Source organism: Dendrobates tinctorius, unplaced genomic scaffold (genome assembly GCF_039654945.1).
Source record: "Dendrobates tinctorius isolate UK_male_01 unplaced genomic scaffold, ASM3965494v1 ptg000156l, whole genome shotgun sequence".
In the NCBI taxonomy this organism is placed as follows: Eukaryota; Metazoa; Chordata; class Amphibia; order Anura; family Dendrobatidae; genus Dendrobates; species Dendrobates tinctorius.
In genome coordinates this window covers 5,656,730-5,788,174 of record NW_027361823.1, presented here as the reverse complement: position 1 = coordinate 5,788,174, position 131,445 = coordinate 5,656,730, and the positions used below count along the sequence as shown (strand labels likewise).

Sequence of the window (131,445 nt, the reverse complement as noted above, 5' to 3'; positions counted from 1 at the left end):
ATTTCCATGGTAGAAATTCTGCAGCAAATACATTATGTGAATGTACCCACTAATAGTGCTGGGGGCCCTAGATCACTTATGTATGGTGTTATTAGTGAATTCTACAGATATCTCTCTGCTACCTATAAGGCCATATCTTTTATGACGGGCCGAATTTTTTTAGTGATGGGGGAAACAAAACTTTAGTCCATCAGGGGTGATACAGGGAGAGGGGGCTCAGTCAGTCAGGGGTAATGTAGAGAGAGAGGGCTCAGACAATTAGGGGTGATACAGGGAGAGAGCGCAGACAATCAGGGGTGATACAGGGAGAGGGCTCAGTCAGTCAGGGGTGATAAAGGGAGAGGGGCTCAGTCAGTCAGGGGTGATAGAAGGAGAAGGCTCAGTCAGTCAGAAGTGATACAGGGAGAGGGGGCTCAGTCAGTCAGGGGTGATACAGGGAGAAGGCTAATGTGGCGCCCCCAGGAGTATGGCTGCCACAGCGGCTTTGCCTTCCTCCAGGGAGGGTAATGCCAGGCTTGAAAGCAGTAAAGGGTCTCTCCTGCAGTTAACCTATACATGCAACACAGTTCCACTCCAGGCCAGCAGGGGGGACTCTGACCCGGAATTGAAGGGAGGAGTGCTCTCTGAGGGCCAAGAGGAAGGAGTGGTCAGTTAGCGTGAGGAGGTCCACGTGTGCAGACGTGTGGAGAGAAGCTGGAGGTTGAGCTGAGGAAGGAGAGCTCCCTCACAGTGAGAGCGCATGAACTGGAGCCTGGTCTCCACGGTTGTACGGATACTAACGGTCCTGCAACAGATACCAGAGGAGTAGGAGGCTGTAAATGCCCTACCCCTTCTAAGACTCGGAGGCACAACAGCACGCAGTGAGCCAAGAGAGGAATAGCGGCTACAGCTGTCTGCCATACGAGGAGTGCTAATAGAAGAGAATTAGGAGGAACTTCAGAACTCAGTACTAGGAGTACTTCACTCAAATAAGCGCTAAGAAGGAGACTGCACAGCCCATCTGCTGAGAGAGAATCCCTGAGCTGCTTCCAGGCTAGCCTGCTCCAGTACCATCTGTAATCAGGACCCTGGACTGCATTTATCAAGTAAAGGTACAGAAATTGCACCCCGCTGTGTCTTTGTCTGCTTCCTACCCTTCCGGCACTGCTACATCCCCGTGCTAACCACATCTACACTGCCCTGGGACTACAGCTTCACCTGTGGGGAGCTTTTACATCTTTGCTGCACCATACCATCAGTCCCAGTGGATCTGCATGCAGTGTCGGCTTAACATCTCACTTTCCGAACACCACAGGTGGCGTCACGAACTTTTCCATTAACTACATTCCACCATTCAGCTTCCCCTATTACTTGGGCGCCCAGGGTCACCGGGTCACTGCTGCTGTGACACATCCCGCTGACACCGGCCCGGTACCGAGTACCCCACAGCCCTGGGAGGGCGACCCAACTTGGCGTCACAAACAGGATCACGGAGCCCGGTATCCCCGGGTCCTGTGTGCCAGAAACTGTGACTGAGACTGTGTGCTATAGACTGTGTGTGAAATTGGCGCCATTGCCGCCATTATCCTGCTGATTGGCACGCGCGGGAAGAAAAGGGGCAGGCCTTCGTGGGCGAAGCCTGCCGCAGAGCGCGAAGAATTGAAGTGCCGCGTGGGAAGAGAGGACAGCGCGCGAGAAGGGGAGGAGCTGAGGCCTAGAGCCCGGAGCATCGGGCCTGCGAAGCGGCCGCCGGTAAGCTCACACAACCCTTGGCCCAGGCTAACGTTAACTAGGGGAGAAGAGAATGTCTGTGCCAAGCAGCAATGTAGCGGCGGATGCCGCCGCCGCCACCCCTCAGCGCCGCAAGGAGTAGCGCCAGCCGCAGCGGTCCCCATAATGCCGCTGTCTATGCCCTACTTTCCGGGAGCGGCCTGGCTACCGCAATACTTGGGTGAGTCACATACCCTGAGTGAATTTAAAGAGAGACTGTGCAGTTTGTTTAAAGTATACCCTCTGTCTGAAAGCCAGAAAGTGAACATCCTTATTGGACAGCTAACGGGTGCAGCACAGAGAGAGGTGAAAGCCTGGCAGGACACTGACAAAGAGACTGTTAAAAAGATTCTAGCCAAGCTGAGAAGCACCTTTGACACCCGCCTGCAGCTGAAATCAAGATGCGATTCTTTGGATGTAAGCAGAGAGCGCAGGACAGAAATTCTACATCTCCCCTGTCCTATAGTGACATTTTTCACAGCTGCGACATTGAGCCTGTAACATAGCGGTGTGATATTAACTGGGCCTCACACAATCCAACAGTGTCCACAAGTGTGTTCAGAAATTCTACATCTCCCCTGTCCTATAGTGACATTTTTCACACCTGCGACATTGAGCCTGTGACATAGCGGTGTGATATTAACTGGGCCTCACACAACAGTGTCCACAAGTGTGTTCAGAAATTCTACATCTCCCCTGTCCTATCGTGACATTTTTCACAGCTGCGACATTGAGCCTGTGACATAGCTGTGTGATATTAACTGGGCCTCACACAATCCAACAGTGTCCACAAGTGTGTTCAGAAATTCTACATCTCCCCTGTCCTATAGTGACATTTTTCACACCTGCGACATTGAGCCTGTGACATAGCGGTGTGATAATAACTGGGCCTCACACAATCCAACAGTGTCCACAAGTGTGTTCAGAAATTCTACGTCTCCCCTGTTCTATATACACCTTGTACCTTGTTTTACATTACTATATAGTTTGTGGGATTTTGTGTACATTTTTACCAAAAATGAGGAAGGCTGGTGGAAGAGGCCATGGAATAGGGGGGGGGTTGCCAGCTGGTAATGATGGTGTTGGTGGTGGATCTGATGGTAGTGGCAAAAGCAAAATAGGACCGAATGCAGGAGGTGTTGAGCCTGCGTCATCGTCTGACTCCACAAGGCCTCGAAGGCTTAGTTTTCTAGGAGTTGGCAAACCGCTTTTAAAGCCAGAGCTTCAGGAAAAAGTTTTGTCTTACATTGCTGACTCAGCCTCCAGCTCTATCGCCTCCTCTTCTGAAGTTGTAGAAAATAAAAGCACTGAGTCGTCATTGGAGGGTCATGTTCATGAACCACACCTTTCCTTGTGTCCTTCACCCCAACCAAGATTGAAGGATGATGCAGGCCATACAACTGATTACTCCATGGAGCTGATTTCACATACCATGCCTGGGTTATCAAGTGAAATGGTGAATTACCCAGGCCAAGATGAATCTGACATGGAGTGCACTGATGCACAGCCACTGATAGATGATTCTGCTGGTACATTCAGTCAGAGCACTACATTGTCCTCGCAGTGTAATGAGCCAGATTCTGACCCTGATGAGACTCAGGTGCCCCTTCCCGCATACTATACCACCATACACAGTGACACAGAGGAAGGTGCACATGACATTGAAGAGGAGGTGATGGATGACCCAGTTGTTGACCCAGATTGGCATCCATTGGGGGAAGAGGGTGCTGCTTCCAATAGCTCAGATGAGGAGGAGGAGCATCCACAGCAGACATCGACATCGCAACAGCTGTTATCTGGCAGGCCCGGAGCACTCCAAAGACAGGTTCCAAAAATCAAAAGAGTTGCTGGACAGCTTGTCCAGACGGTCAAAATAGCACAGCGTGCTAGGCCGCAAAATGTCTTCCAAAGTAGGAAGAGTGCAGTGTGGCACTTTTTTGAACAAAATCCTCATGATCAGGCCAAGGTTATCTGTAAGAAGTGCGCAAAACCTTTAGCCGAGGGAAAAATCTGAAAAATTTGAATACCAGTTGCATGCTTAGACATTTAACCAGCATGTACTTGCAAGCGTGGACACAACACCAAACCTCAAGTACCACATGTGCAACTGATCACAAAGAAGGTAGTCAGCAACGCTACATTGTTTCCCCCACTGTAAGCCCACCGGTTAGCACAGCAGCAAATGTTGAGGTGTCGTTGCAAGGCCAAAGCAGTCAGGGAATCCCACTGTTATATCAACGAAAGACTGAATCTAGGCCATCTGAAAGAACACCAACTCCATCACCATCATCAACCCTCTCTCAGTCCGCCCTGTCCACCGCTAGTTCCACCATATACAGCTCTCAAGTCCAGCTCACCCTCCCAGAGACTATGAGTAGGTCAAGAAAGTACTCAGTCTCTCATCCGCGTACACTGGGTTTGAACGCCCACATTGCCAAACTAATCTCGTTAGAGATGATGCCCTATCGGTTGGTGGAAAGCGCAGCTTTCCGCGAACTCATGGCCTATGCAGTACCATGCTATGACCTACCCAGTCGCCACTTCTCTCGCAAAGCCATCCCAGCCCTCCACCATCATGTGAAAGACCGCATTGTCCATGCACTCAAGCAGTCAGTGAGTGGAAAGGTGCACCTCACAACAGATGCATGGTCCAGTCGGCATGGCCAGGGCCGTTACGTGTCCATCACTGCGCACTGGGTTAATGTGGTGGATGCAGGGTCCACAGGGGACAGCGGTGGTGGGACAGTGCTGCCTAGCCCACGGTATAGGAAACAGTTGGCTGTAGGCATTCCACCCTCCTCCTCCTCCAGAAGCGAAAGCTCGTCCACAGAGCGCAGTCGTACGAGCACTCCATCTGCAGCTGCCACTGTTGCACACGAGGTGTCCCCCTATCGAGCAGCTAGTGGAAAGCGTCAGCAGGCTGTGTTGCAGATGATGTGTTTGGGCGACAGACACACCGCGGAGGTGCTGGCCGAGTACTTTCAGCGACAAACTGAGTCATGGCTGGGCAGTATACATCTTGAGGCAGGCAAGGTAGTTAGTGATAACGGCCGTAATTTTGTGGCAGCCATAGCCCTTTCAAAACTCAGCCACATACCTTGCTTGGCTCACACCTTGAACCTGGTGGTGCAGTGCTTCCTCAACAATTATCCGGAGTTAACAGCCCTGCTCCAGAAGGTGCGAAGACTGTGCGCGCACATCCGCCGGTCGCCTGTACACTCCATTCGTATGCAGAAGCTGCAGCGATTGCTCCACCTTCCCAACCACTGCCTCATTATCGACATTGCAACAAGGTGGAACTCCACCCTGCACATGGTTGAGCGGCTGTGCGAACAGAGGCAGGCCATAATGCATTTGTGGGAGGATACACGGCCAGGCACTTTGAGAGCAGACATGGAGTTGACAGGTGTGCAGTGGTCGAAGCTGAAAGACCTCTGTAAAGTCCTTCAGTGTTTTGAGGAATGCACACGGCTGGTAAGCGCAGACGACGCCATCCTAAGCATGAGCATCCCACTTATGCGTCTGCTCATGCAAAATTTGACGCACCTTAAGGAGCAGGCGGCTGCAGCCAATGTTGATGAGGAGGAAGAGGAGGAGGGAATCCTTGATGACATTCAGCCATTGTCTGCTCAGGGACCTCTCCTGGACGAGGTGGAGGAAGAAGAGGAGGAGGAGGAGAAGGATGATGATGGGGATGATTACTTAGGGGAGGAGGATGCATCTTGTGGGGCAAGTGAAAATGTTGGCGTGGCAAGGTCTTGTACAGGGTTTGTGCATGACTGGAGGGATGTGGATTTGCCAGAAAGTGCTCCTCCAACCAGCACTCGTAGTGCATCATTGACACCGGGAACATTGGCCCACATGTCAGATTATGCCTTACAGATCCTAAAAAGGGACCCCCGCATTGCCAAAATGATGAACGATGATGACTACTGGTTGGCCAGCATCCTGGATCCACGCTATAAAGGCAAATTACAAAACATCATGCCACACGAGAACCTTGACCTAATATTGGCTAATAAACAAGCAACTCTGGTAAACCGGTTGGTTGAGGCATTCCCAGCACACAGCAGCGGTGATGGTTCTCACACGAGCCGTACGGGCCGGGGGCCGCTTGGCAGAGGTGTTCGTGGTGCACACAGCAGAAGTGGCGTTGGAGACAGGGGTTTCATGACAATGTTGTGGACTGATTTTTCAAGTACCGCTCACACAACTGGTAATACTGCATCGATGGAAAGTGACAGGAGACAGCAGTTGTCAACTATGGTTACAAACTACTTTTCCTCCCATATCGATGTTCTCCCGCACAGGTCATTCCCCTTTGACTATTGGGCAGCTAAACTGGACACCTGGCCTGAATTGGCACAATATGCCTTACAGGAGCTCGCTTGCCCAGCTGCAAGTGTGCTATCGGAAAGAGTCTTCAGTGCAGCTGGATCAATCCTGACAGAAAAAAGGACCCGTCTGTCAACCCAAAATGTGGATGATCTAACCTTCATTAAAATGAACCATGCATGGGTTTCCAAGGATTTTGTCCCACCTTCCCCTGATGACACATAGGGTGACAGAAAAATGGCTTGCTTTGGTCCTCCTCTTCCTGGGACTTGAACAATTTCGCCTTTTGCATCAGCTGAATGTCCAACATCAACATATGCCACATTCTAAAACTCCCTACCTGTGCTGCCTCCCCCCCCATGGCCGGGGTCACTATCTAGCGCACGAAACCGTGCGAGTGCCGTTGCCCTGGACAGGTGGGTAGGCCGACTCTTGGGCGCGGGCACTGGCACAGGGTCCCTCATAGTGCAATCAAGTGTCTCTGACGGTGGTGGTGCACACCCGCCGTCAGACACATCGCCATACTATGAGGGGCCCAGTGCCAGTACCGACGCCCACGAGTGGGCCCCCCTTGCTTGGGCAGGGCCCCAGCATTTGCAATCTTTACCTCTCCCTGCTCCTCCGCTGTGTAGTCTGGGCCGTCAAATCCATACTGGGCCTGACACCGTCTGAGCCTGCCTCCTGATCTATAGACATATATTTTGAATGTGTACACTATGCTATCCATACATGTTATCCGGGGATACGGTACCCTTTCTCACCTTTGTGCAATCACGTGTAATCCATACTGGGCCTGACACCGTCTGAGCCTGCCTCCTGATCTATAGACATATATTTTGAATGTGTACACTATGCTATCCATACATGTTATCCGGGGATACGGTACCCTTTCTCACCTTTGTGCAATCACGTGTAATCCATACTGGGCCTGACACCGTTTGAGCCTGCTTCCTGATCTATAGACATATATTTTGAATGTGTACACTATGCTATCCATACTTTGCCTTCATGAACGCTGTTTGGAGGGTCGTGACTCTTGGGAATAACGCCTCCCAATCAGTTAACCTGCTAGAGAGATCCTTCGTTGCTCCCAAGCATGACATCACACTCCCTAGGAGGAAGGTAATGCCACTGTGGCGACCGTACTCCTGGGGGCGACACAAGTGCACTGATGCCCAGCCACTGCTCGATGAATCTGCTGGTACATTGACCCAGACCACTACATTCCCCTCGCACGCTACACGGCCTGAATTTGACCCTGATGAAACTCAGGTTACCCTTCCCATATACAGTTCCATCTTACACGGTGACAAAGAGGAACCTGCAGATGAAAGTGCAGGTTCGGCCCACCCGCCGTCAGACACACCACCGTACTATCAGGGGCCCTGTGCCAGTGCCGTCGCCAACGAGTGGGCCCCCCTGCTTGCTCAGGATCACAGCACTTGCAAGGTTGAAATACTGTGCAGTGAGATGGAAGATGGGGACGACGAGGAGTCCAGACTAGTACAGGGATTCCCTAGCGAGGAGACTTATTTCATTGTTTTCAATGTTGGGACAGCAATTTTTGGGGAGCACTATACTCTGGAGAATGATATATGGGGCCCACCATACACTGGAGCCTTCCAAAGGTGGACATCAGACACTGGAGCAGCATTTACAGGGCACGTTATACACTAGAGCATTAGAAATGGGGCCCATTATGTATGGAGCATTATTTGGGCCCATAAAACAGTGGAACTTCATCCATGGGGACCAACATATACTGTAGCATTATGTGGAGCTCATCATATACTGTTTCAAACATTATATGGGACCAATGATTCTGTATGGAGAAATAGATGGGCCTTGTCATGAGCTGTAAAAAGTGAAGTATTTTTCATTGTACTATACCGCTATTTCTCTGCCGTATCGGAGCATCATGAGTTGTGGTATGTGTTAAAGGGGCGCTCTTTCGCCCAGGGCACATGAAAACATGGAGCCAGCCCTACCCCCCCACAACTTTAGCAAAATAACCCCCATTTTTCAGTGCGTAACTAGTATTATGAAGTTAATTAAGGTTGACAAGCTTAAGTAAGAAGAATTGATGCTTTTGGCATTCAAATGGGCACTGTAGGTGTGTTTCCTGTCCTCCTCTCACTGCCGACTTTAATTCCCCATTGACTTACATTGGGTTTCGTGTTTCGGTCGGACCCCCGACTTTTCCCTATAGTCGGCCGATTTTGCTCGACCCGACTTTTGGAAAAGTCTGGTTTCATGAAACAAAACTCGACCCTAAAAAAGCAAAAGTCGCTCAACTCTAATATTTACAGTTTGTCATCAGGGGAGGCATTGAAACCTCGTTTACTACAACTTAACTGTCACTTCACTTGGGATTTTTTTTGAAAAGGACGCAGACCTGGATGAACTAAAAGCCAGACTGAATGGCCAACTGGAATTTCTTGTCACCAAGAACAAACACATGGTGTACAATTTCCTGGCCTATGTGATGCATCGGAAAGGGGATTACACAAAAGCTATTACCAATTTGGAGAAAGCAGAAGAAATGATCAATAAAAGCAATCCGGATGGGGCTGGTCAAAAATGTTTGACATATGGAAATTACGCCTGGGTGTACGACTACATGAAGCAGTATGAAAATTCTCAGAAATATGTAGCTAAAGTAGAGCAGATTTATAAAGAACTGGAAGGTAAACAAGAAAGAGCAGAAATCTATGGGGAAAAAGGCTGGTCACTGGTAAAATTTGGTGGAAAATATTATGAAAAAGCAAAGCAATGTTTTCAGAAGGCTTTAGGCTGAGTGCAGACGTACTTTTTGGCCCTGCGGATTTCTTCCATTTTTCATGCGGTTTTCTTGCGTTTTTTGTGCGGTTTTCCACTACGGTTCTCCCCCTGCGGATTTGGTGACAGGGGAGATGGAAAACCGCACAAAAGAAGTGACATGCTGCGGATTTTGTACTGCAGGAAAACCGCGTGGAAAAATCTGCAGCGTCTGCACAGCGTTTTTTTTTTTATCATTGATTTCAAGGCTACTGTACATCACAATGTGGATATGCAACATTTCTGTGCGGTAAAATGCGCTGCAAATCCGCATCGTGTGCACACAGCCTTAGAACTAGAGCCAGAAGATCCTGAGTGGATCACGGGATATGCAACAGTGGTCTACAGACTGGAAGGTTTCAATGGTATTAGATGTAATGAATCACTAGAGTTATTGGAAAATGCAGTAGAGAAGAATCCAAATGATGCCGTGGTGAAGGCGCTTCTTGCATTAAACATGAAATCACTGCAAGGGTATGTGCACACTTTGCGGTTTCTGCTGCGTTTCCGCAGCGTTTTTGGCTCTGCAGAAACGCTGCAGATTTTGCTGCGTTGTACAGTACCTTTATTTCCTATGGAAATAAAAAAAAGCTGTGCACATGCTGCGTTTTTTTCCGCGCGGTTTTGCTGCGGTTTACAATCCGCAGCATGTCAATTGTTTGGTGCAGAAACGCTGCGGTTTTACACCTCATCCATTATGAGGTGTAAAACCGCAAGGCAAAACCGCAGAAAAAACGCAGATAATCCGCAGAAAAACCGCAGCACTTTGTCCTGCGGATTTCCTGTGGTTTTCTCTACAAAATCCACAGAGACTAAAAACTACGTGGGAACATACCCCAAGAATGAGCACCCTCACCACTGTCAGTTTAGGTTTGGTTTCCAGTCTTTGCGGAATAACCTCAGTTTCTATTTCTGACACAGAGCAGTTTCGTTTCTCCCTTCTCTCCTCCTCCTACCAGTCACATTGATCTCCTATCCACGAACCATCAGGCTTTCAGAGAGCAGAATCCCTTCATTGCAAAAGGAAAGCTTCCTCTTCAGTTCACAGAGACAATAAACAGAATGAGGTAAATACTTTCACACTTCCCTAAATGTTTTGTTTATTAACCCCTAAGATGCCGTAGGTTAATGAAATGCTAATAGAATTGTGCTTTATATTTTACTTAATTTGATTCAATGTTAATTATTAGTGATCATATTTGGACGATTTCTGTGTTCAGCCTCATGGAATGATTATAGAGCTTGTGTCTAGGTTAGCGGAGAATAGGTTTTCTGTTTAAAAAAAACTACATTATGCAAGAAATTGCAGATCAGTGACAGTGGACTGTTAGGAATCACCTGCCCTTTATATTTATGGAATGTGGAAAGCAGAAGTTAGGCGCTAGTCTGATTACATTTAATCCCTCCGAGCTGCGTCCATCTTTTTTTGTTTCTTTTTTTTCTTTTTTTATCACTACTGTCCAAAAGCCATAACCTTGTTTATATATTTGTGTCGTCATAGCCATAAGAGGGCATATTTATTATTTATTTATATATTAAACCATTTTATTTAAGATATATTATACTGAAAAATTGAAAAAAACAACAACAAATAATTGTGAGGTGAAATGGATAAGGCCTGTTTCACACTTCCATTTTTGACCATCAGTCAAAATCCGCCATTTTTTAAAAAAAATCCGCCATTTTTTTTTTTTGCGGATCCGTTTTTTCCCAATTGAGTTGCATTACCGGCGGATCTTGACGGATGGCCATCCGTTGGATCCGTTTTTTTGCGGATCCGCCAAATTTTTTGCGTCCGCCGACATGCCTGGACGGACCCTGCAACTTTTTTTTTGCTGCAGGATCCGCATTTTACATTGCGCATGCCCGGAGGAAGGAAGTCAGCCGGAAATTTAACCCTGAAATCCTTTCTGGCGGGCGGTAAAAATTCTCTCTCCCCCTCTCTCTCTCTCTCCCCCCTCCTGGGCTGCGGTTCCTTTAAAATTCTTCATTCAACGGATCCGTCAAATAAACAGTCCGGTGGCATCCGTTCACATCAGTTAGCAACGGATCCATTTTGGCGGATTTTAACTGACACAAAAAAACTGAAGTGTGAAACATGCCTAAAACAGAAACATCACCCCTTTTTTGTATTGAGTTTTATATACCATTGATTATGTGGTAAAAATCAAATGTTAACTTTATTCTATGGGTCTGTGGCGCCCCTGAGGCTTCAGTCGCCACAGAGGTACTGCACCTTCTCCTAAGGTGTAGGGCCCCACCATCCAGGTAAGGTGGGAACTCCTGACCACGCTCCACACCTGCATTCCACACACAGGATAGTTCAGTGGGGCCACCTTACAGCTTCAGGCTGGGGGTTAGCTGAGCACCCCTCGTGGAACCCTGCTTCGTAACACGAGATGTGCTGGGAGGCGGGTGGAGTGTGATGATACAAAAGTAGAGGGAAAGTGTAGGATTTCAGGTCAGTCTGGGGGGAGACCCAGAGGAGGTCAGTCAGACGAGGGTCTGAGAGAAGAGAGCAGGCTGACAGCAGGTCAGCCTGAGAGGAGCTCAAGGCGGAGGAAGGCAGTCAGTCAGGAGAGGCTGAGGACTGGTCTTAGTGGAACGAGCTCCTCAGGGAAGGAAGAGAAGGAGAAAGAGACGTAGACTGAAGACTACAGACTCCATAAGAGAGAGATAGAACAGATCGGAACGAAGGAGAAGAGAAGGACGGTGGGAAGAAGGTTGAGAAAGAGAGAGAACCCTTCCAGTCCAGAAAGCGCAAAGGCCGGGGCCCGGTCCCGAGGTTGATTGGATCTTTAAATCCGGCAACAGACACCGGAGGAGTAGTGAGCCGCTAACGCCTTGCTCCCACCATAGACTTTGGACACAACAGCGAAACGGATAGAGAGCCGGGACTCAGGAGAGGAGTCTCCGAAGTAGGCTACAGCTGTCTGTCATACAAGTAGAGACTGGGAACACCTAGAGAGAGGCATTCCAGGGTAACTAAGTACTGGAGTGCGTCGCACCTAAAGGCGCATTTGAGGAGTCGTTCAGTGAAGGTACATATTGACAGAGTGTGGAAGGGAGAATCCTATCCTGCATGGAGGTTGGCTGGAGCCCTGACCTGGAGAACACAGTACGGAGGCAGGCAGTTGTGTGAACTGCAAACAGTGAGTAAAGCTTTGGAACCGCATACTCTGGTGTCCTCCAGTTATTCCTGCACTGCTATACCTGGGTAACAACATCTACACCATCCTGCGCCTCTCCACATCCATTGCACCTACACTGCCCTGGTAGTACAGCTCCACCTGTGGGGAGCTATACCATCTCTGCTGCACCACACCATCAGTCCCAGTGGCTCTGTATGCAGCGTTGGCCTAACACCATACTTGCCAAATACCACGGGTGGCGTCACAAACTATTCTAATAAACTCTAAACACCTTTAACATCACCGCCATTGATATTGGGCGCCCAGGGCCACGGACCGGGTCACCGCTGCTGTGACACACCATCCCCCGTGCACCGGCCCGGTACTGAGTACCCCACTGCCCTGGGCGAGCCGCGGGGCGACCCAATTTTTGGCGTCACGAACAGGATGACGAAGCCCGATGCCATCGGGTTCTGTGTGCCTTGGATTTACAATTTTTGAAAATGTGCAGAAGACTAAATTTAATAGACTGTAAAATGGACATTAGAAATGGCCGCTGGCGCGGAGAAGAAGGGCGTGAAGAGATGGGAGGTCCTAAGAAAAGACCGTGAAGAGTCTTGTGCCGTCCCTGTCTGAATTACTATGTGACAGATGCATGGCCCACCCCCCCGAGGGGTTTGTATACTGGCTTGGTATGGAGACGCGGGAAGAAGACGCCGCCCACGGAAGGAGAGGCAGAGAAAGCCAGTGGCGAGCAGAAGGGTGGAGCAAGGAGAAGAACGCCAGAATGCCATTTTGGAGAGTAAGGGAAGGAGGCCTGAGGAGCGCGGGGAAGTGCAAACCCCCGGCGCCATGGCTGACGGCTCCAACCCGAACTCCGACATGGACTGACAACTACTAGAAGCCGAAGTAGCCGAATTGGCAACCCGTCTGCAGCTGAGGCGGGAGGCCTTGGAAACACTGAGCTGGCAGCGCGCCCCGTCGGGGCCTACACCAGCGGTACCTTCTCCACCGGTACCTGCCGCTGCTGCACCAGACCTTCTCTGGGCAGACCTAAAGGGACATACTGCTGCTGCTAGATCACCGACAGCGTGCCTTGCTCCCTCCCTGCCGGCACCACCGGAGGAGTTCCACACAGCCCAGGAAGCTGAAGCGGAGGAAGAGGAACTCCCACTTGGACCCGGCGCGGCTGCGTAGGTTCCTACAGCGACCCCCGCGGATCCAGAGCCGCCGGTAGATCTACCACCCTCCCCGGTGTCGTGCCGGCCTGCACCCGCTGCCACTACGCCTGCACCAGAGCCAAGATTGCACCGCCAGGAGGCACCAGGTATCTATCCCGACCCTCCTAATGGGTTACCCTTTGAGCTCACGTCGTCTGAGGCGGACTTGCTGCAACTGGAAATGGGGCAGTTGGAAGAGTCCGCTGGGGGCCCTAGTCAGACGGAGATGGGGAAGTGGAGAAGGGCGTTACTAAGAAGGGTACGGCTGGAGCAGGCGCGCATGGTCCAGCACCTTTATAGCTTGGAGGAGTACCTGCGGATTGCCAATGACTACCTTGAGTCTGGTAGTCGCTGATTACAACAATCTACAAAATTTCTCATTACCCAGGAGGGTCTTGTTTGCACCAGTTGTGCCTTTCTATTTTGCTATCATGTTTTTCCGGTAGCACCCTTGTTGCCCTGTTTTTGCAGCATTTTCTATAATGGAACTGTGGAGATCATGAACGCTGTATGATCCAGAACTGTACTTGTAAATCGTTTGCACCTCTTTAGGTGCCCGTTTCTTGGATTTGCATATGTAGCCTCTTTGTGAAGATAATGGTTACACAAAGACTCTTTGCAAAGATAAAGAATGATGTCTACCTCAAGGGACACTTCAAGAAATCCCGGCTGGGAGCAGTGTTTAGCACCTTACAAGAATTTTGAATGTTTTATTGATAACGTATTTGATAATGTTATGCCTTATGAAAAGTAAATGTCTTTTATAGAATATTTTGATACAGAGACTTAGGAAATTTTGAGATAGAATGTGAGAATTGAATAAAGATTGAAGAATTGCAAGTAACAGGTGACAGGCCAAGAGTAGATGGTCAGTGTCTTGCGTCCAGTAGCAGTAGTAGTAGAGAGAAAGAAAAAGAGAATAATTGATAGAAAATGTAATAAAGAGAATGTGTGGAGTATAGCACTTTGAATTGAGAATTGCACTTAAGTAACTTTTTGATATTAAGATAGGAAGTTAGCCTGTTTGTAACGTTTAAGAAATGTGCCTCCTATACTAGGAAGATTAGATAAGTATTGTTAAACAGCATTTAAAACTTTGTGTGTTCCTGTATTGTACTTTTGTTGTCTTGCAGCCCGTGGATGTGCTGTGTTTAACGGGGGGTATGTGGCGCCCCTGAGGCTTCAGTCGCCACAGAGGTACTGCACCTTTTCCTGAGGTGTAGTGCCCCACCATCCAGGTAAGGTGGAAACTCCTGACCATGCTCCACACCTGCATTCCACACACAGGATAGTTCAGTGGGGCCACCTAACAGCTTCAGGCTGGGGGTTAGCAGAGCACCCCTCATGGAACCCTGCTTCATAACACGAGATGTGCTGGGAGGCGGGTGGAGTGTGATGATACAAAAGGAGAGGGAAAGTGTAGGATTTCAGGTCAGTCTGGGGGGAGACCCAGAGGAGGTCAGTCAGACGAGGGTCTGAGAGAAGAGAGCAGGCTGATAGCAGGTCAGCCTTAAGGGGAGCTCAAGGAGGAGGAAGGCAGTCAGTCAGGAGAGGCTGAGGACTGGTCTTAGTGGAACGAGCTCCTCAGGGAAGGAAGAGAAGGAGAAAGAGACGTAGACTGAAGACTACAGACTCCATAAGAGAGAGATAGAACAGATCGGAACGAAGGAGAAGAGGAGGACGGTGGGAAGAAGGTTGAGAAAGAGAGAGAACCCTTCCAGTCCAGAAAGCGCAAAGGCCGGGGCCCCGTCCCCAAGGTTGATTGGATCTTTATATCCGGCAACAGACACGGGAGGAGTAGTGAGCCGCTAACGCCTTGCTCCCACCATAGACTTTGGACACAACAGCGAAACGGATAGAGAGCCGGGACTCAGGCGAGGAGTCCCCAAAGTAGGCTACAGCTGTCTGTCATACAAGTAGAGACTGGGAACACCTAGAGAGAGGCATTCCAGGGTAACTAAGTACTGGAGTGCTTCGCACCTAAAGGCGCATTTGAGGAGTCGTTCAGCGAAGGTACATATTGACGGAGTGTGGAAGGGAGAATCCTATCCTGCCTGGAGGTTGGCTGGAGCCCTGACCTGGAGAACACAGTACGGAGGCAGGCAGTTGTGTGAACTGCAAACAGTGAGTAAAGCTTTGGAACCGCATACTCTGGTGTCCTCCGGTTATTCCCGCACCGCTATACCTGGGTAACAACATCTACACCATCCTGCACCTCTTCTCATCCATTACACCTACACTGCCCTGGGACTACAGCTCCACCTGTGGGGAGCTATACCATCTCTGCTGCACCACACCATCAGTCCCAGTGGATCTGTATGCAGCGTTGGCCTAACACCATACTTGCCAAATACCACGGGTGGCATCACAAACTATTCTAATAAACTCTAACCACCTTTAACATCACCGCCATTGATATTGGGCACCCAGGGCCACGGACCGGGTCACCGCTGCTGTTACACACCATCCCCCATGCACCGGCCCGGTACCGAGTACCCCACTGCCCTGGGCGAGCCGCGGGGTGACCCAGGTCAATACCAGGAGTGGACATATCATTAGTGCAACCAAGAGGCCCAAGAGGATAAGGTTACCTTCGCAGGTAAAGGCTCCGTTACACATAACGACGTCCCAGCGATCTCACCAACGATCCGACATGGATGGGAGCGCTGGGTCATGTAATTTGGCTGATCGCTGGTGAGCTGTCATAAAGAGAGCCCCTCCAGCGATCAGAACCAGCGAGCAAGCTGGTTTCCAATTTAAACATCGGGTATCTAAGCCACGCGGCTCTTAGATACCTGATGTTTACATTGGAAACCAGCGTCACTGATCATTGGTCTCCTGCTGCCACACGCAGCGATGCGCGCTGGCCAGCGGGAGACCAGCGATCAAAAAATGGCCCAGGACTATCGAGCATGATCAGCGATACCCGGCAGGGGGGCCAGTCGCTGATCCCCATCACACACAGCGATCTCGCTGGCGAGATCGCTGTGGCATCACAAAATCAGCGATCTCGCCTGCAATTGTAACTAGCTAATGCAGTGGCTGAAATGAAATGATCTGGGATTGGTAACATGGTCATGGCACTTCTGATGGTAGGATCTGTAGCTTACCTGTGATTGCAAAGTAAACGTATATGATGGCGTACTCAAAAGAAAAGATGTGTTCTGGAGAGGTCGGCGACTTATAGTAAGAGCCTTTGGCGGTCTGTTGGTGGACCCCTTCTCTGAGTCAGTATGCCAGCTAACAATTGTTGAGTTCACAGAGAGAAGAAAGTAGAAACTTCTGAAAGATGGCCTGATGTTTTCAGTATTGGAGATGGGGTTTTCCGAAGGCAGATGCACGTAGGGATGAGGTTCAGGTTCCAGTACTTCCAAGGATGAAGCAGTGTGGGAAGACAGAGTTTGTACAAATAGCATTACATATGATAGCTAAATTAGCGTAGAGTAGAGATGAAGCCTCACAAGTAGAGTTGAGCGACTTTTGGTTTTTTAGGGTCGCGTTTCGTTTCGTGAAACCCGACTATTCCAAAAGTCGGGTCGAGCAAGATCGTCCGATTATAGGGAAAAGTCGGGGTCGTCACGAAACCCAATGTAAGTCAATGGGGAATAAAAGTCGGCAGTGAGAGGAGGACAGGAAACACACCAACAGTGCCCATTTGAATGCCAAAAGCATCAATTCTTCTTACTTAAGCTTGTCAACCTTAATTAACTTCATAATACATGTAACGCACTGAAAAGTGGGGGTTATTTGGCTACAGTTGTGGGGGGGAGGGCTGGCTCCAGGTTTTCATGTGCCCTGGGCGAAAGAGCGCCCCTTTAACACATACCACAACTCATCATGCTCCGATACGGCAGAGAAATAGCGGTATAGTACAATGAAAAATACTTCACTTTTTACAGCTCATGACAAGGCCCATCTATTTCTCCATACAGAATCATTGGTCCCATATAATGTTTGAAACAGTATATGATGAGCTCCACATAATGCTACAGTATATGTTGGTCCCCATGGATGAAGCTCCACTGTCTTATGGGCCCAAATAATGCTCCAAACATAATGGGCCCCATTTCTAATGCTCTAGTGTATAATGGGCCCTGTAAATGCTGCTCCAGTGTCTGATGTTCACCTTTGGAATGTTCCAGTGTATGGTGGGCCCCATCTATCATTCTCCAGAGTATAGTGCTCCCCAAAAATTGCTGTCCCAACATTGAAAACAATGAAATAAGTCTCCTCGCTAGGGAATCCCTGTACTAGTCTGGACTCCTCGTCGTTCCCATCTTCCATCTCACTGCACAGTATTTCAACCTTGCAAGTGCTGTGATCCTGAGCAAGCAGGGGGGGCCCACTCGTTGGCGACGGCACTGGCACAGGGCCCCTGATAGTACGGTGGTGTGTCTGATGGCGGGTGGGCCGAACCTGCACTTTCATCTGCAGCTTCCTCTTTGTCACCGTGTAAGATGGAACTGTATATGGGAAGGGTAACCTGAGTTTCATCAGGGTCAGATTCAGGCCGTGTAGCGTGCGAGGGGAATGTAGTGGTCTGGGTCAATGTACCAGCAGATTCATCGAGCAGTGGCTGGGCATCAGTGCACTTGTGTCGCCCCCAGGAGTACGGTTGCCACAGTGGCATTACCTTCCTCCTAGGGAGTGTGATGTCATGCTTGGGAGCAACGAAGGATCTCTCTAGCAGGTTAACTGATTGGGCGGCGTTATTCCCATGAGTCATGACCCTCCAAACAGCGTTCATGAAGGCAAAGTGTTTGTTTTACGTGGGCAGTATGGTTGCAAAGCTGAACCTTAAAGGAATGTCCAGAAGGGCACCACCAGGAGTGGAGCCTACGGTTTAATTCGACTCCACCTGGGAAACCTCAACCATGCAAGCTACAGAACAGATGCACACATTGCAAGCTTAATTCCGTTAACGAACGAGACTCCGTCATGCCCCGCGGTCCGAGTCCGGCTTACTAGAGGGACACGTGAGGCTCTAGCACATGAGATTGGCCAATAACTGGTGTGTCATGCCCTTACATGTCCGTGGCTGCATGTGCGCTACACTGAAAAGGCCAGCGTTTGTCGCTTACAGGTGCAGATAACCCGCTGAACAACGTTAGTGATGGGGATCTGTGATTACAATTATTACCCGCGAATGATGATTTCCCAGTAAGTGCAGGTCAACCGCAGTTCCGGAATTAGGCCTAACCGTCATTCCTGAAAAAATGAAAAACTTACGTGTGCAAACCACAGGTGCTGTAGCTTGCTTAACAGCTCGCCAGCCGTTCTCAGGCCCAGTATGGATTACACGTGATTGCACAAAGGTGAGAAAGGGTACCGTATCCTCGGATAACGTGTATGGATAGCATAGTGTACACATTCAAAATATATGTCTATACATCAGGAGGCAGGCTAAGACGGTGTTAGGCCCAGTATGGATTGCACGTAATTGCACAAAGGTGAGAAAGGGTTCCGTATCCCCAGATAACATGTATGGATAGCGTACACATTCAAAATATATGTCTATACATCAGGAGGCAGGCTCAGACGGTGTTAGGCCCAGTATGGATTGCACGTGATTGCACAAAGGTGAGAAAGGGTACCGTATCCCCGGATAACATGTATGGATAGCATAGTGTACACATTCAAAATATATGTCTATACATCAGGAGGCAGGCTCAGACGGTGTCAGGCCCAGTATGGATTGCACGTGATTGCACAAAGGTGAGAAAGGGTTCCGTATCCCCAGATAACATGTATGGATAGCGTACACATTCAAAATATATGTCTATACATCAGGAGGCAGGCTCAGACGGTGTCAGGCCCAGTATGGATTGCACGTGATTGCACAAAGGTGAGAAAGGGTTCCGTATCCCCAGATAACATGTATGGATAGCATACACATTCAAAATATATGTCTATACATCAGGAGGCAGGCTCAGACGGTGACAGGCCCAGTATGGATTGCACGTGATTGCACAAAGGTGAGAAAGGGTTCCGTATCCCCAGATAACATGTATGGATAGCGTACACATTCAAAATATATGTCTATACATCAGGAGGCAGGCTCAGACGGTGTCAGGCCCAGTATGGATTGCACGTGATTGCACAAAGGTGAGAAAGGGTACCGTATCCCCGGATAACATGTATGGATAGCATAGTGTACACATTCAAAATATATGTCTATACATCAGGAGGCAGGCTCAGACGGTGTTAGGCCCAGTATGGATTGCACGTGATTGCACAAAGGTGAGAAAGGGTTCCGTATCCCCAGATAACATGTATGGATAGCGTACACATTCAAAATATATGTCTATACATCAGGAGGCAGGGTCAGACGGTGTTAGGCCCAGTATGGATTGCACGTGATTGCACAAAGGTGAGAAAGGGTACTGTATCCCCAGATAACATGTATGGATAGCGTACACATTCAAAATATATGTCTATACATCAGGAGGCAGGCTCAGACGGTGTCAGGCCCAGTATGGATTTGACGGCCCAGACTACACAGCGGAGGAGCAGGGAGAGGTAAAGATTGCAAATGCTGGGGCCCTGCCCAAGCAAGGGGGGCCCACTCGTGGGCGTCGGTACTGGCACTGGGCCCCTCATAGTACAGCGGTGTGTCTGACGGCGGGTGTGCACCACCACCGTCAGAGACACTTGAATGCACTATGAGGGACCCTGTGCCAGTGCCTGCGCCCAAGAGTCGGCCTACCCACCTGTCCAGGGCAACGGCACTCGCATGGTGTCGTGCGCTAGGTGGTGACCCCGGCCATGGAGGGGGGAGGCAGCACAGTTAGGGAGTTTTAGAAAGTGGCATATGTTGATGTTGGACATTCAGCTGATGCAAAAGGTAAAATAGGTCAAGTCCCAGGAAGAGGTGGACCAAAGCAAGCCATTTTTCTGTCACCCTATGTGTCATCAGGGGAAGGTGGGACAAAATCCTTGGAAACCCATGCGTGGTTCATTTTAATGAAGGTTAGATCATCCACATTTTGGGTTGACAGACGGGTCCTTTATTCTGTCAGGATTGATCCAGCTGCACTGAAGACTCTTTCCGATAGCACACTTGCAGCTGGGCAAGCGAGCTCCTGTAAGGCATATTGTGCCAATTCAGGCCAGGTGTCCAGTTTAGCGGCCCAATAGTCAAAGGGGAATGACCTGTGTGGGAGAACATCGATATGGGAGGAAAAGTAGTTTGTAACCATAGTTGATAACTGCTGTCTCCTGTCACTTTCCATCGATGCAGTATTACCAGTTGTGTGAGCGGTACTTGAAAAATCAGTCCACAACATTGTCATGAAACCCCTGTCTCCAACGCCACTTCTGCTGTGTGCACCACGAACACCTCTGCCAAGCTGCCCCCGGCCCGTACGGCTCGTGTGAGAACCATCACCGCTGCTGTGTGCTGGGAATGCCTCAAGCAACCGATTTACCAGAGTTGCTTGTTTATTAGCCAATATTAGGTCAAGGTTCTCCTGTGGCATGATGTTTTGTAATTTGCCTTTATAGCGAGGATCCAGGACGCTGGCCAACCAGTAGTCGTCATCGTTCATCATTTTGGCAATGCGGGGGTCCCTTTTTAGGATCTGCAAGGCATAATCTGACATGTGGGCCAATGATCCCGGTGTCAATGATGCACTGCGAGTGCTGGTTGGAGGAGCACTTTCTGGCAAATCCACATCCCTCCAGTCACGCACAAACCCTGTACCAGACCTTGCCACGCCAACATTTTCACTTGCCCCATGAGATGCATCCTCCTCCCCTAAGTAAACATCCTCCTCCTCCTCCTCCTCTTCTTCCTCCACCTCGTCCAGGAGAGGTCCCTGAGCAGACAATGGCTGAATGTCATCAAGGATTCCCTCCTCCTCTTCCTCATCAACATTGGCTGCAGAAGCCTGCTCCTTAAGGTGCGTCAAAGTTTGCATGAGCAGAAGCATAAGTGGGATGCTCATGCTTAGGATGGCGTCGTCTGAACTTACCAGCCGTGTGCATTCCTCAAAACACTGAAGGACTTTACAGAGGTCTTTCAGCTTCGACCACTGCACACCGGTCAACTCCATGTCTGCTCTCAAAGTGCCTGGCCGTGTATCCTCCCTCAAATGCATTATGGCCTGCCTCTGCTCGCACAGCCGCTCCACCATGTGCAGGGTGGAGTTCCACCTTGTTGCAATGTCGATAATGAGGCGGTGGTTGGGAAGGTGGAGCAATCGCTGCAGCTTCTGCATACGAACGGAGTGTACAGGCGACCGGCGGATGTGCGCGCACAGTCTTCGCACCTTCTGGAGCAGGGCTGTTAACTCCGGATAATTTTTGAGGAAGCACTGCACCACCAGGTTCAAGGTGTGAGCCAAGCAAGTTATGTGGCTGAGTTTTGAAGGGGCTATGACTGCCACAAAATTACGGCCGTTATCACTAACTACCTTGCCTGCCTCAAGATGTACACTGCCCAGCCATGACTCAGTTTGTCGCTTCAAGTACTCGGCCAGCACCTCGGCGGTGTGTCTGTCGCCCAAACACATCATCTGCAACACAGCCTGCTGACGCTTTCCACTAGCTGCTCGATAGGGGGACACCTCGTGTGCAACAGTGGCAGCTGCAGATGGAGTGCTCGTACGACTGCGCTCTGTGGACGAGCTTTCACTTCTGGAGGAGGAGGAGGAGGAGGGTCGAACGCCTACAGCCAACTGTTTCCTATACCGTGGGCTAGGCAGCACTGTCCCACTACCGCTGTCCCCTGTGGACCCTGCATCCACCACATTAACCCAGTGCACAGTGATGGACACGTAACGGCCCTGGCCATGCCGACTGGACCATGCATCAGTTGTGAGGTGCACCTTTCCGCTCACTGACTGCTTGAGTGCATGGACAATGCGGTCTTTCACATTATGGTGGAGGGCTGGGATGGTTTTGCGAGAGAAGAAGTGGCGACTGGGTAGGTCATAGCGTGGTACTGCATAGGCCATGAGTTCGCGGAAAGCTGCGCTTTCCACCAACCGAAAGGGCATCATCTCAAACGAGATTAGTTTGGCAATGTGGGCGTTCAAATCCAGTGAACGCGGATGAGAGACTGAGTACTTCATTCGGTCCTATTTTGCTCTTGCCACTACCATCAGATCCACCACCAACACCATCATTACCAGCTGCCAACCCCCGCCCAATTCCACGGCCTCTTCCACCAGCCTTCCTCATTTTTGGTAAAAATGTAGACAAAATCCAACAAACTATATAGTAATGTAAAACAAGGTACAAGGTGTCTATAGGACAGGGGACATTTTGAATTTCTGCTCACACTAGTGGACACTGGACACTTTTGGATTGTGTGAGGCCCAATGAATCTCTGAGCGCTATGTGACAGGCTCGATGGCACAGCTGTGACCAAAGTGACTAGAGGATAAGTGAGATTTTGAATTTCAGCAGACACTTGTGGACACTGGACACTTTTGGATTGTGTGAGGCCCAATGAATATCTGAGCGCTATGTGACAGGCTCGATGGCACAGCTGTGACCAAAGTGACTAGAGGATAAGTGAGATTTTGAATTTCAGCAGACACTTGTGGACACTGGACACTTTTGGATTGTGTGAGGCCCAATGAATATCTGAGCGCTATGTGACAGGCTCGATGGCAAAGCTGTGACCAAAGTGACTAGAGGATAAGTGAGATTTTGAATTTCAGCAGACACTTGTGGACACTGGACACTTTTGGATTGTGTGAGGCCCAATGAATATCTGAGCGCTATGTGACAGGCTCGATGGCACAGCTGTGACCAAAGTGACTAGAGGATAAGTGAGATTTTGAATTTCAGCAGACACTTGTGGACACTGGACACTTTTGGATTGTGTGAGGCCCAATGAATATCTGAGCGCTATGTGACAGGCTCGATGGCACAGCTGTGACCAAAGTGACTAGAGGATAAGTGAGATTTTGAATTTCAGCAGACACTTGTGGACACTGGACACTTTTGGATTGTGTGAGGCCCAATGAATATCTGAGCGCTATGTGACAGGCTCGATGGCACAGCTGTGACCAAAGTGACTAGAGGATAAGTGAGATTTTGAATTTCAGCAGACACTTGTGGACACTGGACACTTTTGGATTGTGTGAGGCCCAATGAATCTCTGAGCGCTATGTGACAGGCTCGATGGCACAGCTGTGACCAAAGTGACTAGAGGATAAGTGAGATTTTGAATTTCAGCAGACACTTGTGGACACTGGACACTTTTGGATTGTGTGAGGCCCAATGAATATCTGAGCGCTATGTGACAGGCTCGATGGCACAGCTGTGACCAAAGTGACTAGAGGATAAGTGAGATTTTGAATTTCAGCAGACACTTGTGGACACTGGACACTTTTGGATTGTGTGAGGCCCAATGAATATCTGAGCGCTATGTGACAGGCTCGATGGCACAGCTGTGACCAAAGAGACTAGAGGATAAGTGAGATTTTGAATTTCAGCAGACACTTGTGGACACTGGACACTTTTGGATTGTGTGAGGCCCAATGAATCTCTGAGCGCTATGTGACAGGCTCGATGGCACAGCTGTGACCAAAGTGACTAGAGGATAAGTGAGATTTTGAATTTCAGCAGACACTTGTGGACACTGGACACTTTTGGATTGTGTGAGGCCCAATGAATATCTGAGCGCTATGTGACAGGCTCGATGGCACAGCTGTGACCAAAGTGACTAGAGGATAAGTGAGATTTTGAATTTCAGCAGACACTTGTGGACACTGGACACTTTTGGATTGTGTGAGGCCCAATGAATATCTGAGCGCTATGTGACAGGCTCGATGGCACAGCTGTGACCAAAGTGACTAGAGGATAAGTGAGATTTTGAATTTCAGCAGACACTTGTGGACACTGGACACTTTTGGATTGTGTGAGGCCCAATGAATATCTGAGCGCTATGTGACAGGCTCGATGGCACAGCTGTGACCAAAGTGACTAGAGGATAAGTGAGATTTTGAATTTCAGCAGACACTTGTGGACACTGGACACTTTTGGATTGTGTGAGGCCCAATGAATATCTGAGCGCTATGTGACAGGCTCGATGGCACAGCTGTGACCAAAGTGACTAGAGGATAAGTGAGATTTTGAATTTCAGCAGACACTTGTGGACACTGGACACTTTTGGATTGTGTGAGGCCCAATGAATATCTGAGCGCTATGTGACAGGCTCGATGGCACAGCTGTGACCAAAGTGACTAGAGGATAAGTGAGATTTTGAATTTCAGCAGACACTTGTGGACACTGGACACTTTTGGATTGTGTGAGGCCCACTGATATCTGAGCGCTATGTCACAGGCTCGATGGCACAGCTGTGACAAAAGTGACTAGAGGATAAGGGAGATTGGATTGCTTTTAAAAAAGCAGTTTGCAGAGCAGTGGGTAAACAGCAATGCCAGCCTGTCAGGAAGCCTTAAAAGGCAGCCCAACAACAAACACCACTGATACACCACAATATAGCCTCCCCTTGCACTGCACACACAGTGACTGGTGTGTTGTGCAGGCCAAATCGCTAGCAGCAGAAGCAGTTTTTTTGTCTTCTTCCCTGCCTAACGCTCTCCCTACAGAATCAGCAGCAACCTCTCCCTATACTGAGATCGGCAGAAGTAAGATGGCGGTCGGCGTGCACGCCCTTTTATACCCCCTGTGACGCCCACCAAAGCAAGCCAATCACTTGCATGCCCTTCTGAAAGATGGTGGTGACCCGTGCCTATGTCATCACGTTGCCCACAGTGTCCGTGGATCCTGATTGGCTGAAAAAGAGCGCAAAACAAACTTTTGAAACGCGACTTTGGCGCGTAAGTCGCCGACCTCGTGGCCGACCTCATCCTAGGGTCGGGTTTCGTTTCATGAAACCCGACTTTGCCAAAAGTCGGCGACTTTTGAAATTTTTCTACCCGTTTCACTCATCCCTACTCACAAGTGTCCGATCAGATTAATCCATGAGTTTATTAATAAGGTAAAAAAACAAAGTAAACTCAGAAAAAGGCCGGGGTCATACTTGCGAGAAACTCGCACGAGTCTCGCATATCAATACCCGGCACTGCAGACGGCACTAGGGACTGGAGTGCTCAGCTGCATAGAAATACATGCAGCTGAGCGCTTCGGTCCCGAGTGCCAGTGGCAGTGCCAGCTATTGAGATACGAGACTCGTGCGAGGTTCTCGCAAGTGTGACCCCAGCCAATCTCAAACATGACACTGAAAAGCATCAAACTAAGGCCACGTTCACACTATCTGTATTTGGTGAGTTTTTTACCTCAGTATTTGTAAGCCAAAACCAGGAGTGGGTTATAAATACAGAAGTGGTAACTTGTTTCTATTATACTTTGTCTCTGATTGTTCCAGTGTAAGGTTTGGCCAAGACCGTAGTCGTGGCCGAGGACTCCAGGGCAACAGTACCCTAGCCTCCCCTCACATAGACATGACAGTTTTCTGTCAGCATACCTATAGCTCCATTCTTCTCATCCTCAGAGCCTTCTCCAGGTGGCAGCACACCTTTATCTACTTTTTTGGCAGAAACAGAGACACAGTCCAATTCCAACTTTAAATAAGGAACTTTACTTATTTGTGTTCCCAGTCCGTCCAGTACAATTACAGCGTACACATCAGGTAACACACAATTTGCTTTCTTCTCACTCCCTATTTTCTCACTGTCATCTTCCAGACAGGAAAGATGTATATCTTTGTACGGTGTTAGCCAGTAGATAGAAAAATATTCAGGATTAAGAGTCCTCAGTAGTTGATAACTTTTAATGGCTAACTGAAAAGATGGTAACACATTGCAAGCTTTCGAGACTACTCAGGTCTCTTCATCAATACTAGACTAATACAAAATCTGAAGTCACATATTTATGCACAATACAGCCTAGAAAAAATGCAATAGATAAGACAAGTGACGTGAAGCAGAACTATCAATATGGGAGAGGGAGAAACATAAATATAAACATTGGACCAGTTCATAGATAAGGAGTCCGGATGTTTTATGGTCCTCTGATTGGGGTCTAGTTCTGTGTTGTGATGCCCCCACAAGGTTTTAAAAGGAAATTCCATAGTTGATGTAAAAAGACATAAATCCATGCGACACATTCATTCCAGCACTGAGAGTGTCAAAGTTCGTCATAAATTTGTACTCCCAAACTCGTCTCTCTCTCTGAGAATTGAAGTTACCTTTCAATACCAGTAATTTCATATCCACGTTGCTGTGATCAGGGATACAGAAATGTTTTGCCACAGGTAGATCCATTCTTTTTTCTCTTATTGTGTGACGATGAGCATTCATCCTTGTTCTAAGCTTTTGCCCTGTCTCCCCCACATACAGACCCCCAGTTGGACATTTAGTACAAATAATTAAGTACACCACATTAGATGTAATGCAGGTGAAAGTACCTGGGATCTTGTAGTCCTGATGTGAGTTGGGGATCTTTATCTTGTCCGTGGTCATTATAAATGGACAGGCTTTACATTTTTTCTGGTTGCAAGGAAAGGTTCCTGTAGCTGTTGGAGAGGACAGGGAGCTTCTGACAATGATGCTTCTTAAATTTGGGGGCTGCCTAAAACACAGCAGTGGGGGGTCTGGAAAAATGGATTTTAATCGGGCATCTTTTTGTAGTAAAGATTGTAATTTCTGTGCAGCTCCCCTTAGCACCTCCAGATTTGGGTTGTAGGTGACTACTAGAGGCACTCGGTTATTTTCTTCTTTAGCTTTGTAATGTAGCAGGTGATTCCTTGACAATCTGGTGGCTCTTGTAATTTGGTTTTCAATTGTTCTTGGATGGTAACCCTGATTCAAAAAGGTCTTTTTGAGGCCTCCAAGGTGTTTGTCTCTATCCATGGGGTTGGAACATATACGATTGTATCTGATGGCTTGGCTATAGATAATAGAGTTCTTTATGTGTTTTGGATGGAAACTGTCCCATTTAAGGTATGTTGGACGGTCGATTGGCTTCTGATACAGGGATGTCTCTATTTCATTGTTTTTTAGCTTAATGATGGTGTCCAAAAAATTAATCTCAGTACTGGAGTAGTTGAGTGTTAAATTGATGGTGGGATGAAATTGATTAAACTGTTCGTGGAATGTCTTTAGCTGTTGCTCAGACGGTGTTAGGCCCAGTATGGATTGCACGTGATTTCACAAAGGTTAGAAAGGGTACCGTATCCCTGGATAACATGTATGGATAGCGTACACATTCAAAATATATGTCTATACAGCATGAGGCAGGCTCAGACGGTGTTAGGCCCAGTATGGATTGCACGTGATTGCACAAAGGTTAGAAAGGGTACCGTATCCCTGGATAACATGTATGGATAGCGTACACATTCAAAATATATGTCTATACAGCATGAGGCAGGCTCAGACGGTGTTAGGCCCAGTATGGATTGCACGTGATTGCACAAAGGTTAGAAAGGGTACCGTATCCCTGGATAACATGTATGGATAGCGTACACATTCAAAATATATGTCTCAGGAGGCAGGCTCAGACGGTGTTAGGCCCAGTATGGATTGCACGTGATTGCACAAAGGTTAGAAAGGGTACCGTATCCCTGGATAACATGTATGGATAGCGTACACATTCAAAATATATGTCTCAGGAGGCAGGCTCAGACGGTGTCAGGCACAGTATGGATTTGACGGCCCAGATTACACAGCGGAGGAGCAGGGAGAGGTAAAGATTGCAAATGCTGGGGCCCTGCCCAAGCAAGGGGGGCCCACTCGTGGGCGTCGGTACTGGCACTGGGCCCCTCATAGTACAACGGTGTGTCTGACGGCGGGTGTGCACCACCACCGTCAGAGACACTTGATTGCACTATGAGGGACCCTGTGCCAGTGCCCGCGCCCAAGAGTCGGCCTACCCACCTGTCCAGGGCAACGGCACTCGCACGGTGTCGTGCGGTAGGTGGTGACCCCGGCCATGGGGGGGAGGCAGCACAGTTAGGGAGTTTTAGAAAGTGGCATATGTTGATGTTGGACATTCAACTGATGCAAAAGGCGAAATAGGTGAAGTACCAGGAAGAGGTGGACCAAAGCAAGCCATTTTTCTGTCACCCTATGTGTCATCAGGGGAAGGTGGGACAAAATCCTTGGAAACCCATGCGTGGTTCATTTTAATGAAGGTTAGATCATCCACATTTTGGGTTGACAGACGGGTCCTTTTTTCTGTCAGGATTGATCCAGCTGCACTGAAGACTCTTTCCGATAGCACACTTGCAGCTGGGCAAGCGAGCTCCTGTAAGGCATATTGGGCCAATTCAGGCCAGGTGTCCAGTTTAGCGGCCCAATAGTCAAAGGGGAATGACCTGTGTGGGAGAACATCGATATGGGAGGAAAAGTAGTTAGTTACCATAGTTGACAACTGCCGTCTCCTGTCACTTTCCATCGATGCAGTATTACCAGTTGTGTGAGCGGTATTTGAAAAATCAGTCCACAACATTGTCATGAAACCCCTGTCTCCAACGCCACTTCTGCTGTGTGCACCACAAACACCTCTGCCAAGCTGCCCCCGGCCCGTACGGCTCGTGTGAGAACCATCACCGCTGCTGTGTGCTGGGAATGCCTCAAGCAACCGATTTACCAGAGTTGCTTGTTTATTAGCCAATATTAGGTCAAGGTTCTCCTGTGGCATGATGTTTTGTAATTTGCCTTTATAGCGTGGATCCAGGATGCTGGCCAACCAGTAGTCGTCATCGTTCATCATTTTGGCAATGCGGGGGTCCCTTTTTAGGATCCGCAAGGCATAATCTGACATGTGGGCCAATGTTCCCGGTGTCAATGATGCACTGCGAGTGCTGGGTGGAGGAGCACTTTCTGGCAAATCCACATCCCTCCAGTCACGCACAAACCCTGTACCAGACCTTGCCACGCCAACATTTTCACTTGCCCCACGAGATGCATCCTCCTCCCCTAAGTAATCATCCCCATCCTCCTCCTCCTCCTCTTCTTCCTCCACCTCGTCCAGGAGAGGTCCCTGAGCAGACAATGGCTGAATGTCATCAAGGATTCCCTCCTCCTCTTCCTCCTCATCAACATTGGCTGCAGACGCCTGCTCCTTAAGGTGCGTCAAAGTTTGCATGAGCAGACGCATAAGTGGGATGCTCATGCTTAGGATGGCGTCGTCTGCGCTTACCAGCCGTGTGCATTCCTCAAAACACTGAAGGACTTTACAAAGGTCTTTCAGCTTCGACCACTGCACACCTGTCAACTCCATGTCTGCTCTCAAAGTGCCTGGCCGTGTATCCTCCCACAAATGCATTATGGCCTGCCTCTGCTCGCACAGCCGCTCCACCATGTGCAGGGTGGAGTTCCACCTTGTTGCAATGTCGATAATGAGGCGGTGGTTGGGAAGGTGGAGCAATCGCTGCAGCTTCTGCATACGAACGGAGTGTACAGGCGACCGGCGGATGTGCGCGCACAGTCTTCGCACCTTCTGGAGCAGGGCTGTTAACTCCGGATAATTTTTGAGGAAGCACTGCACCACCAGGTTCAAGGTGTGAGCCAAGCAAGGTATGTGGCTGAGTTTTGAAAGGGCTATGGCTGCCACAAAATTACGGCCGTTATCACTAACTACCTTGCCTGCCTCAAGATGTACACTGCCCAGCCATGACTCAGTTTGTCGCTTCAAGTACTCGGCCAGCACCTCGGCGGTGTGTCTGTCGCCCAAACACATCATCTGCAACACAGCCTGCTGACGCTTTCCACTAGCTGCTCGATAGGGGGACACATCGTGTGCAACAGTGGCAGCTGCAGATGGAGTGCTCGTACGACTGCGCTCTGTGGACGAGCTTTCGCTTCTGGAGGAGGTGGAGGAGGAGGAGGGTCGAACGTCTACAGCCAACTGTTTCCTATACCGTGGGCTAGGCAGCACTGTCCCACCACCGCTGTCCCCTGTGGACCCTGCATCCACCACATTAACCCAGTGCGCAGTGATGGACACGTAACGGCCCTGGCCATGCCGACTGGACCATGCATCAGTTGTGAGGTGCACCTTTCCGCTCACTGACTGCTTGAGTGCATGGACAATGCGGTCTTTCACATGATGGTGGAGGGCTGGGATGGCTTTGCGAGAGAAGAAGTGGCGACTGGGTAGGTCATAGCGTGGTACTGCATAGGCCATGAGTTCGCGGAAAGCTGTGCTTTCCACCAACCGAAAGGGCATCATCTCAAACGAGATTAGTTTGGCAATGTGGGCGTTCAAACCCAGTGTACGCGGATGAGAGACTGAGTACTTTCTTGACCTACTCATAGTGTCTGGGACTGTGAGCTGGACTTGAGAGCTGCATATGGTGGAAGTAGCGGTGGACAGGGCGGACTGAGAGAGGGTTGATGATGGTGATGGAGTTGGTGTTCTTTCTGATGGCCTAGAATCAGTATTTCGTTGATATAACAGTGGGATTCCCTGACTGCTGTGGTCTTGCAACGACACCTCAACATTTGCTGCTGTGCTAACCGGTGGGCTTACAGTGGGGGAAACAATGTAGCGTTGCTGACTACCTTCGTTGTGATCAGTTGCACATGTGGCACTTGAGGTTTGGTGTTGTGTCCACGCTTGCAAGTGCATGCTGGTTAAATGTCTAAGCATGCAACTGGTATTCAAATTTTTCAGATTTTTCCCTCGGCTAAAGGTCTTTGCGCACTTCTTACAGATAACCTTGGCCTGATCATGAGGATTTTGTTCAAAAAAGTGCCACACTGCACTCTTACTACTTTGGCAGACATTTTGCGGCCTAGCACGCTGTGATCTTTTGACCCTCTGGACAAGCTGTCCAGCAACTCTTTTGATGTTTGGAACCTGTCTTTGGAGTGCTCCGGGCCTGCCAGATAACAGCTGTTGCCATGTCGATGTCTGCTGTGGATGCTCCTCATCTGAGCTATTGGAAGCAACACCCTCTTCCCCCAATGGATGCCAATCTGGGTCAACAACTGGGTCATCCATCACCTCCTCTTCTATGTCATGTGCACCTTCCTCTGTGTCACCGTGTATGGTGGTATAGTGTGCGGGAAGGGGCACCTGAGTCTCATCAGGGTCAGAATCTGGCTCTGTACACTGCGAGGACAATGTAGTGCTCTGAGTGAATGTACCAGCAGAATCATCCATCAGCGGCTGTGCATCAGTGCACTCCATGTCAGATTCATCTTGGCCTGGGTAATTCACCATTTGACTTGATAATCCAGGCATGGTATGTGAAAACAGCTCCATGGAGTAATCAGTAGTATGGCCTGCGTCATCCTTCAATCTTGGTTGGGGTGAAGGACACAAGGAAAGGTGTGGTTCATGAACATGAGCCTCCAATGACGACTCAGTGCTTTTACTTTTTACAACTGAAGAAGAGGAGGCGATAGAGCTGGAGGCTGAGTCAGCAATGTAAGACAAAACTTTTTCCTGATGCTCTGGCTTTAAAAGCGGTTTGCCAACTCCTAGAAAACTAAGCGTTCGAGGCCTTATGTAGCCAGACGATGACGCAGGGTCAGCACCTCCTGCATTCGGTCCTATTTTGCTCTTGCCACTACCATCAGATCACCACCAACACCATCATTACCAGCTGCCAACCCCCGCCCAATTCCACGGCCTCTTCCACCAGCCTTCCTCATTTTTGGTAGAAATGTAGACAAAATCCAACAAACTATATAGTAATGTAAAACAATGTACAAGGTGTCTATAGGGCAGGGGAGATTTTGAATTTCTGCACACACTTGTGGACAGTGGACACTTTTGGATTGTGTGAGGCCCACTGATATCTGAGCGCTATGTGACAGGCTCGATGGCACAGCTGTGACAAAAGTGACTAGAGGATAAGGGAGATTTTGAATTTCTGCACACACTTGTGGACAGTGGACAGTTTTGGATTGTGTGAGGCCCACTGATATCTGAGTGCTATGTGACAGGCTCGATGGCACAGCTGTGACAAAAGTGACTAGAGGATAAGGGAGATTTTGAATATCTGCACACACTTTTGGACACTGGACACTTTTGGATTGTGTGAGGCCCACTGATATCTGAGCGCTATGTGACAGGCTCGATGGCACAGCTGTGACAAAAGTGACTAGAGGATAAGGGAGATTTTGAATTTCTGCACACACTTGTGGACAGTGGACAGTTTTGGATTGTGTGAGGCCCACTGATATCTGAGCGCTATGTGACAGGCTCGATGGCACAGCTGTGACAAAAGTGACTAGAGGATAAGGGAGATTTTGAATTTCTGCACACACTTGTGGACAGTGGACACTTTTGGATTGTGTGAGGCCCACTGATATCTGAGCGCTATGTGACAGGCTCGATGGCACAGCTGTGACAAAAGTGACTAGAGGATAAGGGAGATTTTGAATTTCTGCACACACTTGTGGACAGTGGACACTTTTGGATTGTGTGAGGCCCAATGAATATCTGAGCGCTATGTGACAGGCTCGATGGCACAGCTGTGACAAAAGTGACTAGAGGATAAGGGAGATTTTGAATATCTGCACACACTTTTGGACACTGGACACTTTTGGATTGTGTGAGGCCCACTGATATCTGAGCGCTATGTGACAGGCTCGATGGCACAGCTGTGACAAAAGTGACTAGAGGATAAGGGAGATTTTGAATTTCTGCACACACTTGTGGACAGTGGACACTTTTCGATTGTGTGAGGCCCACTGATATCTGAGCGCTATGTGACAGGCTCGATGGCACTGCTGTGACAAAAGTGACTAGATGATAAGGGAGATTTTGAATATCTGCACACACTTTTGGATACTGGACACTTTTGGATTGTGTGAGGCCCACTGATATCTGATCGCTATGTGACAGGCTCGATGGCACTGCTGTGACAAAAGTGACTAGAGGATAAGGGAGATTTTGAATATCTGCACACACTTTTGGACACTGGACACTTTTGGATTGTGTGAGGCCCACTGATATCTGAGCGCTATGTGACAGGCTCGATGGCACAGCTATGACAAAAGTGACTAGAGGATAAGGGAGATTTTGAATTTCTGCACACACTTGTGGACAGTGGACACTTTTGGATTGTGTGAGGCCCACTGATATCTGAGCGCTATGTGACAGGCTCGATGGCACTGCTGTGACAAAAGTGACTAGAGGATAAGGGAGATTTTGAATCTCTGCACACACTTTTGGACACTGGACACTTTTGGATTGTGTGAGGCCCAATGAATATCTGAGCGCTATGTGACAGGCTCGATGGCACAGCTGTGACAAAAGTGACTAGAGGATAAGGGAGATTGGATTGCTTTTAAAAAAGCAGTTTGCGGAGCAGTGGGTAAACAGCAATGCCAGCCTGTCAGGAAGCCTTAGAAGGCAGCCCAACAACCAACACCACTGATACACCACTATATAGCCTCCCCTTGCACTGCACACACAGTGACTGGTGTGTTGTGCAGGCCAAATTGCTAGCAGCAGAAGCAGTTTTGTTTTCTTCTCAGCAGGACAAAAAAAAAAAATTGGGATTGCTTTTAAAAAAGCAGTTTGCGGAGCAGTGGGTAAACAGCAATGCCAGCCTGTCAGGAAGCCTTAAAAGGCAGCCCAACAACCAACACCACTGATACACCACTATATAGCCTCCCCTTGCACTGCACACACAGTGACTGGTGTGTTGTGCAGGCCAAATCGCTAGCAGCAGAAGCAGTATTTTTGTCTTCTTCCCTGCCTAACGCTCTCCCTACAGAATCAGCAGCAACCTCTCCCTATACTAAGATCGGCAGAAGTAAGATGGCGGTCGGCGTGCACGCCCTTTTATACCCCCTGTGACGCCCACCAAAGCAAGCCAATCACTTGCATGCCCTTCTGAAAGATGGTGGTGACCCGTGCCTATGTCATCACGTTGCCCAGAGTGTCCGTGGATCCTGATTGGCTGAAAAAGAGCGCAAAACAAACTTTTGAAACGCGACTTTGGCGCGTAAGTCGCCGACCTCGTGGCCGACCTCATCCTAGGTCGGGTTTCGTTTCATGAAACCCGACTTTGCCAAAAGTCGGCGACTTTTGAATTTTTTCGACCCGTTTCGCTCAACTCTAGTCGTAAGTATGGTTTAATTAAGATTTATTAAAGGAGTTTGTGTCATTCTTTCAATTAAAGGACTTTTTTCTGGGTATCTGTTTTTATACAATATGACTGTGATGTTTTCTCGCATAGCACTCGGACGTATTCTACTGTAATGTGACTCCGGCCCAAGACCAAAGACCCTGCACAATGGGAAGATGTTAGTGATGCATGAATGAAGAGATACGTGTGGTTAATAATTTGGACTGAAGCGGGTGTATATCTGATGGAAATGTACTGAAAACATAAAACATGCAGTGTACTGTATAGGAAACCATCAAAAAAGAAAATCCTCCACAATCCCCAAATATTATAAATTCAATTCAGAAATGTATTGGACAAGAAAAAACATGAATAAAGACAGGTGAACAGACACAGTGGTCAGCCCATGGCTGTTTCACATTCAGATGGTGTTTTCTCAAACATTACACTTTGTAATGAAGTTGTACAATTATTCTATGCCTGCTTCATTATATTAAAGAGGACCTGTCAAAAGTCCCCAGTTTTTGCACTAATTTTATTCCCACTGAGTATTCTCTCAGTTTTTTGTTGTTTGTTCATACCAAATGCAACATATAGTGTGAGAGATATGGGCCTTTTATTTAGTACTAAATTCTATGATCTTTATCTAAGGGGCAAGGTTCATGGAGTAATAATGTGACTAAAGACATGCCTCAGAGAATCCTGATAAACACCACCAAAATTAGCAGTAACTGAAAAACCTCATATCTCTGGCCCATATGGTGTATTAAAAAAAAAAGAAAAAAACACTATACTCCGGGGAGCAGCAGGAATAAAGGAAGAGCAAAAACTTACCCCTTTTAACCAAAATCTTTAAGATTTTGCACTACTTAATTAACTACTCTTATGCGATAGTATTTGGATTTTTTGTTTATAGCACTCTGTGCAACTCTACAACATGGAATATTTGTTCGTGTGTAGTGGAATGTCTTTTTACATTATCCAGTAATTAGGTCTGGAATTTTATATCTTTTTATGGGCTTTTTTTTAAAGGCATATCCCAAAATGTATTGTTTTTGGCTAATGCATATTTAGACCTGAAAAAAAGACAGCCACATGCCCCTATAATCTTAGTTTATGCTTCCCTCTATCTTTCTTATTTTTTTGTTTTCCTATGATGCAGTATTTTATTCACCAGAGCTATCCTGCTGCTCTGCTCTGAACCCATGATCACCCTGCATGTCCTTGATGTTTTAAGAACCTCTTTGTCCTCTTCTGAGTGTCGCCAGCAATGCCACTCCACTATTATATCTTCTGTGAACATCACTGATGATCGATGAGATAAATGACCATCAATTGTTATAGCCTTGACGTCAAGTATTAACTTCTGCACTTCTTAAATCATTTATACCTAAAGCACTGTTATCATTGATGGTCCTGGTGGTTTTCTTGCTTGGCTGCAGCTGTTATACAGCCAAGAGGCAAACCGTCAGTGTTGGGTAGTGGCTTGTATAGACATAGCCCACGTTCATACATCCACTATTTGGTCAGTAATTTACATCAGTATTTGTAAGCCAAAACCAGGAATGGGTGATAAATCCAGAAGTGATGACTAGGGATGGTCGAACCCAAACTGTAAAGTTCTGGGCCCGTACCGAACACATAGAGTTTGGACACAAGGTCCCGAACACGGGTTTCCATGGGAAACCCATGTTAGAGTTCGGGTCCAGGGCCTGTAAAAGCATAAAATTATTAATAAACATAACTATACTTACCTGTCCAGCCACGGGCACTCCCATCCCGCTGTCTCCCGGCCGCATCTGCTTCCGGGGCCACTCATTAACCTCTGGCGGTATTCACTGCACTCGGCAGTATTTGGCTTTTTCTGGCAGCGTTCGTGCGGTGACATCAGGGTTCAAGCCTCAGTCCGACATAGTCCACATGGATAGCAATGTCAGCCCTGCTACATCACTCTGTATAGACAAGCGTCTATGCAGAGCGAGAAGCAGGCTGATGCTGACAGTGACAGTCAGAGTTCACCCGAGTTCATGGCACTCCACTTAGTGTTACTGGTGCCCAACTCAAAATTGTTTGTTTCACGTATTTTATATGCTGGCACATGTTAGGGACTGATGTATATCATATATGACTGTACATTTCTGTGTATTTGTTATCACTGGTTAAATCAATTATAACAATCCACTCTCCAATTTTTTTTTTTCACAGTGGGTCATCGAAAGAAGCATTAAAGCCTCGTTTACTACAACTTAAATGTCAATTTACTTGGAATCTTCTTCTAAAGAACACGGATCCTGATGAACTAGAAGACAGATTGCATTACCAATTGGAATTTCTTGACACCAAGAACAAATACATGGTGCACAATTTCCTGGCCTATGCGATGCATCTGAAAAAGGACTACACAGAAGCTATACTCAATTTAGAGATGGCAGAAGAAATGATTAAAGATATGAATAAAGAAAACAATCCGGATGGGGCTGATCAAAAATATTTGGTGACTTATGGAAATTATGCCTGGGTGTACTACTACATGAAGCAGTATGAAGATTCGCAGAAATATGTAGATAAAGTAGAGCAGATTTATAAAGAACTGCAAGATAGACAAGACATAGCAGAAATCTATGGGGAAAAAGGCTGGTCACTGCTAAAATTCTGTGGAAAATATTATGAAGAAGCAAAACAATGTTTTCAGAAGGCTTTAGAGCTAGAGCCAGAAAATCCTGAGTGGATCACAGGATATGCAACAGTGGTCTATAGACTGGAAGGTTTCAATAACAGAACATGCGCTGCTTCAGAATGCAAATCACTAGAGTTATTGAAAAGTGCAGTAGAGAAGAATCCAAATGATGCCGTGGTGAAGGCGCTTCTTGCATTAAAGCTGCAAGACCTAAACAGAACTGGTGAGGGAAGAAGATATATTGAAGGAGCCTTAGAACAAGCCCCAAACTCTCCATATCTGCTCCGTTATGTTGCCAAGTTTTACAGAAGGGCTGGGATGGTAGATGAGGCCCTGCGCGTCCTAAAAACTGCAGTAGACCTCATCCCAACTTCTGGATTTCTTCATCACCAAATTGGACTATGTTACAGAAAAAAGTATTTTATTTGCAAAAAAGGGTTTGGAACCAGGAACCCTTATAACAGACAAAAGCAACCAGCAGAATTAAATGGCCTTATCCAAAATGCAATCTTTCATTTTGAGAAAACGGTGGAGTACAAGAAAACATATGTATTCGCAAATGTAGACTTAGCAAATATGTATAGTGAAGCAAAGGAATATCAAAAAGCAGATGAAAGATTTAAAACTGTTTTGGCATTCACCAATCTTACAGATGAGGAGAAGCAGCAGATCTATGACAATTATGGACGGTTTAAAGAATACTGTATGGGGTCTGAATCTGAAGCCATCGACTACTATAAAAAGAGTCTGCAGATCACTGTACTTTCACAAGAGAGAGAGTCAAGTGAAAAGTCTCTAAGAAGAATTTCTTCAAAGAAGATTAGAAACAATATTCGTGATGCTAAGGGTTACGCTTTGCTCGGCTTTGTCTATAAGACTAAAGGAGAAAGAAATGATGCAATTGATAGCTATGAAAAAGCCTTAGAATATGATCCTTACAATGAGGAATATGTGACTGAGCTATGTGAGCTAAAGCTGATGATATAAAAAAAACAAGTGAAATAGTTTTTTTTTCCTTTCATAATTTTGTAAGCTCTGGTTGAATTATATCTAATTTACATCTTTATGTTAGGTGCACACGGTGTGGATTCTGCTGTGGAATTTTCCACGCAGATTTTGCAAAATCTGCAGGTAAAATGACCTGCGTTTTACCTGCAGTTTTAGTGCAGATTTATTGCATTTTTTGTGCAGATTTCCCCTGCAGTTTTCACCTGCAGATTTCTATAATGGAGCAGATGAAAAACTGCTTCAGAACTGCACAAAAGAAGTGACATGCTGCAGTTTTAAATCTGCACCAAATCTGGGTGGAAAAATCTGCAGCATGTGCACAGCATTTTTTGTTTTACATAGCCTTAAATGGTACTGTACATCACTTGCAGTTCTGCTGCAGTTCTGCAGGGCCAAATCTGCACACGCTGTGGTTTTTGCTGCAGTTTTGGCCGCAGCAGAACTGCAGCAGTTCTGCAGACAGTGTACAGTAGCATGTTATCCTATGGGATTTACAATCTGCTGTGCACATGCTGCGGATTTTTAACTGCGGAAAAGCTGCGGTTTTGAATCTGCAGAAAGAAATGACATGTCAATTCTTTTCTGCGGATTCTGCTGCGGTTTACCATCTCCTCCATTGTAGAGGTGATAAACCGCAGGGAAAACCGTAGTTCCACAGATAAAAAATCTGCAGACCAATCCGCAGTGTGTGCACTTAGCCTAACTGCCTTAGAATTGATATTTAGCTATTTTTATGTGTATAGGTTTGTAGCCATAAGTATTCGCTAAAGGGAACCTGTCAGCAGGATTGTGCACAGTAACCTACACACAGTGTCAGGTCGGCGTCGTTATACTGAATAAAATGATACCTTGGTTGAAGAAATCCGTCTTGGGCTGTTTCTTAATCTTTATTTTCTGTTTTTTGTTAATGATATGCTCGTGTCCTAAGGTGGGGTTTGTGTATGTGGTGCTCTGATTAGATATTCATAATGCAGACTGCACTGATCCCTAACTGACCTGCCCCCAAGTTTGCATAATGAATATACTAATGTGTGTTTGAAAAAAAGCATGTCACTTAATCAAAATGGTGGTGCTTGCGCACTTTCTCTTATCGGTTAGTCTTATTATCTTCCTGTGTTTCAAAGAAAAAAAAAATCTATCACGTTCCGATAATGCTACTGTGCAAGCGCTGCCGCTAGCTCCTTGTTGTATGTATGTACACTACAACAAAATGGTGCTGGTGGTGGCGCTTGCGCAGTAGCATCTTTCAGTACGCGATATATGCTACTGGGCATGCGCAGCCTCTGGTGCCATTTTGTGGTAGTGTAAAAAATTTTTTACTGCAGCAACAAGGAGCCGGTGGAGGCGCTTGCGCAGTAGCATCTATCTCATATCAAGAGGTGCTACTACGCAAGTGCCACCCCGGCGCCATTTTGTAGTGTATATTTTTTTGGCTGCAGCAGTAAGGAGCCGGTTGCGGCGCTTGCGGGATGATTTGCCATTTTTTATTGGTACCATTTTTGGGCACATGACATTTTTTGACCGCTTTCTATTCCGATTTTTGGGAGGCAGCATGAACAAAAATCAACAATTCAGGAATTGGTTTTTTTATGTCATTCCATGTGTGGTAAAATTGATAAGGCAGCTTTATTCTTCGGGTCAGTATGTTTAGAGCGATACCACATTTATATTTTTTTTTTTATGTTTTGGTGCTTTTACACAATAAAAACTATTTTACAGAAAAAATAATTATTTTTGCATCACCTTATTCTGAGAACTATAACTTTATTATTATTTCCCTGATGGAGCTGTATGGCATCATGTTTTTTGCAGGACATGATTATGTTTTCAGCTATACCAATTTTATATACATTCATCTTTTTCATATTTTTTTTTTTTACTCTGTTCACTTGTTTAATGTTTTTTACTTTGTCCCACTATGGGACTTTCACTTTTTGCAGGAGTGTTGCTATGCTTTACAAACTGTCAGCGCTTCACTGACCAACAAACTTGCTAGCTCTGGTGACCCGGATTTCGTCATGACGGCACCGGGTTACCATGGCAAAGATCGGCCCCTCGCGATGAAGGGGGGGTTGTGATCGTAGTGCAGAGAGGGCGACCTCCCTTTACTTGCCTACTATATATAGTACTGTGATCAATATCGATTGCAGTATTTAGGGGGATTTAAGTGCCAGCTGTCAGAGTCAGCTGAAACGTGGGGGTGATCTCACGTGCACAGCTTCTGTAAGTGCAAAATCGCTATGACGTACAGTACAGACCAAAAGTTTGGACACACCTTCTCATTCAAATAGTTTTTTTTATTTTCATGACTATGAAAATTGTAGATTCACTCTGAAGGCATCAAAACTATGAAATAACACATGTGGAATTATATAATTAACAAAAAAGTGTGAAACAACTGAAAATATGTCTTATATTCTAGGTTCTTAAAAGTAGCCACCTTTTGCTTTGATTACTGCTTTGCACACTCTTGGCATTCTCTTGATGAGCTTCAAGAGGTAGTCACCGGAAATGGTTTTCACTTCACAGGTGTGCCCTGTCAGGTTTAATAAGTGGGATTTCTTGCCTTATAAATGGGGTTGGGACCATCAGTTGTGTTGCGCAGAAGTCTGGTGGATACACAGCTGATAGTCCTACTGAATAGACTGTTAGAATTTGTATTATGGCTAGAAAAAAGCAGCTAAGCAAAGAAAAACAAGTGGCCATCATTACTTTAAGAAATGAAGGGCAGTCAGTCTGAAAAATTGGGAAAACTTTGAAAGTGTCCCCAAGTGCAGTGGCAAAAACCATCAAGCGCTACAAAGAAACTGGCTCACATGAGGACCGCCCCAGGAAAGGAAGACCAAGAGTCACCTCTGCTGCGGAGGATAAGTTCATCTGAGTCACCAGCCTCAGAAATCGCAGGTTAACAGCAGCTCAGATTAGAGACCAGGTCAATGCCACACAGAGTTCGAGCAGCAGACACATCTCTACAACAACTGCTAAGAGGAGACTTTGTGCAGCAGGCCTTCATGGTAAAATAGCTGCTAGGAAACCACTGCTAAGGACAGGCATCAAGCAGACTTGTTTGGGCTAAAGAACACAAGGAATGGACATTAGACCAGGGAAAATCTGTGCTTTGGTCTGATGAGTCCAAATTTGAGATCTTTGGTTCCAACGACAGTGTCTTTGTGCGACGCAGAAAAGGTGAACGGATGGACTCTACATGCCTGGTTCCCACCGTGAAGCATGGAGGAGGAAGTGTGATGGTGTGGGGGTCCTTTGCTGGTGACACTGTTGAGGATTTATTCAAAATTGAAGGCATACTGAACCAGCATGGTACCACAGCATCTTGCAGCGGCATGCTATTCCATCCGGTTTGCGTTTAATTGGACCATCTTTTATTATTCAACATGACAATGACCCCAAACACACCTCCAGGCTGTGTAAGGGCTATTTGACCAAGAAGGACCGTGATGGGGTGCTACGCCAGATGACCTGGCCTCCACAGTCACCAGACCTGAACCCTATCGAGATGGTTTGGGGTGAGCTGTACCACAGAGTGAAGGCAAAAGGGCCAACAAGTGCTAAGCATCTCTGGGAACTCCTTCAAGACTGTTGGAAGACCATTTCTGGTGACTACCTCTTGAAGCTCATCAAGAGAATGCCAAGAGTGTGCAAAGCAGTAATCAAAGCAAAAGGTGGCTACTTTGAAGAACCTAGAATATAAGACATATTTTCAGTTGTTTCACACTTTTTTGTTAATTATATAATTCCACATGTGTTAATTCATAGTTTTGATGCCTTCAGAGTGAATCTACAATTTTCATAGTCATGAAAATAAAGAAAACTCTTTGAATGAGAAGGTGTGTCCAAACTTTTGGTCTGTACAGTATCTGTAACAAGGTGGCACAGGGTAGTAGTCGTGGGCGAGTCCACTACAGCAGAATCATAAAATGTCAGTTCTAATCAGTCCTGCTGCTGTTCTCCACAATGGGACGACGTCCTCCGGATGAACCACGCTTCACACTGTATAGGGCCCAACAGTGGCAACTTGTATTTTAATAACAAGATGTAGAAATAAACAAGAGATGGATGATTCCTAATCTGTTCCTAGACACAGTAACGGCTGCAGCAGCAAAGTCCATGACTCTCAGTTAACTCTCCGGAACTAAAGTCTCTGGTGGGGCACATATCCAGTCCTTGTGCCCAACGGTCCTGGCAGCCTATGTCCTCTCCAGCCGGGGGTCAGTCCCATCCCAGATGGGGACACACACATCCCCCCAGATGGGACAAACATCCTGCCTCAGGCAGTCATGCCTGGGCTCTGAGCAGGAAGCAGCCACTTCCTGCTACTTGGGCTGCTAGCTTAGCCCACCAGGTTAACCCATGCTATCCCTAACTCTAACAACAGTACATACACAGGAACATTACACAGGACATTGACAACAAAGCATAACAGCAGCAGACATGACATTATTGAACATTATCAGAACATTAATAGAGTAACATACAGGTACACCATCTGGGCATAATAATAATAATAATAATACTTTATTTTTATATAGCGCTAACATATTCCGCAGCGCTTTACAGTTTTGCACATATTTTCATCACTGTCCCTGATGGGGCTCACAATCTAAATTCCCTATTAGTATGTTTTTTGGAGTGTGGGAGGAAACCGGAGTGCCCGGAGGAAACCCACGCAAACACGGGGAGAACATATAAACTCCTTGGGCATGGTATGAAGTGGACAGGACAAGGCCATAGGAGAGCGGGGAAGTGATGAGGTTCTACTCCACCTCCTTACATATCCATACATCCTAGGTCGGTAAGTACCAGGTGACTATGACATATAGAATCATAGAATAGTAGAGTTGGAAAGGACCTCCTGGGCCATCTGGTCCAACCCCCTGCTCAAAGCAGGATTCACTAAATCATCCCAGACAGATGTCTGTCCAGCCTCTGTTTGAAGACTTCCATTGAAGGAGAACTCACCACCTCTCGTGGTAGCCTGTTCCACTCATTGATCACCCTGTCAAAAAGTTTTTTCTAATATCTAATCCGTGTCTCCTCCCATTGAATTTCATCCCATTGCTTCTAGTCTTTCCTTGCGCAAATGAGAATAAAGATGATCCTTCTACAATGTGACAGCCCTTAAGATATTTGCAGACAGCTATTAAGTCTCTCTCTCAGTCTTCTTTTTTGCAAGCTAAACATTTCCAAATCCTGTAACCGTTCCTCACAGGACATGGTTTGCAGACCTGTCAACATTCAGGTCGCTCTTCTCTTATCTTGCTCCAGTTTGTTGATGTCTTTTTTAAAATATGGTGCCCAAAACTGGACAGTATGAGGTCTGACCAAAGAGGAGTAAAGGGCAATAATGACTTCACGTGATCTAGACTGTATACTTCTGTTAACACATTCCAGAAATATGGATACGTCAACGGTTGTAAAGGGGTTAGGTCCATATTCCATGCTGCAGGATCTGGAGGATGAGCAGCAGCAGGAAGATGTAGAGGGGAACAGGCAGTTGGCACAGGCAGATAACCAGCGACACATTGGAATGGCGACAGCACTGTTGGGTGTGAAGACCAACCCTCAAAGTGCTCATGAGCAAGGTAAGTGTGGCGCCCCTGAGGGTTCAGTTGCCACAGAGATACTGCACCTCCTCCTGAGGTGTGGTACCCCACCATTCAGGTAAGGTGGAGACCCCTGACCACGCTCCAACACCTGCATACCACACAACACAGTAGTGTAGCAAAGCACCCTTTGGTGGCTCCCTGCTTGGAACACGAAGCGTGCTGGGAGGCGGGTGGAGTTAGTTGTCACCAAACGAGCGGGAAGAGTTTAGGATTTAGTCAGTCTGACAGGGTCAGTGGAGGAGTGAAGATCCCCTGAGTGGGATGGATGAAGGAAGTGCTGCAGCCGACCTCAGTGACCTGGGTCCGTTGGCACAGGAAAGAGACATTGATGGAAAGCCTAACTCTCTCCATAAGAAAGAAGGATTAGTACGGAATGTAAGGAGAGGAGGACTAAGGATTAGGGTTAGAACAGAACCTTTCTCAAGTTCACAGCGCAAGGCCGGGGTCCGGTCCCCGAGGTTGTATGAATACTAATGGTCCTGCAGCAGACACCAGAGGAATAGAAGTTGTCACCACTTTATTCCCACATCAGACTTTGGGGCACAACAGCAACGAGAGTGAGCCGGGACTTAGTAGCAAAGAGTCCCCGAAGCAGGCTACAGCTGTCTGCCGTACAAGTAGAGTTCATAGGAACATCTGACAGGAGGAACTCCAGTGTAACTCAGTACTGAGAGTACTTCACTATAGGCGCAAAAGGGAGACGTTCAGAAAAGGCACATATGTTGGCGGAGTGTTGGAACGGAGTACTTCATCTTACCTGGAAGTTGGCTGAGCCCCGGACCTGGAAGATACGGTACCGAGGCGGGCACCTGTATGCTCAACAGACTGTGAGTAAAGCTTTGGAACTACATGCCCTGGTGTCCTCCGCTTATTACTGTGCCAACCCACTCAGCACTGCTACATCTCGGTGCCAGACACTACACTCTTTCCCTTAACACCTATCTTCTTCATCTACTCTGCCCTGGGACTACAGCCCTACATGTGGAAAGCTACACCATCATTGCTGCACCACACCATCTGTCCCAGAGGATCTGTCTGCAGCTTCGGCTTAACATCTTCATTGCCGAACACCACAGGTGGCGTCACAAATCATTCACTCATAAACTTTATTCCATCACCCTTAACCCCCCTTTTACAATGGACGCCCAGGGCCACGGACCGGGTCACAGCTACCGTGACATCTCCCATTGAAATCCACAGGGCCCGGCTCCGAGTACCCCACGGCCCTGGCACGGGGCGATCCATAAGCTGTATGCTGGATTACTTGTGGGAGGATAGGTGTATTGTTACTGTTAAGCAAAGGGATAGCCACGCTTTTAAACCCTCACTATAGAAATAAAATAAAGGACATTTTTCTGGATTCCAAAAGGCAGTCCAAACTGACTTATTACCAAAATGCCATGGGCATCTGGGTCAGGAGAATGGACCAGTGGCAAAAACTGCCCCATTTTGCTAAGGACATGCTGTCATGTGCAGCTTCCAGTGTGATGTCAGAGAGGGTATTCAATGTGGCTGGTGGATTTCTCACAACCAAAAGGACCAGGTTACCTGCCATAATTGTGAAAATCCTAACATTAGTCAAAATAAATCGTGCATGGATCAGCACAGACTTTCATTCACCTATGGCTGATGCCTATGACGAAATCGGGGATACCACATGCCTGCCTGTTGTCTGCTATACAGTTTTGCTGCCGCCAAAGCCCATAGCCCACACTCAGCTGGGCATCTGCTCCCTTTCCATCATGTCTCCTATCCTGTAGGGCTAATGCTGGAGTCGCTGTTGCAGTCCATACACTGCCAGACATGTCCGAGCCTGATCCATCATATCCTTATACCATGTGGCTCTGATACTAGACGTCCACAGACATCTCCTGCACTTGTCTTGTGTGGTGAACAGCTATACAATACTGCTGTTTGGGAGTGTAATCTCCTGAGGGGGCTAAAAAATGAAACAGCTCCCAAAATAGGGATATATTTTCCCTGCTGATGGACAATTCATTGCTTCTTCACTTTCAAAACAACTAGCCTGTTCCTGCTCAATAATAAAGCCGAAAAAATGAACTGGAGTAGAAGTTGGTATGCATGTAAAGTAGGAACATGTTCACACTGGCCATCAAACAGACAAAACCCAAGACAGGAACAAAATAAACAATACCCTGCAGTAAATAAATAAGTGAAAGCAATAGTGCATATAAATAACATTGGGTACGTCATAAACACCATTTTTAATTTGCAAAATCATTCTTGAGGCCCACTATGTAGCTACATAGAAATAAATACAAAACCACCAGTTATGTGGTAAAACACGCTAATATCAGGGTATAATATAAGATACTACACTTCCTAATGTTATAGAAAGAGTTGGTGCCCACATTTTGGTGAAAATTCAGTTATAAATGTCCCTTGATGTGTATTAACCACTAAACCAATGTTTTATAGCATCAGTGCAATGGACGGGATTAATGACATCTCTTCCATACGCTGAGAAAATCCACGGCATGAGTTGACCGATGCAGACTTGACATGAACAATTTGTCAATTCATGCTGCGGATATTCACGACCGATTTTATCCTTTGCAATATGAAGGATCAGGTGAGTGGTAAAGGTACACCATTACATAGTAGTAAACGCAGCAATATCTGCACAATATCATTGTGGATATTTCTGCTGTTATTTTTCTGTGGGATTTCCATGGTAGAAATTCTGCAGCAAATACATTATGTGAATGTACCCACTAATAGTGCTGGGGGCCCTAGATCACTTATGTATGGTGTTATTAGTGAATTCTACAGATATCTCTCTGCTACCTATAAGGCCATATCTTTTATGACGGGCCGAATTTTTTTAGTGATGGGGGAAACAAAACTTTAGTCCATCAGGGGTGATACAGGGAGAGGGGGCTCAGTCAGTCAGGGGTAATGTAGAGAGAGAGGGCTCAGACAATTAGGGGTGATACAGGGAGAGAGCGCAGACAATCAGGGGTGATACAGGGAGAGGGCTCAGTCAGTCAGGGGTGATAAAGGGAGAGGGGCTCAGTCAGTCAGGGGTGATAGAAGGAGAAGGCTCAGTCAGTCAGAAGTGATACAGGGAGAGGGGGCTCAGTCAGTCAGGGGTGATACAGGGAGAAGGCTAATGTGGCGCCCCCAGGAGTATGGCTGCCACAGCGGCTTTGCCTTCCTCCAGGGAGGGTAATGCCAGGCTTGAAAGCAGTAAAGGGTCTCTCCTGCAGTTAACCTATACATGCAACACAGTTCCACTCCAGGCCAGCAGGGGGGACTCTGACCCGGAATTGAAGGGAGGAGTGCTCTCTGAGGGCCAAGAGGAAGGAGTGGTCAGTTAGCGTGAGGAGGTCCACGTGTGTAGACGTGTGGAGAGAAGCTGGAGGTTGAGCTGAGGAAGGAGAGCTCCCTCACAGTGAGAGCGCATGAACTGGAGCCTGGTCTCCACGGTTGTACGGATACTAACGGTCCTGCAACAGATACCAGAGGAGTAGGAGGCTGTAAATGCCCTACCCCCATCTAAGACTCGGAGGCACAACAGCACGCAGTGAGCCAAGAGAGGAATAGCGGCTACAGCTGTCTGCCATACGAGGAGTGCTAATAGAAGAGAATTAGGAGGAACTTCAGAACTCAGTACTAGGAGTACTTCACTCAAATAAGCGCTAAGAAGGAGACTGCACAGCCCATCTGCTGAGAGAGAATCCCTGAGCTGCTTCCAGGCTAGCCTGCTCCAGTACCATCTGTAATCAGGACCCTGGACTGCATTTATCAAGTAAAGGTACAGAAATTGCACCCCGCTGTGTCTTTGTCTGCTTCCTACCCTTCCGGCACTGCTACATCCCCGTGCTAACCACATCTACACTGCCCTGGGACTACAGCTTCACCTGTGGGGAGCTTTTACATCTTTGCTGCACCATACCATCAGTCCCAGTGGATCTGCATGCAGTGTCGGCTTAACATCTCACTTTCCGAACACCACAGGTGGCGTCACGAACTTTTCCATTAACTACATTCCACCATTCAGCTTCCCCTATTACTTGGGCGCCCAGGGTCACCGGGTCACTGCTGCTGTGACACATCCCGCTGACACCGGCCCGGTACCGAGTACCCCACAGCCCTGGGAGGGCGACCCAACTTGGCGTCACAAACAGGATCACGGAGCCCGGTATCCCCGGGTCCTGTGTGCCAGAGACTGTGACTGAGACTGTGTGCTATAGACTGTGTGTGAAATTGGCGCCATTGCCGCCATTATCCTGCTGATTGGCACGCGCGGGAAGAAAAGGGGCAGGCCTTCGTGGGCGAAGCCTGCCGCAGAGCGCGAAGAATTGAAGTGCCGCGTGGGAAGAGAGGACAGCGCGCGAGAAGGGGAGGAGCTGAGGCCTAGAGCCCGGAGCATCGGGCCTGCGAAGCGGCCGCCGGTAAGCTCACACAACCCTTGGCCCAGGCTAACGTTAACTAGGGGAGAAGAGAATGTCTGTGCCAAGCAGCAATGTAGCGGCGGATGCCGCCGCCGCCACCCCTCAGCGCCGCAAGGAGTAGCGCCAGCCGCAGCGGTCCCCATAATGCCGCTGTCTATGCCCTACTTTCCGGGAGCGGCCTGGCTACCGCAATACTTGGGTGAGTCACATACCCTGAGTGAATTTAAAGAGAGACTGTGCAGTTTGTTTAAAGTATACCCTCTGTCTGAAAGCCAGAAAGTGAACATCCTTATTGGACAGCTAACGGGTGCAGCACAGAGAGAGGTGAAAGCCTGGCAGGACACTGACAAAGAGACTGTTAAAAAGATTCTAGCCAAGCTGAGAAGCACCTTTGACACCCGCCTGCAGCTGAAATCAAGATGCGATTCTTTGGATGTAAGCAGAGAGCGCAGGACAGAAATTCTACATCTCCCCTGTCCTATAGTGACATTTTTCACAGCTGCGACATTGAGCCTGTAACATAGCGGTGTGATATTAACTGGGCCTCACACAATCCAACAGTGTCCACAAGTGTGTTCAGAAATTCTACATCTCCCCTGTCCTATAGTGACATTTTTCACACCTGCGACATTGAGCCTGTGACATAGCGGTGTGATATTAACTGGGCCTCACACAACAGTGTCCACAAGTGTGTTCAGAAATTCTACATCTCCCCTGTCCTATCGTGACATTTTTCACAGCTGCGACATTGAGCCTGTGACATAGCTGTGTGATATTAACTGGGCCTCACACAATCCAACAGTGTCCACAAGTGTGTTCAGAAATTCTACATCTCCCCTGTCCTATAGTGACATTTTTCACACCTGCGACATTGAGCCTGTGACATAGCGGTGTGATAATAACTGGGCCTCACACAATCCAACAGTGTCCACAAGTGTGTTCAGAAATTCTACGTCTCCCCTGTTCTATATACACCTTGTACCTTGTTTTACATTACTATATAGTTTGTGGGATTTTGTGTACATTTTTACCAAAAATGAGGAAGGCTGGTGGAAGAGGCCATGGAATAGGGGGGGGGTTGCCAGCTGGTAATGATGGTGTTGGTGGTGGATCTGATGGTAGTGGCAAAAGCAAAATAGGACCGAATGCAGGAGGTGTTGAGCCTGCGTCATCGTCTGACTCCACAAGGCCTCGAAGGCTTAGTTTTCTAGGAGTTGGCAAACCGCTTTTAAAGCCAGAGCTTCAGGAAAAAGTTTTGTCTTACATTGCTGACTCAGCCTCCAGCTCTATCGCCTCCTCTTCTGAAGTTGTAGAAAATAAAAGCACTGAGTCGTCATTGGAGGGTCATGTTCATGAACCACACCTTTCCTTGTGTCCTTCACCCCAACCAAGATTGAAGGATGATGCAGGCCATACAACTGATTACTCCATGGAGCTGATTTCACATACCATGCCTGGGTTATCAAGTGAAATGGTGAATTACCCAGGCCAAGATGAATCTGACATGGAGTGCACTGATGCACAGCCACTGATAGATGATTCTGCTGGTACATTCAGTCAGAGCACTACATTGTCCTCGCAGTGTAATGAGCCAGATTCTGACCCTGATGAGACTCAGGTGCCCCTTCCCGCATACTATACCACCATACACGGTGACACAGAGGAAGGTGCACATGACATTGAAGAGGAGGTGATGGATGACCCAGTTGTTGACCCAGATTGGCATCCATTGGGGGAAGAGGGTGCTGCTTCCAATAGCTCAGATGAGGAGGAGGAGCATCCACAGCAGACATCGACATCGCAACAGCTGTTATCTGGCAGGCCCGGAGCACTCCAAAGACAGGTTCCAAAAATCAAAAGAGTTGCTGGACAGCTTGTCCAGACGGTCAAAATAGCACAGCGTGCTAGGCCGCAAAATGTCTTCCAAAGTAGGAAGAGTGCAGTGTGGCACTTTTTTGAACAAAATCCTCATGATCAGGCCAAGGTTATCTGTAAGAAGTGCGCAAAACCTTTAGCCGAGGGAAAAATCTGAAAAATTTGAATACCAGTTGCATGCTTAGACATTTAACCAGCATGCACTTGCAAGCGTGGACACAACACCAAACCTCAAGTACCACATGTGCAACTGATCACAAAGAAGGTAGTCAGCAACGCTACATTGTTTCCCCCACTGTAAGCCCACCGGTTAGCACAGCAGCAAATGTTGAGGTGTCGTTGCAAGGCCAAAGCAGTCAGGGAATCCCACTGTTATATGAACGAAAGACTGAATCTAGGCCATCTGAAAGAACACCAACTCCATCACCATCATCAACCCTCTCTCAGTCCGCCCTGTCCACCGCTAGTTCCACCATATACAGCTCTCAAGTCCAGCTCACCCTCCCAGAGACTATGAGTAGGTCAAGAAAGTACTCAGTCTCTCATCCGCGTACACTGGGTTTGAACGCCCACATTGCCAAACTAATCTCGTTAGAGATGATGCCCTATCGGTTGGTGGAAAGCGCAGCTTTCCGCGAACTCATGGCCTATGCAGTACCATGCTATGACCTACCCAGTCGCCACTTCTCTCGCAAAGCCATCCCAGCCCTCCACCATCATGTGAAAGACCGCATTGTCCATGCACTCAAGCAGTCAGTGAGTGGAAAGGTGCACCTCACAACAGATGCATGGTCCAGTCGGCATGGCCAGGGCCGTTACGTGTCCATCACTGCGCACTGGGTTAATGTGGTGGATGCAGGGTCCACAGGGGACAGCGGTGGTGGGACAGTGCTGCCTAGCCCACGGTATAGGAAACAGTTGGCTGTAGGCATTCCACCCTCCTCCTCCTCCAGAAGCGAAAGCTCGTCCACAGAGCGCAGTCGTACGAGCACTCCATCTGCAGCTGCCACTGTTGCACACGAGGTGTCCCCCTATCGAGCAGCTAGTGGAAAGCGTCAGCAGGCTGTGTTGCAGATGATGTGTTTGGGCGACAGACACACCGCGGAGGTGCTGGCCGAGTACTTTCAGCGACAAACTGAGTCATGGCTGGGCAGTATACATCTTGAGGCAGGCAAGGTAGTTAGTGATAACGGCCGTAATTTTGTGGCAGCCATAGCCCTTTCAAAACTCAGCCACATACCTTGCTTGGCTCACACCTTGAACCTGGTGGTGCAGTGCTTCCTCAACAATTATCCGGAGTTAACAGCCCTGCTCCAGAAGGTGCGAAGACTGTGCGCGCACATCCGCCGGTCGCCTGTACACTCCATTCGTATGCAGAAGCTGCAGCGATTGCTCCACCTTCCCAACCACTGCCTCATTATCGACATTGCAACAAGGTGGAACTCCACCCTGCACATGGTTGAGCGGCTGTGCGAACAGAGGCAGGCCATAATGCATTTGTGGGAGGATACACGGCCAGGCACTTTGAGAGCAGACATGGAGTTGACAGGTGTGCAGTGGTCGAAGCTGAAAGACCTCTGTAAAGTCCTTCAGTGTTTTGAGGAATGCACACGGCTGGTAAGCGCAGACGACGCCATCCTAAGCATGAGCATCCCACTTATGCGTCTGCTCATGCAAAATTTGACGCACCTTAAGGAGCAGGCGGCTGCAGCCAATGTTGATGAGGAGGAAGAGGAGGAGGGAATCCTTGATGACATTCAGCCATTGTCTGCTCAGGGACCTCTCCTGGACGAGGTGGAGGAAGAAGAGGAGGAGGAGGAGAAGGATGATGATGGGGATGATTACTTAGGGGAGGAGGATGCATCTTGTGGGGCAAGTGAAAATGTTGGCGTGGCAAGGTCTTGTACAGGGTTTGTGCATGACTGGAGGGATGTGGATTTGCCAGAAAGTGCTCCTCCAACCAGCACTCGTAGTGCATCATTGACACCGGGAACATTGGCCCACATGTCAGATTATGCCTTACAGATCCTAAAAAGGGACCCCCGCATTGCCAAAATGATGAACGATGATGACTACTGGTTGGCCAGCATCCTGGATCCACGCTATAAAGGCAAATTACAAAACATCATGCCACACGAGAACCTTGACCTAATATTGGCTAATAAACAAGCAACTCTGGTAAACCGGTTGGTTGAGGCATTCCCAGCACACAGCAGCGGTGATGGTTCTCACACGAGCCGTACGGGCCGGGGGCCGCTTGGCAGAGGTGTTCGTGGTGCACACAGCAGAAGTGGCGTTGGAGACAGGGGTTTCATGACAATGTTGTGGACTGATTTTTCAAGTACCGCTCACACAACTGGTAATACTGCATCGATGGAAAGTGACAGGAGACAGCAGTTGTCAACTATGGTTACAAACTACTTTTCCTCCCATATCGATGTTCTCCCGCACAGGTCATTCCCCTTTGACTATTGGGCAGCTAAACTGGACACCTGGCCTGAATTGGCACAATATGCCTTACAGGAGCTCGCTTGCCCAGCTGCAAGTGTGCTATCGGAAAGAGTCTTCAGTGCAGCTGGATCAATCCTGACAGAAAAAAGGACCCGTCTGTCAACCCAAAATGTGGATGATCTAACCTTCATTAAAATGAACCATGCATGGGTTTCCAAGGATTTTGTCCCACCTTCCCCTGATGACACATAGGGTGACAGAAAAATGGCTTGCTTTGGTCCTCCTCTTCCTGGGACTTGAACAATTTCGCCTTTTGCATCAGCTGAATGTCCAACATCAACATATGCCACATTCTAAAACTCCCTACCTGTGCTGCCTCCCCCCCCATGGCCGGGGTCACTATCTAGCGCACGAAACCGTGCGAGTGCCGTTGCCCTGGACAGGTGGGTAGGCCGACTCTTGGGCGCGGGCACTGGCACAGGGTCCCTCATAGTGCAATCAAGTGTCTCTGACGGTGGTGGTGCACACCCGCCGTCAGACACATCGCCATACTATGAGGGGCCCAGTGCCAGTACCGACGCCCACGAGTGGGCCCCCCTTGCTTGGGCAGGGCCCCAGCATTTGCAATCTTTACCTCTCCCTGCTCCTCCGCTGTGTAGTCTGGGCCGTCAAATCCATACTGGGCCTGACACCGTCTGAGCCTGCCTCCTGATCTATAGACATATATTTTGAATGTGTACACTATGCTATCCATACATGTTATCCGGGGATACGGTACCCTTTCTCACCTTTGTGCAATCACGTGTAATCCATACTGGGCCTGACACCGTCTGAGCCTGCCTCCTGATCTATAGACATATATTTTGAATGTGTACACTATGCTATCCATACATGTTATCCGGGGATACGGTACCCTTTCTCACCTTTGTGCAATCACGTGTAATCCATACTGGGCCTGACACCGTTTGAGCCTGCTTCCTGATCTATAGACATATATTTTGAATGTGTACACTATGCTATCCATACTTTGCCTTCATGAACGCTGTTTGGAGGGTCGTGACTCTTGGGAATAACGCCTCCCAATCAGTTAACCTGCTAGAGAGATCCTTCGTTGCTCCCAAGCATGACATCACACTCCCTAGGAGGAAGGTAATGCCACTGTGGCGACCGTACTCCTGGGGGCGACACAAGTGCACTGATGCCCAGCCACTGCTCGATGAATCTGCTGGTACATTGACCCAGACCACTACATTCCCCTCGCACGCTACACGGCCTGAATTTGACCCTGATGAAACTCAGGTTACCCTTCCCATATACAGTTCCATCTTACACGGTGACAAAGAGGAACCTGCAGATGAAAGTGCAGGTTCGGCCCACCCGCCGTCAGACACACCACCGTACTATCAGGGGCCCTGTGCCAGTGCCGTCGCCAACGAGTGGGCCCCCCTGCTTGCTCAGGATCACAGCACTTGCAAGGTTGAAATACTGTGCAGTGAGATGGAAGATGGGGACGACGAGGAGTCCAGACTAGTACAGGGATTCCCTAGCGAGGAGACTTATTTCATTGTTTTCAATGTTGGGACAGCAATTTTTGGGGAGCACTATACTCTGGAGAATGATATATGGGGCCCACCATACACTGGAGCCTTCCAAAGGTGGACATCAGACACTGGAGCAGCATTTACAGGGCACGTTATACACTAGAGCATTAGAAATGGGGCCCATTATGTATGGAGCATTATTTGGGCCCATAAAACAGTGGAACTTCATCCATGGGGACCAACATATACTGTAGCATTATGTGGAGCTCATCATATACTGTTTCAAACATTATATGGGACCAATGATTCTGTATGGAGAAATAGATGGGCCTTGTCATGAGCTGTAAAAAGTGAAGTATTTTTCATTGTACTATACCGCTATTTCTCTGCCGTATCGGAGCATCATGAGTTGTGGTATGTGTTAAAGGGGCGCTCTTTCGCCCAGGGCACATGAAAACATGGAGCCAGCCCTACCCCCCCACAACTTTAGCAAAATAACCCCCATTTTTCAGTGCGTAACTAGTATTATGAAGTTAATTAAGGTTGACAAGCTTAAGTAAGAAGAATTGATGCTTTTGGCATTCAAATGGGCACTGTAGGTGTGTTTCCTGTCCTCCTCTCACTGCCGACTTTAATTCCCCATTGACTTACATTGGGTTTCGTGTTTCGGTCGGACCCCCGACTTTTCCCTATAGTCGGCCGATTTTGCTCGACCCGACTTTTGGAAAAGTCTGGTTTCATGAAACAAAACTCGACCCTAAAAAAGCAAAAGTCGCTCAACTCTAATATTTACAGTTTGTCATCAGGGGAGGCATTGAAACCTCGTTTACTACAACTTAACTGTCACTTCACTTGGGATTTTTTTTGAAAAGGACGCAGACCTGGATGAACTAAAAGCCAGACTGAATGGCCAACTGGAATTTCTTGTCACCAAGAACAAACACATGGTGTACAATTTCCTGGCCTATGTGATGCATCGGAAAGGGGATTACACAAAAGCTATTACCAATTTGGAGAAAGCAGAAGAAATGATCAATAAAAGCAATCCGGATGGGGCTGGTCAAAAATGTTTGACATATGGAAATTACGCCTGGGTGTACGACTACATGAAGCAGTATGAAAATTCTCAGAAATATGTAGCTAAAGTAGAGCAGATTTATAAAGAACTGGAAGGTAAACAAGAAAGAGCAGAAATCTATGGGGAAAAAGGCTGGTCACTGGTAAAATTTGGTGGAAAATATTATGAAAAAGCAAAGCAATGTTTTCAGAAGGCTTTAGGCTGAGTGCAGACGTACTTTTTGGCCCTGCGGATTTCTTCCATTTTTCATGCGGTTTTCTTGCGTTTTTTGTGCGGTTTTCCACTACGGTTTTCCCCCTGCGGATTTGGTGACAGGGGAGATGGAAAACCGCACAAAAGAAGTGACATGCTGCGGATTTTGTACTGCAGGAAAACCGCGTGGAAAAATCTGCAGCGTCTGCACAGCGTTTTTTTTTTTATCATTGATTTCAAGGCTACTGTACATCACAATGTGGATATGCAACATTTCTGTGCGGTAAAATGCGCTGCAAATCCGCATCGTGAGCACACAGCCTTAGAACTAGAGCCAGAAGATCCTGAGTGGATCACGGGATATGCAACAGTGGTCTACAGACTGGAAGGTTTCAATGGTATTAGATGTAATGAATCACTAGAGTTATTGGAAAATGCAGTAGAGAAGAATCCAAATGATGCCGTGGTGAAGGCGCTTCTTGCATTAAACATGAAATCACTGCAAGGGTATGTGCACACTTTGCGGTTTCTGCTGCGTTTCCGCAGCGTTTTTGGCTCTGCAGAAACGCTGCAGATTTTGCTGCGTTGTACAGTACCTTTATTTCCTATGGAAATAAAAAAAAGCTGTGCACATGCTGCGTTTTTTTCCGCGCGGTTTTGCTGCGGTTTACAATCCGCAGCATGTCAATTGTTTGGTGCAGAAACGCTGCGGTTTTACACCTCATCCATTATGAGGTGTAAAACCGCAAGGCAAAACCGCAGAAAAAACGCAGATAATCCGCAGAAAAACCGCAGCACTTTGTCCTGCGGATTTCCTGTGGTTTTCTCTACAAAATCCGCAGAGACTAAAAACTACGTGGGAACATACCCCAAGAATGAGCACCCTCACCACTGTCAGTTTAGGTTTGGTTTCCAGTCTTTGCGGAATAACCTCAGTTTCTATTTCTGACACAGAGCAGTTTCGTTTCTCCCTTCTCTCCTCCTCCTACCAGTCACATTGATCTCCTATCCACGAACCATCAGGCTTTCAGAGAGCAGAATCCCTTCATTGCAAAAGGAAAGCTTCCTCTTCAGTTCACAGAGACAATAAACAGAATGAGGTAAATACTTTCACACTTCCCTAAATGTTTTGTTTATTAACCCCTAAGATGCCGTAGGTTAATGAAATGCTAATAGAATTGTGCTTTATATTTTACTTAATTTGATTCAATGTTAATTATTAGTGATCATATTTGGACGATTTCTGTGTTCAGCCTCATGGAATGATTATAGAGCTTGTGTCTAGGTTAGCGGAGAATAGGTATTCTGCTTAAAAAAAAACTACATTATGCAAGAAATTGCAGATCAGTGACAGTGGACTGTTAGGAATCACCTGCTCTTTATATTTATGGAATGTGGAAAGCAGAAGTTAGGCGCTAGTCTGATTACATTTAATCCCTCCGAGCTGCGTCCATCTTTTTTTGTTTCTTTTTTTTCCTTTTTTATCACTACTGTCCAAAAGCCATAACCTTGTTTATATATTTGTGTCGTCATAGCCATAAGAGGGCATATTTATTATTTATTTATATATTAAACCATTTTATTTAAGATATACTGAAAAATTGAAAAAAACAACAACAAATAATTGTGAGGTGAAATGGATAAGGCCTGTTTCACACTTCCATTTTTGACCATCAGTCAAAATCCGCCATTTTTTAAAAAAAGATCCGCCATTTTTTTTTTTTGCGGAACCTTTTTTTTCCCCATTGGTTTGCATTACCGGCGGATCTTGACGGATGGCCATCCGTTGGATCCGTTTTTTTGCGGATCCGCCAAATTTTTTGCGTCCGCCGACATGAGTGGACGGACCCTGCAACTTTTTTTTTGCTGCAGGATCCGCATTTTACATTGCGCATGCCCGGAGGAAGGAAGTCAGCCGGAAATTTAACCCTGAAATCCTTTCTGGCGGGCGGTAAAAATTCTCTCTCCCCCTCTCTCTCTCTCTCCCCCCTCCCGGGCTGCGGTTCCTTTAAAATTCTTCATTCAACGGATCCGTCAAATAAACAGTCCGGTGGCATCCGTTCACATCAGTTAGCAACGGATCCGCTTTCCGCCATTTTGGCGGATTTTAACTGACACAAAAAAACTGAAGTGTGAAACATGCCTAAAACAGAAACATCACCCCTTTTTTGTGTTGAGTTTTATATACCATTGATTATGTGGTAAAAATCAAATGTTAACTTTATTCTATGGGTCTGTGGAGCCCCTGAGGCTTCAGTCGCCACAGAGGTACTGCACCTTCTAAGGTGTAGTGCCCCACCATCCAGGTAAGGTGGGAACTCCTGACCACGCTCCACACCTGCATTCCACACACAGGATAGTTCAGTGGGGCCACCTTACAGCTTCAGGCTGGGGGTTAGCTGAGCACCCCTCGTGGAACCCTGCTTCGTAACACGAGATGTGCTGGGAGGCGGGTGGAGTGTGATGATACAAAAGTAGAGGGAAAGTGTAGGATTTCAGGTCAGTCTGGGGGGAGACCCAGAGGAGGTCAGTCAGACGAGGGTCTGAGAGAAGAGAGCAGGCTGACAGCAGGTCAGCCTGAGAGGAGCTCAAGGCGGAGGAAGGCAGTCAGTCAGGAGAGGCTGAGGACTGGTCTTAGTGGAACGAGCTCCTCAGGGAAGGAAGAGAAGGAGAAAGAGACGTAGACTGAAGACTACAGATTCCATAAGAGAGAGATAGAACAGATCGGAACGAAGGAGAAGAGAAGGACGGTGGGAAGAAGGTTGAGAAAGAGAGAGAACCCTTCCAGTCCAGAAAGCGCAAAGGCCGGGGCCCGGTCCCGAGGTTGATTGGATCTTTAAATCCGGCAACAGACACCGGAGGAGTAGTGAGCCGCTAACGCCTTGCTCCCACCATAGACTTTGGACACAACAGCGAAACGGATAGAGAGCCGGGACTCAGGAGAGGAGTCTCCGAAGTAGGCTACAGCTGTCTGTCATACAAGTAGAGACTAGGAACACCTAGAGAGAGGCATTCCAGGGTAACTACAGTGCCTACAAGTAGTATTCAACCCCTTGCAGATTTAGCAGGTTTACACATTCGGAATTAACTTGGCATTGTGACATTTGGACTGTAGATCAGCCTGGAAGTGTGAAATGCACTGTAGCAAAAAGAATGTTATTTCTTTGTTTAATTTTTTTTTAAATTGTGAAAAGTTTATTCAGAGGGTCATTTATTATTCAACCCCTCAAACCACCAGAGTTCTGTTTGGTTCCCCTAAAGTATTAAGAAGTATTTCAGGCACAAAGAACAATGAGCTTCACATGTTTGGATTAATTATCTCTTTTTCCAGCCTTTTCTGACTATTTAAGACCCTCCCCAAACTTGTGAACTGCACTCATACATGGTCAACATGGGAAAGACAAAGGAGCTTCCAAGGCCATCAGAGACAAGATCGTGGAGGGTCACAAGGCTGGCAAGGGGTACAAAACCCTTTCCAAGGAGTTGGGCCTACCTGTCTCCACTGTTGGGAGCATCATCCGGAAGTGGAAGGCTTATGGAACTACTGTTAGCCTTCCACGGCCTGGACAGCCTTTGAAAGTTTCCTCCCGTGCCAAGGCCAGGCTTGTCCGAAGAGTCAAGGCTAACCCAAGGACAACAAGGAAGGAGCTCCAGGAAGATCTCATGGCAGTGGGGACATTGGTTTCAGTCAATACCATAAGTAACGTACTCTACCGCAATGGTCTCCGTTCCAGACGAGCCCGTAAGGTACCTTTACTTTCAAAGCGTCATGTCAAGGCTCGTCTACAGTTTGCTCATGATCACTTGGAGGACTCTGAGACAGACTGGTTCAAGGTTCTCTGGTCTGATGAGACCAAGATCAAGATCTTTGGTGCCAACCACACACGTGACGTTTGGAGACTGGATGGCACTGCATACGACCCCAAGAATACCATCCCTACAGTCAAGCATGGTGGTGGCAGCATCATGCTGTGGGGCTGTTTCTCAGCCAAGGGGCCTGGCCATCTGGTCCGCATCCATGGGAAGATGGATAGCACGGCCTACCTGGAGATTTTGGCCAAGAACCTCCGCTCCTCCATCAAGGATCTTAAGATGGGTCGTCATTTCATCTTCCAACAAGACAACGACCCAAAGCACACAGCCAAGAAAACCAAGGCCTGGTTCAAGAGGCAAAAAATCAAGGTGTTGGAGTGGCCTAGTCAGTCTCCTGACCTTAACCCAATTGAAAACTTGTGGAAGGAGCTCAAGATTAAAGTCCACATGAGACACCCAAAGAACCTAGATAACTTGGAGAAGATCTGCATGGATGAGTGGGCCAAGATAACTCCAGAGACCTGTGCCGGCCTGATCAAGTCTTATAAAAGACGATTATTAGCTGTAATTGCAAACAAGGGTTATTCCACAAAATATTAAACCTAGGGGTTGAATAATAATTGACCCACACTTGTATGTTTAAAATTTATTAAAATTTAACTGAGCAACATAACTTTTTGGTTTGTAAGATTTATGCATCTGTTAATAAATCCTGCTCTTGTGTGAAGTTTGAAGGCTCTAACTTATTTGCATCTTAGCAAACCTGCTAAATCTGCAGGGGGTTGAATACTACTTGTAGGCACTGTAAGTACTGGAGTGCGTCGCACCTAAAGGCGCATTTGAGGAGTCGTTCAGTGAAGGTACATATTGACAGAGTGTGGAAGGGAGAATCCTATCCTGCCTGGAGGTTGGCTGGAGCCCTGACCTGGAGAACACAGTACGGAGGCATTCAGTTGTGTGAACTGCAAACAGTGAGTAAAGCTTTGGAACCGCATACTCTGGTGTCCTCCAGTTATTCCTGCACTGCTATACCTGGGTAACAACATCTACACCATCCTGCGCCTCTCCTCATCCATTGCACCTACACTGCCCTGGTACTACAGCTCCACCTGTGGGGAGCTATACCATCTCTGCTGCACCACACCATCAGTCCCAGTGGATCTGTATGCAGCGTTGGCCTAACACCATACTTGCCAAATACCACGGGTGGCGTCACAAACTATTCTAATAAACTCTAAACACCTTTAACATCACCGCCATTGATATTGGGCGCCCAGGGCCACGGACCGGGTCACCGCTGCTGTGACACACCATCCCCCGTGCACCGGCCCGGTACTGAGTACCCCACTGCCCTGGGCGAGCCGCGGGGCGACCCAATTTTTGGCGTCACGAACAGGATGACGAAGCCCGATGCCATCGGGTTCTGTGTGCCTTGGATTTACAATTTTTGAAAATGTGCAGAAGACTAAATTTAATAGACTGTAAAATGGACATTAGAAGTGGCCGCTGGCGCGGAGAAGAAGGGCGTGAAGAGATGGGAGGTCCTAAGAAAAGACCGTGAAGAGTCTTGTGCCGTCCCTGTCTGAATTACTATGTGACAGATGCATGGCCCACCCCCCCGAGGGGTTTGTATACTGGCTTGGTATGGAGACGCGGGAAGAAGACGCCGCCCACGGAAGGAGAGGCAGAGAAAGCCAGTGGCGAGCAGAAGGGTGGAGCAAGGAGAAGAACGCCAGAATGCCATTTTGGAGAGTAAGGGAAGGAGGCCTGAGGAGCGCGGGGAAGTGCAAACCCCCGGAGCCATGGCTGACGGCTCCAACCCGAACTCCGACATGGACTGACAACTACTAGAAGCCGAAGTAGCCGAATTGGCAACCCGTCTGCAGCTGAGGCGGGAGGCCTTGGAAACACTGAGCTGGCAGCGCGCCCCGTCGGGGCCTACACCAGCGGTACCTTCTCCACCGGTACCTGCCGCTGCTGCACCGGACCTTCTCTGGGCAGACCTAAAGGGACATACTGCTGCTGCTAGATCACTGACAGCGTGCCTTGCTCCCTCCCTGCCGGCACCACCGGAGGAGTTCCACACAGCCCAGGGAGCTGAAGCGGAGGAAGAGGAACTCCCACTTGGACCCGGCGCGACTGCGTAGGTTCCTACAGCGACCCCCGCGGATCCAGAGCCGCCGGTAGATCTACCACCCTCCCCGGTGTCGTGCCGGCCTGCACCCGCTGCCACTACGCCTGCACCAGAGCCAAGATTGCACCGCCAGGAGGCACCAGGTATCTATCCCGACCCTCCTAATGGGTTACCCTTTGAGCTCACGTCGTCTGAGGCGGACTTGCTGCAACTGGAAATGGGGCAGTTGGAAGAGTCCGCTGGGGGCCCTAGTCAGACGGAGATGGGGAAGTGGAGAAGGGCGTTACTAAGAAGGGTACGGCTGGAGCAGGCACGCACGGTCCAGCACCTTTATAGCTTGGAGGAGTACCTGCGGATTGCCAATGACTACCTTGAGTCTGGTAGTCGCTGATTACAACAATCTACAAAATTTCTCGTTACCCAGGAGGGTCTTGTTTGCACCAGTTGTGCTTTTCTATTTTGCTATCATGTTTTTCCGGTAGCACCCTTGTTGCCCTGTTTTTGCAGCATTTTCTATAATGCAACTGTGGAGATCATGAACGCTGTATGATCCAGAACTGTACTTGTAAATCGTTTGCACCTCTTTAGGTGCCCGTTTCTTGGATTTGCATATGTAGCCTCTTTGTGAAGATAATGGTTACACAAAGACTCTTTGCAAAGATAAAGAATGATGTCTACCTCAAGGGACACTGCAAGAAATCCCGGCTGGGAGCAGTGTTTAGCACCTTACAAGAATTTTGAATGTTTTATTGATAACGTATTTGATAATGTTATGCCTTATGAAAAGTAAATGTCTTTTATAGAATATTTTGATACAGAGACTTAGGAAATTTTGAGATAGAATGTGAGAATTGAATAAAGATTGAAGAATTGCAAGTAACAGGTGACAGGCCAAGAGTAGATGGTCAGTGTCTTGCGTCCAGCAGCAGTAGTAGTAGAGAGAAAGAAAAAGAGAATAATTGATAGAAAATGTAATAAAGAGAATGTGTGGAGTATAGCACTTTGAATTGAGAATTGCACTTAAGTAACTTTTTGATATTAAGATAGGAAGTTAGCCTGTTTGTAACGTTTAAGAAATGTGCCTCCTATACTAGGAAGATTAGATAAGTATTGTTAAACAGCATTTAAAACTTTGTGTGTTCCTGTATTGTACTTTTGTTGTCTTGCAGCCCGTGGATGTGCTGTGTTTAACGGGGGGGTATGTGGCGCCCCTGAGGCTTCAGTCGCCACAGAGGTACTGCACCTTTTCCTGAGGTGTAGTGCCCCACCATCCAGGTAAGGTGGAAACTCCTGACCATGCTCCACACCTGCATTCCACACACAGGATAGTTCAGTGGGGCCACCTAACAGCTTCAGGCTGGGGGTTAGCAGAGCACACCTCATGGAACCCTGCTTCGTAACACGAGATGTGCTGGGAGGCGGGTGGAGTGTGATGATACAAAAGGAGAGGGAAAGTGTAGGATTTCAGGTCAGTCTGGGGGGAGACCCAGAGGAGGTCAGTCAGACGAGGGTCTGAGAGAAGAGAGCAGGCTGATAGCAGGTCAGCCTAAGAGGAGCTCAAGGAGGAGGAAGGCAGTCAGTCAGGAGAGGCTGAGGACTGGTCTTAGTGGAACGAGCTCCTCAGGGAAGGAAGAGAAGGAGAAAGAGACGTAGACTGAAGACTACAGACTCCATAAGAGAGAGATAGAACAGATCGGAACGAAGGAGAAGAGAAGGACGGTGGGAAGAAGGTTGAGAAAGAGAGCGAACCCTTCCAGTCCAGAAAGCGCAAAGGCCGGGGCCCCGTCCCCAAGGTTGATTGGATCTTTATATCCGGCAACAGACACGGGAGGAGTAGTGAGCCGCTAACGCCTTGCTCCCACCATAGACTTTGGACACAACAGCGAAACGGATAGAGAGCCGGGACTCAGGAGAGGAGTCCCCAAAGTAGGCTACAGCTGTCTGTCATACAAGTAGAGACTGGGAACACCTAGAGAGAGGCATTCCAGGGTAACTAAGTACTGGAGTGCTTCGCACCTAAAGGCGCATTTGAGGAGTCGTTCAGCGAAGGTACATATTGACGGAGTGTGGAAGGGAGAATCCTATCCTGCCTGGAGGTTGGCTGGAGCCCTGACCTGGAGAACACAGTACGGAGGCAGGCAGTTGTGTGAACTGCAAACAGTGAGTAAAGCTTTGGAACCGCATACTCTGGTGTCCTCCAGTTATTCCCGCACCGCTATACCTGGGTAACAACATCTACACCATCCTGCGCCTCTTCTCATCCATTACACCTACACTGCCCTGGGACTACAGCTCCACCTGTGGGGAGCTATACCATCTCTGCTGCACCACACCATCAGTCCCAGTGGATCTGTATGCAGCGTTGGCCTAACACCATACTTGCCAAATACCACGGGTGGCGTCACGAACTATTCTAATAAACTCTAACCACCTTTAACATCACCGCCATTGATATTGGGCACCCAGGGCCACGGACCGGGTCACCGCTGCTGTTACACACCATCCCCCATGCAGCGGCCCGGTACCGAGTACCCCACTGCCCTGGGCGAGCCGCGGGGTGACCCAGGTCAATACCAGGAGTGGACATATCATTAGTGCAACCAAGAGGCCCAAGAGGATAAGGTTACCTTCGCAGGTAAAGGCTCCGTTACACATAACGATGTCCCAGCGATCTCACCAACGATCCGACATGGATGGGAGCGCTGGGACATGTAATTTGGCTGATCGCTGGTGAGCTGTCACAAAGAGAGCCCCTCCAACGATCAGAACCAGCGAGCAAGCTGGTTTCCAATTTAAACATCGGGTATCTAAGCCACGCGGCTCTTAGATACCTGATGTTTACATTGGAAACCAGCGTCGCTGATCATTGGTCTCCTGCTGCCACACGCAGCGATGCGCGCTGGCCAGCGGGAGACCAGCGATCAAAAAATGGCCCAGGACTATCGAGCATGATCAGCGATACCCGGCAGGGGGGCCAGTCGCTGATCCCCATCACACACAGCGATCTCGCTGGCGAGATCGCTGTGGCATCACAAAATCAGCGATCTCGCCTGCAATTGTATCTAGCTAATGCAGTGGCTGAAATGAAATGATCTGGGATTGGTAACATGGTCATGGCACTTCTGATGGTAGGATCTGTAGCTTACCTGTGATTGCAAAGTAAACGTATATGATGGCGTACTCAAAAGAAAAGATGTGTTCTGGAGAGGTCGGCGACTTATAGTAAGAGCCTTTGGCGGTCTGTTGGTGGACCCCTTCTCTGAGTCAGTATGCCAGCTAACAATTGTTGAGTTCACAGAGAGAAGAAAGTAGAAACTTCTGAAAGATGGCCTGATGTTTTCAGTATTGGAGATGGGGTTTTCCGAAGGCAGATGCACGTAGGGATGAGGTTCAGGTTCCAGTACTTCCAAGGATGAAGCAGTGTGAGAAGACAGAGTTTGTACAAATAGCATTACATATGATAGCTAAATTAGCGTAGAGTAGAGATGAATCCTCACAAGTAGAGTTGAGCGACTTTTGGTTTTTTAGGGTCGCGTTTCGTTTCGTGAAACCCAACTTTTCCAAAAGTCGGGTCGAGCAAGATCGTCCGATGATTATAGGGAAAAGTCGGGGTCGTCCCGAAACACGAAACCCAATGTAAGTCAATGGGGAATAAAAGTCGGCAGTGAGAGGAGGACAGGAAACACACCAACAGTGCCCATTTGAATGCCAAAAGCATCAATTCTTCTTACTTAAGCTTGTCAACCTTAATTAACTTCATAATACATGTAACGCACTGAAAAGTGGGGGTTATTTGGCTACAGTTGTGGGGGGGAGGGCTGGCTCCAGGTTTTCATGTGCCCTGGGCGAAAGAGCGCCCCTTTAACACATACCACAACTCATCATGCTCCGATACGGCAGAGAAATAGCGGTATAGTACAATGAAAAATACTTCACTTTTTACAGCTCATGACAAGGCCCATCTATTTCTCCATACAGAATCATTGGTCCCATATAATGTTTGAAACAGTATATGATGAGCTCCACATAATGCTACAGTATATGTTGGTCCCCATGGATGAAGCTCCACTGTCTTATGGGCCCAAATAATGCTCCAAACATAATGGGCCCCATTTCTAATGCTCTAGTGTATAATGGGCCCTGTAAATGCTGCTCCAGTGTCTGATGTTCACCTTTGGAATGTTCCAGTGTATGGTGGGCCCCATCTATCATTCTCCAGAGTATAGTGCTCCCCAAAAATTGCTGTCCCAACATTGAAAACAATGAAATAAGTCTCCTCGCTAGGGAATCCCTGTACTAGTCTGGACTCCTCGTCGTTCCCATCTTCCATCTCACTGCACAGTATTTCAACCTTGCAAGTGCTGTGATCCTGAGCAAGCAGGGGGGGCCCACTCGTTGGCGACGGCACTGGCACAGGGCCCCTGATAGTATGGTGGTGTGTCTGATGGCGGGTGGGCCGAACCTGCACTTTCATCTGCAGCTTCCTCTTTGTCACCGTGTAAGATGGAACTGTATATGGGAAGGGTAACCTGAGTTTCATCAGGGTCAGATTCAGGCCGTGTAGCGTGCGAGGGGAATGTAGTGGTCTGGGTCAATGTACCAGCAGATTCATCGAGCAGTGGCTGGGCATCAGTGCACTTGTGTCGCCCCCAGGAGTACGGTCGCCACAGTGGCATTACCTTCCTCCTAGGGAGTGTGATGTCATGCTTGGGAGCAACGAAGGATCTCTCTAGCAGGTTAACTGATTGGGCGGCGTTATTCCCATGAGTCATGACCCTCCAAACAGCGTTCATGAAGGCAAAGTGTTTGTTTTACGTGGGCAGTATGGTTGAAAAGCTGAACCTTAAAGGAATGTCCAGAAGGGCACCACCAGGAGTGGAGCCTACGGTTTAATTCGACTCCACCTGGGAAACCTCAACCATGCAAGCTACAGAACAGATGCACACATTGCAAGCTTAATTCCGTTAACGAACGAGACTCCGTCATGCCCCGCGGTCTGAGTCCGGCTTACTAGAGGGACACGTGAGGCTCTAGCACATGATATTGGCCAATAACTGGTGTGTCATGCCCTTACATGTCCGTGGCTGCATGTGCGCTACACTGAAAAGGCCAGCGTTTGTCGCTTACAGGTGCAGATAACCCGCTGAACAACGTTAGTGATGGGGATCTGTGATTACAATTATTACCCGCGAATGATGATTTCCCAGTAAGTGCAGGTCAACCGCAGTTCCGGAATTAGGCCTAACCGTCATTCCTGAAAAAATGAAAAACTTACGTGTGCAAACCACAGGTGCTGTAGCTTGCTTAACAGCTCGCCAGCCCTTCTCAGGCCCAGTATGGATTACACGTGATTGCACAAAGGTGAGAAAGGGTACCGTATCCCCGGATAACGTGTATGGATAGCATAGTGTACACATTCAAAATATATGTCTATACATCAGGAGGCAGGCTAAGACGGTGTTAGGCCCAGTATGGATTGCACGTGATTGCACAAAGGTGAGAAAGGGTTCCGTATCCCCAGATAACATGTATGGATAGCGTACACATTCAAAATATATGTCTATACATCAGGAGGCAGGCTCAGACGGTGTTAGGCCCAGTATGGATTGCACGTGATTGCACAAAGGTGAGAAAGGGTACCGTATCCCCGGATAACATGTATGGATAGCATAGTGTACACATTCAAAATATATGTCTATACATCAGGAGGCAGGCTCAGACGGTGTCAGGCCCAGTATGGATTGCACGTGATTGCACAAAGGTGAGAAAGGGTTCCGTATCCCCAGATAACATGTATGGATAGCGTACACATTCAAAATATATGTCTATACATCAGGAGGCAGGCTCAGACGGTGTCAGGCCCAGTATGGATTGCACGTGATTGCACAAAGGTGAGAAAGGGTTCCGTATCACCAGATAACATGTATGGATAGCGTACACATTCAAAATATATGTCTATACATCAGGAGGCAGGCTCAGACGGTGTCAGGCCCAGTATGGATTGCACGTGATTGCACAAAGGTGAGAAAGGGTTCCGTATCCCCAGATAACATGTATGGATAGCGTACACATTCAAAATATATGTCTATACATCAGGAGGCAGGCTCAGACGGTGTCAGGCCCAGTATGGATTGCACGTGATTGCACAAAGGTGAGAAAGGGTACCGTATCCCCGGATAACATGTATGGATAGCATAGTGTACACATTCAAAATATATGTCTATACATCAGGAGGCAGGCTCAGACGGTGTTAGGCCCAGTATGGATTGCACGTGATTGCACAAAGGTGAGAAAGGGTTCCGTATCCCCAGATAACATGTATGGATAGCGTACACATTCAAAATATATCTCTATACATCAGGAGGCAGGCTCAGACGGTGTTAGGCCCAGTATGGATTGCACGTGATTGCACAAAGGTGAGAAAGGGTACCGTATCCCCAGATAACATGTATGGATAGCGTACACATTCAAAATATATGTCTATACATCAGGAGGCAGGCTCAGACGGTGTCAGGCACAGTATGGATTTGACGGCCCAGACTACACAGCGGAGGAGCAGGGAGAGGTAAAGATTGCAAATGCTGGGGCCCTGCCCAAGCAAGGGGGGCCCACTCGTGGGCGTCGGTACTGGCACTGGGCCCCTCATAGTACAGCGGTGTGTCTGACGGCGGGTGTGCACCACCACCGTCAGAGACACTTGATTGCACTATGAGGGACCCTGTGCCAGTGCCCGCGCCCAAGAGTCGGCCTACCCACCTGTCCAGGGCAACGGCACTCGCATGGTGTCGTGCGCTAGGTGGTGACCCCGGCCATGGAGGGGGGAGGCAGCACAGTTAGGGAGTTTTAGAAAGTGGCATATGTTGATGTTGGACATTCAGCTGATGCAAAAGGTGAAATAGGTCAAGTCCCAGGAAGAGGTGGACCAAAGCAAGCCATTTTTCTGTCACCCTATGTGTCATCAGGGGAAGGTGGGACAAAATCCTTGGAAACCCATGCGTGGTTCATTTTAATGAAGGTTAGATCATCCACATTTTGGGTTGACAGACGGGTCCTTTATTCTGTCAGGATTGATCCAGCTGCACTGAAGACTCTTTCCGATAGCACACTTGCAGCTGGGCAAGCGAGCTCCTGTAAGGCATATTGTGCCAACTCAGGTCAGGTGTCCAGTTTAGCGGCCCAATAGTCAAAGGGGAATGACCTGTGTGGGAGAACATCGATATGGGAGGAAAAGTAGTTTGTAACCATAGTTGACAACTGCTGTCTCCTGTCACTTTCCATCGATGCAGTATTACCAGTTGTGTGAGCGGTACTTGAAAAATCAGTCCACAACATTGTCATGAAACCCCTGTCTCCAACGCCACTTCTGCTGTGTGCACCACGAACACCTCTGCCAAGCTGCCCCCGGCCCGTACGGCTCGTGTGAGAACCATCACCACTAGAGTTGAGCGACTTTTGGTTTTTTAGGGTCGCGTTTCGTTTCGTGAAACCCGACTTTTCCAAAAGTCGGGTCGAGCAAGATCGTCCGATTATAGGGAAAAGTCAGGGTCGTCCCGAAACACGAAACCCAATGTAAGTCAATGGGGAATAAAATTCGGCAGTGAGAGGAGGACAGGAAACACACCTACAGTGCCCATTTGAATGCCAAAAGCATCAATTCTTCTTTCTTAAGCTTGTCAACCTTAATTAACTTCATATTACAAGTTACGCACTGAAAAATGGGGGTTATTTGGCTACAAACTGTGGGGGGGCAGGGCTGGCTCCAGGTTTTCATGTGCCCTGGGCGAAAGAGCGCCCCTTTAACACATACCACAACTCATCATGCTCCGATACGGCAGAGAAATAACGGTATAGTACAATGAAAAATACCTCACTTTTTACATCTCATGACGAGGCCCATCTATTTCTCCATACAGAATCATTGGTCCCATATAATGTTTGAAACAGTATATGATGAGCTCCACATAATGCTACAGTATATGTTGGTCCCCATGGATGAAGCTACACTGTCTTATGGGCCCAAATAATGCTCCAAACATAATGGGCCCCTTTTCTAATGCTCTAGTGTATAATGGGCCCTGTAAATGCTGCTCCAGTGTCTGATGTCCACCTTTGGAATGTTCCAGTGTATGGTGGGCCCCATCTATCATTCTCCAGAGTATAGTGCTCCCCAAAAATTGCTGTCCCAACATTGAAAACAATCAAATAAGTCTCCTCGCTAGGGAATCCCTGTACTTGTCTGGACAGGTGCTGTAGCTTGCTTAACAGCTCGCCAGCCGTTCTCACGCCCAGTATGGATTGCATGTGATTGCACAAAGGTTAGAAAGGGTACCGTATCCCTGGATAACATGTATGGATAGCGTACACATTCAAAATTATGTCTCAGGAGGCAGGCTCAGACGGTGTCAGACACAGTATGGATTGCACGTGATTGCACAAAGGTTAGAAAGGGTACCGTATCCCCGGATAACATGTATGGATAGCGTACACATTCAAAATATATGTCTATACAGCATGAGGCAGGCTCAGACGGTGTTAGGCCCAGTATGGATTGCACGTCATTGCACAAAGGTTAGAAAGGGTACCGTATCCCCGGATAACATGTATGGATAGCGTACACATTCAAAATATATGTCTATACAGCATGAGGCAGGCTCAGACGGTGTTAGGCCCAGTATGGATTGCACGTCATTGCACAAAGGTTAGAAAGGGTACCGTATCCCCGGATAACATGTATGGATAGCGTACACATTCAAAATATATGTCTATACAGCATGAGGCAGGCTCAGACGGTGTTAGGCCCAGTATGGATTGCACGTCATTGCACAAAGGTTAGAAAGGGTACCGTATCCCCGGATAACATGTATGGATAGCGTACACATTCAAAATATATGTCTATACAGCATGAGGCAGGCTCAGACGGTGTTAGGCCCAGTATGGATTGCACGTGATTGCACAAAGGTTAGAAAGGGTACCGTATCCCTGGATAACATGTATGGATAGCGTACACATTCAAAATATATGTCTCAGGAGGCAGGCTCAGACGGTGTCAGGCCCAGTATGGATTGCACGTGATTGCACAAAGGTTAGAAAGGGTACCGTATCCCTGGATAACATGTATGGATGGCGTACACATTCAAAATATATGTCTCAGGAGGCAGGCTCAGACGGTGTCAGGCCCAGTATGGATTGCACGTGATTGCACAAAGGTTAGAAAGGGTACCGTATCCCCGGATAACATGTATGGATAGCGTACACATTCAAAATATATGTCTATACAGCATGAGGCAGGCTCAGACGGTGTTAGGCCCAGTATGGATTGCACGTCATTGCACAAAGGTTAGAAAGGGTACCGTATCCCCGGATAACATGTATGGATAGCGTACACATTCAAAATATATGTCTCAGGAGGCAGGCTCAGACGGTGTCAGGCACAGTATGGATTTGACGGCCCAGATTACACAGAGGAGGAGCAGGGAGAGGTAAAGATTGCAAATGCTGGGGCCCTGCCCAAGCAAGGGGGGCCCACTCGTGGGCGTCGGTACTGGCACTGGGCCCCTCATAGTACAGCGGTGTGTCTGACAGCGGGTGTGCACCACCACCGTCAGAGACACTTGATTGCACTATGAGGGACCCTGTGCCAGTGCCCGCGCCCAAGAGTCGGCCTACCCACCTGTCCAGGGCAACGGCACTCGCATGGTGTTGTGCGCTAGGTGGTGACCCCGGCCATGGAGGGGGGAGGCAGCACAGTTAGGGAGTTTTAGAAAGTGGCATATGTTGATGTTGGACATTCAGCTGATGCAAAAGGTGAAATAGGTCAAGTCCCAGGAAGAGGTGGACCAAAGCAAGCCATTTTTCTGTCACCCTATGTGTCATCAGGGGAAGGTGGGACAAAATCCTTGGAAACCCATGCGTGGTTCATTTTAATGAAGGTTAGATCATCCACATTTTGGGTTGACAGACGAGTCCTTTTTTCTGTCAGGATTGATCCAGCTGCACTGAAGACTCTTTCCGATAGCACACTTGCAGCTGGGCAAGCGAGCTCCTGTATGGCATATTGGGCCAATTCAGGCCAGGTGTCCAGTTTAGCGGCCCAATAGTCAAAGGGGAATGACCTGTGTGGGAGAACATCGATATGGGAGGAAAAGTAGTGTGTAACCATAGTTGACAACTGCTGTCTCCTGTCACTTTCCATCGATGCAGTATTACCAGTTGTGTGAGCGGTATTTGAAAAATCAGTCCACAACATTGTCATGAAACCCCTGTCTCCAACGCCACTTCTGCTGTGTGCACCACGAACACCTCTGCCAAGCTGCCCCCGGCCCGTACGGCTCGTGTGAGAACCATCACCGCTGCTGTGTGCTGGGAATGCCTCAAGCAACCGATTTACCAGAGTTGCTTGTTTATTAGCCAATATTAGGTCAAGGTTCTCCTGTGGCATGATGTTTTGTAATTTGCCTTTATAGCGTGGATCCAGGATGCTGGCCAACCAGTAGTCATCATCGTTCATCATTTTGGCAATGCGGGGGTCCCTTTTTAGGATCCGCAAGGCATAATCTGACATGTGGGCCAATGTTCCCGGTGTCAATGATGCACTGCGAGTGCTGGGTGGAGGAGCACTTTCTGGCAAATCCACATCCCTCCAGTCACGCACAAACCCTGTACCAGACCTTGCCATGCCAACATTTTCACTTGCCCCACGAGATGCATCCTCCTCCCCTAAGTAATCATCCCCATCATCCTCCTCCTCCTCCTCCTCCTCTTCTTCCTCCACTTCGTCCAGGAGAGGTCCCTGAGCAGACAATGGCTGAATGTCATCAAGGATTCCCTCCTCCTCTTCCTCCTCATCAACATTGGCTGCAGACGCCTGCTCCTTAAGGTGCGTCAAAGTTTGCATGAGCAGACGCATAAGTGGGATGCTCATGCTTAGGATGGCGTCGTCTGCGCTTACCAGCCGTGTGCATTCCTCAAAACACTGAAGGACTTTACAAAGGTCTTTCAGCTTCGACCACTGCACACCGGTCAACTCCATGTCTGCTCTCAAAGTGCCTGGCCGTGTATCCTCCCACAAATGCATTATGGCCTGCCTCTGCTCGCACAGCCGCTCCACCATGTGCAGGGTGGAGTTCCACCTTGTTGCAATGTCGATAATGAGGCGGTGGTTGGGAAGGTGGAGCAATCGCTGCAGCTTCTGCATACGAACGGAGTGTACAGGCGACCGGCGGATGTGCGCGCACAGTCTTCGCACCTTCTGGAGCAGGGCTGTTAACTCCAGAGAATTTTTGAGGAAGCACTGCACCACCAGGTTCAATGTGTGAGCCAAGCAAGGTATGTGGCTGAGTTTTGAAAGGGCTATGGCTGCCACAAAATTACGGCCGTTATCACTAACTACCTTGCCTGCCTCAAGATGTACACTGCCCAGCCATGACTCAGTTTGTCGCTTCAAGTACTCGGCCAGCACCTCGGCGGTGTGTCTGTCGCCCAAACACATCATCTGCAACACAGCCTGCTGACGCTTTCCACTAGCTGCTCGATAGGGGGACACCTCGTGTGCAACAGTGGCAGCTACAGATGGAGTGCTCGTACGACTGCGCTCTGTGGATGAGCTTTCGCTTCTGGAGGAGGAGGAGGGTCGAACGCCTACAGCCAACTGTTTCCTATACCGTGGGCTAGGCAGCACTGTCCCACCACCGCTGTCCCCTGTGGACCCTGCATCCACCACATTAACCCAGTGCACAGTGATGGACACGTAACGGCCCTGGCCATGCCGACTGGACCATGCATCAGTTGTGAGGTGCACCTTTCCGCTCACTGACTGCTTGAGTGCATGGACAATGCGGTCTTTCACATGATGGTGGAGGGCTGGGATGGCTTTGCGAGAGAAGAAGTGGCGACTGGGTAGGTCATAGCGTGGTACTGCATAGGCCATGAGTTCGCGGAAAGCTGTGCTTTCCACCAACCGAAAGGGCATCATCTCAAACGAGATTAGTTTGGCAATGTGGGCGTTCAAACCCAGTGTACGCGGATGAGAGACTGAGTACTTTCTTGACCTACTCATAGTGTCTGGGAGGGTGAGCTGGACTTGAGAGCTGCATATGGTGGAAGTAGCGGTGGACAGGGCGGACTGAGAGAGGGTTGATGATGGTGATGGAGTTGGTGTTCTTTCTGATGGCCTAGAATCAGTCTTTCGTTGATATAACAGAGGGATTCCCTGACTGCTGTGGCCTTGCAACGACACCTCAACATTTGCTGCTGTGCTAACCGGTGGGCTTACAGTGGGGGAAACAATGTAGCGTTGCTGACTACCTTCGTTGTAATCAGTTGCACATGTGGTACTTGAGGTTTGGTGTTGTGTCCACGCTTGCAAGTGCATGCTGGTTAAATGTCTAAGCATGCAACTGGTATTCAAATTTTTCAGATTTTTCCCTCGGCTAAAGGTCTTTGCGCACTTCTTACAGATAACCTTGGCCTGATCATGAGGATTTTGTTCAAAAAAGTGCCACACTGCACTCTTCCTACTTTGGCAGACATTTTGCGGCCTAGCATGCTGTGATCTTTTGACCGTCTGGACAAGCTGTCCAGCAACTCTTTTGATTTTTGGAACCTGTCTTTGGAGTGCTCCGGGCCTGCCAGATAACAGCTGTTGCGATGTCGATGTCTGCTGTGGATGCTCCTCCTCCTCATCTGAGCTATTGGAAGCAGCACCCTCTTCCCCCAATGGATGCCAATCTGGGTCAACAACTGGGTCATCCATCACCTCCTCTTCTATGTCATGTGCACCTTCCTCTGTGTCACCGTGTATGGTGGTATAGTGTGCGGGAAGGGGCCCCTGAGTCTCATCAGGGTCAGAATCTGGCTCATTACACTGCGAGGACAATGTAGTGCTCTGACTGAATGTACCAGCAGAATCATCTATCAGTGGCTGTGCATCAGTGCACTCCATGTCAGATTCATCTTGGCCTGGGTAATTCACCATTTCACTTGATAACCCAGGCATGGTATGTGAAATCAGCTCCATGGAGTAATCAGTTGTATGGCCTGCATCATCCTTCAATCTTGGTTGGGGTGAAGGACACAAGGAAAGGTGTGGTTCATGAACATGAGCCTCCAATGACGACTCAGTGCTTTTACTTTTTACAACTGAAGAAGAGGAGGCGATAGAGCTGGAGGCTGAGTCAGCAATGTAAGACAAAACTTTTTCCTGATGCTCTGCCTTTAAAAGCGGTTTGCCAACTCCTAGAAAACTAAGCGTTCGAGGCCTTATGTAGCCAGACGATGACGCAGGGTCAGCACCTCCTGCATTCGGTCCTATTTTGCTCTTGCCACTACCATCAGATCCACCACCAACACCATCATTACCAGCTGCCAACCCCCGCCCAATTCCACGGCCTCTTCCACCAGCCTTCCTCATTTTTGGTAGAAATGTAGACAAAATCCAACAAACTATATAGTAATGTAAAACAAGGTAAAAGGTGTCTATAGGACAGGGGAGATTTAGAATTTCTGCACACACTTGTGGACAGTGGACACCTTTGGATTGTGTGAGGCCCACTGATATCTGAGCGCTATGTGACACGCTCGATGGCACAGCTGCCTGTGAACAAAGTGACGAGAGGATAATGGAGATTTTGAATCTCTGCGTACACTTTTGGACACTGGACACTTGTAGATTGTGTGAGGCCTACTGATATCTGAGCGCTATATGACACGCTCGATGGCACAGCTGCCTGTGACCAAAGTGACGAGAGGATAATGGAGATTTTGAATCTCTGCGTACACTTTTGGACACTGGACACTTGTAGATTGTGTGAGGCCTACTGATATCTGAGCGCTATGTGACACGCTCGATGGCACAGCTGCCTGTGACCAAAGTGACGAGAGGATAATGGAGATTTTGATTCTCTGCGTACACTTTTGGACACTGGACACTTGTAGATTGTGTGAGGCCCACTGATATCTGAGCGCTATGTGACACGCTCGATGGCACAGCTGCCTGTGACCAAAGTGACGAGAGGATAATGGAGATTTTGATTCTCTGCGTACACTTTTGGACACTGGACACTTGTAGATTGTGTGAGGCCCACTGATATCTGAGCGCTATGTGACACGCTCGATGGCACAGCTGCCTGTGACCAAAGTGACGAGAGGATAATGGAGATTTTGAATCTCTGCGTACACTTTTGGACACTGGACACTTGTGGATTGTGTGAGGCCCACTGATATCTGAGCGCTATGTGACACGCTCGATGGCACAGCTGCCTGTGACTAAAGTGACGAGAGGATAATGGAGATTTTGAATCTCTGCGTACACTTTTGGACACTGGACACTTGTAGATTGTGTGAGGCCTACTGATATCTGAGCGCTATGTGACACGCTCGATGGCACAGCTGCCTGTGACCAAAGTGACGAGAGGATAATGGAGATTTTGAATCTCTGCGTACACTTTTGGACACTAGACACTTGTAGATTGTGTGAGGCCTACTGATATCTGAGCGCTATGTGACACGCTCGATGGCACAGCTGCCTGTGACCAAAGTGACGAGAGGATAATGGAGATTTTGATTCTCTGCGTACACTTTTGGACACTGGACACTTGTAGATTGTGTGAGGCCCACTGATATCTGAGCGCTATGTGACACGCTCCATGGCACAGCTGCCTGTGACCAAAGTGACGAGAGGATAATGGAGATTTTGAATCTCTGCGTACACTTTTGGACACTGGACACTTGTGGATTGTGTGAGGCCCACTGATATCTGAGCGCTATGTGACACGCTCGATGGCACAGCTGCCTGTGACCAAAGTGACGAGAGGATAATGGAGATTTTGAATCTCTGCGTACACTTTTGGACACTGGACACTTGTGGATTGTGTGAGGCCCACTGATATCTGAGCGCTATGTGACACGCTCGATGGCACAGCTGCCTGTGACCAAAGTGACGAGAGGATAATGGAGATTTTGAATCTCTGCGTACACTTTTGGACACAGGACACTTGTAGATTGTGTGAGGCCTACTGATATCTGAGCGCTATGTGACACGCTCGATGGCACAGCTGCCTGTGACCAAAGTGACGAGAGGATAATGGAGATTTTGAATCTCTGCGTACACTTTTGGACACTGGACACTTGTAGATTGTGTGAGGCCTACTGATATCTGAGCGCTATGTGACACGCTCGATGGCACAGCTGCCTGTGACCAAAGTGACGAGAGGATAATGGAGATTTTGAATCTCTGCGTACACTTTTGGACACTAGACACTTGTAGATTGTGTGAGGCCTACTGATATCTGAGCGCTATGTGACACACTCGATGGCACAGCTGCCTGTGACCAAAGTGACGAGAGGATAATGGAGATTTTGATTCTCTGCGTACACTTTTGGACACTGGACACTTGTAGATTGTGTGAGGCCCACTGATATCTGAGCGCTATGTGACACGCTCGATGGCACAGCTGCCTGTGACCAAAGTGACGAGAGGATAATGGAGATTTTGAATCTCTGCGTACACTTTTGGACACTGGACACTTGTGGATTGTGTGAGGCCCACTGATATCTGAGCGCTATGTGACACGCTCGATGGCACAGCTGCCTGTGACCAAAGTGACGAGAGGATAATGGAGATTTTGAATCTCTGCGTACACTTTTGGACACTGGACACTTGTGGATTGTGTGAGGCCCACTGATATCTGAGCGCTATGTGACACGCTCGATGGCACAGCTGCCTGTGACCAAAGTGACGAGAGGATAATGGAGATTTTGAATCTCTGCGTACACTTTTGGACACAGGACACTTGTAGATTGTGTGAGGCCTACTGATATCTGAGCGCTATGTGACACGCTCGATGGCACAGCTGCCTGTGACCAAAGTGACGAGAGGATAATGGAGATTTTGAATCTCTGCGTACACTTTTGGACACTGGACACTTGTAGATTGTGTGAGGCCCACTGATATCTGAGCGCTATGTGACACGCTCGATGGCACACCTGCCTGTGACCAAAGTGACGAGAGGATAATGGAGATTCTGATTCTCTGCGTACACTTTTGGACACTGGACACTTGTAGATTGTGTGAGGCCCACTGATATCTGAGCGCTATGTGACACGCTCGATGGCACAGCTGCCTGTGACCAAAGTGACGAGAGGATAATGGAGATTTTGAATCTCTGCGTACACTTTTGGACACTGGACACTTGTGGATTGTGTGAGGCCCACTGATATCTGAGCGCTATGTGACACGCTCGATGGCACAGCTGCCTGTGACCAAAGTGACGAGAGGATAATGGAGATTTTGAATCTCTGCGTACACTTTTGGACACTGGACACTTGTAGATTGTGTGAGGCCTACTGATATCTGAGCGCTATGTGACACGCTCGATGGCACAGCTGCCTGTGACCAAAGTGACGAGAGGATAATGGAGATTTTGAATCTCTGCGTACACTTTTGGACACTGGACACTTGTAGATTGTGTGAGGCCTACTGATATCTGAGCGATATGTGACACGCTCGATGGCACAGCTGCCTGTGACCAAAGTGACGAGAGGATAATGGAGATTTTGATTCTCTGCGTACACTTTTGGACACTGGACACTTGTAGATTGTGTGAGGCCCACTGATATCTGAGCGCTATGTGACATGCTCGATGGCACAGCTGCCTGTGACCAAAGTGACGAGAGGATAATGGAGATTTTGAATCTCTGCGTACACTTTTGGACACTGGACACTTGTAGATTGTGTGAGGCCCACTGATATCTGAGCGCTATGTGACACGCTCGATGGCACAGCTGCCTGTGACCAAAGTGACGAGAGGATAATGGAGATTTTGAATCTCTGTGTACACTTTTGGACACTGGACACTTGTAGATTGTGTGAGTCCTACTGATATCTGAGCGCTATGTGACACGCTCGATGGCACAGCTGCCTGTGACCAAAGTGACGAGAGGATAATGGAGATTTTGAATCTCTGCGTACACTTTTGGACACTGGACACTTGTAGATTGTGTGAGGCCTACTGATATCTGAGCGCTATGTGACACGCTCGATGGCACAGCTGCCTGTGACCAAAGTGACGAGAGGATAATGGAGATTTTGAATCTCTGCGTACACTTTTGGACACTGGACACTTGTAGATTGTGTGAGGCCTACTGATATCTGAGCGCTATGTGACACGCTCGATGGCACAGCTGCCTGTGACCAAAGTGACGAGAGGATAATGGAGATTTTGAATCTCTGCGTACACTTTTGGACACTGGACACTTGTAGATTGTGTGAGGCCTACTGATATCTGAGCGCTATGTGACACGCTCGATGGCACACCTGCCTGTGACCAAAGTGACGAGAGGATAATGGAGATTTTGAATCTCTGCGTACACTTTTGGACACTGGACACTTGTAGATTGTGTGAGGCCCACTGATATCTGAGCGCTATGTGACACGCTCGATGGCACAGCTGCCTGTGACCAAAGTGACGAGAGGATAATGGAGATTTTGAATCTCTGCGTACACTTTTGGACACTGGACACTTGTAGATTGTGTGAGGCCTACTGATATCTGAGCGCTATGTGACACGCTCGATGGCACAGCTGCCTGTGACCAAAGTGACGAGAGGATAATGGAGATTTTGAATCTCTGCATACACTTTTGGACACTGGACACTTGTGGATTGTGTGAGGCCCACTGATATCTGAGCGCTATGTGACACGCTCGATGGCACAGCTGCCTGTGACCAAAGTGACGAGAGGATAATGGAGATTTTGATTCTCTGCGTACACTTTTGGACACTGGACACTTGTAGATTGTGTGAGGCCCACTGATATCTGAGCGCTATGTGACACGCTCGATGGCACAGCTGTGACAAAAGTGACTAGAGGATAAGGGAGATTGGATTGCTTTTAAAAAAGCAGTTTGAGGAGCAGTGGGTAAACAGCAATGCCAGCGTGTCAGGAAGCCTTAGAAGGCAGCCCAACAACCAACACCACTGATACACCACAATATAGCCTCCCCTTGCACTGCACACACAGTGACTTGTGTGTTGTGCAGGCCAAATCGCTAGCAGCAGAAGCAGTTCTTTTGTCTTCTTCCCTGCCTAACGCTCGCCCTACAGAATCAGCAGCAACCTCTCCCTATACTAAGATCGGCAGAAGTAAGATGGCGGTCGGCGTGCACGCCCTTTTATACCCCCTGTGACGCCCACCAAAGCAAGCCAATCACTTGCATGCCCTTCTGAAAGATGGTGGTGACCCGTGCCTATGTCATCACGTTGCCCACAGTGTCCGTGGATCCTGATTGGCTGAAAAAGAGCGCAAAACAAACTTTTGAAACGCGACTTTGGCGCGTAAGTCGCCGACCTCGTGGCCGACCTCATCCTAGGGTCGGGTTTCGTTTCATGAAACCCGACTTTGCCAAAAGTCAGCGACTTTTGAATTTTTTCGACCCGTTTCGCTCAACTCTAATCACCGCTGCTGTGTGCTGGGAATGCCTCAAGCAACCGATTTACCAGAGTTGCTTGTTTATTAGCCAATATTAGGTCAAGGTTCTCCTGTGGCATGATGTTTTGTCATTTGCCTTTATAGCGAGGATCCAGGATGCTGGCCAACCAGTTGTCGTCATCGTTCATCATTTTGGCAATGCGGGGGTCCCTTTTTAGGATCTGCAAGGCATAATCTGACATGTGGGCCAATGTTCCCGGTGTCAATGATGCACTGCGAGTGCTGGTTGGAGGAGCACTTTCTGGCAAATCCACATCCCTCCAATCACGCACAAACCCTGTACCAGACCTTGCCACGCCAACATTTTCACTTGCCCCATGAGATGCATCCTCCTCCCCTAAGTAATCATCCTCCTCCTCCTCCTCCTCTTCTTCCTCCACCTCATCCAGGAGAGGTCCCTGAGCAGACAATGGCTGAATGTCATCAAGGATTCCCCCCTCCTCTTCCTCCTCATCAACATTGGCTGCAGAAGCCTGCTCCTTAAGGTGCGTCAAAGTTTGCATGAGTAGAAGCATAAGTGGGATGCTCATGCTTAGGATGGCGTCGTCTGCACTTACCAGCCGTGTGCATTCCTCAAAACACTGAAGGACTTTACAGAGGTCTTTCAGCTTCGACCACTGCACACCGGTCAACTCCATGTCTGCTCTCAAAGTGCCTGGCCGTGTATCCTCCCACAAATGCATTATGGCCTGCCTCTGCTCGCACAGCCGCTCCACCATGTGCAGGGTGGAGTTCCACCTTGTTGCAATGTCGATAATGAGGCGGTGGTTGGAAAGGTGGAGCAATCGCTGCATCTTCTGCATACGAACGGAGTGTACAGGCGACCGGCGGATGTGCGCGCACAGTCTTCGCACCTTCTGGAGCAGGGCTGTTAACTCCAGAGAATTTTTGAGGAAGCACTGCACCACCAGGTTCAATGTGTGAGCCAAGCAAGGTATGTGGCTGAGTTTTGAAAGGGCTATGGCTGCCACAAAATTACGGCCGTTATCACTAACTACCTTGCCTGCCTCAAGATGTACACTGCCCAGCCATGACTCAGTTTGTCGCTTCAAGTACTCGGCCAGCACCTCGGCGGTGTGTCTGTCGCCCAAACACATCATCTGCAACACAGCCTGCTGACGCTTTCCACTAGCTGCTCAATAGGGGGACACCTCGTGTGCAACAGTGGCAGCTACAGATGGAGTGCTCGTACGACTGCGCTCTGTGGATGAGCTTTCGCTTCTGGAGGAGGAGGAGGGTCGAACGCCTACAGCCAACTGTTTCCTATACCGTGGGCTAGGCAGCACTGTCCCACCACCGCTGTCCCCTGTGGACCCTGCATCCACCACATTAACCCAGTGCACAGTGATGGACACGTAACGGCCCTGGCCATGCCGACTGGACCATGCATCAGTTGTGAGGTGCACCTTTCCGCTCACTGACTGCTTGAGTGCATGGACAATGCGGTCTTTCACATGATGGTGGAGGGCTGGGATGGCTTTGCGAGAGAAGAAGTGGCGACTGGGTAGGTCATAGCGTGGTACTGCATAGGCCATGAGTTCGCGGAAAGCTGTGCTTTCCACCAACCGAAAGGGCATCATCTCAAACGAGATTAGTTTGGCAATGTGGGCGTTCAAACCCAGTGTACGCGGATGAGAGACTGAGTACTTTCTTGACCTACTCATAGTGTCTGGGAGGGTGAGCTGGACTTGAGAGCTGCATATGGTGGAAGTAGCGGTGGACAGGGCGGACTGAGAGAGGGTTGATGATGGTGATGGAGTTGGTGTTCTTTCTGATGGCCTAGAATCAGTCTTTCGTTGATATAACAGAGGGATTCCCTGACTGCTGTGGCCTTGCAACGACACCTCAACATTTGCTGCTGTGCTAACCGGTGGGCTTACAGTGGGGGAAACAATGTAGCGTTGCTGACTACCTTCGTTGTGATCAGTTGCACATGTGGCACTTGAGGTTTGGTGTTGTGTCCACGCTTGCAAGTGCATGCTGGTTAAATGTCTAAGCATGCAACTGGTATTCAAATTTTTCAGATTTTTCCCTCGGCTAAAGGTCTTTGCGCACTTCTTACAGATAACCTTGGCCTGATCATGAGGATTTTGTTCAAAAAAGTGCCACACTGCACTCTTCCTACTTTGGCAGACATTTTGCGGCCTAGCACACTGTGATCTTTTGACCCTCTGGACAAGCTGTCCAGCAACTCTTTTGATGTTTGGAACCTGTCTTTGGAGTGCTCCGGGCCTGCCAGATAACAGCTGTTGCGATGTCGATGTCTGCTGTGGATGCTCCTCATCTGAGCTATTGGAAGCAGCACCCTCTTCCCCCAATGGATGCCAATCTGGGTCAACAACTGGGTCATCCATCACCTCCTCTTCTATGTCATGTGCACCTTCCTCTGTGTCACCGTGTATGGTGGTATAGTGTGCGGGAAGGGGCCCCTGAGTCTCATCAGGGTCAAAATCTGGCTCTGTACACTGCGAGGACAATGTAGTGCTCTGAGTGAATGTACCAGCAGAATCATCCATCAGCGGCTGTGCATCAGTGCACTCCATGTCAGATTCATCTTGGCCTGGGTAATTCACCATTTGACTTGATAATCCAGGCATGGTATGTGAAAACAGCTCCATGGAGTAATCAGTAGGATGGCCTGCGTCATCCTTCAATCTTGGTTGGGGTGAAGGACACAAGGAAAGGTGTGGTTCATGAACATGAGCCTCCAATGACGACTCAGTGCTTTTACTTTTTACAACTGAAGAAGAGGAGGCGATAGAGCTGGAGGCTGAGTCAGCAATGTAAGACAAAACTTTTTCCTGATGCTCTGCCTTTAAAAGCGGTTTGCCAACTCCTAGAAAACTAAGCGTTCGAGGCCTTATGTAGCCAGACGATGACGCAGGGTCAGCACCTCCTGCATTCGGTCCTATTTTGCTCTTGCCACTACCATCAGATCCACCACCAACACCATCATTACCAGCTGCCAACCCCCGCCCAATTCCACGGCCTCTTCCACCAGCCTTCCTCATTTTTGGTAGAAATGTAGACAAAATCCAACAAACTATATAGTAATGTAAAACAAGGTAAAAGGTGTCTATAGGACAGGGGAGATTTAGAATTTCTGCACACACTTGTGGACAGTGGACACCTTTGGATTGTGTGAGGCCCACTGATATCTGAGCGCTATGTGACACGCTCGATGGCACAGCTGCCTGTGAACAAAGTGACGAGAGGATAATGGAGATTTTGAATCTCTGCGTACACTTTTGGACACTGGACACTTGTAGATTGTGTGAGGCCTACTGATATCTGAGCGCTATATGACACGCTCGATGGCACAGCTGCCTGTGACCAAAGTGACGAGAGGATAATGGAGATTTTGAATCTCTGCGTACACTTTTGGACACTGGACACTTGTAGATTGTGTGAGGCCTACTGATATCTGAGCGCTATGTGACACGCTCGATGGCACAGCTGCCTGTGACCAAAGTGAGGAGAGGATAATGGAGATTTTGATTCTCTGCGTACACTTTTGGACACTGGACACTTGTAGATTGTGTGAGGCCCACTGATATCTGAGCGCTATGTGACACGCTTGATGGCACAGCTGCCTGTGACCAAAGTGACGAGAGGATAATGGAGATTTTGATTCTCTGCGTACACTTTTGGACACTGGACACTTGTAGATTGTGTGAGGCCCACTGATATCTGAGCGCTATGTGACACGCTCGATGGCACAGCTGCCTGTGACCAAAGTGACGAGAGGATAATGGAGATTTTGAATCTCTGCGTACACTTTTGGACACTGGACACTTGTGGATTGTGTGAGGCCCACTGATATCTGAGCGCTATGTGACACGCTCGATGGCACAGCTGCCTGTGACCAAAGTGACGAGAGGATAATGGAGATTTTGAATCTCTGCGTACACTTTTGGACACTGGACACTTGTAGATTGTGTGAGGCCTACTGATATCTGGGCGCTATGTGACACGCTCGATGGCACAGCTGCCTGTGACCAAAGTGACGAGAGGATAATGGAGATTTTGAATCTCTGCGTACACTTTTGGACACTAGACACTTGTAGATTGTGTGAGGCCTACTGATATCTGAGCGCTATGTGACACGCTCGATGGCACAGCTGCCTGTGACCAAAGTGACGAGAGGATAATGGAGATTTTGATTCTCTGCGTACACTTTTGGACACTGGACACTTGTAGATTGTGTGAGGCCCACTGATATCTGAGCGCTATGTGACACGCTCCATGGCACAGCTGCCTGTGACCAAAGTGACGAGAAGATAATGGAGATTTTGAATCTCTGCGTACACTTTTGGACACTGGACACTTGTGGATTGTGTGAGGCCCACCGATATCTGAGCGTTATGTGACACGCTCGATGGCACAGCTGCCTGTGACCAAAGTGACGAGAGGATAATGGAGATTTTGAATCTCTGCGTACACTTTTGGACACTGGACACTTGTGGATTGTGTGAGGCCCACTGATATCTGAGCGCTATGTGACACGCTCGATGGCACAGCTGCCTGTGACCAAAGTGACGAGAGGATAATGGAGATTTTGAATCTCTGCGTACACTTTTGGACACAGGACACTTGTAGATTGTGTGAGGCCTACTGATATCTGAGCGCTATGTGACACGCTCGATGGCACAGCTGCCTGTGACCAAAGTGACGAGAGGATAATGGAGATTTTGAATCTCTGCGTACACTTTTGGACACTGGACACTTGTGGATTGTGTGAGGCCCACTGATATCTGAGCGCTATGTGACATGCTCGATGGCACAGCTGCCTGTGACCAAAGTGACGAGAGGATAATGGAGATTTTGAATCTCTGCGTACACTTTTGGACACTGGACACTTGTAGATTGTGTGAGGCCTACTGATATCTGAGCGCTATGTGACACGCTCGATGGCACAGCTGCCTGTGACCAAAGTGACGAGAGGATAATGGAGATTTTGAATCTCTGCGTACACTTTTGGACACTAGACACTTGTAGATTGTGTGAGGCCTACTGATATCTGAGCGCTATGTGACACGCTCGATGGCACAGCTGCCTGTGACCAAAGTGACGAGAGGATAATGGAGATTTTGATTCTCTGCGTACACTTTTGGACACTGGACACTTGTAGATTGTGTGAGGCCCACTGATATCTGAGCGCTATGTGACACGCTCGATGGCACAGCTGCCTGTGACCAAAGTGACGAGAGGATAATGGAGATTTTGAATCTCTGCGTACACTTTTGGACACTGGACACTTGTGGATTGTGTGAGGCCCACTGATATCTGAGCGCTATGTGACACGCTCGATGGCACAGCTGCCTGTGACCAAAGTGACGAGAGGATAATGGAGATTTTGAATCTCTGCGTACACTTTTGGACACAGGACACTTGTAGATTGTGTGAGGCCTACTGATATCTGAGCGCTATGTGACACGCTCGATGGCACAGCTGCCTGTGACCAAAGTGACGAGAGGATAATGGAGATTTTGATTCTCTGCGTACACTTTTGGACACTGGACACTTGTAGATTGTGTGAGGCCCACTGATATCTGAGCGCTATGTGACACGCTCGATGGCACAGCTGCCTGTGACCAAAGTGACGAGAGGATAATGGAGATTTTGAATCTGCGTACACTTTTGGACACTGGACACTTGTGGATTGTGTGAGGCCCACTGATATCTGAGCGCTATGTGACACGCTCGATGGCACAGCTGCCTGTGACCAAAGTGACGAGAGGATAATGGAGATTTTGAATCTGCGTACACTTTTGGACACTGGACACTTGTGGATTGTGTGAGGCCCACTGATATCTGAGCGCTATGTGACACGCTCGATGGCACAGCTGCCTGTGACCAAAGTGACGAGAGGATAATGGAGATTTTGAATCTCTGCGTACACTTTTGGACACTGGACACTTGTAGATTGTGTGAGGCCTACTGATATCTGAGCGCTATGTGACACGCTCGATGGCACAGCTGCCTGTGACCAAAGTGACGAGAGGATAATGGAGATTTTGAATCTCTGCGTACACTTTTGGACACTGGACACTTGTAGATTGTGTGAGGCCTACTGATATCTGAGCGATATGTGACACGCTCGATGGCACAGCTGCCTGTGACCAAAGTGACGAGAGGATAATGGAGATTTTGATTCTCTGCGTACACTTTTGGACACTGGACACTTGTAGATTGTGTGAGGCCCACTGATATCTGAGCGCTATGTGACATGCTCGATGGCACAGCTGCCTGTGACCAAAGTGACGAGAGGATAATGGAGATTTTGAATCTCTGCGTACACTTTTGGACACTGGACACTTGTAGATTGTGTGAGGCCCACTGATATCTGAGCGCTATGTGACACGCTCGATGGCACAGCTGCCTGTGACCAAAGTGACGAGAGGATAATGGAGATTTTGAATCTCTGTGTACACTTTTGGACACTGGACACTTGTAGATTGTGTGAGTCCTACTGATATCTGAGCGCTATGTGACACGCTCGATGGCACAGCTGCCTGTGACCAAAGTGACGAGAGGATAATGGAGATTTTGAATCTCTGCGTACACTTTTGGACACTGGACACTTGTAGATTGTGTGAGGCCTACTGATATCTGAGCGCTATGTGACACGCTCGATGGCACAGCTGCCTGTGACCAAAGTGACGAGAGGATAATGGAGATTTTGAATCTCTGCGTACACTTTTGGACACTGGACACTTGTAGATTGTGTGAGGCCTACTGATATCTGAGCGCTATGTGACACGCTCGATGGCACAGCTGCCTGTGACCAAAGTGACGAGAGGATAATGGAGATTTTGAATCTCTGCGTACACTTTTGGAAACTGGACACTTGTAGATTGTGTGAGGCCTACTGATATCTGAGCGCTATGTGACACGCTCGATGGCACACCTGCCTGTGACCAAAGTGACGAGAGGATAATGGAGATTTTGAATCTCTGCGTACACTTTTGGACACTGGACACTTGTAGATTGTGTGAGGCCCACTGATATCTGAGCGCTATGTGACACGCTCGATGGCACAGCTGCCTGTGACCAAAGTGACGAGAGGATAATGGAGATTTTGAATCTCTGCGTACACTTTTGGACACTGGACACTTGTAGATTGTGTGAGGCCTACTGATATCTGAGCGCTATGTGACACGCTCGATGGCACAGCTGCCTGTGACCAAAGTGACGAGAGGATAATGGAGATTTTGAATCTCTGCATACACTTTTGGACACTGGACACTTGTAGATTGTGTGAGGCCTACTGTTATCTGAGCGCTATGTGACACGCTCGATGGCACAGCTGCCTGTGACCAAAGTGACGAGAGGATAATGGAGATTTTGAATCTCTGCGTACACTTTTGGACACTGGACACTTGTGGATTGTGTGAGGCCCACTGATATCTGAGCGCTATGTGACACGCTCGATGGCACAGCTGCCTGTGACCAAAGTGACGAGAGGATAATGGAGATTTTGATTCTCTGCGTACACTTTTGGACACTGGACACTTGTAGATTGTGTGAGGCCCACTGATATCTGAGCGCTATGTGACACGCTCGATGGCACAGCTGTGACAAAAGTGACTAGAGGATAAGGGAGATTGGATTGCTTTTAAAAAAGCAGTTTGAGGAGCAGTGGGTAAACAGCAATGCCAGCGTGTCAGGAAGCCTTAGAAGGCAGCCCAACAACCAACACCACTGATACACCACAATATAGCCTCCCCTTGCACTGCACACACAGTGACTTGTGTGTTGTGCAGGCCAAATCGCTAGCAGCAGAAGCAGTTCTTTTGTCTTCTTCCCTGCCTAACGCTCGCCCTACAGAATCAGCAGCAACCTCTCCCTATACTAAGATCGGCAGAAGTAAGATGGCGGTCGGCGTGCACGCCCTTTTATACCCCCTGTGACGCCCACCAAAGCAAGCCAATCACTTGCATGCCCTTCTGAAAGATGGTGGTGACCCGTGCCTATGTCATCACGTTGCCCACAGTGTCCGTGGATCCTGATTGGCTGAAAAAGAGCGCAAAACAAACTTTTGAAACGCGACTTTGGCGCGTAAGTCGCCGACCTCGTGGCCGACCTCATCCTAGGGTCGGGTTTCGTTTCATGAAACCCGACTTTGCCAAAAGTCAGCGACTTTTGAATTTTTTCGACCCGTTTCGCTCAACTCTAATCACCGCTGCTGTGTGCTGGGAATGCCTCAAGCAACCGATTTACCAGAGTTGCTTGTTTATTAGCCAATATTAGGTCAAGGTTCTCCTGTGGCATGATGTTTTGTAATTTGCCTTTATAGCGAGGATCCAGGATGCTGGCCAACCAGTTGTCGTCATCGTTCATCATTTTGGCAATGCGGGGGTCCCTTTTTAGGATCTGCAAGGCATAATCTGACATGTGGGCCAATGTTCCCGGTGTCAATGATGCACTGCGAGTGCTGGTTGGAGGAGCACTTTCTGGCAAATCCACATCCCTCCAATCACGCACAAACCCTGTACCAGACCTTGCCACGCCAACATTTTCACTTGCCCCATGAGATGCATCCTCCTCCCCTAAGTAATCATCCTCCTCCTCCTCCTCCTCTTCTTCCTCCACCTCATCCAGGAGAGGTCCCTGAGCAGACAATGGCTGAATGTCATCAAGGATTCCCCCCTCCTCTTCCTCCTCATCAACATTGGCTGCAGAAGCCTGCTCCTTAAGGTGCGTCAAAGTTTGCATGAGTAGAAGCATAAGTGGGATGCTCATGCTTAGGATGGCGTCGTCTGCACTTACCAGCCGTGTGCATTCCTCAAAACACTGAAGGACTTTACAGAGGTCTTTCAGCTTCGACCACTGCACACCGGTCAACTCCATGTCTGCTCTCAAAGTGCCTGGCCGTGTATCCTCCCACAAATGCATTATGGCCTGCCTCTGCTCGCACAGCCGCTCCACCATGTGCAGGGTGGAGTTCCACCTTGTTGCAATGTCGATAATGAGGCGGTGGTTGGAAAGGTGGAGCAATCGCTGCATCTTCTGCATACGAACGGAGTGTACAGGCGACCGGCGGATGTGCGCGCACAGTCTTCGCACCTTCTGGAGCAGGGCTGTTAACTCCGGATAATTTTTGAGGAAGCAGTGCACCACCAGGTTCAAGGTGTGAGCCAAGCAAGGTATGTGGCTGAGTTTTGAAAGGGCTATGGCTGCCACAAAATTACGCCCGTTATCACTAACTACCTTGCCTGCCTCAAGATGTACACTGCCCAGCCATGACTCAGTTTGTCGCTGAAAGTACTCGGCCAGCACCTCGGCGGTGTGTCTGTCGCCCAAACACATCATCTTCAACACAGCCTGCTGACGCTTTCCACTAGCTGCTCGATAGGGGGACACCTCGTGTGCAACAGTGGCAGCTGCAGATGGAGTGCTCGTACGACTGCGCTCTGGGGACGAGCTTTCACTTCTGGAGGAGGAGGGAGGGTCGAACGCCTACAGCCAACTGTTTCCTATACCGTGGGCACTGTCCCACCACCGCTGTCCCCTGTGGACCCTGCATCCACCACATTAACCCAGTGCACAGTGATGGACACGTAACGGCCCTGGCCATGCCGACTGGACCATGCATCAGTTGTGAGGTGCACCTTTCCGCTCACTGACTGCTTGAGTGCATGGACAATGCGGTCTTTCACATGATGGTGGAGGGCTGGGATGGCTTTGCGAGAGAAGAAGTGGCGACTGGGTAGGTCATAGCGTGGTACTGCATAGGCCATGAGTTCGCGGAAAGCTGCGCTTTCCACCAACCGAAAGGGCATCATCTCAAACGAGATTAGTTTGGCAATGTGGGCGTTCAAATCCAGTGTACGCGGATGAGAGACTGAGTACTTCATTCGGTCCTATTTTGCTCTTGCCACTACCATCAGATCCACCACCAACACCATCATTACCAGCTGCCAACCCCCGCCCAATTCCACGGCCTCTTCCACCAGCCTTCCTCATTTTTGGTAAAAATGTAGACAAAATCCAACAAACTATATAGTAATGTAAAACAAGGTGCAAGGTGTCTATAGGACAGGGGAGATTTTGAATTTCTGCTCACACTAGTGGACACTGGACAGTTTTGGATTGTGTGAGGCCCAATGAATCTCTGAGCGCTATGTGACAGGCTCGATGGCACAGCTGTGACCAAAGTGACTAGAGGATAAGTGAGATTTTGAATTTCAGCAGACACTTGTGGACACTGGACACTTTTGAATTGTGTGAGGCCCAATGAATATCTGAGCGCTATGTGACAGGCTCGATGGCACAGCTGTGACCAAAGTGACTAGAGGATAAGTGAGATTTTGAATTTCAGCAGACACTTGTGGACACTGGACACTTTTGGATTGTGTGAGGCCCAATGAATATCTGAGCGCTATGTGACAGGCTCGATGGCACAGCTGTGACCAAAGTGACTAGAGGATAAGTGAGATTTTGAATTTCAGCAGACACTTGTGGACACTGGACACTTTTGGATTGTGTGAGGCCCAATGAATAGCTGAGCGCTATGTGACAGGCTCAATGGCACAGCTGTGACCAAAGTGACTAGAGGATAAGTGAGATTTTGAATTTCAGCAGACACTTGTGGACACTGGACACTTTTGGATTGTGTGAGGCCCAATGAATATCTGAGCGCTATGTGACAGGCTCGATGGCACAGCTGTGACCAAAGTGACTAGAGGATAAGTGAGATTTTGAATTTCAGCAGACACTTGTGGACACTGGACACTTTTGGATTGTGTGAGGCCCAATGAATCTCTGAGCGCTATGTGACAGGCTCGATGGCACAGCTGTGACCAAAGTGACTAGAGGATAAGTGAGATTTTGAATTTCAGCAGACACTTGTGGACACTGGACACTTTTGGATTGTGTGAGGCCCAATGAATATCTGAGCGCTATGTGACAGGCTCGATGGCACAGCTGTGACCAAAGTGACTAGAGGATAAGTGAGATTTTGAATTTCAGCAGACACTTGTGGACACTGGACACTTTTGGATTGTGTGAGGCCCAATGAATATCTGAGCGCTATGTGACAGGCTCGATGGCACAGCTGTGACCAAAGTGACTAGAGGATAAGTGAGATTTTGAATTTCAGCAGAGACTTGTGGACACTGGACACTTTTGGATTGTGTGAGGCCCAATGAATATCTGAGCGCTATGTGACAGGCTCGATGGCACAGCTGTGACCAAAGTGACTAGAGGATAAGTGAGATTTTGAATTTCAGCAGACACTTGTGGACACTGGACACTTTTGGATTGTGTGAGGCCCAATGAATATCTGAGCGCTATGTGACAGGCTCGATGGCACAGCTGTGACCAAAGTGACTAGAGGATAAGTGAGATTTTGAATTTCAGCAGACACTTGTGGACACTGGACACTTTTGGATTGTGTGAGGCCCAATGAATCTCTGAGCGCTATGTGACAGGCTCGATGGCACAGCTGTGACCAAAGTGACTAGAGGATAAGTGAGATTTTGAATTTCAGCAGACACTTGTGGACACTGGACACTTTTGGATTGTGTGAGGCCCAATGAATATCTGAGCGCTATGTGACAGGCTCGATGGCACAGCTGTGACCAAAGTGACTAGAGGATAAGTGAGATTTTGAATTTCAGCAGACACTTGTGGACACTGGACACTTTTGGATTGTGTGAGGCCCAATGAATATCTGAGCGCTATGTGACAGGCTCGATGGCACAGCTGTGACCAAAGAGACTAGAGGATAAGTGAGATTTTGAATTTCAGCAGACACTTGTGGACACTGGACACTTTTGGATTGTGTGAGGCCCAATGAATATCTGAGCGCTATGTGACAGGCTCGATGGCACAGCTGTGACCAAAGTGACTAGAGGATAAGTGAGATTTTGAATTTCAGCAGACACTTGTGGACACTGGACACTTTTGGATTGTGTGAGGCCCACTGATATCTGAGCGCTATGTCACAGGCTCGATGGCACAGCTGTGACAAAAGTGACTAGAGGATAAGGGAGATTGGATTGCTTTTAAAAAAGCAGTTTGCAGAGCAGTGGGTAAACAGCAATGCCAGCCTGTCAGGAAGCCTTAAAAGGCAGCCCAACAACCAACACCACTGATACACCACAATATAGCCTCCCCTTGCACTGCACACACAGTGACTGGTGTGTTGTGCAGGCCAAATCGCTAGCAGCAGAAGCAGTTTTTTTGTCTTCTTCCCTGCCTAACGCTCTCCCTACAGAATCAGCAGCAACCTCTCCCTATACTGAGATCGGCAGAAGTAAGATGGCGGTCGGCGTGCACGCCCTTTTATACCCCCTGTGACGCCCACCCAAGCAAGCCAATCACTTGCATGCCCTTCTGAAAGATGGTGGTGACCCGTGCCTATGTCATCACGTTGCCCACAGTGTCCGTGGATCCTGATTGGCTGAAAAAGAGCGCAAAACAAACTTTTGAAACGCGACTTTGGCGCGTAAGTCGCCGACCTCGTGGCCGACCTCATCCTAGGGTCGGGTTTCGTTTCATGAAATCCGACTTTGCCAAAAGTCGGCGACTTTTGAAATTTTTCGAGCCGTTTCACTCATCCCTACTCACAAGTGTCCGATCAGATTAATCCATGAGTTTATTAATAAGGTAAAAAAACAAAGTAAACTCAGAAAAAGGCCGGGGTCATACTTGCGAGAAACTCGCACGAGTCTCGCATATCAATACCCGGCACTGCAGACGGCACTAGGGACTGGAGTGCTCAGCTGCATAGAAATACATGCAGCTGAGCGCTTCGGTCCCGAGTGCCAGTGGCAGTGCCAGCTATTGAGATACGAGACTCGTGCGAGGTTCTCGCAAGTGTGACCCCAGCCAATCTCAAACATGACACTGAAAAGCATCAAACTAAGGCCACGTTCACACTATCTGTATTTGGTGAGTTTTTTACCTCAGTATTTGTAAGCCAAAACCAGGAGTGGGTTATAAATACAGAAGTGGTAACTTGTTTCTATTATACTTTGCCTCTGATTGTTCCAGTGTAAGGTTTGGCCAAGACCGTAGTCGTGGCCGAGGACTCCAGGGCAACAGTACCCTAGCCTCCCCTCACATAGACATGACAGTTTTCTGTCAGCATACCTATAGCTCCATTCTTCTCATCCTCAGAGCCTTCTCCAGGTGGCAGCACACCTTTATCTACTTTTTTGGCAGAAACAGAGACACAGTCCAATTCCAACTTTAAATAAGGAACTTTACTTATTTGTGTTCCCAGTCCGTCCAGTACAATTACAGCGTACACATCAGGTAACACACAATTTGCTTTCTTCTCACTCCCTATTTTCTCACTGTCATCTTCCAGACAGGAAAGATGTATATCTTTGTACGGTGTTAGCCAGTAGATAGAAAAATATTCAGGATTAAGAGTCCTCATTAGTTGATAACTTTTAATGGCTAACTGAAAAGATGGTAACACATTGCAAGCTTTCCAGACTACTCAGGTTTCTTCATCAGGCTGCTCTAATACAAAATCTGAAGTCACATATTTATGCACAATACAGCCTAGAAAAAATGCAATAGATAAGACAAGTGACGTGAAGCAGAACTATCAATATGGGAGAGGGAGAAACATAAATATAAACATTGGACCAGTTCATAGATAAGGAGTCCGGATGTTTTATGGTCCTCTGATTGGGGTCTAGTTCTGTGTTGTGATGCCCCCACAAGGTTTTAAAAGGAAATTCCATAGTTGATGTAAAAAGACATAAATCCATGCGACACATTCATTCCAGCACTGAGAGTGTCAAAGTTCGTCATAAATTTGTACTCCCAAACTCGTCTCTCTCTCTGAGAATTGAAGTTACCTTTCAATACCAGTAATTTCATATCCACGTTGCTGTGATCAGGGATACAGAAATGTTTTGCCACAGGTAGATCCATTCTTTTTTCTCTTATTGTGTGACGATGAGCATTCATCCTTGTTCTAAGTTTTTGCCCTGTCTCCCCCACATACAGACCCCCAGTTGGACATTTAGTACAAATAATTAAGTACACCACATTAGATGTAATGCAGGTGAAAGTACCTGGGATCTTGTAGTCCTGATGTGAGTTGGGGATCTTTATCTTGTCCGTGGTCATTATAAATGGACAGGTTTTACATTTTTTCTGGTTGCAAGGAAAGGTTCCTGTAGCTGTTGGAGAGGACAGGGAGCTTCTGACAATGATGCTTCTTAAATTTGGGGGCTGCCTAAAACACAGCAGTGGGGGGTCTGGAAAAATGGATTTTAATCGGGCATCTTTTTGTAGTAAAGATTGTAATTTCTGTGCAGCTCCCCTTAGCACCTCCAGATTTGGGTTGTAGGTGACTACTAGAGGCACTCGGTTATTTTCTTCTTTAGCTTTGTAATGTAGCAGGTGATTCCTTGACAATCTGGTGGCTCTTGTAATTTGGTTTTCAATTGTTCTTGGATGGTAACCCTGACTCAAAAAGGTCTTTTTGAGGCCTCCAAGGTGTTTGTCTCTATCCATGGGGTTGGAACATATGCGATTGTATCTGATGGCTTGGCTATAGATAATAGAGTTCTTTATGTGTTTTGGATGGAAACTGTCCCATTTAAGGTATGTTGGACGGTCGATTGGCTTCTGATACAGGGATGTCTCTATTTCATTGTTTTTTAGCTTAATGATGGTGTCCAAAAAATTAATCTCAGTACTGGAGTAGTTGAGTGTTAAATTGATGGTGGGATGAAATTGATTAAACTGTTCGTGGAATGTCTTTAGCTGTTGCTCAGACTCCGTCCAGATGATTAAAATAGATCCTGTTGTCAAATTCAAAGTAATTGTGGGTGAGGATGAATTTTATAAGTTTCACCACAGCATCAGCATCAGTCCCTGTGTTTTCCATGAAGAATTTGCAGGCATTTAAACCATCTTGGTGTGGAATATTAGAGTACAAAGATTCCACATCCATGGTGGCCAGGATGGTTCCTTCTGGTAGAGGACCTATTGAATTTGACAACAGGATCTATCTACAGGAGACTGGCACAGCTATAGGAAGTAAAATGGCTCCACAGTATGCAAATCTTTTCATGGCCAAGCTTGAAAGCGACTTTTTATCCTCATGCCCCACCAGGCCCCTGGCCTACTACCGCTTCATTGATGATATTTTAATCATCTGGACGGAGTCTGAGCAACAGCTAAAGACGTTCCACGAACAGTTTAATCAATTTCATCCCACCATCAATTTAACACTCAACTACTCCAGTACTGAGATTAATTTTTTGGACACCATCATTAAGCTAAAAAACAATGAAATAGAGACATCCCTGTATCAGAAGCCAATCGACCATCCAACATACCTTAAATGGGACAGTTTCCATCCAAAACACATAAAGAACTCTATTATCTATAGCCAAGCCATCAGATACAATCGTATATGTTCCAACCCCATGGATAGAGACAAACAACTTGGACGCCTCAAAAAGACCTTTTTGAATCAGGGTTACCATCAAGAACAATTGAAAACCAAATTACAAGAGCCACCAGATTGTCAAGGAATCACCTGCTACATTACAAAGCTAAAGAAGAAAATAACCGAGTGCCTCTAGTAGTCACCTACAACCCAAATCTGGAGGTGCTAAGGGGAGCTGCACGGAAATTGCAATCTTTACTACAAAAAGATGCCCGATTAAAATCCATTTTTCCAGACCCCCCACTGCTGTGTTTTAGGCAGCCCCCAAATTTAAGAAGCATCATTGTCAGAAGCTCCCTGTCCTCTCCAACAGCTACAGGAACCTTTCCTTGCAACCAAAAAAAATGTAAAGCCTGTCCATTTATAATGACCACGGACAAGATAATGATCCCCAACTCACATCAGGACTACAAGATCCCAGGTACTTTCACCTGCATTACATCTAATGTGGTATACTTAATTATTTGTATTAAATGTCCATCTGGGGGTCTGTATGTGGGGGAGACAGGGCAAAAGCTTAGAACAAGGATGAATGCTCATCGTCACACAATAAGAGAAAAAAGAATGGATCTACCTGTGGCAAAACATTTCTGTATCCCTGATCACAGCAACGTGGATATGAAATTACTGGTATTGAAAGGTAACTTCAATTCTCAGAGAGAGAGACGAGTTTGGGAGTACAAATTTATGATGAACTTTGACACTCTCAGTGCTGGAATGAATGTGTCGCATGGATTTATGTCTTTTTACATCAACTAAGGAATTTCCTTTTAAAACCTCGTGGGGGCATCACAACACAGAACTAGACCCCAATCAGAGGACCATAAAACATCCGGACTCCTTATCTATGAACTGGTCCAATGTTTATATTTATGTTTCTCCCTCTCCCATATTGATAGTTCTGCTTCACGTCACTTGTCTCATCTATTGCATTTTTTCTAGGCTGTATTGTGCATAAATATGTGACTTCAGATTTTGTATTAGAGCAGCCTGATGAAGAGACCTGAGTAGTCTCGAAAGCTTGCAATGTGTTACCATCTTTTCAGTTAGCCATTAAAAGGTATCAACTACTGAGGACTCTCAATCCTGAATATTTGTCATCTTCCAGAACATTCCCGGGATGTCTCATCCCGTTCAGCATCACAGCATCCTCTTTGTCCAGCTTCACCATTTTTAGGAGTTCCCCTATCTGTTTCGGCCCAGACAAAAGGGTGTCTGCCCACGGAGCAAGTTGCCTCATAATGAGCGACCTGTGCTGCCCTACTGCTGCCAACTGTCTCACTACCATCTGTAGTGTAGTCATCTGCACTGCTATGTTCTGCGCTGCTGTGATCTGTGCGGCTGTGATCTGCGCTGCTCTGTTCTGCAGTGTTGTCATTGGTGGCCCTCAGGCCCTGAACGGCTGGGCCCATGTCCTTAACGTTACGAAGCTGACAGCCCTGTCAGAGCGCTCCAGTCCAACTGATTCAAATCTCAGCTGTTCCCCAGCTTAACGGCTGTTAGCTCCTCCTACTTTAACTATTTATAGGCTGAGTATGCTCTCCACCCCCATCTAGCGGCCTAACTGCTGGGGTACTACGCTTTCCCTACAGTTATAACAGTAGTTATACATAGCATTTACATCAATATACATTACACTTTTATCCCTTAAGGTAATACACAGAATAGTGTAGCAGTACCTATGTGACACATACCTAATGGTAATACACATGAACGAGTAGCAGTACCAGTAAAATACGAGAAAGATGTAAAAGATAAAATAACATTTTCCATTCCCTTACACCACTCCTGGTTTTGGCTTACACAAAGTGAGGTAAAATACCAAATACTGAATGTGTGAACATGGCCTAAGGTTGGAGTTACACTAAACCTATGAAAAATTGGTATGAGTCTCCCTGCAGAGAGTTGCATGAGTGTAATGCAACTGTCATGCGAGTACAATCTGATTTTTCAAACCTAGCATCCGATTTATATCTGAATGCAGTGCGATTGCTATCTGATTGCAATTAGATTTTAACATGAGCTATTACATAGAGCAATTCTCTACATAATTTACCCATCGCTTTCAAACGAAATATTCTTCAAAACACACATAGATAGATAGATAGATAGATAGATAGATAGATACTAGATAGATAAGCAGTTTAGCAGCCCCCATTACTAATCCCATAGTCATATTGTATAAAAACACAGACACCCAGAAAAAAGTCCTTTAAGTGAAAGAATGATATAGACTCCTTTAATACATCTTAATTAAACCATACTTAAGACCTCGCCCATTCCACCAGTGCCATTGTTGTCTGCAAAAGTTAAAAACCAAACAATATTCCTCACCTTTCCACAGAGGTGATGATAATCCTTTTGTCCCATGACTGATCTAGCTCTTCTACATCTAGATGGCATGCTGCATGGTTGCATGATGCGACCATACAGCCTGCCATCCAGCAGAGACACTGAGCAGCATGTGCTCAGTGTCTCCCTGTGAACTTCTATTCCCTGTCTGATTGCACCTCGAACGTGAGAAAGTTCTCCCGCTCGAAGTTCCTACTTGTTCACAGCCAGTGAACTCACTTCATCTTTCTGATGTCAGTGTGAGCGGTGTGGGACAAATGGATTATCATCATCTCTGCGGAAAGGTGAGGAATATTGTTGTTTGTTTTTTTAACTCTTTTGCTGACAACAATGGCATCGGTGGAATGGGCGAGGTCGTAAGTAGAGTTGAGCGACTTTTGGTTTTTTAGGGTCGCGTTTCGTTTCGTGAAACCCGACTTTTCCAAAAGTCGGGTCGAGCAAGATCGTCCGATTATAGGGAAAAGTCGGGGTCATCCCGAAACACGAAACCCAATGTAAGTCAATGGGGAATAAAAGTCGGCAGTGAGAGGAGGACAGGAAACACACCTACAGTGCCCATTTGAATGCCAAAAGCATCAATTCTTCTTTCTTAAGCTTGTCAACCTTAATTAACTTCATAATACAAGTTATGCACTGAAAAATGGGGGTTATTTGGCTACAAACTGTGGGGGGGGAGGGCTGGCTCCAGGTTTTCATGTGCCCTGGGCGAAAGAGCGCCCCTTTAACACATACCACAACTCATCATGCTCCGATACGGCAGAGAAATAGCGGTATAGTACAATGAAAAATACCTCACTTTTTACATCTCATGACGAGGCCCATCTATTTCTCCATACAGAATCATTGGTCCCATATAATGTTTGAAACAGTATATGATGAGCTCCACATAATGCTACAGTATATGTTGGTCCCCATGGATGAAGCTCCACTGTCTTATGGGCCCAAATAATGCTCCAAACATAATGGGCCCCATTTCTAATGCTCTAGTGTATAATGGGCCCTGTAAATGCTGCTCCAGTGTCTGATGTCCACCTTTGGAATGTTCCAGTGTATGGTGGGCCCCATCTATCATTCTCCAGAGTATAGTGCTCCCCAAAAATTGCTGTCCCAACATTGAAAACAATCAAATAAGTCTCCTCGCTAGGGAATCCCTGTACTTGTCTGGACAGGTGCTGTAGCTTGCTTAACAGCTCGCCAGCCGTTCTCACGCCCAGTATGGATTACACGTGATTGCACAAAGGTGAGAAAGGGTACCGTATCCCCAGATAACATGTATGGATAGCGTACACATTCAAAATATATGTCTCAGGAGGCAGGCTCAGACGGTGTTAGGCCCAGTATGGATTGCACGTGATTGCACAAAGGTTAGAAAGGGTACTGTATCCCCGGATAACATGTATGGATAGCGTACACATTCAAAATATATGTCTATACAGCATGAGGCAGGCTCAGATGGTGTTAGGCCCAGTATGGATTGCACGTGATTGCACAAAGGTTAGAAAGGGTACCATATCCCTGGATAACATGTATGGATAGCGTACACATTCAAAATATATGTCTATACAGCATGAGGCAGGCTCAGACGGTGTTAGGCCCAGTATGGATTGCACGTGATTCAACAAGGGTTAGAAAGGGTACCGTATCCCTGGATAACATGTATGGATAGCGTACACATTCAAAATATATGTCTATACATTATGAGGCAGGCTCAGACAGTGTTAGGCCCAGTATGGATTGCACGTGATTGCACAAAGGTTAGAAAGGGTACCGTATCCCTGGATAACATGTATGGATAGCGTACACATTCAAAATATATGTCTCAGGAGGCAGGCTCAGACGGTGTTAGGCCCAGTATGGATTGCACGTGATTGCACAAAGGTTAGAAAGGGTACCGTATCCCTGGATAACATGTATGGATAGCGTACACATTCAAAATATATGTCTCAGGAGGCAGGCTCAGACGGTGTCAGGCACAGTATGGATTTGACGGCCCAGATTACACAGCGGAGGAGCAGGGAGAGGTAAAGATTGCAAATGCTGGGGCCCTGCCCAAGCAAGGGGGGCCCACTCGTGGGCGTCGGTACTGGCACTGGCCCCCTCATAGTACAGCGGTGTGTCTGACGGCGGGTGTGCACCACCACCGTCAGAGACACTTGATTGCACTATGAGGGACCCTGTGCCAGTGCCCGCGCCCAAGAGTCGGCCTACCCACCTGTCCAGGGCAACGGCACTCGCACGGTGTCGTGCGGTAGGTGGTGACCCCGGCCATGGGGGGGGAGGCAGCACAGTTAGGGAGTTTTAGAAAGTGGCATATGTTGATGTTGGACATTCAGCTGATGCAAAAGGCGAAATAGGTGAAGTACCAGGAAGAGGTGGACCAAAGCAAGCCATTTTTCTGTCACCCTATGTGTCATCAGGGGAAGGTGGGACAAAATCCTTGGAAACCCATGCGTGGTTCATTTTAATGAAGGTTAGATCATCCACATTTTGGGTTGACAGACGGGTCCTTTTTTCCGTCAGGATTGATCCAGCTGCACTGAAGACTCTTTCCGATAGCACACTTGCAGCTGGGCAAGCGAGCTCCTGTAAGGCATATTGGGCCAATTCAGGCCAGGTGTCCAATTTAGCGGCCCAATAGTCAAAGGGGAATGACCTGTGTGGGAGAACATCGATATGGGAGGAAAAGTAGTTTGTTACCATAGTTGACAACTGCTGTCTCCTGTCACTTTCCATCGATGCAGTATTACCAGTTGTGTGAGCGGTATTTGAAAAATCAGTCCACAACATTGTCATGAAACCCCTGTCTCCAACGCCACTTCTGCTGTGTGCACCACGAACACCTCTGCCAAGCTGCCCCCGGCCCGTACGGCTCGTGTGAGAACCATCACCGCTGCTGTGTGCTGGGAATGCCTCAAGCAACCGATTTACCAGAGTTGCTTGTTTATTAGCCAATATTAGGTCAAGGTTCTCCTGTGGCATGATGTTTTGTAATTTGCCTTTATAGCGTGGATCCAGGATGCTGGCCAACCAGTAGTCGTCATCGTTCATCATTTTGGCAATGCGGGGGTCCCTTTTTAGGATCCGCAAGGCATAATCTGACATGTGGGCCAATGTTCCCGGTGTCAATGATGCACTGCGAGTGCTGGGTGGAGGAGCACTTTCTGGCAAATCCACATCCCTCCAGTCACGCACAAACCCTGTACCAGACCTTGCCACGCCAACATTTTCACTTGCCCCACGAGATGCATCCTCCTCCCCTAAGTAATCATCCCCATCATCCTCCTCCTCCTCCTCTTCTTCCTCCACCTCGTCCAGGAGAGGTCCCTGAGCAGACAATGGCTGAATGTCATCAAGGATTCCCTCCTCCTCTTCCTCCTCATCAACATTGGCTGCAGACGCCTGCTCCTTAAGGTGCGTCAAAGTTTGCATGAGCAGAAGCATAAGTGGGATGCTCATGCTTAGGATGGCGTCGTCTGCGCTTACCAGCCGTGTGCATTCCTCAAAACACTGAAGGACTTTACAAAGGTCTTTCAGCTTCGACCACTGCACACCTGTCAACTCCATGTCTGCTCTCAAAGTGCCTGGCCGTGTATCCTCCCACAAATGCATTATGGCCTGCCTCTGCTCGCACAGCCGCTCCACCATGTGCAGGGTGGAGTTCCACCTTGTTGCAATGTCGATAATGAGGCGGTGGTTGGGAAGGTGGAGCAATCGCTGCAGCTTCTGCATACGAACGGAGTGTACAGGCGACCGGCGGATGTGCGCGCACAGTCTTCGCACCTTCTGGAGCAGGGCTGTTAACTCCGGATAATTTTTGAGGAAGCAGTGCACCACCAGGTTCAAGGTGTGAGCCAAGCAAGGTATGTGGCTGAGTTTTGAAAGGGCTATGGCTGCCACAAAATTACAGCCGTTATCACTAACTACCTTGCCTGCCTCAAGATGTACACTGCCCAGCCATGACTCAGTTTGTCGCTTCAAGTACTCGGCCAGCACCTCGGCGGTGTGTCTGACGCCCAAACACATCATCTGCAACACAGCCTGCTGACGCTTTTCACTAGCTGCTCGATAGGGGGACACATCGTGTGCAACAGTGGCAGCTGCAGATGGAGTGCTCGTACGACTGCGCTCTGTGGACGAGCTTTCGCTTCTGGAGGAGGAGGAGGAGGGTCGAACGCCTACAGCCAACTGTTTCCTATACCGTGGGCTAGGCAGCACTGTCCCACCACCGCTGTCCCCTGTGGACCCTGCATCCACCACATTAACCCAGTGCGCAGTGATGGACACGTAACGGCCCTGGCCATGCCGACTGGACCATGCATCAGTTGTGAGGTGCACCTTTCCGCTCACTGACTGCTTGAGTGCATGGACAATGCGGTCTTTCACATGATGGTGGAGGGCTGGGATGGCTTTGCGAGAGAAGAAGTGGCGACTGGGTAGGTCATAGCGTGGTACTGCATAGGCCATGAGTTCGCGGAAAGCTGTGCTTTCCACCAACCGAAAGGGCATCATCTCAAACGAGATTAGTTTGGCAATGTGGGCGTTCAAACCCAGTGTACGCGGATGAGAGACTGAGTACTTTCTTGACCTACTCATAGTGTCTGGGACTGTGAGCTGGACTTGAGAGCTGCATATGGTGGAAGTAGCGGTGGACAGGGCGGACTGAGAGAGGGTTGATGATGGTGATGGAGTTGGTGTTCTTTCTGATGGCCTAGAATCAGTATTTCGTTGATATAACAGTGGGATTCCCTGACTGCTGTGGTCTTGCAACGACACCTCAACATTTGCTGCTAACCGGTGGGCTTACAGTGGGGGAAACAATGTAGCATTGCTGACTACCTTCGTTGTGATCAGTTGCACATGTGGCACTTGAGGTTTGGTGTTGTGTCCACGCTTGCAAGTGCATGCTGGTTAAATGTCTAAGCATGCAACTGGTATTCAAATTTTTCAGATTTTTCCCTCGGCTAAAGGTCTTTGCGCACTTCTTACAGATAACCTTGGCCTGATCATGAGGATTTTGTTCAAAAAAGTGCCACACTGCACTCTTCCTACTTTGGCAGACATTTTGCGGCCTAGCACGCTGTGATCTTTTGACCCTCTGGACAAGCTGTCCAGCAACTCTTGATGTTTGGAACCTGTCTTTGGAGTGCTCCGGGCCTGCCAGATAACAGCTGTTGCGATGTCGATGTCTGCTGTGGATGCGCCTCATCTGAGCTATTGGAAGCAGCACCCTCTTCCCCCAATGGATGCCAATCTGGGTCAACAACTGGGTCATCCATCACCTCCTCTTCTATGTCATGTGCACCTTCCTCTGTGTCACCGTGTATGGTGGTATAGTGTGCGGGAAGGGGCACCTGAGTCTCATCAGGGTCAGAATCTGGCTCTGTACACTGCGAGGACAATGTAGTGCTCTGAGTGAATGTACCAGCAGAATCATCCATCAGCGGCTGTGCATCAGTGCACTCCATGTCAGATTCATCTTGGCCTGGGTAATTCACCATTTGACTTGATAATCCAGGCATGGTATGTGAAAACAGCTCCATGGAGTAATCAGTAGTATGGCCTGCATCATCCTTCAATCTTGGTTGGGGTGAAGGACACAAGGAAAGGTGTGGTTCATGAACATGAGCCTCCAATGACGACTCAGTGCTTTTACTTTTTACAACTGAAGAAGAGGAGGCGATAGAGCTGGAGGCTGAGTCAGCAATGTAAGACAAAACTTTTTCCTGATGTTCTGGCTTTAAAAGCGGTTTGCCAACTCCTAGAAAACTAAGCGTTCGAGGCCTTATGTAGCCAGACGATGACGCAGGGTCAGCACCTCCTGCATTCGGTCCTATTTTGCTCTTGCCACTACCATCAGATCCACCACCAACACCATCATTACCAGCTGCCAACCCCCGCCCAATTCCACGGCCTCTTCCACCAGCCTTCCTCATTTTTGGTAGAAATGTAGACAAAATCCAACAAACTATATAGTAATGTAAAACAAGGTACAAGGTGTCTATAGGGCAGGGGAGATTTTGAATTTCTGCACACACTTGTGGACAGTGGACACTTTTGGATTGTGTGAGGCCCACTGATATCTGAGCGCTATGTGACAGGCTCGATGGCACAGCTGTGACAAAAGTGACTAGAGGATAAGGGAGATTTTGAATTTCTGCACACACTTGTGGACAGTGGACACTTTTGGATTGTGTGAGGCCCACTGATATCTGAGCGCTATGTGACAGGCTCGATGGCACAGCTGTGACAAAAGTGACTAGAGGATAAGGGAGATTTTGAATTTCTGCACACACTTTTGGACACTGGACACTTTTGGATTGTGTGAGGCCCACTGATATCTGAGCGCTATGTGACAGGCTCGATGGCACTGCTGTGACAAAAGTGACTAGAGGATAAGGGAGATTTTGAATTTCTGCACACACTTGTGGACAGTGGACACTTTTGGATTGTGTGAGGCCCACTGATATCTGAGCGCTATGTGACAGGCTCGATGGCACAGCTGTGACTAAAGTGACTAGAGGATAAGGGAGATTTTGAATTTCTGCACTCACTTGTGGACAGTGGACACTTTTGGATTGTGTGAGGCCCACTGATATCTGAGCGCTATGTGACAGGCTCGATGGCACAGCTGTGACAAAAGTGACTAGAGGATAAGGTAGATTTTGAATATCTGCACACACTTTTGGACACTGGACACTTTTGGATTGTGTGAGGCCCACTGATATCTGAGCGCTATGTGACAGGCTCGATGGCACAGCTGTGACAAAAGTGACTAGAGGATAAGGGAGATTTTGAATTTCTGCACACACTTGTGGACAGTGGACAGTTTTGGATTGTGTGAGGCCCACTGATATCTGAGCGCTATGTGACAGGCTCGATGGCACAGCTGTGACAAAATTGACTAGAGGATAAGGGAGATTTTGAATATCTGCACACACTTGTGGACAGTGGACACTTTTGGATTGTGTGAGGCCCACTGATATCTGAGCGCTATGTGACAGGCTCGATGGCACAGCTGTGACAAAAGTGACTAGAGGATAAGGGAGATTTTGAATTTCTGCACACACTTGTGGACACTGGACACTTTTGGATTGTGTGAGGCCCACTGATATCTGAGCGCTATGTGACAGGCTCGATGGCACAGCTGTGACAAAAGTGACTAGAGGATAAGGGAGATTTTGAATATCTGCACACACTTTTGGACACTGGACACTTTTGGATTGTGTGAGGCCCACTGATATCTGAGCGCTATGTGACAGGCTCGATGGCACTGCTGTGACAAAAGTGACTAGAGGATAAGGGAGATTTTGAATATCTGCACACACTTTTGGACACTGGACACTTTTGGATTGTGTGAGGCCCACTGATATCTGAGCGCTATGTGACAGGCTCGATGGCACAGCTGTGACAAAAGTGACAAGAGGATAAGGGAGATTTTGAATTTCTGCACACACTTGTGGACAGTGGACACTTTTGAATTGTGTGAGGCCCACTGATATCTGAGCGCTATGTGACAGGCTCGATGGCACTGCTGTGACAAAAGTGACTAGAGGATAAGGGAGATTTTGAATCTCTGCACACACTTTTGGACACTGGACACTTTTGGATTGTGTGAGGCCCAATGAATATCTGAGCGCTATGTGACAGGCTCGATGGCACAGCTGTGACAAAAGTGACTAGAGGATAAGGGAGATTGGATTGCTTTTAAAAAAGCAGTTTGCGGAGCAGTGGGTAAACAGCAATGCCAGCCTGTCAGGAAGCCTTAGAAGGCAGCCCAGCAACCAACACCACTGATACACCACTATATAGCCTCCCCTTGCACTGCACACACAGTGACTGGTGTGTTGTGCAGGCCAAATTGCTAGCAGCAGAAGCAGTTTTTTTTTCTTCTCAGCAGGACAAAAAAAAAAAATTGGGATTGCTTTTAAAAAAGCAGTTTGCGGAGCAGTGGGTAAACAGCAATGCCAGCCTGACAGGAAGCCTTAAAAGGCAGCCCAACAACCAACACCACTGATACACCACTATATAGCCTCCCCTTGCACTGCACACACAGTGACTGGTGTGTTGTGCAGGCCAAATCGCTAGCAGCAGAAGCAGTTTTTCTGTCTTCTTCCCTGCCTAACGCTCTCCCTACAGAATCAGCAGCAACCTCTCCCTATACTAAGATCGGCAGAAGTAAGATGGCGGTCGGCGTGCACGCCCTTTTATACCCCCTGTGACGCCCACCAAAGCAAGCCAATCACTTGCATGCCCTTCTGAAAGATGGTGGTGACCCCTGCCTATGTCATCACGTTGCCCAGAGTGTCCGTGGATCCTGATTGGCTGAAAAAGAGCGCAAAACAAACTTTTGAAACGCGACTTTGGCGCGTAAGTCGCCGACCTCGTGGCCGACCTCATCCTAGGTTGGGTTTCGTTTCATGAAACCCGACTTTGCCAAAAGTCGCCGACTTTTGAATTTTTTCGACCCGTTTCGCTCAACTCTAGTCGTAAGTATGGTTTAATTAAGATTTATTAAAGGAGTTTGTGTCATTCTTTCAATTAAAGGACTTTTTTCTGGGTATCTGTTTTTATACAATATGACTGTGATGTTTTCTCGCATAGCACTCGGACGTATTCTACTGTAATGTGACTCCGGCCCAAGACCAAAGACCCTGCACAATGGGAAGATGTTAGTGATGCATGAATGAAGAGATACGTGTGGTTAATAATTTGGACTGAAGCGGGTGTATATCTGATGGAAATGTACTGAAAACATAAAACATGCAGTGTACTGTATAGGAAACCATCAAAAAAGAAAATCCTCCACAATCACCAAATATTATAAATTCAATTCAGAAATGTATTGGACAAGAAAAAACATGAATAAAGACAGGTGAACAGACACAGTGGTCAGCCCATGGCTGTTTCACATTCAGATGGTGTTTTCTCAAACATTACACTTTGTAATGAAGTTGTACAATTATTCTATGCCTGCTTCATTATATTAAAGAGGACCTGTCAAAAGTCCCCAGTTTTTGCACTAATTTTATTCCCACTGAGTATTCTCTCAGTTTTTTGTTGTTTGTTCATACCAAATGCAACATATAGTGTGAGAGATATGGGCCTTTTATTTAGTACTAAATTCTATGATCTTTATCTAAGGGGCAAGGTTCATGGAGTAATAATGTGACTAAAGACATGCCTCAGAGAATCCTGATAAACACCACCAAAATTAGCAGTAACTGAAAAACCTCATATCTCTGGCCCATATGGTGTATTAAAAAAAAAAGAAAAAAACACTATACTCCGGGGAGCAGCAGGAATAAAGGAAGAGCAAAAACTTACCCCTTTTAACCAAAATCTTTAAGATTTTGCACTACTTAATTAACTACTCTTATGCGATAGTATTTGGATTTTTTGTTTATAGCACTCTGTGCAACTCTACAACATGGAATATTTGTTCGTGTGTAGTGGAATGTCTTTTTACATTATCCAGTAATTAGGTCTGGAATTTTATATCTTTTTATGGGCTTTTTTTTAAAGGCATATCCCAAAATGTATTGTTTTTGGCTAATGCATATTTAGACCTGAAAAAAAGACAGCCACATGCCCCTATAATCTTAGTTTATGCTTCCCTCTATCTTTCTTATTTTTTTGTTTTCCTATGATGCAGTATTTTATTCACCAGAGCTATCCTGCTGCTCTGCTCTGAACCCATGATCACCCTGCATGTCCTTGATGTTGTAAGAACCTCTTTGTCCTCTTCTGAGTGTCGCCAGCAATGCCACTCCACTATTATATCTTCTGTGAACATCACTGATGATCGATGAGATAAATGACCATCAATTGTTATAGCCTTGACGTCAAGTATTAACTTCTGCACTTCTTAAATCATTTATACCTAAAGCACTGTTATCATTGATGGTCCTGGTGGTTTTCTTGCTTGGCTGCAGCTGTTATACAGCCAAGAGGCAAACCGTCAGTGTTGGGTAGTGGCTTGTATAGACATAGCCCACGTTCATACATCCACTATTTGGTCAGTAATTTACATCAGTATTTGTAAGCCAAAACCAGGAATGGGTGATAAATCCAGAAGTGATGACTAGGGATGGTCGAACCCAAACTGTAAAGTTCTGGGCCCGTACCGAACACATAGAGTTTGGACACAAGGTCCCGAACACGGGTTTCCATGGGAAACCCATGTTAGAGTTCGGGTCCAGGGCCTGTAAAAGCATAAAATTAATAATAAACATAACTATACTTACCTGTCCAGCCACGGGCACTCCCATCCCGCTGTCTCCCGGCCGCATCTGCTTCCGGGGCCACTCATTAACCTCTGGCGGTATTCACTGCACTCGGCAGTATTTGGCTTTTTCTGGCAGCGTTCGTGCGGTGACATCAGGGTTCAAGCCTCAGTCCGACATAGTCCACATGGATAGCAATGTCAGCCCTGCTACATCACTCTGTATAGACAAGCGTCTATGCAGAGCGAGAAGCAGGCTGATGCTGACAGTGACAGTCAGAGTTCACCCGAGTTCATGGCACTCCACTTAGTGTTACTGGTGCCCAACTCAAAATTGTTTGTTTCACGTATTTTATATGCTGGCACATGTTAGGGACTGATGTATATCATATATGACTGTACATTTCTGTGTATTTGTTATCACTGGTTAAATCAATTATAACAATCCACTCTCCAATTTTTTTTTTTCACAGTGGGTCATCGAAAGAAGCATTAAAGCCTCGTTTACTACAACTTAAATGTCAATTTACTTGGAATCTTCTTCTAAAGAACACGGATCCTGATGAACTAGAAGACAGATTGCATTACCAATTGGAATTTCTTGACACCAAGAACAAATACATGGTGCACAATTTCCTGGCCTATGCGATGCATCTGAAAAAGGACTACACAGAAGCTATACTCAATTTAGAGATGGCAGAAGAAATGATTAAAGATATGAATAAAGAAAACAATCCGGATGGGGCTGATCAAAAATATTTGGTGACTTATGGAAATTATGCCTGGGTGTACTACTACATGAAGCAGTATGAAGATTCGCAGAAATATGTAGATAAAGTAGAGCAGATTTATAAAGAACTGCAAGATAGACAAGACATAGCAGAAATCTATGGGGAAAAAGGCTGGTCACTGCTAAAATTCTGTAGAAAATATTATGAAGAAGCAAAACAATGTTTTCAGAAGGCTTTAGAGCTAGAGCCAGAAAATCCTGAGTGGATCACAGGATATGCAACAGTGGTCTATAGACTGGAAGGTTTCAATAACAGAACATGTGCTGCTTCAGAATGCAAATCACTAGAGTTATTGAAAAGTGCAGTAGAGAAGAATCCAAATGATGCCGTGGTGAAGGCGCTTCTTGCATTAAAGCTGCAAGACCTAAACAGAACTGGTGAGGGAAGAAGATATATTGAAGGAGCCTTAGAACAAGCCCCAAACTCTCCATATCTGCTCCGTTATGTTGCCAAGTTTTACAGAAGGGCTGGGATGGTAGATGAGGCCCTGCGCGTCCTAAAAACTGCAGTAGACCTCATCCCAACTTCTGGATTTCTTCATCACCAAATTGGACTATGTTACAGAAAAAAGTATTTTATTTGCAAAAAAGGGTTTGGAACCAGGAACCCTTATAACAGACAAAAGCAACCAGCAGAATTAAATGGCCTTATCCAAAATGCCATCTTTCATTTTGAGAAAACGGTGGAGTACAAGAAAACATATGTATTCGCAAATGTAGACTTAGCAAATATGTATAGTGAAGCAAAGGAATATCAAAAAGCAGATGAAAGATTTAAAACTGTTTTGGCATTCACCAATCTTACAGATGAGGAGAAGCAGCAGATCTATGACAATTATGGACGGTTTAAAGAATACTGTATGGGGTCTGAATCTGAAGCCATCGACTACTATAAAAAGAGTCTGCAGATCACTGTACTTTCACAAGAGAGAGAGTCAAGTGAAAAGTCTCTAAGAAGAATTTCTTCAAAGAAGATTAGAAACAATATTCGTGATGCTAAAGGTTACGCTTTGCTCGGCTTTGTCTATAAGACTAAAGGAGAAAGAAATGATGCAATTGATAGCTATGAAAAAGCCTTAGAATATGATCCTTACAATGAGGAATATGTGACTGAGCTATGTGAGCTAAAGCTGATGATATAAAAAAAACAAGTGAAATAGTTTTTTTTTCCTTTCATAATTTTGTAAGCTCTGGTTGAATTATATCTAATTTACATCTTTATGTTAGGTGCACACGGTGTGGATTCTGCTGTGGAATTTTCCACGCAGATTTTGCAAAATCTGCAGGTAAAATGACCTGCGTTTTACCTGCAGTTTTAGTGCAGATTTATTGCATTTTTTGTGCAGATTTCCCCTGCAGTTTTCACCTGCAGATTTCTATAATGGAGCAGATGAAAAACTGCTTCAGAACTGCACAAAAGAAGTGACATGCTGCAGTTTTAAATCTGCACCAAATCTGGGTGGAAAAATCTGCAGCATGTGCACAGCATTTTTTGTTTTACATAGCCTTAAATGGTACTGTACATCACTTGCAGTTCTGCTGCAGTTCTGCAGGGCCAAATCTGCACACGCTGTGGTTTTTGCTGCAGTTTTGGCCGCAGCAGAACTGCAGCAGTTCTGCAGACAGTGTACAGTAGCATGTTATCCTATGGGATTTACAATCTGCTGTGCACATGCTGCGGATTTTTAACTGCGGAAAAGCTGCGGTTTTGAATCTGCAGAAAGAAATGACATGTCAATTCTTTTCTGCGGATTCTGCTGCGGTTTACCATCTCCTCCATTGTAGAGGTGATAAACCGCAGGGAAAACCGTAGTTCCACAGATAAAAAATCTGCAGACCAATCCGCAGTGTGTGCACTTAGCCTAACTGCCTTAGAATTGATATTTAGCTATTTTTATGTGTATAGGTTTGTAGCCATAAGTATTCGCTAAAGGGAACCTGTCAGCAGGATTGTGCACAGTAACCTACACACAGTGTCAGGTCGGCGTCGTTATACTGAATAAAATGATACCTTGGTTGAAGAAATCCGTCTTGGGCTGTTTCTTAATCTTTATTTTCTGTTTTTTGTTAATGATATGCTCGTGTCCTAAGGTGGGGTTTGTGTATGTGGTGCTCTGATTAGATATTCATAATGCAGACTGCACTGATCCCTAACTGACCTGCCCCCAAGTTTGCATAATGAATATACTAATGTGTGTTTGAAAAAAAGCATGTCACTTAATCAAAATGGTGGTGCTTGCGCACTTTCTCTTATCGGTTAGTCTTATTATCTTCCTGTGTTTCAAAGAAAAAAAAAATCTATCACGTTCCGATAATGCTACTGTGCAAGCGCTGCCGCTAGCTCCTTGTTGTATGTATGTACACTACAACAAAATGGTGCTGGTGGTGGCGCTTGCGCAGTAGCATCTTTCAGTACGCGATATATGCTACTGGGCATGCGCAGCCTCTGGTGCCATTTTGTGGTAGTGTAAAAAATTTTTTACTGCAGCAACAAGGAGCCGGTGGAGGCGCTTGCGCAGTAGCATCTATCTCATATCAAGAGGTGCTACTACGCAAGTGCCACCCCGGCGCCATTTTGTAGTGTATATTTTTTTGGCTGCAGCAGTAAGGAGCCGGTTGCGGCGCTTGCGGGATGATTTGCCATTTTTTATTGGTAACATTTTTGGGCACATGACATTTTTTGACCGCTTTCTATTCCGATTTTTGGGAGGCAGCATGAACAAAAATCAACAATTCAGGAATTGGTTTTTTTATGTCATTCCACGTGTGGTAAAATTGATAAGGCAGCTTTATTCTTCGGGTCAGTATGTTTAGAGCGATACCACATTTATATTTTTTTATGTTTTGGTGCTTTTACACAATAAAAACTATTTTACAGAAAAAATAATTATTTTTGCATCACCTTATTCTGAGAACTATAACTTTATTATTATTTCCCTGATGGAGCTGTATGGCATCATGTTTTTTGCAGGACATGATTATGTTTTCAGCTATACCAATTTTATATACATTCATCTTTTTCATATTTTTTTTTTTTACTCTGTTCACTTGTTTAATGTTTTTTACTTTGTCCCACTATGGGACTTTCACTTTTTGCAGGAGTGTTGCTATGCTTTACAAACTGTCAGCGCTTCACTGACCAACAAACTTGCTAGCTCTGGTGACCCGGATTTCGTCATGACGGCACCGGGTTACCATGGCAAAGATCGGCCCCTCGCGATGAAGGGGGGGTTGTGATCGTAGTGCAGAGAGGGCGACCTCCCTTTACTTGCCTACTATATATAGTACTGTGATCAATATCGATTGCAGTATTTAGGGGGATTTAAGTGCCAGCTGTCAGAGTCAGCTGAAACGTGGGGGTGATCTCACGTGCACAGCTTCTGTAAGTGCAAAATCGCTATGACGTACAGTACAGACCAAAAGTTTGGACACACCTTCTCATTCAAATAGTTTTTTTTATTTTCATGACTATGAAAATTGTAGATTCACTCTGAAGGCATCAAAACTATGAAATAACACATGTGGAATTATATAATTAACAAAAAAGTGTGAAACAACTGAAAATATGTCTTATATTCTAGGTTCTTAAAAGTAGCCACCTTTTGCTTTGATTACTGCTTTGCACACTCTTGGCATTCTCTTGATGAGCTTCAAGAGGTAGTCACCGGAAATGGTTTTCACTTCACAGGTGTGCCCTGTCAGGTTTAATAAGTGGGATTTCTTGCCTTATAAATGGGGTTGGGACCATCAGTTGTGTTGCGCAGAAGTCTGGTGGATACACAGCTGATAGTCCTACTGAATAGACTGTTAGAATTTGTATTATGGCTAGAAAAAAGCAGCTAAGCAAAGAAAAACAAGTGGCCATCATTACTTTAAGAAATGAAGGGCAGTCAGTCTGAAAAATTGGGAAAACTTTGAAAGTGTCCCCAAGTGCAGTGGCAAAAACCATCAAGCGCTACAAAGAAACTGGCTCACATGAGGACCGCCCCAGGAAAGGAAGACCAAGAGTCACCTCTGCTGCGGAGGATAAGTTCATCTGAGTCACCAGCCTCAGAAATCGCAGGTTAACAGCAGCTCAGATTAGAGACCAGGTCAATGCCACACAGAGTTCGAGCAGCAGACACATCTCTACAACAACTGCTAAGAGGAGACTTTGTGCAGCAGGCCTTCATGGTAAAATAGCTGCTAGGAAACCACTGCTAAGGACAGGCATCAAGCAGACTTGTTTGGGCTAAAGAACACAAGGAATGGACATTAGACCAGGGAAAATCTGTGCTTTGGTCTGATGAGTCCAAATTTGAGATCTTTGGTTCCAACGACAGTGTCTTTGTGCGACGCAGAAAAGGTGAACGGATGGACTCTACATGCCTGGTTCCCACCGTGAAGCATGGAGGAGGAAGTGTGATGGTGTGGGGGTCCTTTGCTGGTGACACTGTTGAGGATTTATTCAAAATTGAAGGCATACTGAACCAGCATGGTACCACAGCATCTTGCAGCGGCATGCTATTCCATCCGGTTTGCGTTTAATTGGACCATCTTTTATTATTCAACATGACAATGACCCCAAACACACCTCCAGGCTGTGTAAGGGCTATTTGACCAAGAAGGACCGTGATGGGGTGCTACGCCAGATGACCTGGCCTCCACAGTCACCAGACCTGAACCTTATCGAGATGGTTTGGGGTGAGCTGTACCACAGAGTGAAGGCAAAAGGGCCAACAAGTGCTAAGCATCTCTGGGAACTCCTTCAAGACTGTTGGAAGACCATTTCTGGTGACTACCTCTTGAAGCTCATCAAGAGAATGCCAAGAGTGTGCAAAGCAGTAATCAAAGCAAAAGGTGGCTACTTTGAAGAACCTAGAATATAAGACATATTTTCAGTTGTTTCACACTTTTTTGTTAATTATATAACTCCACATGTGTTAATTCATAGTTTTGATGCCTTCAGAGTGAATCTACAATTTTCATAGTCATGAAAATAAAGAAAACTCTTTGAATGAGAAGGTGTGTCCAAACTTTTGGTCTGTACAGTATCTGTAACAAGGTGGCACAGGGTAGTAGTCGTGGGCGAGTCCACTACAGCAGAATCATAAAATGTCAGTTCTAATCAGTCCTGCTGCTGTTCTCCACAATGGGACGACGTCCTCCGGATGAACCACGCTTCACACTGTATAGGGCCCAACAGTGGCAACTTGTATTTTAATAACAAGATGTAGAAATAAACAAGAGATGGATGATTCCTAATCTGTTCCTAGACACAGTAACGGCTGCAGCAGCAAAGTCCATGACTCTCAGTTAACTCTCCGGAACTAAAGTCTCTGGTGGGGCACATATCCAGTCCTTGTGCCCAACGGTCCTGGCAGCCTATGTCCTCTCCAGCCGGGGGTCAGTCCCATCCCAGATGGGGACACACACATCCCCCCAGATGGGACAAACATCCTGCCTCAGGCAGTCATGCCTGGGCTCTGAGCAGGAAGCAGCCACTTCCTGCTACTTGGGCTGCTAGCTTAGCCCACCAGGTTAACCCATGCTATCCCTAACTCTAACAACAGTACATACACAGGAACATTACACAGGACATTGACAACAAAGCATAACAGCAGCAGACATGACATTATTGAACATTATCAGAACATTAATAGAGTAACATACAGGTACACCATCTGGGCATAATAATAATAATAATAATACTTTATTTTTATATAGCGCTAACATATTCCGCAGCGCTTTACAGTTTTGCACATAACTGTCCCTGATGGGGCTCACAATCTAAATTCCCTATCAGTATGTTTTTTGGAGTGTGGGAGGAAACCGGAGTGCCCGGAGGAAACCCACGCAAACACGGGGAGAACATATAAACTCCTTGGGCATGGTATGAAGTGGACAGGACAAGGCCATAGGAGAGCGGGGAAGTGATGAGGTTCTACTCCACCTCCTTACATATCCATACATCCTAGGTCGGTAAGTACCAGGTGACTATGACATATAGAATCAGAATAGTAGAGTTGGAAAGGACCTCCTGGGCCATCTGGTCCAACCCCCTGCTCAAAGCAGGATTCACTAAATCATCCCAGACAGATGTCTGTCCAGCCTCTGTTTGAAGACTTCCATTGGAGGAGAACTCACCACCTCTCGTGGTAGCCTGTTCCACTCATTGATCACCCTGTCAAAAAGTTTTTTCTAATATCTAATCCGTGTCTCCTCCCATTGAATTTCATCCCATTGCTTCTAGTCTTTCCTTGCGCAAATGAGAATAAAGATGATCCTTCTACAATGTGACAGCCCTTAAGATATTTGCAGACAGCTATTAAGTCTCTCTCTCAGTCTTCTTTTTTGCAAGCTAAACATTTCCAAATCCTGTAACCGTTCCTCACAGGACATGGTTTGCAGACCTGTCAACATTCAGGTCGCTCTTCTCTTATCTTGCTCCAGTTTGTTGATGTCTTTTTTAAAATATGGTGCCCAAAACTGGACAGTATGAGGTCTGACCAAAGAGGAGTAAAGGGCAATAATGACTTCACGTGATCTAGACTGTATACTTCTGTTAACACATTCCAGAAATATGGATACGTCAACGGTTGTAAAGGGGTTAGGTCCATATTCCATGCTGCAGGATCTGGAGGATGAGCAGCAGCAGGAAGATGTAGAGGGGAACAGGCAGTTGGCACAGGCAGATAACCAGCGACACATTGGAATGGCGACAGCACTGTTGGGTGTGAAGACCAACCCTCAAAGTGCTCATGAGCAAGGTAAGTGTGGCGCCCCTGAGGGTTCAGTTGCCACAGAGATACTGCACCTCCTCCTGAGGTGTGGTACCCCACCATTCAGGTAAGGTGGAGACCCCTGACCACGCTCCAACACCTGCATACCACACAACACAGTAGTGTAGCAAAGCACCCTTTGGTGGCTCCCTGCTTGGAACACGAAGCGTGCTGGGAGGCGGGTGGAGTTAGTTGTCACCAAACGAGCGGGAAGAGTTTAGGATTTAGTCAGTCTGACAGGGTCAGTGGAGGAGTGAAGATCCCCTGAGTGGGATGGATGAAGGAAGTGCTGCAGCCGACCTCAGTGACCTGGGTCCGTTGGCACAGGAAAGAGACATTGATGGAAAGCCTAACTCTCTCCATAAGAAAGAAGGATTAGTACGGAATGTAAGGAGAGGAGGACTAAGGATTAGGGTTAGAACAGAACCTTTCTCAAGTTCACAGCGCAAGGCCGGGGTCCGGTCCCCGAGGTTGTATGAATACTAATGGTCCTGCAGCAGACACCAGAGGAATAGAAGTTGTCACCACTTTATTCCCACATCAGACTTTGGGGCACAACAGCAACGAGAGTGAGCCGGGACTTAGTAGCAAAGAGTCCCCGAAGCAGGCTACAGCTGTCTGCCGTACAAGTAGAGTTCATAGGAACATCTGACAGGAGGAACTCCAGTGTAACTCAGTACTGAGAGTACTTCACTATAGGCGCAAAAGGGAGACGTTCAGAAAAGGCACATATGTTGGCGGAGTGTTGGAACGGAGTACTTCATCTTACCTGGAAGTTGGCTGAGCCCCGGACCTGGAAGATACGGTACCGAGGCGGGCACCTGTATGCTCAACAGACTGTGAGTAAAGCTTTGGAACTACATGCCCTGGTGTCCTCCGCTTATTACTGTGCCAACCCACTCAGCACTGCTACATCTCGGTGCCAGACACTACACTCTTTCCCTTAACACCTATCTTCTTCATCTACTCTGCCCTGGGACTACAGCCCTACCTGTGGAAAGCTACACCATCATTGCTGCACCACACCATCTGTCCCAGAGGATCTGTCTGCAGCTTCGGCTTAACATCTTCATTGCCGAACACCACAGGTGGCGTCACAAATCATTCACTCATAAACTTTATTCCATCACCCTTAACCCCCCTTTTACAATGGACGCCCAGGGCCACGGACCGGGTCACAGCTACCGTGACATCTCCCATTGAAATCCACAGGGCCCGGCTCCGAGTACCCCACGGCCCTGGCACGGGGCGATCCATAAGCTGTATGCTGGATTACTTGTGGGAGGATAGGTGTATTGTTACTGTTAAGCAAAGGGATAGCCACGCTTTTAAACCCTCACTATAGAAATAAAATAAAGGACATTTTTCTGGATTCCAAAAGGCAGTCCAAACTGACTTATTACCAAAATGCCATGGGCATCTGGGTCAGGAGAATGGACCAGTGGCAAAAACTGCCCCATTTTGCTAAGGACATGCTGTCATGTGCAGCTTCCAGTGTGATGTCAGAGAGGGTATTCAATGTGGCTGGTGGATTTCTCACAACCAAAAGGACCAGGTTACCTGCCATAATTGTGAAAATCCTAACATTAGTCAAAATAAATCGTGCATGGATCAGCACAGACTTTCATTCACCTATGGCTGATGCCTATGACGAAATCGGGGATACCACATGCCTGCCTGTTGTCTGCTATACAGTTTTGCTGCCGCCAAAGCCCATAGCCCACACTCAGCTGGGCATCTGCTCCCTTTCCATCATGTCTCCTATCCTGTAGGGCTAATGCTGGAGTCGCTGTTGCAGTCCATACACTGCCAGACATGTCCGAGCCTGATCCATCATATCCTTATACCATGTGGCTCTGATACTAGACGTCCACAGACATCTCCTGCACTTGTCTTGTGTGGTGAACAGCTATACAATACTGCTGTTTGGGAGTGTAATCTCCTGAGGGGGCTAAAAAATGAAACAGCTCCCAAAATAGGGATATATTTTCCCTGCTGATGGACAATTCATTGCTTCTTCACTTTCAAAACAACTAGCCTGTTCCTGCTCAATAATAAAGCCGAAAAAATGAACTGGAGTAGAAGTTGGTATGCATGTAAAGTAGGAACATGTTCACACTGGCCATCAAACAGACAAAACCCAAGACAGGAACAAAATAAACAATACCCTGCAGTAAATAAATAAGTGAAAGCAATAGTGCATATAAATAACATTGGGTACGTCATAAACACCATTTTTAATTTGCAAAATCATTCTTGAGGCCCACTATGTAGCTACATAGAAATAAATACAAAACCACCAGTTATGTGGTAAAACACGCTAATATCAGGGTATAATATAAGATACTACACTTCCTAATGTTATAGAAAGAGTTGGTGCCCACATTTTGGTGAAAATTCAGTTATAAATGTCCCTTGATGTGTATTAACCACTAAACCAATGTTTTATAGCATCAGTGCAATGGACGGGATTAATGACATCTCTTCCATACGCTGAGAAAATCCACGGCATGAGTTGACCGATGCAGACTTGACATGAACAATTTGTCAATTCATGCTGCGGATATTCACGACCGATTTTATCCTTTGCAATATGAAGGATCAGGTGAGTGGTAAAGGTACACCATTACATAGTAGTAAACGCAGCAATATCTGCACAATATCATTGTGGATATTTCTGCTGTTATTTTTCTGTGGGATTTCCATGGTAGAAATTCTGCAGCAAATACATTATGTGAATGTACCCACTAATAGTGCTGGGGGCCCTAGATCACTTATGTATGGTGTTATTAGTGAATTCTACAGATATCTCTCTGCTACCTATAAGGCCATATCTTTTATGACGGGCCGAATTTTTTTAGTGATGGGGGAAACAAAACTTTAGTCCATCAGGGGTGATACAGGGAGAGGGGGCTCAGTCAGTCAGGGGTAATGTAGAGAGAGAGGGCTCAGACAATTAGGGGTGATACAGGGAGAGAGCGCAGACAATCAGGGGTGATACAGGGAGAGGGCTCAGTCAGTCAGGGGTGATAAAGGGAGAGGGGCTCAGTCAGTCAGGGGTGATAGAGGGAGAAGGCTCAGTCAGTCAGAGGTGATACAGGGAGAGGGGGCTCAGTCAGTCAGGGGTGATACAGGGAGAAGGCTAATGTGGCGCCCCCAGGAGTATGGCTGCCACAGCGGCTTTGCCTTCCTCCAGGGAGGGTAATGCCAGGCTTGAAAGCAGTAAAGGGTCTCTCCTGCAGTTAACCTATACATGCAACACAGTTCCACTCCAGGCCAGCAGGGGGGACTCTGAACCGGAATTGAAGGGAGGAGTGCTCTCTGAGGGCCAAGAGGAAGGAGTGGTCAGTTAGCGTGAGGAGGTCCACGTGTGCAGACGTGTGGAGAGAAGCTGGAGGTTGAGCTGAGGAAGGAGAGCTCCCTCACAGTGAGAGCGCATGAACTGGAGCCTGGTCTCCACGGTTGTACGGATACTAGCGGTCCTGCAACAGATACCAGAGGAGTAGGAGGCTGTAAATGCCCTACCCCCATCTAAGACTCGGAGGCACAACAGCACGCAGTGAGCCAAGAGAGGAATAGCGGCTACAGCTGTCTGCCATACGAGGAGTGCTAATAGAAGAGAATTAGGAGGAACTTCAGAACTCAGTACTAGGAGTACTTCACTCAAATAAGCGCTAAGAAGGAGACTGCACAGCCCATCTGCTGAGAGAGAATCCCTGAGCTGCTTCCAGGCTAGCCTGCTCCAGTACCATCTGTAATCAGGACCCTGGACTGCATTTATCAAGTAAAGGTACAGAAATTGCACCCCGCTGTGTCTTTGTCTGCTTCCTACCCTTCCGGCACTGCTACATCCCCGTGCTAACCACATCTACACTGCCCTGGGACTACAGCTTCACCTGTGGGGAGCTTTTACATCTTTGCTGCACCATACCATCAGTCCCAGTGGATCTGCATGCAGTGTCGGCTTAACATCTCACTTTCCGAACACCACAGGTGGCGTCACGAACTTTTCCATTAACTACATTCCACCATTCAGCTTCCCCTATTACTTGGGCGCCCAGGGTCACCGGGTCACTGCTGCTGTGACACATCCCGCTGACACCGGCCCGGTACCGAGTACCCCACAGCCCTGGGAGGGCGACCCAACTTGGCGTCACAAACAGGATCACGGAGCCCGGTATCCCCGGGTCCTGTGTGCCAGAGACTGTGACTGAGACTGTGTGCTATAGACTGTGTGTGAAATTGACGCCATTGCCGCCATTATCCTGCTGATTGGCACGCGTGGGAAGAAAAGGGGCAGGCCTTCGTGGGCGAAGCCTGCCGCAGAGCGCGAAGAATTGAAGTGCCGCGTGGGAAGAGAGGACAGCGCGCGAGAAGGGGAGGAGCTGAGGCCTAGAGCCCGGAGCATCGGGCCTGCGAAGCGGCCGCCGGTAAGCTCACACAACCCCCGGCCCAGGCTAACGTTAACTAGGGGAGAAGAGAATGTCTGTGCCAAGCAGCAATGTAGCGGCGGATGCCGCCGCCACCCCTCAGCGCCGCAAGGAGTAGCGCCAGCCGCAGCGGTCCCCATAATGCCGCTGTCTATGCCCTACTTTCCGGGAGCGGCCTGGCTACCGCAATACTTGGGTGAGTCACATACCCTGAGTGAATTTAAAGAGAGACTGTGCAGTTTGTTTAAAGTATACCCTCTGTCTGAAAGCCAGAAAATGAACATCCTTATTGGACAGCTAACGGGTGCAGCACAGAGAGAGGTGAAAGCCTGGCAGGACACTGACAAAGAGACTGTTAAAAAGATTCTAGCCAAGCTGAGAAGCACCTTTGACACCCGCCTGCAGCTGAAATCAAGATGCGATTCTTTGGATGTAAGCAGAGAGCGCAGGACAGTATCAGGGACTATGATCTTAACCTGCAGGAGGCGCTGCGAGCAGTTAAGCAAGTTGATCCTGACAGTGTGAAGGAGGAAGATAAACTGTTAAAGGAGCAGTTCATTGAAGGACTCCTATCCAGTACCCACAGAGGACAGTTGCGCATCATAACCCTGCAAAACCCTAATCTGGACTTTGCTGAGGGCTATTCGGGTCCTGCAGGAATCAACTGACAACCGTCCAGCGCCCCCTAGGCGACAAGCGATCACCTAACATCAGGAAGCAACATCTTTTCCCTCCATCCCTGTGGAGGCTGATGCACAGACTCTGGATAAAGATCCAACTGAGGAGCTGCGTCTTCAGGTCCAGGAGTTGACCAGGGGAATGGCTGCACTTACTAAAACCGTGCAGTCCCTGCAGGTGTCCTCCAAGGAGAAGATCCAGCTTGCTTCTTGGTCGCCCTCCCAGGGCCGTGGGGTACTCGGTACCGGGCCGGTGCCAGGGGGAAAGGTGTCGCAGCAGCGGTGACCCGGTCCGTGGCCCTGGGCGCCCAAATCAATGGTGGTTTGTGATATAACAGTTTGTGACGCCACCTGTGGTGTTTGGCAAGCAAGATGTTAAGCCAACGCTGCATGCAGATCCTCTGGGGCTGATGGTGTGTTGCAGCATAGATGGTGTAGCTCCCCACAGAAGAAGCTGTAACCCCAGGGCAGTGTAATTGCAATAGATGAGGATAGGCGCAGGCGGTGTGAGGAATGCTGGTACCCAGATGTAGCAGTGCTGACGGTGTTAGCACACAAATGAATGGAAGACACCAGGGCTTGCAGTTCCAAAGCTTTACTCACAGTCTGTGGTACACACTGGTGCCTGCCTCCGTGCCGTGTCCTCCGGGGCAGAGACTCAATCAACCTCCCGGGCAAGTCAGGATTCTCCTCTCCAACACTCCGCCAACATGTACCTTTCCTGAACGACTCCTCTATTGCGCCTTAAGGTGTGAAGAGCTCCAGTACCGTGGTACTCTGGAGTTCCTCCTGTCAGATGTTCCTAACAACTCTACTCGGCAGACAGCTGTAGCCTCTCTCGGGGACTCCCTTCTCCAGATTCCTGGCTCTCTATTCAGTTGCTGTTGTGCCCCAAGTCTTAGATGGGAGTAGTGCATTTACAGCCAACTACTCCACCGGTGTCTGTTGCAGAACAATAAGTGTCCATACAACCTCGGGGACCGGGCCCCGGCCTTGCGCTGAGAACCTATATGCAGAGTTCCTCTTCCAATCCACGTCTCCTCTCTGTTCTCCAACTCCTTCGTTCCGCACTGTTCTTTCTCTCTCCTATGGAAGCTTAGGTTGTAGTTCTACGTCTTTCTCCTTCTGTTCCTTTCCCGTGCCAGCTGGCTCAGATCACTGAGGCAGCTGCAGCACTCCTTCCTCCATCCCTTCTTCCAGGGATCCCCACTCCTCCCGAGTGGCTTCCTTCCTCACTGACTTTCTGTCAGACTGAACCCCAGACTGAACTCTAATTCTAAACCTTCCCAACCTTTTATATGGATCTCAACTCCACCCACCTCCCAGCACATCCAGTGTTCCAAGCAGGGAACCACCAAGGCACTCCTAATGTCTAGGAGGAGAGAGAGCCCTCAATGTGGTTGTGCTGAACTACCCTGTCGTGTGGGATGCGAGTGTTGGAGTGTGGAAAGGAGCTCCCAACTTACCTAGGTGGTGGGGCACTACACCTTAGGAGAAGGTGCAGTACCTCTGTGGCGACTGAGCCTCAGGGGCACCACACTTCCAGTCCAGAGGATGTCCCGTGGCTCCGAGGAGGAGAACCCTGCCACTCCGAGGAAGGAACAACGACCGCTATGACCAAGACGGACATCCCATCTGTCGTCGCTGCTACAAGGCAGGTCATCTTGAAAGATTTTGTCCTTTAAACGAGCAACCCCTGGGGCAGAGGGCCAACCCCCAGGACTAGGACCACAAGGCCCGAGGAACTGGCAAGCCATGTATGTTGGAGGGAGACCGGTCCTTCCTGTGGTGATTGACGGCATCCCCATGAACGCTTTGCTGGACACTGGCTCCCAGGTGACCACTATGCCCTATATCCTCTACAAGCGGTATTGGGCTGACTCGGAGCTCACCCGTGGCCCAACTGATGAACTAACAATAGTTGCCAGTAATGGTCAGTCTTTACCACAAGTGGGATGTAAAGAAATTACTGTTAAAGTGGGGAGGGTGGAGCTAAAATCTCAAGGTCTGATAGTTATGGATATTGCTCGACGTGAATGTAATCCCATGATGACTCTTGGTACAAATGTAATTGAAAATTGTCTTTCCGAGGTTATTGTCTTGTTGCAACAGGTGGCTGAGACTGCTGGTTCCAGTGAACAACGAGTCCTGCAGAAGGAGATCAAGGCTCTGATGCAAAGACAACAGGAAGAACTCTCTGGCAGAGAAATTGGTAGTGTCAGAGTGAGTGATGCTTTCCCCATTGCAATACCCCCCAGATGTGAAATGTTGGTTTGGTGTCGGGCAGCCATAGGCCTCAGAGGGAAGAATTACCAGGCATTGGTAGAACCAGTATATTCTGATAGCAGGCCCACTGTCCTGACAGCCAGAGCGGTGGTTGATGTACATAAAGGGAGAGTACCTGTACGCCTTTTGAATTGTGGGGAGGAGGAGGCCACAATACCTCAGTACGCCACAGTTGCTAAGCTGCTCACTGATAATAACTCTTTGCAGGCAGCAGAGCCTTTGGTCTCACCTGATCAGGTAGAGGGCAATGACTCTGTGAAGCAGATGGATGAGTGGTGCCAGCAACTGCAGGTGGGGACTGACTCTACACCTTCATACCTGAAAAATGGGGTTTACAGAGTGACACAAGAATATGAGCGGGTATTCAGTAAACACCCACTAGATTTTGGGCAGGAAAAAGGGGTTCAACATCATATCCCCACTAGAGATCATCCACCCATTAAAGAAAGGTACCGGCCTATACCCCCAACACAATACCAATGTGCTAAAGGTATGTTGAGAGAGATGAAGGAAGCAGGGGTTATCAGAGACAGTTGTAGCCCCTGGGCAGCTCCAATAGTTTTTGTAAAGAAAAAGGACGGTACCATGAGAATGTGTGTTGATTACAGGAAAATTAACAGCATTACACATAAAGATGCCTACCCATTACCCAGAATTGAAGAGTCATTAGCTGCACTTAAAACTGCTAACTACTTTTCCACCTTGGATCTCACTAGTGGGTATTGGCAGGTTCCCGTGGCAGAGGCAGACAAGGAGAAAACAGCATTTACCACCCCAATGAGTCTCTGCGAGTTCAACTATATGCCATTCGGGCTTTGCACTGCCCCAGGAACATTTCAACGGCTGATGGAGTGCTTCACTGAAATAGCCACTCCTATGCAAAATCTTCTGGTGAGGCAGTCCAAGAAAGCCAAACAGAAGAATTCCACATTTGAATGGACTGAGGAGCTGAAGAGGTCCTTCACCAGACTGAAGATGGCATCTCACGTGTTGTATACTGATGCCAGCAACGTGGGACTCGGAGCAGTGCTGTCACAGTTACAAAATGGCAAAGAAAGAGTGATCCCCTACGCCAGCAGGAAGCTTCGCCCCACTGAAAGGAACCCAGACAACTATAGTTCCTTCAAGCTGGAGTTCCTCGCCATAGTCTGGGCTTTGACTGAAAGATTCAAGCGTTACCTAGCTTCAGCCAAGTTTACCATTTTCATGGACAACTACCCGTTGACTCACTTGGACACTGCAAAACTAGGTGCACTGGAGCAGGGATGGATGGCTCGGCTGTCTAACTATGAGTTTACCATCACGTACCGAGCAGGGCACAAGAATGCCAATGCTGATGCGCTGTCCAGAATACCTAATCTGCCAGGTGCAGGAGAAGACCCTGAGGCTCTTGAAGAAATAGAGTTACCTCCCTTCCACCGGCCACTTGTGGCCCAACGTGCTCAAGGAGTGAGAAACAGACGGTCTGGCTTGAAAGAGGTCACCCTAAATCCATTGCCCCATCATGACTGGGCAGAAACTCAGGATAATGACCCTGCAGTCCGCCTGGTTAAGGAGCTACTGTCACAAGCTGACTCACGCCCAGAGTTGAATGCTCCTGAAGAAACCCAGCAGTTGTGGAAGGAAAGAGGTCGGCTGTTCGTTTATGAAGGAAAGCTGTGTTGGAGGAGTATCAATGCCTGCACTCATGAGCTGGTTTGGCAGGTGATAGTCCCAAAGAGAGAGGCATCAATGGTCCTGGAAGCATACCACAATGGAGCTGGATACTTCGGATGGAAGAAGTTGGAAGCATTGCTCTGGGAGAGGTTCTACTGGGCTGGTATGAGGAAAGCCATTGAGAGGTGGTGCCGGGAGTGTGGACAATGTAACCTGTGCAGAAAGGATCAAAACAGCCAGAGAGCTCCTCTACAGCCAATCATCACCAAACAGCCACTTGAGTTGGTAGCCCTGGACCATGGGAAGCTGGTTCCAAGCCGGTCAGGCTACATCTATGCTCTCACCATTGTGGACCACTACTCAAGATTCCTGGTAGTTGTGCCTGTCGAAGATCAAATAGCCAGGACAGCAGCCAGAGCATTCCAACAGCACTTCTGTAGACCACATGGATATCCTGAACAAGTGCTTACAGATCAAGGTCCCGCCTTTGAGGCAGAAGTGTTCCAGGAATTCTGTAACTTGTATGGTTGTAAGAAGATCCGGACAACCCCGTTCCATCCACAGACCAAGGGCATGTGTGAGAAAATGAACCAGGTGGTGATTGATCTACTGAAGACCTTGCCTTTGGAGGATAGGAATCTGTGGCCAGAAAAGTTGCCAGATCTGGTAGACCTCTACAACCACATTCCTGTGAATTCCACCAACTGCACTCCAGCCTACCTAATGAGAGCGAGGCCTGGTAAACTGCCTATTGATATGGACATGGGAGTCCTTACACCTGAAGTGACGTCACCAAATGCTGACTGGGACACAGAGAGGCAGCAACAGTACAGAAGAGTACAAGAATGTGTGGAAAAGAGTTTAGCTCAGGCAAGACAAAAGCAAGAAAGGAACTACAATCAGCATGCACCTGCAGTTCCCTTGTCACCAGGAGAACAAGTCCTCAAGAGGAAAAGAAAACTGCATAAATTGGATGACCAATGGGAATCTGAACCCTACACTATTCTACCCTCAAATTTTGACAATACCAAGGTGTGCCTTATTAGTAAAGATGGAGGAGAAACCTCAGCAGCAGTATCAAGGGATCATTTGAAATTATGCCCTGACCAGCTAAAAGAAAGAATGGAAGAACAAGATAACATCCAACCCATAGAGGAAGAAAAGGTCAGCACCATACCTGGAGAATTCCCTGAAAATTGGACTAAAGTAAATGATGCAATAGTGGTGCCAGTGTTGACATTTCCCCAATTGGTAGCACAGGAAGAAGTGACTCAAGAAAATCCTGAAGATCAGGAAAATCATGCAGCAGATGCCACACCAGCAGTGGAGCCAGAGAACCCTCGCCCTGCCAGTGGTGAACCTGCTGTACCCCTGGTGAGTCTAAGAGTTCACAGACAATCTAGTATCCCTGTGCCATGCAGAACCACCAGTAGTGTATCCAGTACATTACACACCACACCAGTATTACGCAGGTCTACCCGTACTACACAAGGTATACCACCCATCAGATATCGTATATAGCAAAGTTAATGTAAACGTTGAAATTGTGTATATATATATATGTAACTGTTCTCAAGTTTTGTGCCTGTAAGAGTTTCCTTTGGAATTTGCCAGTTTTGTTTTATGGACATTGTACCACAGGACTTGTGTGGTCACCAATTTGTATATAGTTCACCATTTGCCCAGGAATGGACCATGGACATTGATGCTTGGACTTGTCATCATAGGACTATTTTTGGAGCTCTTGTTTTTTGTAAATTTTTCCCTTTTACAAATCTTGTACAATTATAATTGTTCACATTGTCTAACTGTTTATATGTTTTTCATGTTTTGTTCAGCTCAGGAGTGCTGACTTGCACTAAGGGGGAGTGTGGCGCCCCCAGGAGTATGGCTGCCACAGTGGCTTTGCCTTCCTCCAGGGAGGGTAATGCCAGGCTCGGAAGCAGTGAAGGGTCTCTCTCGCAGTTAACCTATACATGCAACACAGTTCCACTCCAGGCCAGCAGGGGTGACTCTGAACCGGAATTGAAGGGAGGAGTGCTCTCTGAGGGCCAAGAGGAAGGAGTGGTCAGTTAGCGTGAGGAGGTCCACATGTGCAGACATGTGGAGAGAAGCTGGAGGTTGAGCTGAGGAAGGAGAGCTCCCTCACAGTGAGAGCGCATGAACTGGAGCCTGGTCTCCACGGTTGTACGGATACTAACGGTCCTGCAACAGACACCAGAGGAGTAGAAGGCTGTAAATGCCCTACCCCATCTAAGACTCGGAGGCACAACAGCACGCAGTGAGCCAAGAGAGGATTAGCGGCTACAGCTGTCTGCCATACGAGGAGTGCTAGTAGAAGAGAATTAGGAGGAACTTCAGTGTAACTCAGTACTAGGAGTACTTCACTCAAATAAGCGCTAAGAAGGAGACTGTACAGCCCATCTGCTGAGAGAGAATCCCTGAGCTGCTTCCAGGCTAGCCTGCTCCAGTACCATCTGTAATCAGGACCCTGGACTGTATTTATCAAGTAAAGGTACAGAAATTGCACCCCGCTGTGTCTTTGTCTGCTTCCTACCCTTCCGGCACTGCTACATTCCCATGCTAACCACATCTACACTGCCATGGGACTACAGCTTCACCTGTGGGGAGCTTTTACATCTTTGCTGCACCATACCATCAGTCCCAGTGGATCTGCATGCAGCGTCGGCTTAACATCTCACTTTCCGAACACCACAGGTGGCGTCACAAACTATTCCATTAACTACATTCCACCATTCAACTTCCCCTATTACTTGGGTGCCCAGGGCCACGGACCGGGTCACTGCTGCTGTGACACATCCCACTGACACCGGCCCGGTACCGAGTACCCCACAGCCCTGGGAGGGCGACCCACTCAGATAATCAGGGGTGATACAGGGAGAGGGCTCAGTCAATCAGGGGTGATACAGCGAGAGGGGGCTCAGTCAGTCTGGGGTGATACAGGGAGAGGGCTCAGTCAGTCAGGGGTGATAGAGGGAGAGGGCTCAGTCAGTCAGGGGTGATAGAGAGGGCTCAGTCAGTCAGGGGTGATACAGGGAGAGGGCTCTGTCAATCACGGGTGATACAGCGAGAGGGGGCTCAGTCAGTCAGGGGTGATACAGGGAGAGGGCTCAGTCATTCAGGGGTCATACAGGGAAAGGGGCTCAGTCATGGGTGATAGAGGGAGAGGGGCTCAGTCAGGAGTGATACAGGGAGAATGGGCTCAGTCAGTCAAGGGTGATAGAGGGACAGGGCCTCAGTTGGGGTGATACAGGGAGAGGGGGCACATTTAGAGGTTATACAGGGAGAGGGGGATCAGTCAGTCAGGGGTGATACAGGTAGACGACTCAGTCAGGGGTGATACAGGGAGAGGGGCTCAGTCAGTCAGGTGTGATACAGGGAGAAGGGCTCAATCAGGGGTGGTAGAGGGAGAAGGGCTCAGTCAGTGGGGGGTGATAGAGGGAGAGGGGCTCAGTCAGTGGGGGGGGTTACAGGGAGTGGGGCTCAGTCAGTCAGGGGTGATACAGGGAGAGGGGCTCCATCAGGGGTGGTAGAGGGAGAAGGGCTCAGTCAGTGAGGGGTTATAGAGGGAGAGGGGGCTCAGTCAGGGGTAATACAGGGAGAGGGGCTCAGTCAGTCAGGGGTAATGTAGAGAGAGGGGGCTCAGCCAGTCAGGGGTGTTACAGGGAGAGGGGCTCAATCAGGAGTGGTAGAGGGAGAGGGGCTCAATCAGTGAGGGGTGTTACAGGGAGAGGGGCTCAGTCAGTTGGGGTGATACAGGGAGTGGCTCAGTCAGTTGTGGTGATACAGGGAGAGGGGCTCAGTCAGTTGGGGTAATAACGAGGAGAGGGATCTCAGTCAGTTCAGATGATACAGGGAGAGGGGCTCAGTCAGTTGGCGTGATAAAGGGGAAAGGGCTCAGTCAGGGGTGATACAGGGAGAGGGGATCAGTCAGTCAGGGGTGATACAGGGAGAGGGGGCACAGTCAGTCGGGGTAATAAAGTGAGAGGGGGCTCAGTCAGTCAGGGGTGATACGGGGAGAGGGCTCAGCCAGTCAGAGGTGATACAGGGAAAGGGGTTCAGTCATGGGTGATAGAGGGAGAGGGGCTCAGTCAGTCATGGGTGATAGAGGGAGAGGGACTCAGTCAGGAGTGATACAGGGAGAAGGGGCTCAGTCAGTCAAGGGTGATAGAGGGAGAGGGCCTCAGTCGGGTTGATACAGGGAGAGGGGATCAGTCAGTCAGGGGTGATACAAGGAGAGGGGGCACAGACAGTCAGGGGTAATACAGTGAGAGGGGGCTCAGTCAGTAAGGGGTTATAGAGGGAAAGGGCTCAGTCAGTCAGGGGTGATACAGGGAGAGGGCTCAGTCAGTCAGGGGTGATAGAGGGAGAGGGCTCAGTCAAACAGTGGTGATACAGCGAGAGGGGGCTCAGTCAGTCATGGGTGATACAGGGAGAGGCCTCAGTCCGTCAGGGGTGATACAAGGAAAGGGGTTCAGTCATGGGTGATAGAGGGAGAGGGGTTAAGTCAGTCTTGGGTGATAGAGGGAGAGGGACTCAGTCAGGAGTGATACAGGGAGAAGGGGCTCAGTCAGTCAAGGGTGATAGAGGGAGAGGGCCTCAGTCGGGGTGATACAGGGAGAGGGGGCACATTCAGAGGTTATACAGGGAGAGGGGGCTCAGTCAGTCAGGGGTGATACAGGTAGATGGCTCAGTCAGTCAGAGGTGATTCAGGGAGAGGGGCTCAGTCAGTCAGGGGTAATGTAGAGAGAGGGGGCTCAGCCAGTCAGGGGTGTTACAGGGAGAGTGGCTCTGTCAGTCAGGGGTGATACAGGGAAAGGGGCTCAATCAGGGGTGGTCGAGGGAGAGGGGCTCAATCAGTGAGGGGTGTTACAGGGAGAGGGGCTCAGTCAGTTGGAGTGATACAGGGAGATGGGCTCAGTCAGTTGCAGTGATACATAGTAACATAGTAACATAGTTATTAAGGTTGAAGGGAGACATTAAGTCCATCTAGTTCAACCCATATCCTATCCTAACTTGCCCTAACATGTTGATCCAGAGGAAGGCAAAAAAAACCCATGTGGCAAACAGTAAGCTTCACATTGGGGAAAAAAATTCCTTCCCGACTCCACATACAGCAATCAGACTAGCTCCCTGGATCAACGCAATATTAAGGAAACTAGTGTATATACCCTGTAATATTATACTTTTCAAGAAAGGCATCCAGTCCCTTCTTAAATTTTAATAGGGAATCACTCATTACAACATCATATGGCAGAGAGTTCCATAGTCTCACTGCTCTTACAGTAAAGAATCTGCGTCTGTGAGTATGCTTAAACCTTCTTTCCTCCAGATGTAGAGGATGCCCCCTTGTCCCCGTCACAGGTCTAAGAGTAAAAAGATCATTAGAAAGGTCTTGGTATTGTCCCCGCATATATTTATACATTGTAATAAGATCACCCCTAAGCCTTCGATTCTCCATACTAAATAACCCCAAGTGTAATAACCTGTCTTGGTATTGCAGACCCCCTAGTTCCCTAATAACCTTGGTCGCTCTTCTCTGCACCCGCTCCAATTCAGCTATGTCTTTCTTATACACCGGAGACCAGAACTGTACACAGTATTCTAAGTGTGGTCGCACTAGTGACTTATATAGAGGTAAAATTATGTTCTCCTCATGAGCATCTATGCCTCTTTTAATGCATCCCATTATTTTATTTGCCTTTGCAGCAGCTGCCTGACACTGGCCGCTAAATGTGAGTTTGTCGTCCACCCATACACCCAGGTCTTTTTCAGTGACTGTTTTGCCCAGTGTTTTACAATTAAGCACATAATTATACATCTTGTTTGTTCTACCCAAGTGCATGACCTTACATTTATCCCCATTAAAGCTCATTTGCCATTTATCAGCCCAAGCTTCTAGTTTACATAAATCCTCCTGTAATATAAAATTGTCCTCCTCTGTATTGATTACCATGCAGAGTTTAGTGTCATCTGCAAATATTGAAATTCTACTCTCTATGCCCCCTACAAGGTCATTAATAAATATGTTAAAAAGAAGCGGGCCCAAAACAGAACCCTGTGGTACCCCACTGCTAACCGTGACCTAGTCCGAGTGTGCTCCATTAATAAACACCCTTTGTTTCCTATCCCTGAGCCAGCTCTTAACCCACCTACGCATATTTTCCCCTATCCCCATTGTTCTCATTTTATGTATCAACCTTTTGTGTGGCACCGTATCAAAAGCTTTTGAAAAGTCCATGTACACCACGTCCACTGCATTCCCTTGGTCCAGTCTGGAACTTACCTCTTCATAAAAGCTTATCAGATTAGTCTGACAGGAACGGTCCCTTGTAAACCCATGTTGATACTGGGTCATAAGGTTATTCTTCTCCAGATACTCCAGTATAGTATCTCTTAGAAAACCCTCCAGGATTTTACCCACAGTTGAGGTTAAACTTACTGGCCTATAATTTCCAAGTTCAGGTTTTGTCCCCTTTTTGAATACTGGCACCACATTTGCTATACGCCAGTCCTGTGGTACAGACCCTGTTATTATGGAATCTTTAAAGATTAAGGCATTTCGATCCCTTAACATACAGGGAATTTTCCCTCAAAATCCGGAACACAGTCCGGACATGTTCCACATGAGAATCCCAATCACTGGAAAAGATCAAAATATCATCCAGATAGATGATCAAAAACGTATCCACAGAGTCCCAGAAAATATCATTAATAAAGGATTGGAAGATAAAAGGGGCATTAGTGAGCCCAAATGGCATCACCAGGTACTCAAAATGTCCCTCCGGAGTATTAAACGCCGTCTTCCATTCATCCCCGTGCTTGATGTGATTAAGATTATATGCCCACCTGAGGTCAAGCTTGGTAAACCAGCAGGCACTTTTAACTCTGGAAAATAAATCAGAAATCAGGGGTAACGCGTACTACTGATATTTAACCGTGATTTTGTTAAGGGAACGATAGTCAATACAAGGCCTTAATGAACCATCTTTCTTGGTCACAAAAAAAACCCAGCACCTAAGGGTGAAGAGGATGGCTTAATATGACCCTTCTCCAATGACTCCTTGATATAAGATCGCATAGCATCATGTTTGGGTACCGATAAGTTGAAAAGCCGACCCTTGGGAAATTTACACCCGGGCATCAACTCAATTGTACAGTCATAACTCCTATGAGGAGGCAAAGATGCAGACTTACTCTCACTAAATACATCAGAAAAATCAGCCAAATAATCAGGAATATCATGAGACTGGGGAGAGGT

The 131,445-nt window shown here is 47.7% G+C and overlaps 2 protein-coding genes and 1 pseudogene across 5 annotated transcripts; all 3 read left to right on the top strand.

The window, feature by feature from the left end:
* Positions 1–9,861: 9,861 nt before the first annotated feature.
* Positions 9,862–38,812, top strand: LOC141051292 (interferon-induced protein with tetratricopeptide repeats 5-like). Of its 3 annotated transcripts, none has more exons than XM_073548182.1 (2): positions 9,862–9,968; positions 36,471–38,812. In XM_073548182.1, the coding sequence occupies exons 1-2, from the start codon at positions 9,964–9,966 to the stop codon at positions 37,927–37,929; spliced, it is 1,464 nt and encodes a 487-aa protein (XP_073404283.1). In that variant the 5' UTR covers positions 9,862–9,963; the 3' UTR covers positions 37,930–38,812. The 3 variants fall into 3 exon arrangements, with proteins under 3 accessions (XP_073404283.1, XP_073404285.1, XP_073404284.1); XM_073548184.1 differs by lacking the exon at positions 9,862–9,968 and adding an exon at positions 14,374–14,490; XM_073548183.1 differs by lacking the exon at positions 9,862–9,968 and adding an exon at positions 14,517–15,376.
* A 4,551-nt stretch (positions 38,813–43,363) lies between these two features.
* LOC141051225 (interferon-induced protein with tetratricopeptide repeats 5-like) lies at positions 43,364–56,219 on the top strand (annotated as a pseudogene).
* On the top strand, positions 56,123–110,378 carry LOC141051291 (interferon-induced protein with tetratricopeptide repeats 5-like). 2 transcript variants are annotated; one of them, XM_073548181.1, is made up of 3 exons: positions 56,132–56,229; positions 62,246–63,236; positions 108,037–110,378. In XM_073548181.1, the coding sequence occupies exon 3, from the start codon at positions 108,185–108,187 to the stop codon at positions 109,493–109,495; it is 1,311 nt and encodes a 436-aa protein (XP_073404282.1). In that variant the 5' UTR covers positions 56,132–56,229; positions 62,246–63,236; positions 108,037–108,184; the 3' UTR covers positions 109,496–110,378. The 2 variants fall into 2 exon arrangements, with proteins under 2 accessions (XP_073404281.1, XP_073404282.1); XM_073548180.1 differs by lacking the exon at positions 62,246–63,236 and having other exon boundaries at positions 56,123–56,229.
* Positions 110,379–131,445: the final 21,067 nt, after the last annotated feature.